Raw genomic sequence first — 121,896 nt, 5'->3', positions numbered from 1 at the left:
TTCTCTCCTCAGTACTAAACTGTTACACTGATTTTTGAGATCATTGCTCCACTGATATCAGGAGAGGAAATAGTACCAAAATTGGATAGGAAACCAATAAAACTCATTGGTGCCAGTTATTTCTCTCCCTGCTTCAGGTGTACTTGATGAAAGAATATTTTTGAGAATTTTAGAATTTCTCTAAATGAATTTAGGGATTTAAAAGGAGCTAGGAGTAATTTGGCTGCATGTTCTTCCATTCAACCTCATCACCAGGTTGCTTAGAAGCCATCTCCCCATCTCCAAGGAGACAGCTTCAGAATGGAGCCTGCACGGAGGAGTATGAAACTTATTTTACTGAGAAACACTGAACAGGAGTCAGTTCGACAACATACTTTACTTTTGGAATCCAAAAAGTTCCCATTTTGCTCCCAGAACAACAAAAGGTTGCCCATTACCATTCACCACAAGTCTGAAGTAATACCAACTCCCCCACAACCCAAAAACGTGTTCGTTGGCATTGATGCGAATGCCCAAATTTAAAAATCCTCAATATTTTCATTCCAAATAAAAATGTAGTATTTATTTATTTAATAGCTTTTTTATACCGGTATTCGTGGGTACATCATATCGGTTTACATATAAATGAGTGAAATACAAAAAACAGGGGCGAGGAGAGGGGAGCAGGGGGTGAAGCCAAATGAGAATACAAAGGAGGAAAGAGACGAAAAAAAAGGACAGGAAATTAACTGTTGGAGGAACCGTACCTTGCAGGAAAAACAATGTAACTTGGAACAGAACTTACTAATGTACAATATAACATGCAATAACATATTTAAGAGCTTAAATTGGGTACTGGAGAGAGACTATTAAATGGTACTAATGGCGAGGCGCCTTATACAATTGAGCATAGTAAATGGCATAATTAAGGGGATAAAAAAGGGGTTGCTAAGGCTCTAATATGAGAGAGGCAAAAGTTACAAAAGAGCAGGGTAAAAGCACAATTAAGAGGGATACCCAGCCCCTTCTCTGGTGTCCCCATGGTTTATTCAGTTTAATTTTACCCATTTTATGAGGTTTTTACCTCAAAAACAATGCCAGGAAATGCCGTGATTTTATATATATTTTATAGCACATTCTCCATGAAGTAGGGGCTTGCACAGTGCCCTTAACTACTATATACTTGTCCCTCATGGCTGTTTTTATTTAATTTTACTTTCTTTCATTTTATTTATGTTTCTTTTATGTTCCAGTCCAGAGCCGCAGTAGCCTTCTGATGCCATTGATGATAGCAATCTATAGCTGATATATATGTGTTGGAATTCTGCTAGGGAGTAGCAATCTGATGTAAATCTGTTAAGAAAGCTGGGAGTTAGATGGGAGGAGCAATCAGAATGAAAGGCTCCTAAGAAGGAGGAGTCAGCTATCTTGTAGTGTCTCAGATTCTGTATATTCCGCTATGCTGGGAGTAGCAATCTGTTAGGGTTCTCCATGAGGAGTTAGCAGTCTGTTATGAATCTGAGATAGTAGTGGTGAATCCCTTGGCCGGTGGCAGATGAAAACGCCCCCGGGAGGATACCCCGAGAGGGACCACCGGCTAGGCTTGAGTATGGAGACAGACACACATTAGTTCTTTTATTAAACAGGTTTTGAAAACCACAAAAGGTGGCAGTAGTGAGCTGATATGCCCCGCAGGGCTGTAGGCCCTCAGGCACTGGAACCGCACTGGAAGCTCAAGCTTCAATCAGCCACTGGAACCGCACTGGAACCTCAAGCTTCAATCAGCCACCTCAACATTCAGCCAGCCTCCCCACCATTTATTCAGCTAAGGATCGGCACTGCCATGCTACATAATCATATCCCCTCAAAGTATACTTCCACAATTCTTCACTTCCATTACGCTACAGGACATCATCTGCTGGCAAATCCCGTCAAAGTGATCTCTTTTGTCCTATCATGATGCTAGGATACCCAATACACACATTACATCACAACACCTGCTTCAAGATGAAGCCAACGTTACGATACCAACCCATAACTCGTAGCAATTTAAATCCGGTGATGATCTCCCCCTTTACGCAACTACTTGGGCTGGCCCTATGCACTTTAACACTATTCAATGCCCAGTCAATTACCAAAAAAACCCACATCCTTCACACCTATCTGCTTGATGCCAGGCCAGACATCTGTACTATCACGGAGACCTGGCTGAAGCCCTCAGACACAGCTTTAATAAATCAACTTCCTACACAGATATATGATGTCTTCTCCTTACCTAGAAAAAAGAAAAAAGGGGGAGGTCTCCTCATAGCTACCAAAAAATCTCTTAACCTCACGCTACAACCTATCAATACAATACCTAAACTGGAGGTAGGCTTATTCAAATCTAAGTCGCTCCAAATCCTCCTCACTTACGCTCCCCCTGGACTTTTAGATCAAGACACTTCTCCTATGGTGGAAATCATAGCCAAATACTTAAAACTAGATTCTCCAGCCATAATCCTTGGAGATTTTAATCTTCACATCGATGCCAATCCTAGATCTTCTAACTGTGAAGCCTTCCTATCAGCCCTTTCGGACATGGGCTTCAAACAATACATCAACCAACCCACACATAAAGCAGGTCATACCCTTGACCTTATCTTCACAAATTCCAACCTCACTCCACTTTCACCCCCTCTGTGCCTCCCAGTTCCATGGTCAGAACATTTCATGATCACCTCCACCATTAGGTCATTGACAGGATTTTCTGCGCCCCCTCAGGCGACCACTCTGTACTACAGGAAACCATGTCCTTCAGAAGACCTCAGCAACTCGCTGATCAAAGAACTTTCTAACCTGGATCTATCTAACCCCAATTCTGCTATTATCTCCTGGCAAAACATTACAGAAACAATAGCCAATAACTTATGCCCACTGTCAAAAAAAACCATAAATCCTACTCAAAAAAACAAGCAGCCATGGTTCTCAAATGAGCTCCGTACCCAGAAGCAAAACCTAAGACGGAAAGAAAAAGAATGGAGGAAGAATCCCAATCCACATTCTCTAACCATATACAAAGCCGCTCTCCACCATTACAGAACGGCAACGCTTCGAACAAAAAGAGATTTCTATGCCCACCGTATCCACGATATGATGTTTGACGCGAAGACTCTTTTTTCGTACGTATCGGAACTCACCAAAACTGCTCCCCCTACAATCCCAGATGATACAGCCCAATCGAAGGCCAACGATCTGGCCTTATTCCTTCAGAACAAAATTTCCAACACCCTGGCTAGATTACCTACCAGCCCAAACTCACTGCCTCCGAATACCCTCCACCTACTGAACACAGACATAAGCTTGGAAACCTGAAGCACAAATGACCATGAGTACCCAACCTCATGGCAGCAGTCCACCGGTTCTAAATCATGCAAATGTAAGGCAGCCACACACAGGAAGTGTTCCAGCCGAACACCTCGAGCCAACGCACAACAGGAGAGAGGTGCACAGTCAACCACAGGATATAAATCCAGTGAGGCCCATCACCTTTTAGGAGGAGCCTTCAGAAAGAGAAGACTTATCAAGGTACATGTCTCGCCGAGAACTCATAACCACTAGCCTCTATGTGTTCAACGATCAGCCCAAGTATTATAGGGCATGGAAAGCTAGTTTCCAAAATGTTGTAAAGGATATGAAGTTGGGATCGTCAGAAGTAGTGAACCTGATGATGAAATGGTTAGGACGTGAATCTGCAGAACACGTGAGCAGATTGAGAACCGCCCACCTAAAAAATCCCTCTGCAGCATTAAAGGAAATGTGGGAAAGACTCGAGCAATACTATGGAAACCCAGTCACCATAGAAAATGCATGGTTCGAAGAACTGGAAAACTTTCCAGAAATATTCAGAAAAGATAACCGAAAGCTATTAGAATTGGGAGATCTTCTCTAAGAGGTGGAGACAGCGAAAGCCGAACTAATTTACCCGAGTCTTAGCATCTTAGACACACCACGGAGCATGAATACCATTATAAATAAACTGCCAAGCGATATACAAGACAAATGGGCATCTCACTGTGCACAGTACAAAGAGGACAACAACATGCACCCACCGTTCCATGTCCTCACAAAATTCATACGTGACTTGGCAAAGCACAGGAACGACTCTAGTTTCCAGTTCAACACGCATGAGACACACCGAATCAGCTACCGAGTGGGTGAAAAGCCAGCCAAAAAGTATGGCAGCAACAGGAGGCCCATTTCGGTGCACAAAACGGAAGTCTCACCCAAGATATCTACACAAGATGAACTTCCTGAAATGAGTGGGGTTGAGGATCCAGAACGGCAGTGCCCCATACACAAAAAACCTCACCCGCTCAGAAAGTGCCGAGGATTCAAAGGGAAACCCTTGAAAGAAAACAAAGAACTGTTGAAAAAGTACAGAATTTGCTACAGGTGCTGCTCTTCGTCTAGCCACATGGCTAAAGACTGTAACACAATCATCAAGTGTTCAGAGTGTGGGAGCAACCGACATAATAGCGCTCTGCACCCTGATAAAGCAAAACTTCATCCTTCAAGAACTTCACACCCCTGTTCAAACCACGGCGGGGAGGAGAAGGATGAACAAACGCCAGAACCTGAAGTGGTCCCAAAATGTACACAGGTGTGCAGGAGAAATAGCAAAGGAAAATCCTGCACAAAAATATGCCTGACCAAAGTGTACCCCAAGGGGCGGCCTGAACAAGCAGTCAAAATGTACGCCATTATAGATGAGCAGTGCAACAGGTCCCTGGCAAGACCGGAATTCTTTGACTTGTTCGATATCCACGATCACTATTTGCCATACAGCCTTAAAACCTGTTCAGGAGTTGTCCAAAGGACGGGGAGGAGGGCAAGCGAATATGTAATAGAAGCGATAGATGGCAACTACAAGTCAAACTTACCCATGCTCATAGAGTGCGACCAGATACCTGACAACAGAGACAAAATTCCTACACCGGAAGCTGCTCAACACCACCCTCATCTGAGATCTATAATGCATTGGCTTCCACCTCTAGATCCGGAAGCAGAAATCCTACTATTACTGGGCAGGGACGCACCGGAGTTGGTCAAGTTCCTGGAGATGCTGTTAGCTTTGTGGACCCTTGGGCCGGCCGGGACCGAAGGATGGAGTGCTGTGAGGGTTTGCAGCAGTGGTTCCGACCGGGAGGCGGCAGAGGCAGACTCGAAGGTAGCCGGAAGGGAGAACCACGGAAGACCCTATGCGACCAAGGGCTCAGAAGGGAGATGAAGATGAGGCGAGACTGGCCTGGTGGTAGATGGTCTTCGCCTTGGAAGCCGGTACTCCCCCGAGAGGAGCTCGTAAGAGTCCGGCCGCTGGGACTTAGGAGATTCACCCTGGAAGCCGGCGTCCCCCCAGGAGGAGCCCGTAGGGACCAGGCCACTGGGACTTAGGCGGGTCTTCAGCGATGAGGTCTTGACGGAGTCCAAGGATGGAAAGCAGAGGGTCGTCGCTCACCAGGCCAGGTCATGCACCAAGGAATCACTGCCAGCCGATCCGGGGTCAGGAGCCAGAGAGTCACCGAAAGCCGATCCGAGTCAGAAGCCAGAGAGTCACCGAAGCCGATCCGAGTCAAGAGCCAGAGAAACCACCGAAGCCAATCCGAGTCAGGAACCAGGGAGAACACCAAAGCTGGTCCGAGTCAGGAACCAAGGAAATCTGGAGACGAAGCAGGGACACCGCAACTGGAAGCAGGCACAACCTGGGAACCTCGTTGCAAGGCCCAGAGAGCAGGGACTGCAGGGCTTAAGTAGCCCTGCATCCTCTGACGTCACCCGAAGGAGGAACCAAGTTCCCCCGCGCCTGGCCCTTTAAATGTGCAGCCGAGGCGCGCGCGTGCGCCTAGGGGGCGGAGCCAGCCGCGGCAAGACGCCGGCTGCTCCGTCGGAGCGGGGGCGTGGCGGCCGAAGGAGGCACAGGCCCGGGCGAGGTGCGCCGGCGGCGGGGGAGCGGCGGAAAAGGTGCCTGGAGGCCCGGGGAGGGCAGAGCGGGCCTGGACGCCCGGCGAGGTAGGCGGCGCTCCCGGAGCCGACCTGGGAGCGCAACAGATGCGTGATGGTCCACCAACCACACCCTACGCCTATCGACTCGCCTTGGGATGGGTGATAGTCGGCGATGTCTGCGTTAATCGGACAAGGAAACCGAGCATTCAGACATGGTCCCACCCTGTTTGAACCATGCCCTAACCACCTAAGCACCAAGGAGATCCTAAGCTGCGAAGAACCAATTCTCAGTTCAGCTACCAGCAGGATCAAACCCCCATCAGATGCAGAGGAACATCTAGGGGAATCGGTGTTTCAAGTCACCAAAGATGATGACAAAATTACTCTCTCTGTAGAAGACAGAGAATTCTTAAGAATTATGAACGAAGGATTCTTTATGGAAGAATCAAACAGCTGGGTGGCCCCCCTACCATTCCGGACACCCAGATCTCGACTCCCCAACAATAGAGAACAAGCAGTCTCATGACTTAGGTCGTTGTGGAAGACTTTAGAAAGGAAACCGGAAATGAAACAGCATTTCACTAGCTTCATGAAGGAAATGTTAGATAAGGGCCATGCAGAGCTCGCTCCACCTTTGAAGAATGGCGAAGAATGTTGGTACTTGCCTACCTTTGGTGTATATCATCTGCAGAAGCCAGGCCAGATCCGAATCGTCTTCGATTCCAGTGTGCAGTTTCGTGGGATCTCACTCAACAGTGTGCTTCTCACGGGACCTGATATGATCAACAACCTGTTAGGAGTGGTGATCCACTTCAGGAAAGAAGCAGTCACTGTGATAGCCGACATCCAACAAATGTTCTACTGTTTTGTCGTGCACCAAGATTACAGAAATTATCTGAGATTCCTGTGGTACCGCGACAATGACAACAACAAGGAGATTGTGGAATACCGGATGCGAGTGCATGTTTTCGGCAACAGTCCATTGCCTGAAGTAGCCACATACGGGCTCAGAAGGACAGCACAAGAAGGAGAAAAAGAGTATGGTACAGAGGCCAGATGCTTTGTGGAGAAGGACTTCTACGTAGATGACGGATTAAAGTCCTTACCTACCGCAAGGGAAGCGATTAAGTTAATAAAGGCAACACAAGCAATGCTAGCAGGCGCAAATCTGAGACTCCACAAAATAGCCTCAAATAGTCCTGAAGTAATGAAAGCATTCTCTTCATACGATCGCGCCAAAGACTTGAAGAACTTAGACCTGAGAGTGGACGTACCCCCTCTCCAATGAAGTCTTGGGTTAAGTTGGGATGTAAAGAAGGATGTCTTTACATTCCAAGTTTCAATCCGAGATAAACCATACACTCGCCGAGGTGTCTTAGCTACAGTCAACAGTCTGTATGACCCGCTGGGATTTGTAGCTCCAGTCACAATACAAGGAAGAGCCTTGTTAAGAGAACTCTCTTCCAGCACTACTGAATGGGACGCCCCATTGCCACAAGCAAAGAAATTAGAATGGGAAAAATGGAAGAACTCCCTGAAAGTGCTCGAACAGCTCCACATACCACGTACTTATGTTCCTATATCACTTAGTACACCCAGCCGTAAAGAAATCTGCATTTTCTCCGATGCATCGGTCAAAGCCATAGCTGTGGTAGCCTTTTTGAGAGTAACAGACGCAAAAGGGACAGTACACGTGGGCTTCATCTTCGGCAAGGCAAAATTAGCACCACAACCCGACCACACCATACCACGCCTAGAATTGTGTGGAGCGGTGCTAGCAGTGGAAATAATGGAGCTGATAACAGCCGAGATAGACACACAAATTGACGCTATTCACTTATACACGGATAGCAAAGTAGTACTAGGTTACATTTACAAGCAGACAAGAAGATTCCATGTGTATGTTAGCAACAGAGTTGAACGTATACGCAAATCAACGCACCCAGAACAATGGCATTATGTGCCCACCAATCAGAATCCAGCAGATCACGCGACAAGAAGTGTACCAGCATCCCATTTAATGGAAACAATGTGGTTGACGGGACCAGAATTTCTCCGAAAACCAGAACACAGGTCTCCCGAATGCTTATTCGATCTCGTAGACCCAGACGATGATTCGGAGATTCGCCCAGTCACAACTACTCTCCTCACCGGTATTGTTCCCAGGAGCGGTCTGGGAGCTCACCGTTTCCTGCGCTTTTCAAGCTGGAAGACACTGCGAAGAACGATGGCGCTTCTCTTCCATATAGTGCTGTCAAGACACCTACCAGCTGTCGATAAGCGAAACACCTGTCGTCGATGGCACCTCTGCACAGAATCCTTCTCGGTGAATGAGCTCATCCGAGCAGAGAACACCATCTTACACTGTGTACAACGGGAAATGTACGCAGAAGAATGGAAACGCATCAGCAGAGGTGCGGGCTTGCCCAAAGACAGCCCCCTCCGAAAGTTAAATCCTTTCATTGACAAAAACGGCCTGCTGCGAATTGGTGGCCATCTCACCCAAGCAGAACTGGACATGGGAGAGAAGAACCCCGTCGTTGTTCCTGGTCAGCATCACAAAGCTGTCCTGCTTGTACGACACTACCATGAAGTAGTACTCCTCATGCCACGTGAAGACACTTGAACTTCGTGGACCGTTGTCCACACCAAAGACACTCTCTCTCTCTCTCTTTGTGTTGTTTGTCTTTCGTTTCAGCTTGGTGAAACTCCTTGAGAAAGACATCATCCACCGCCAAGATGACTGGATGACTATGAACTTTCCTGAACGTCGAAAAGATCCAGTTATAATGAACCTTTTTATTATTGCATGTTGATATGATAACTGATGTTGTGGTATCATGTGATACCAGACGGGGAGTGTTCTGTCCCCATTAATGGGTACATGTTTGTGTTTGTGTTTGGGACAGACAACCTGTGTTTACCACAGCCCCTCCTTCATAGTAAATGTGACACCTTTGGTAACCCAGCAGAGAAGTCTGAAAGCCCTGCCTGTAAAAGGGAGTATGCCTTTAACAAAAGCCCCCTCCCTTCAGGTCCCTCCTGAGTCACTGGGTCCAGGACTCTCTCCTATTGGCTCTCGCCCTTACCTCAGCTGAGGAGATTTCTCCAGTATTCTTTGCCGTGACGGTGGGTTAGTCCCAGCCAAGCCAGCAGCTGATTTACGTGCCTGTAATCGTGTTACAGAACAGCTTTTTACGTTCCATCTACTGCTTAATTATAAGACAAATCAGCTTCAACACCACGATCTCTTTCCCTGCACCCCAAGAATCTGCACCTTCCTTCCCTTGCCTTATCCAGCTAAAGGATCTCTGCCTGTGGCACAGACGTTTGAAACCAACTTTTGTAAGTAGTTATTAATTAGCTTTACAATAAAGATTTCAAACTTAAAGATCTTTGTTTGAGGACTGATTGGATGGAACGTTGACTGCTTTTGAAAGAGGGAACTTGGAAGTTTCTGTAAAACAAAACAGTATAAAGCTGTACAGTGAGACTGTACAGTTGAGAACTGTACAATCCCAATATCCAATTCACTGGACTCAACACTCAGGTTATGGAACTCTCACCTGCAAACGATCAACCATCACCTCTCAAGCCTCAAACTGGTGCTCAACACTTCCAAGACAGAACTATTGCTAATCACTCCAGAAGGCAGTCCCTTCCAACAACAACTGCAAGCTAACATTCAAATATCCCATGCTAGAGATCTTGGAGTCATTATTGATAGTCACTTGAACCTAAAGCAATTTATAAAACACACTACAAGTTACAAGTACTCAAAAAACTCAAACCGCTCCTATTCCATTATGATTTCAGATTTGTCCTCCAAGCCATTCTGTTTTCCAAAATTGACTACTGCAATTCCATTTTGCAAGGTCTCCCGGCTTCTACTATAAAACCCCTCCAGTTGCTCCAAAATGCAACGGCGAGAATATTGACGAATACCAATCGGAGAGCGCATATCTCTCCCATTCTAAAAGATCTTCACTGACTCCCAGTAAACTTCAAGATTCTCCATAAATCCCTCACAATTATCCACAAATATATTCACCATCAGACCCCTCTTGATCTGCTACACCCTCTCAAATTGCACTCGACGGCCAGACCCTTAAGGGATGCCTACAAGGGATCCTTACATGTTCCTCCTATCAAAGTTGTGTACCACTCAAACATCAGAGACCGGACATTCTCTATCACAGGTCCCTCCATCTGGAACGCCATGCCTCCGGACCTCAGGTAGGAAACTTGTCTACTAACTTTTAAAAAGAAACTAAAGACATGGCTGTTCTGCCGAGCTTCCACGCCACTAGCCCAACAGCCTCACTTAGAATTATTCCAGCAATTATGTAAATAAATAAACACTAAATCACGCTTACAAGTTATCATTAGGATGGCTCCTTGCCTCCCTCCCATACTCTCTTGTATATAGTACTTTATTTTCGTTCTCCCTTTCTTATTTCCTATTCCCAGTTAAGGCATCCTTGTTATAATGTAACTTTATGCTCCTTCAAATTGTCTCTTGTTGATTGGTTGGTTATAGTTACTGCTTAGTTCGATGTAAACCGAGTTGATTTGGTTTGAATCAAGAAAGTTGGTATATAAAAGCCTTTAATAAATAAATAAATAAATAACCGTGATCCAGGATGGCTGAGCTGTTGAGAAACTGTAGAAAGTGAGAAGGTAGAGTAGACAAGGTTCATGAACAGATCTAGATGATAAAACTCACAAAAGGTCTCAATGAAGCTCAGGAGCTGGAAAGGTTTAGGCCCTCGAGGAGCGAGTACCTGGTTCCAGGGAAAGCTCTGAGAGAGCGATGATAACTCACAGTTGTTTGTAGCAGCGATAGCTTCCAGGCAGTAGAGAATCTTCAGAGTGTCCAGGAACCTGGGCCCTCTAGGAGCGCGTACTGGTTCCTATCTGTAATCTGAAAGTAAAGAAAAGAGCGAGGCCCCCGAGGAGCGGGTATCTCTGGTAAGTCCAAGGAGGCAGAGTAGCTTGGGAGTAAAGCTGAAGCAATCCCCTTGCTAACTCAGTTAGATAATGAATTAGAGACCTTTAAATATTGGAAGCAGATGATGTCATCTCAGGGGGACGCCCCTGAGGTTCGCGCCCTTGCTGGTACTTCAATCAGAGCACACGCGCGCACCCTAGGTCATCAGGCAACATGGCGGATCTGCAAATTCGAGCCGATCCGGGGACACCGGAGGGAGATGGGATGGAGACACCGCAGTAGCCATCCCTTCAGGTCCATCAGACCCAGAGGAATTCACCACAGAGGTAAAGAGGGTGGAGTGACGGTGTCGAGCAGCGATGGATACAACAGTACCCCCCTTCAAAGGGCGATCTCCTCTTCGGGTACCAGGCTTAGGTTTAGAAGGATGCGCGAGGTGGAACTGATGAAGCATCTTTTTATCCAAGATATTGGTCTGAGGCTCCCAAGAGATTAAATCGGGGCCGAAGCCTTCTGAAATCAGAAGGTATTCAAAAGTCTTGCTTCTATTACGAACATCCAGAATCTCTTTGATCTTAATTTCTAATTCGTCTTCTGCAATGATGACAGATGGATCTTGAGATTTGGAAGAATCTTGCAGAGTGTTATTGATGATATCAGCAGCAATGGATTGAGCTGCTGTGCATGTCTCTGAAGGTTTCAGTGGAAGTGGTGATGTTAGGGTACGTCCAAAATCCACTTCTAAGATGACTCTCCAGTAGAATTTGATGGATGAGAAATGAAGTAATATTCAGCAGTAATGAAGCTGCTCTGGCCGTCAATGAGGCTTCAGCGGAAGTAGCGATGTTGGTGTGCGTCCAATTCCACTTCTAAAGAAGAGTCTCCAGTAGAGTTGCTGGATGAGAAATGAAGTAAAATTCAGCAGTAAAGTAGCCGCTATAGACGTCACTGAGGCTTCAGCGCAAGTAGCGATGTTGGACTGCGTCCAAATCCACTTCTAAAGGGGGACGCCCCTGAGGTTCACGCCCTTGCTGGTACTTCAATCAGAGTGCGAGCACGCGCATGCCCTAGGTCATCAGGCAACATGGCGGATCTGCAACGTTGAGCTGGTCCGGGGACGCCGGAGGGAGACGGCATGGAGATGCTGCGGTAGCTAACCGTCCATCAGACCCGGAGGGAGTCGCCACAGAGGTAAAGAGGGCGGAGTGAGGGCGTCGAGCAGCGACTGACACAACAATAGCCTTCATCTCTACATCATGCAAGGGGTTTCTTGGTGTCACCAGGCATTTGAGAGAGCCTTGTTCCTCAAAACCATGGCCATGCAAACGTATTTTCTTCACTGCCATGGCCACTATCATTAAATGAAACGGAAGCAGCAGCCTGATGCAGTGCTGCCCACTCCAGCCCATCCCCCATATGACCTAATAATGGATTCCTTAGTACCATGGGAGCCATTCCCTAGATCATGTGGCACTTTCTTCAATACATCTTTCAGGCCACTCAAGGCAGCATCTCCACCCAGGGCTCTCCTGCCTTTGGCTATTTCAACCAACTTCAAGCAGCTCCTGGGAGTGGCTTTACAGACCTTGCTCCTGCAGTCTGGACCTACACCCAGGCCTTAAGTCCAGCTCCAGCCAGCACAGTGCCATGCAGCCATCAACACCTGGACTCTTCATTAGACCCCAGAACCAGCCCTTGAGAATGCAGCATTCTGGTGCTGGAGCAACCTTATGCTACCTCCAGCCATGATATCCAACACTGGTCCAAAATTGCTCTTAGTTGTCTAGCCTGAACCACTAAGACTCTCATGCTGGTCACCAAGTACAGTCACTGACTCTGCAGTTCTAACTCGCAAGACCTCTGCCAAGCCCCCTACCATTACCCCTACCCCCATCCCCTCCCCCTGAATCCTACCTTCCAAAAAACTTCAACCATGGGGCTTTAGGATGCCCCTCCCCCCACACACACTACTATCCCTTATGTTGAAAACAGATCCTGGTGATCTAGAGGCCTCCAGACTCCCTCCCCCCCCCCCCCCCCCCCACACACACACACATATACTCACACTCCTAAAGAAGACTCGTTGGTGGTATGGAGCGGCCCCGAGCACCCCATAGCTCTGGGATGGTTGATACCTTTTTCAAAATGTTGCCAACCAGGCTTTGCTCCTATCATGTGATGGGCCTTATGATGGCAACACCCATGGCCTGTTCCCTCAGTAACATTCAGGGCAGGGTGCAGGCAGCTTCCTTTTGCAGGGTATGTAGGGTAAACAGAGTTTGCCCTTTATGGGGATGAGGTAGAATGAATCATAAGGATGACATCACAATAATGGTGTTGATGACATCACAGTGACACAATAAGATGTCTGCAGATAACTTACTCCTTATCCTAGCCTACGGCATCGCCTTAGACCTGGCCTTTAACATGAAATACTGAATAATAACTGGAGACAAAGACATTTCTCACACTCATCTGTGCTGCTGATATGAGCTTTACATTTCATTCCACAGTGAGGAAAATGGCAGATATCTTTTAATGTTTTATGCATAATTGCAGCCTGGGTAAAATAGCATCTGTCCTATATAGCAGAGTAGTAAAGAGTAATTTCCCTTAAATGTGCTCTTTTCAAAGTCCATGGCTTTGTTTATCAATCGCATTCTCCTCCGTGGCTTGTGAAAACCACAGAACAATTAGCAATTATTCCATCATGGAAATTGGTCTTTGCAATGGGGGAATACCTGAAAAGTTATAAACCAGGAATCAACAGCACCAGCATCAGACCCCACGAGAGAGCTCCAGCTTCACTTCAAAGGAGGACGAGCAGAAGTGCGTAAGCTTTTCAAATCTTATTTATTGAAGAGACATTAGAAACGCAGTCACAAATCTAAACAGACAGATTTGGGCAAAAAAGGTCCAAGAAAAAGGCCTCAATTCATTTGGTTTTCCACAAGTTTGAAACAGGGCAACGTCTTGAAGGGGCAAAAGATCCACCCAAGCACAGTGACCAGCGAACACGTGTGCAGATAGCAAAGGGGGGACTATTGTCCCTCGCATGGCTGGAATGTAAAAACCAGGCAAATGTCCCTGGGAATCTCACACTTTTCTCCTGGCTCCATTTTACTGTGCATTTTATTTAGCACTTCCTAGATGATGCAGGACATTAACAGTGGGGGCAAAACCTGTGCCACTTAAAACTTGTGTGAAGCCAACTGTCTGGTAGCCCAGGATTGTTTTTCTTGTTTGCATTTCTTTTGCCTAACACTTAGATAAGGTCCTTATTCTTGCAGGGCATAGAAAGAAAAAGTTTCTTCTCCAGAGATTTCCCATCTGTCTGACATTTTCTAAGTGAATCAGCTTTTGGCAGGCACTGCTAATGCTTTCCACCCTCCCTGCCCCTCTCTCTCTCATAATATCTCTCTGCTTATTGCCCCGCTTCCCCCCCCCCCCTTGCCCCCGCCTCTCTTCTGCACTTTGTGTGCTTCTCATTAATCCCCCTTGGTTTTCCTGTACTTGTTTGCTTCTTAAAAATCAAATCCTTTGCAGGAGCCGAACATGAGAATTCTCCAAACAGGTCAGTGAGTGTCTTTTATTGAGAGCACCAAGCTGGCCTTCTCCAGATCAACTTCTGGAGATCTTTAGATAGGACATGGACGAAGGGGCTTCCTGACCACCCTAAGCTGGCCAAAAGTTCCTTTTGGGTGCAACGAGGAACCCGGAGCGAACGCGCGGGCAATCACGTGACGCCGCGTCACTCCGACGTGACGCCGACGTCACGTGCTCCTCGCAAAGCAGTTCAGAAATGGCGTCCTGACTGCCTGCTGGACCACCAGGGAGTTTTGGTAAGTCTTGGGGGGGGGATTAAGGAGGGTGAGGGGTTTAAATTTTTATTTAGGATCAACAATCGCGATTTCCAACGTATTCAACATAGCTATGTTGAATAAGTTGGAAATCCGATCGTTTTCGCCTCATCACTTTTTTAAGTTAAAAAAAAAAAATAAGTTGCGTTTTACATTTAAGTTCAAAACGAATGCACACCCCTAACCTTTACCAAACGTCGGTAATCTGCATCCATGGAGGTTGGAGACTAGAGTGGAGAGCAAAGTCCATGGCCACAGTTTACCTGTGAACTTGACATTGGTTCTCAATGAGGAAGGACATTCATGTTCTTTCACACTGGAAAAAAGGACCTGGGGACATCTGCACTGGCGTTTTATGACTTATTTTCTGATCCTGCCCAAAATAAAACCCCAAGGAACACCTCCCTTAAATGTAGCTTGCTGAAGAACACATGCACGTGTAGATGGGTTGAGTGAGGGCAGTTTCAGAGAGCCAGTTTAACTGAGTTACTCATTTATTAGACTTTGTAAGTCATTTTTAAGAAATTTCACTCCTCTTTTTTAATCTTAGCCAAAAAAACTTTATAAATCAGGCCTTCAAGGATGGAATCCTTCACAGAACCTATGACCACTCCTAACCCTAATCCTAGCCCTATCACAAAACCTAACCCTAACCCTTACACTGAGCCTTCACATAACCCTAACGTTGATCCTAACCTTCACTCTAACCCTAATCATATCTATAATCCTCTTTCTAACTTTATCTCAAAATCTAACCTTAACTCTAATCCTATGACCCTGAACTTCACTCTAACCCTAACAATAGACATAACCATAAACCTGATGCTAACTCTAACCCTAGCCATACTCTTTCACATTCAGATGGGATAACAAAGTTCTTTTTTTCCATTCCACCCAAGGCAAAATCTGCAAGAAAGACAGGTAGAGATTGGCACAGCTCGATGCAGGAAATTATGTTGACGGCACTGACTTATTTCCTGATATTGTCCATCCCTGTTTATAATGCTGCTAACGTCAACTCTCAGCCAAGCACTGCAAAGGTAACAGGATATATAAAGCAGGGGGACATCATTATAGGGCCGGTCTTCTTTGTTCACGGTGCTAAAACCAGCCTCTCCCCGATTCCCTTCACTGAGACTCCCAGCAACCAGCCTTGCAGCACGTAAGTGACAGATTTTTTTCCCCATGCTTCTTTTTCCATGCCATTATAATTAATTTCATGACAGCATCATCATACAATTGTTAATTGTGCATTCACTAAAAAAAGACTTTCAAAATTGAATTTAAATCTGCTACTTCTTAGTTTCAAGAAATATCCTCTGGAACATAAAAAGCGCCATGCTGGGTCAGACCAAAGGTCCATTAAGCCCTGCATTGGTCTCCGACAGTGTTCAATCCGGATCGCTAGCAAATACCCTGCAGATCCCACTCCTATTTTATAAAGCGGGTGAATGCATGCACAAGTGCCAATGCATGCACATCCCGCATCAGAGGAAAAAGGGTGGAGGTATGAGTGGGGCATGGGTGTTCTGGGGCAGGGCCAAGAGATGTGCGCATTTACCTATGTGGCTGGGTATGCCCCCAGGTTCAGTGCCTCCTAACTTTACTTCTGCTATGGAGGAGATGGAAATAAAAAGAAATACAGGAATCTGTGAGGGGTTTGTGTGGTTTGGAGTAACTGGGAGGAGTGCATGCTAAAAACCAGGGGGATTGAGAGGAGCAAGGAGAAAAATGGGCAAACTGGTGGACAAACTGGTGAGACTGGTCCACAGCTGGAAGTGCCTCTGTTATAAAATACCCTCATTTGCATAATCCAAAACTGACTTACACTGCTGTGAGCTCACAAGCTTCAAATTAGGAGCACATATACACACACCTAGCCTATTATATAACAGGCGCACATATTATAAAACAGCCACATCTCTGGTCATGCATCAGTGCACATGTGCGCCCATTTGAAAGTTAATGTCCCCATGTATTCATTTAAGTGTATATGCATAATTGTGTCTGCAAAATAAGTTGATATTTCAACTGAATATATACCGGTATCTTGTTTTTGAAAATCAGCTGAATTTGTGCATGGCCAGATGGGTGCTCTATTAGAAATTCACCATTACATGTACATTTGTCTGTCTTCCATTTATATCACACTATTCTGTTGTTTTTATAGACTACAATTAACTAGTTACCAGCAGATGCATGCCATGTTATTTGCCTTGGAAGAAATTAACAGAAATGGCACCCTGGTGCCCAACATCACCCTGGGGTTCTGGATATATGACACCTGTAATAATCCATCCCGGTCTCTGCAAGGCACAATGTGGCAACTCACCGGGTACAAAGATCCCATCCCAAATTACACCTGCAGGGGAACATCGCCATTAGCTGCGGTGCTTGGAGATTCTACCTCTCGAACGTCCAGAACTATGGCTCAGCTACTGGGGGTCTACAAATATGCACAGGTATGGAAAATCTTTCTGCTATGGTTATTTGTAAAGATAATTTCAATTTGTTTTTTGGAACCCTTCGAAAGCCAGATTGAAGATGTGGCTGTACAGGAAGTTATTTTGGTTGCAATTAATCATTGTCAAGAAGTAGAATGGAAAGTGGAGGTAAATTGCTTGATTACCTTTCCACAAAGGGACACTATTAGGGTGGGAAAACATTTAGCATGTCTTGAGATAACCTTTAAGAAAAAGAGGGAAAAAATGCATATTATTATCATTCTCATAACTGATGATCAAGTGTTAGAAAAACCAATTAATATTGTTGATGAAATTCTTCTAGATCAGCCATGCCGCTTCTGTAGCCACTCTTAGTGATAAAAGTCGATTTCCTTCTTTCCTCCGCACTACTCAAAGTGATGAGTACCAGTCTCTGGGCATTGCCCGGTTGATCACCTTCTTCGGTTGGACCTGGGTTGGAATCATCGCTGAGGACAGTGACTATGGACAAATAGGGAGTCAGATGCTAAAAGAAGAGCTGATAAAGGCCGGGGTCTGTGTAGCCTTCTATGAAAACATCCCCTTAGTTTCCTCTCAAGTGAACATACCGCACATTTTGGAGGTGGTAAAGAAAATGACAGGCAGAGTCATCGTAGTCTTTTCCTCTGGCTTCAACATTTATTCAGTGATGCTGGCAATTGCAAAGAGTGACATATCTGGGAAAGTCTGGATTATTTCAGATTCCTTGTCTACCTCTTCAACATTTAACGTAAAGGAATTCTCAAAAACTCTTAAAGGAACCATTGCATTCTCTGTTCCTACAGGCAACATTCCAAGGTTCAAAGACTACCTCTATGATCTTCATCCTTTCAGAACTACAGAAGACATCTTTGTTAGGGAGTATTGGGAAAAAGTTTTTGTCTGCAGGTGGGCTGACCCCAACATGGACCAGGACACTCTTCAAGAACTAAGCAGAAAAGGGAAACTCTGCACAGGGAAGGAAGACCCAAGGACACTTGATATTCCTTTCTTTGATATGACAAACCTAAGGTATACGCATAATGCTTATAACACTGTGTACGTGGTGGCTCATGCCCTGCATGCCATGCATTCTTGTAAACCTGGAGAAGGACCTTTCTTCAATGGATCATGCGGGGACATCAAACACTTTAAGCCTTGGCAGGTAAGTGCCAATGTTTGAGATATGTGATTGTAAGTATGCTTGACCCATACAGTTCACTACATGACAAGGACACATAATATGAGATACAATTTTTTTTAATTTTTAATTTTCAAAATTTTAACATGTTTATAACAAGCATATATCTTGCTAGGGTAATACAGTGCAATCTTAAGCAATGCATAGGAAATAAATTTCAATTTTTCAGTCCTTGTACCAAAATAGAGGAAATGTGGGAGAGGACTAGAAACACTGAGCGGATCAGTCAAAAGAAAAAGATAATCATATTAATCAGGTCGCCGAGTATTTAAACATGACCTTTTCTCTATTTGTGAACCACAAGTATGCTATGTCTGGGTATGGGATTCCAAAAAAGTTCTTAAATGTTCTAACTCATAGAAGACAGCATTATTATAATTTATAGAGCATTTACACAGATAGCATAATACAAACCTCTCCTAATTTCAATATTTCTGATCTCAACATTAGAAAATATTTTCTCTTTATTTGTGTAGATCTGGTCAAATGTGGATAAATCCAGATCTTATGGCCATAGAACAATGATTGCCTGTTGCGAAAAAACATTTTCAAGATATTATTACATTCAGATATAAACACAAATGTCACTAAAACTGGCCACCTTTGGGTAACGTCTGCCTTATTAGAAAGTTCCAATATTTCAGAAATATCCAACTGCACGGGTTGATTTCTCTCTTCCTGATCTCTAGAAGCAAAATGTGGAAGATAATAAATTTTTGTAATTACAGGTAATGCCGGATCTGGAATTCCTAATACCTTTTGCATATATGCTTAAAGAGTTCCATTGGAGAGATCATATTGTTCACAGGGAAATTTAACACCCTTAGATTGCAAATTCTCGAGGCATTCTCCAGATTTTCCAATCTTCTGTTTACTATCATTTCTGATTTTACCAGGTTTTGAGTTATCTTTTCTGTTTCAATAACTCTTTTATCTACATCTTCTAATTTTTGATTGTATGTTGATAATAAGGTTATCATGACTTGATTTTTAGTGTCCATTGTTATCTGTGATAGCAGAGCCAGAGAGGACTCATTAGATTTCAATGCGCCACACATGCCTTCCATAGTAGTAGGTGATGAATTACATTTTATACATTCTGGTTCAAGAGCCTTTGGATTCACTTTTCCCCAGCTCATACTTGTGCCCGTTCCCCTACCTTGTTCAGATGTTCTGGGGGTAGCTGCCTCCCTCTCTTCGCAGGGATTTTGATCTTCCTCGCTTTCCTTTCTCCTTCTCATGTCGCCAAATTTTCGGGGTCCCATCTTCTCTCCTGGGGTCACCCGATACTGCTGCATGCCCAAGTTGATTTAAAACTCCAGGGAGGAAGACTCAGAACCAATGTCAGGAAGTATTTCTTCACGGAGAGGTTACTACCCCAAATCAAATAAGCCTGATACTTCACTTTCAATGCACATCCAGCATAGCTCTCTCCTTCAACGGCAGGGAAAATGAAGAAAAGATGATTTTAATTCAGCATCAACCAACAAGGAATGAATTACATAGTCTGGGTAAACAAATAAGCATGGGAGTAGCTGGCTTGTTACGGCGCTTACTACCCCCGAATCATTTAAGCCTGATACTTCACTTGCAATTCACTTCCAACATAGCTCTCTGCTTCAACGGCAGAGAGAATGAAGAAAGATGATTTATATCAGCATCAACCAACAAGGAATGAATTACATAGTCTGGGTAAACAAATAAGCATGGGTGTAGCTTGCTTGTTATGGTGGCTACTACCCAGAATCAATTAAGCAAGATAATTGACTTGGAATAAGTATCCAGCGCAGCTCACTGCTTCAGAAACAGAGGGAATTAAGTAAAGAGGATTTTTATTCAGACAACCAACAATGGCTGAATTGCACATGCAGGGTAAACAAACGGGAGTAGCTTGTTTATTACGGCAGTTACTACCCCAAACCAATTAGCTAGATACTTCACTTAGATGCAGCTCCAGCACTGCTGTCTGCATCGATGGTGGGGGTGGAAGGGAATTGGAACCAAAAAGTTACCAATAAGGGCCCTGACCTCAGCGATCAGAGTAACAGATTATGAAAACAAATAGGTGTTAAAGCTTGCTGGGCAGACTGGATGGGCCGTTTGGTCTTCTTCTGCCGTCACTTCTATGTTTCTATGTTTCTATATGTTTCTCCTGTAAATTTACAGGAGAAGACACTGCCGCCTCAACGAGCCTCTGAGTTGTTTGGCCTGGGGGAACGGGTCTCTTCGGTGCGCCAGGGCTTAATGTTGTATCAAGGTTCAGAGGGGAGATCACTTGAGGGTGAGCTTGTTGTTACCCCTCTTAGTTTTTCTTTTCGTTTTGTGTGTGGCATATTTTAAATGCAGGAAATCCAATAATAGGTAAGAAAATGCCACAAGAGGTTTTTTAAAGCGTCTTTACCCGGCGGCCATCTTGAGTCCTCCCATGAGGTACATTTTTAAAAGGGCATTTAACTGCAAATGTTCACGTATGCTTTTCAGTCTGCAGAAACTCAAGTGATCTTCAAACACCAGGTACTCATAAGAACATAAGAAATTGCCAAATTGGGTCAGATCAAGGATCCATCAAGCCCAGCATCCTGTTTCCAACAGTGGTCAATCCAGACTATAAGTATCTGGCAAGTACACAAACACTAAGTAGATCCCATGCTACTGATGCCAGTAATAGCAGTGGCTATTCCCTAAGTCAACTTGATTGATAGCAGTTAATGGTCTTCTCCTCCAAGAACTTATCCAAACCTTTTTTAAACCCAGCTACACTAACTGCACTAACCACATCCTCTGGCAACAAATTCCAGAACTTAATTGTGTGTTTAGTGAAAAATAATTTTCTCCAATTAGTTTTAAATCTGCTACGTGCTAACTTCATGGAGTGCCCCCTAGTCCTTGCATTAACCTGATGGTATGTCTGATTTGAATATAACACGGACATACCATCAGGTTACTGGAGAACACAAACCTTGTGGATAGTGTTCTGTATGCCCATACACAAGTGTTATATCGTCTTTTGAACACCCAATTTCTAGAAAAAATTATACATTAAGGAATTTCTCTGACTTTATTTCGATGCACGTGTCAAAAACTGTACATAGGAAAAACTGTAAGGAAGATAAAAACTAGGATCATTGAACATAGATCTAACATCAAGCATCTGATGGTATGTCCGTGTTATATTCAAATCAGACATACCATCAGGTTAATGCAAGGACTAGGGGTCACTCCATGAAGTTAGCAAGCAGCAGATTTAAAACTAATTGGAGAAAATTATTTTTCACTAAACACACAATTAAGTTCTGGAATTTGTTGCCAGAGGATGTGGTTAGTGCAGTTAGTGTAGCTGGGTTTAAAAAAGGTTTGGATAAGTTCTTGGAGGAGAAGACCATTAACTGCAATCAATCAAGTTGACTTAGGGAATAGCCACTGCTATTACTGGCATCAGTAGCATGGGATCTACTTAGTGTTTGTGTACTTGCCAGATACTTATAGCCTGGATTGACCACTGTTGGAAAAAGGATGCTGGGCTTGATGGACCCTTGATCTGACCCAATTTGGCAATTTCTTATGTTCTTATGTTCTTATGGGTAACTGGTGTTTGAAGATCAGTGGAGTGCCTCAGGGATCTGTATTGGGACCCTTACTTTTCAATATATTTATCAATGATCTGGAAAGAAATACGATGAGTGAGATAATCAAATTTGCAGATGACACAAAATTGTTCAGAGTAGTTAAATCACAAGCAGATTGTGATAAATTGCAGGAAGACCTTGTGAGACTGGAAAATTGGGCATCCAAATGGCAGATGAAATTTAATGTGGATAAGTGCAAGGTGATGCATATAGGGAAAAATAACCCATGCTATAATTACACAATGTTGGGTTCCATATTAGGTGCTACAACCCAAGAAAGAGATCTAGGCGTCATAGTGGATAACACATTGAAATCGTCAGTTCAGTGTGCTGCGGCAGTCAAAAAAGCAAACAGAATGCTGGGAATTATTAGAAAGGGAATGGTGAATAAAACGGAAAATGTCATAATTCCTCTGTATCGCTCCATGGTGAGACCGCACCTTGAATACTGTGTACAATTCTGGTCGCCGCATCTCAAAAAAGATATAATTGCAATGGAAAAGGTACAGAGAAGGGCTACCAAAATGATAAGGGGAATGGAACAGCTCCCCTATGAGGAAAGACTGAAGAGGTTAGGACTTTTCAGCTTGGAGAAGAGACGGCTGAGGTGGGATATGATAGAGATGTTTAAAATTATGAGAGGTCTAGAACAGGTAGATGTGAATCGGTTATTTACTCTTTCGGATAATAGAAAGACTAGGGGGCACTCCATGAAGTTAGCATGGGGCGCATTTAAAACTAATCGGAGAAAGATCTTTTTTACTCAACGCACAATTAAACTCTGGAATTTGTTGCCAGAGGATGTGGTTAGTGCAGTTAGTATAGCTGTGTTTAAAAAAGGATTGGATAAGTTCTTGGAGGAGAAGTCCATTACCTGCTATTAAGTTCACTTAGAGAATAGCCACTGCCATTAGCAATGGTAACATGGAATAGACTTAGCTTTTGGGTACTTGCCAGGTTCTTATGGCCTGGATTGTCCACTGTTGGAAACAGGATGCTGGGCTTGATGGACCCTTGGTCTGACCCAGTATGGCATTTTCTTATGTTCTTATGTTCTTATCTACGTGAAAATGCTCCACTGATGGACCATTGGGTCCAGTTTTCACACACTGTGTCTGATTTGTACTTTTTTGTTTTAGAAGTAGCTACTTGTCCAAATCGTAGAGGTAATTTTTCAGAATTTCTGATTCGCAAAGAACTGAAACGGATAAACATATTAATCACTGTCACACCACACGGACTCAACAAGCAACTAGAATGGACTTATTTTACCTGATTCTGATTGGCTATACATTGTTTGGATTCTGATTGGATGTTCCCCTGTGTGTGCTGATTGGTCTGTTGTTTTTGGCGCCTTTTTGTTATTGTTAAAAACCTTCCCGTATAACTGTTGTGCGTGCTCCCTGAAAAATTCCATTAAGTAATATTATGGTATGTAACATGTTTGATTTTGTAACTTTGAAGATATAAGATGTGTTGGTATTGTAGCCCATTCATTAACATAGTCCGTTCTCATGTTTTGTTTTTAGACTTGTTGATAAAACTTTTCTGTCCCTCCCGACGCAGCCTCGGCGAAACAGTGGTCCGTGTCGGGGGTCCCCTTGGAGAAAGATTAATGATAACAGTGGAGTTGCCATATGCATATAAATAAAAGGATTTATTTGAACACTTAAATGGACTATGCAACACTTTTCTGCATGTTTTGTGGTTGAACTATAATCTTTTAGTGCAGTCTTTGCTCTTTGTGCTCTTTAGGTATTCATAATGGCCATCCCTGGTGTTGAACGCCGTCTTCCATTCGTTGCCTTCCTTGATTCTGACGAGATTATATGTTCCTCGCAGGTCCAACTTAGAGAAGACCTGGGCCCCCTGTAACCGGTCAAATATCTTGGTTATCAGAGGCAGTGGGTACCGATCCTTGACTGTAATGGCGTTTAGGCCCCAGTAATCACTACACAGCCGGAGAGAGCCATCTTTTTTCCCCACGAAAAAGAAGCTGACCCCAGCCAGAGAGTTGGAATGACAAATGAAGCCTTTCTGTAGGTTTTCCCGGATATAGTCGGACATAGCTTGAGTTTCTGGTATGGACAGAGGTTACACCCTCCCATACGGAGGGGTAGAACCCGGAGTCAAGTTAATCGCGCAGTCAAACTCCCAGTGAGGACGCAAGGTATTGGCCGCCTTTTTTGAAAACACATTGGAGTATTGCGCATATTGCGAAGGAAGTCCCTCACGAGCCTCGGAGCACTTGCTTGTGGGGGTATCTGTGGGCCTTTCAAATGATGTCGAAGGAAAGTACAAGCAGGACTGGACAAGGCCTAGTAGGAATTGTTAGCTGGTCCGCGATCTCTTGCATGAGGAAATTTTCGCTGGCCCCCGAATCTACCAGCGCTAACATAGGAATGTCAAGGACTCGTATAATTAGAGTCACTGGTGAGGTCAGTGAAGGTACTGGTTAGGTCAGGCCTAGGGTCACTCCCCTGGAGTTTGATGGCCGCACAGGGCACTGGGCCAGGAGTTGTCCGGAAGTCCCGCAATATAGGCAGAGACCAGCCCGTCGACGTCTTTGGCGTTCTTCGGGAGATAATGGCCTTTAGCCCAACTGCATGGGATCCTCAGTCGGAACCTCCGCTGGAGACTGCGAGCGAGAGCCAGGCGAGGAAGGGCATGGCCGACTGGACCCGTTGGAGCGTCGTCTCATACCAGCTATTTCAAGGGGCCTTTCCCGGAGGTGGCAGTCGATCCTGCCTGCTAAATCAATCAGTGCGTCCAGGGACATGGGCCACTAGCTCATCTTTAATTTTGGGTGAGAGGCCATCCAAAAAGATGGCACAAAGGCATGGTTCCTCCCAATGGAGCTCTGTGGAAAGTGTTCGGAACTCCAGGGTGTAGTACATTAAAAAGTGTCCACTCTGCCAGATATGTAAAAGCCAACTGGGGGTCTCAAAGACGGCCCAGAAGCATTCCAGGAACCCCAGGATGTCCAGCAGAAGTGGGTCCGAACGCTCCCATAGGGGCGATGTCCAGGCCAGGGCCTTTCCCTCTAGTAATAACAGGATATAGGTCGTCTTGGTCAGATCATTAGGGAAGAGGGCAGATTGCAGTCAGAACTGCATGTTACATTGGTTGAGAAACCCACAACACCGATGTGGGTCACCCACTTAGCGGGGTGGAGCCGGTAGTTTCCACCTAACCTCACTTCTCTGTGGTTCCTGTGACGTCGCTGGGAGGAACCCTAGCCCATATAATCGGTGCTACTGCGGCGGAACAGCCGCAGCTGAGACGGGACTTGAGACTTGCCTGGGAGCCAGAGTTACCACCTAACCTCACTATGTCATATGGGCGACCGTCGCTACCTTTGCCCTCACTATGTCATACGGGCGAAGATTGGCAATACGGCTCGCGTGCAGGAGGTCGCTCCCGGACCCCCGCTGGACTTTTGGCAAGTCTTGTGGGGGTCAGGAGGCCCCCCCCCCCAAGCTGGCCAAAAGTCCCTGGGGGTCCAGCGGGGGTCCGGGGGTGATCTCCTGCACGCGTGACGTAGGGAGCCAGGAAACAAAATGGCGCCGGCGCTACCTTTGCCCTGTCACATGATAAGGGCAAAGGGCCACCGGCGCCATTTCTCAACACAGCGGTGGCCAGAGAGCGGGAGGAGATCGCGTCGGAACCCCCCCCCACTGGACCCCAGGTAATTTAAAACATTTGGGGGGGGGGGGTTGGGAGGATGGGGGATTTGTTTTAAAGGTTCGGGTGGGTTTTAGGGTTTTTTTGATGTGCCGGTTTTCCCGCCCTCCCCCGATTTACGATTTTTAACGATTTTTAGAAAAAAAAAACTTGACGATCAGATTTCCCTCCCCCCAGCCAAAATCGATCGTTAAGACGATCGATTACGCGATTCACAACTCTAACACCTAATACTTTCCAAACTTTGACATAGGTCAAGGAAATCAAGTGCTTCCATGCATGAAGTAATGTGGAGACTACATCCTCCAAGTAGCTCTTGTTCCGCAAACCTCTCCCCTCAAAAGCCAAGCCCCAAAACAAAATCAAGTCTTCTGGTCAAACCTCAAATGCTTTTGAGCCAAATGAAGTCCACAAACCACAGTCTACTAGGCCACTCTAGAGCTACAAGATTTACCAGACCCCGATGCCTCTGAATCCTTTGAACCACTCAGCCTATTAATAGCCATGAAGGAAAGACATACAGATTAGAGATGTCAATCGTGTGCCCGATCGTTTTAACGATCAGGTTCGGATGGAGGGAGAAAAAAATCGGATCGTTAGAGATGTGAATTGGAATCGGTTCCGATTCCAATTCACATCGTTAATTTTTTAGTGAGGCCTGAGCAGATAAAAAAAAAAAACCCACCCCGACCCTTTACAAATGACCCCTTTGCTCTCCCACCCTCCCAACCCCCCCCAAAATGTTAAATTACCTGGTGGTCCAGTGGGGGGGGGGGGGGGGCCCTGCGCGATCTCCCGCTCTCGGGCCCTCGGCGCCATTTTGGCTACCACTGATAAAAATGGCGCCGATGGCCCGATAAAAAAAACACACCCCGACCTTTTACAAATTACCCCTTTGCTTCTCCCACCCTCCCGACCCCCCCAAAAAACCTTTTACATGTACCTGGGGAGCCATCTGGAGGAGAGACGCACAGAGAGACCTGCAGCGCATCTGGAGCTGTTTGGCATAGAGGGACGCTCGACGGAGGAACGCCGACCAGCCCCCATTTACCTGACGTCATCAGCCGCTGCCTCTACTTAAACCGGAGGACAGCGGCGGTAAGACGGGAGCCCTCTGGAGGAGAGATGTGCAGAGAGACCTGCAGCGCGTCTGGAGCTGTATGGCATAAAGGGACGCTCGACGGAGGAACGCCGACCAGCCCCCGTTTACCTGACGTCATCAGCTGCTGCCTCTACTTAAACCGGAGGACAGTGGCGCGCAGAAGCTGCGCATCAAAGGGGCGCGCCCCTGGGAGAGTTTTTCTTCTTTTCTCTCTATGTGAGAGTTTCTTCGTATTTGATTAATGAACTGAATCTTGGACGGGAAAGAAACGGAAGGTGAGGATGGCGATTTCCACCCCAGCGCGAGGCGATATTACCGGACCAATGGATCAACACCTCATAAGGAGGGTAAGTCAGTCAATTAGGGAGGTTATCCCGGACATCTCCTTCTCTTCAGGGGCATCCGCTAGTCCCGCCACAGACCAGTCCCCCAATGTTTCCTTTGGCAAGGAGGGGGCCAGTAAGAGTTCTGACCCCCCAAATATGGAACCAACATCGCCAGAATCCAGAGAGCAGTCACCAGGTATGCAGGAAGGGACTTCTTTTACTAATGAGAGGGTAATGTTACCGATAGGCAACTTGACTGAAACAAATGATGATACAGAACCCCCGGATAACATTACTCTGGTAGACGTGTGGAGGGTGGTCACCAAAATGGAAAGGATGCTTTCCCTTTCCATGGCTCATTCCACCAATTTGGCATTGGAAACCAGGAAAAGCTTGGAGGACCATAATAAAAGAATTTCACATTTGGAGACTTCGAGAGAGTCAAGTAATACTCAGATAGTTACATTACAAGCTATAAGTACTGCATTTATGAAGGACTCTTTAATGATTTTCAAAAAATTGGAGGGTCTTGAAAATGTAATAAGGAAAAAAAATTTAAGGTTCCTGAATTTTCCTTGTATAAGACTATTGTCTGTTCAAGAATTATTTAATAAATATGTGACAGAAATTTTGGGAATAACTAAGGAGTTGGTTATATCAAAGATGTATTATCTACCTGTTAAAAAGAGAGATGTAGCGAGTTCTGAAGGTGGGAAAGATATACTGGTACCAGCTAGTCCTAATTTAACAGCCTCTCTAGAATCATCAAATGATGACATTCAAACAAGGGCTACATTGTTAGTAACGTTTAGTCTGGAGAGCGAAAAAAATCTGGTTCTCCAGAATTATTTTAGAAATAAGGAAAATATGTATTGTGGTCAGAAAATACAAGTATTTCCGGATGTTTCCAAGGACACCCAACTGAGGCGGAAACAGTTCTTGAATTTGAGACAGGGAGTGTTATCCTTAGGGGCCACCTTTTATCTCAAATTCCCGTGTAAATGTTTAATTACTTTTCAAAAAAATAAGTTTGTGTTTCTGGATCCAACTCACTTGGAATCTTTTCTTTTGGATAAAGGTGGATAAGCATGGTAGTCCACTCTCCTAATATGGGGGAATAACTGGTGTTTAAAGAAGGCCCGCTCCTAATTATTCATATCAGTTATGAAAATTTTCCTTTGAATATTATTATTTGTTGTAGCTCCCCATTAAGAGGGCTGTTTATTGTTATTCACATGATATTTTGGAGGTAATGTACCTACGTATTTATGTTTATATTTTTGTTGATGTGAATCAATATATCCTATTTCTTTTCTGTAAAAATGATGAAGAAATTTCAATAAACTATAAATAAATAAATAAATAAATAATGGAAAGCTGATCTGAACAGTCAAATCTTATAGTGTTTCTGAATCTCAAGTGGTCCTTGATGACCTCTCATGTCCTATTGGATAGGCTATCACATTTTGGAGTCCAGCAGGCGAATGCCTTCTTATTAGTTTTGGTTATTTATTTATTTTATTTATAAGTTTTTATATACCGATGAACGTTGGGAACATCTCATCGGTTCACATATAACAAAACTTAGCAACAAGCGCTTTACAGTGAAACAAGGAACTGTGGACTATAGGATACGCATAATGTTTTCAACAATTACAGATAATATTTTATTTATTTATTTATTTATTTAGAGGTTTTTATATACCGCAGTACGTAAAATATACATCACCGCGGTTTACAATTAACAATAAATTAGCAACAATGCTTTACAAATAACAGAATTAATAAATATTAATTACATATAACAGGATTAACAGCAAACAGGCTGTATCGATCGTGGACCATCCATAATGAGAATGTTTAACAAACAATAATGATATTGTGGTAATATTATCATTTACGAAACAACAATATAACAAACTAGAATATAATACTATAACGGTGCTGTGGGATAATACAAGTTCTAAATTGAATTGAAGATAACACAATACAAATATCATGTTATGGGAAAAATGTGGGTGGAGGGGGGCGGAGGAATAAGGATAGAGAATGTGGGTAGGAGGGACATGGAGCTGGGAATTATCTTGGTGAGGTAACTAGAGTGTCATATCAGTTTAATTGTATATCATAGTGTGAAAGATAAAGATAATGTGCCATAAGAGGCTTAACAAAGTCATCAATAACGAAAGAGTCATTATTTACAAAAAGAGTCATTATTGCAACTGGGGAAGGGGTGCAAGAGGGAGAGGGTGTCATGGGAAGGAGGGGTATTTCTCGGAAAATGCTTGAATGAACAAGCAGGTTTTTAGGTCTTTTAAAAAAATTTTTGGGCATGCTTCTTGTCATAGTGTAGGGGGGAGATTGTTCCAAATAGCGGGGGAAGCTAGTGATAATGCCCGAGCTTTAGTGGAGCTTAGCTTAGAGTCTTTGGGTGAGGGGATATGCAGTGTTGCTTGGTGTTGCTGTCTAGTAGGTCTGTTAGGGTTGTGGAATTTAAGGTGTTCATTAAACCAGTGCATATTTTGGCTGTAGAGGGCTTTGTGAATTAGTGTGAGCGTTTTGTAGGTTATCCTTGCAGAGAATGGAAGCCAGTGCAGGTGTTGGAGTACAGGGGTGATGTGGTCATGTTTGTGGGTGTTGATTAATATCCGGGCGGCAGCGTTTTGGAGAAGTTGAAGCGGTTGCAGTGTGTTTTTGGGTAGTCCAAGGAGGAGGGCATTGCAGTAGTCGATTTTAGATAGTATGAAGGCCTGTAGGATAGTGCAGAAGTCATTGAGGTGTAAGAGGGGTTTCAGTTTTTTAAGTAAATTAAGTTTAAAGTAACAGGATTTGAGTGTATTGTTAATGAATTTTTTGTGGGTAAAATAGTTATCAATGGTAATGCCAAGACTACGCACCTGTTGGTTGGAAGCGGTTGTGGAAGGGGGGGTATTTGATTGTGTGGGTGGGGGAATGTTTTGAGGAGCAATGTAGAGAAGTTCTGTCTTAGCAGTGTTGAGTGCAAGGAAGTTACTTGTCAAGAGAGAGTTAATGATAGGTAAGGTGGAGTTCTAGGTTTCAATGGCTTTATGCAGAGTGTCATGTACAGGTATGAGAATTTGCACATCATCCGCATAGATGAAGTACGGGAGGCCGAGTTTGGATAGAAGAGGGCAGGAGATATATATTAAAGAGAGTGGAAGAGAGAGAGGAGCCTTGAGGGACGCCTTGTGTAAGGGGGATGGGTTTGGAGGTGTGGTTACCTAATTGGACACTGTACTGTCTGTCCTGTAGGTAGGATTGAAGCCATTGGAGAGCTGTATCTGTGATGCCAATGTCGGTAAGGCGTTCTATTAGTATTTTGTGGTTGACTGTGTCGAAGGCTGAGGAGATATCAAGGAGAATCAGGATATGAGCGAGACATTTGTCGAGGCTTTTAAGGATGTAGTCAGAGAGGGAGATAAGTAAGGTCTCAGTACTGTGATGTCGCCGGTAATCATATTGCGACTGCGACAGAATGTTATTTTTGTCTAAGTATTCAGTAAGTTGACGAATGACTGACTTTTCTAATATTTTGGTTATTAGGGGAAGGTTCGAAATAGGACGATAGTTGGAAAGGTCAGAGGGGTCAAGTGTGGGTTTTTTCAGAGTTGGTTTTAAAATGGCATGTTTGAGATTTTTGGGAACGATGCCGAGTGTGATAGATCTGTTGATAATATTGGAAACTGGCTTGGCAATAGTGTCGGGGAGAGTAGTGATTTTGTGGGGAGGGTGTCGAATGGGTGTGAGCATGGTTTCATCTTCTTTATAATCGAGTTAACTTCCAGTGTGGAGGTGGTATCGAAGGAGGGTAGGCTTGCGTGGGAGTGGTCGAGTATGACATTGGTAGATACCTGAGTGGTGAGGAAATGGGACATAATGTTGATGATTTTCCTATGGAAGTATTTGGCCAGGTTGTCACATTTGTTTTGATTGTCTGTGTCTGAGGGTACGAAATTAGGGGTGGATTTAGTTAGATTGTTTACTATTTCAAAGAGGGCGTGAGGGTTAAATTGGAGGTTGTGGATTTTGCGTTAGTAGAAGTCTCTTTTGGTTTTCTCAATAGCTGTTCTGTAGGTGTGGAGGAAAGATCTGAAAGTGGTTAGTAGCGTGGGGGTGGGGATTTTTCTCCAGTTTCTTTCTAATTTTCTATGGTTGTGCTTCATAGCTTTTAAATCAGAAGTGTACCACGGTTATTTTTTGGATTTTGCCATGTCAATCACACGAGATTGCATGGGGCAAAGTTTACTAGCGATGGAGTCGTACAGTGGCTCCAGGAATTAAGCGCAGTTTCAGCATTAGTTAAGTCAAGTTTGTTTAGTTCAGTGGTGAGGGCAGCTACTAGATCTTCTTGGTTGCAGTTATGTCTAAAGTGAATGTTTTTTTTATTGGATTGTGGTGGTGCAGGAGTGTTATTTATAGTGCAGGTGATGTCAATGCGGTAGTGATCAGACCAGGGGATGGGGGAGCATGTAGGAGGGTTGGATTGGATTTCGGTGTTAATGAATATGAGGTCAAGGGTATGACCTGCTCGGTGAGTGGGGAATCCTAGCGCATCTAGTGCAGTTAGTATGGCCTCGCAGGATGGTGAATTGGGAGTGGCATCAACATGGAGGTTGAAGTCTCTTAGGATGATGGCGGATGAATGACAGTTTATATGTTTAGATATATATTTGATTATGATGGAGGGGTTCTTTTTGAGGAGCCCTGGGGGGGCGTAAGCTAGGCAGACTTGTAGGTTTGGAGCAGTGAAAATGCTGATTTCTAGCTTGGGAGGTGAGGGGATGGGTTTGTGGGAGAGTTTTATGGTCTTTTTGGCTGCTAGGAGAAGGCCGCCTCCTTTTGTTTTGGGACTGGGGATGGAGAATATATCATAGGTGTCAATTGGAAGTTGATTGATGAAGGCGGTGTCAGTTTCCTTCAGCCATGTTTCGGTAAGGGCTAGTATTTCTGGTTTGTCATCAGTAAGTATGTCGTAGATTAAGGAGGTTTTTTTGGAAATAGATTGGGCATTTAGGAGGAGGATTAAGAAGGTAGAAAGGCCTATTAATTGTGTAAGGGGAGTAGTCATGATGGGGAGGAGGTTTCTATAGTGCTTTATTGGGAGTTTGGGAAGAGGGAGATGGTGTGCGAAGGGATAGTGTTTTATGGCGGTGATGAGGGACGTGTGCATAGTAGATGCACTGTGAGGGTTTGGAGGGCAGGGGTGCTGGGAGGGCAGGGGTGCCAGGAGAGGGATCGAAAGAAAAAAAAAAAAAGAGGCCTTGGCTGTAGATGGAATGATAAATGGAGAGTTTTGTCTGTGGTATATAGTGTCAGCTGGTCCCTATAAAGTTTGTGTGTTAGCGGCATGCCTGCTATGTCCGTACATTTTTAAAACAAATATACATGAGGAATTTCCTACCACGCTTCCAAAATGCTCCATGGACTGGCTCTTTAGTCTGCGGCTAAGAGAATGCATGTGAATAAAGTTTGCGCATGAGCTTAGGTAAATGAAAATCCACTTATGCAGAATCAGAAAATCCACCCCAAATAAGTGCTTTCAAAATGGACTCAATTATGTTTTCCAAAAACGTTTCCTTCTTTGTGTTGAACTGATGCACAGCCAACAGGGCAACGGGTTCTACTCCAGGTACTTTCTAACTACCAAGAAGACAGGTGGCTTCAGGCCCATTTTGGAACTGAGAGCTCTAAACCATTTTTTGGTCAAGAAGAAGTTCAAAATGGTCTCACTGGGTACCCTAATTCCCCTTCTCTGAGCAGGAGACTGGCTCTGCTCCCTTGATCTAAAAGACACGTACTGCCATATCCCCATTTTTCAGGTGAATCGGCAGTACCTAAGATTCCTGGTCAATGAACAGCACTATCATTATCATGTCCTCCCTTTTGGCTTCGCATCTGCACCTTGGGTTTTCACCAAGTGTCTGGCAGTTGTCGGGGCACATCTTATAAGGTGGGGAGTTCATGTTTTCCGCTACCTCAATGATTGGCTCATCAAGGGCAACTCCCAACAGGAGGCTCAGGTGCCTTGCACCTGACAATTGATACCTTGGAGACACTGGGATTCTTGATCAACTATCCCTAATCCCATCTCCAGTCATCCAGGTAGCTGGAATTCATTGGGGCACACCTGGACACCATCCAGATGAGGGCTTTCTTGCCTCGAGACAGGGTAGAGATTTTAGCTGCTCTTGCCTGGTATGTCTCTGGCTGCCCACATATCTCTGCTCATCAATTCCTCCAGCTGCTGGGCTACATGGCGGCAATGATACATGTCACCCCATTTGCTCGGCTACACATGTGATGGGCACCGTGGACACTCTGCTTTCAGTGGTATCAGGCATTGTAGGATTTGCGTGTTCGCATCCTGGTCATGGTCAAGCTACTGCTATCCATCCTGTGGTGGACAATCCTCCCAGACCTGAATCAGGGTTGTCCTTTTTGGAGTGCTCAGCCTCAGGCCATGCTCACCACCGATGCTTCTCAGACAGGATGGGGAGCGCATGTGCCGAGGCATCACATCCAAGAGCTCTGGTCAGTTCAGGAGTCACAGTTCCAGATCAACCTCTTGGAGCTTCAAGTGATCCTCTATGCCCTGCGGGTGTTCTGAGACCTAAGAACATAAGAATATGCCATGCTGGGTCAGACCAAGGGTACATCAAGCCCAGCATCCTGTTCCCAACAGAGGCCAAAACCAGGCCACAAGAACCTGGCAATTACCCAAACACTAAGAAGATCCCATGCTACTGATGCAATTAATGTCCATCAACCAACCTCATCCCTTCAGTAACAATTCTATAACATACACCAATACAAGGGACACTTGTGCTATAGTGTTGCTTATGTACAGTGGCTGTATTAAAGGACAACCATTTGGAGGGTGTCCTTCTTTTTAGCCCCGTCTATTATTCTTTATTTTAATGCAAATTTTTCTGTTTTTCTTAACCGATTTTGTAAAAAACCCCTTATCTCCCCGTTTTTTGAGGCGACCCGTTGTTTGTTTATTAATACTTATCAGGGCGTCCGTCTCTGCTGCTTCTCACGGGGTCGCGTCTTCTTGCCCGACATAGGCTATGTTTCGGCACATTTGTGCCTGCTTCAGGGGCTACGGGAGGGGTAATGCCGTGTCCTAACCAGGTACACAGTCTCTGTTACGTCTCCAGTTTTGTGTTGATCATGCTTCTGCTCGTGGACGGCGCAGCAGGCGCCGTCCACGAGCAGAAGCATGATCAACACAAAACTGGAGACGTAACAGAGACTGTGTACCTGGTTAGGACACGGCATTACCCCTCCCGTAGCCCCTGAAGCAGGCACAAATGTGCCGAAACATAGCCTATGTCGGGCAAGAAGACGCGACCCCGTGAGAAGCAGCAGAGACGGACGCCCTGATAAGTATTAATAAACAAACAACGGGTCGCCTCAAAAAACGGGGAGATAAGGGTTTTTTTACAAAATCGGTTAAGAAAAACAGAAAAATTTGCATTAAAATAAAGAATAATGGACGGGGCTAAAAAGAAGGACACCCTCCAAATGGTTGTCCTTTAATACAGCCACTGTACATAAGCAACACCATAGCACAAGTGTCCCTTGTATTGGTGTATGTTATAGAACTGATGCAATTAATAGCAGTGGCTATTCCCTAAGTAAAATTGATTAATAGCCATTAATGGACTTCTCCTCCAAGAACTTATCCAAACCTTTTTTGAACCCAACTACACTAACTGCACTAACCACATCCTCTGGCAACAAATTCCAGAGCTTTATTGTACGTTGAGTGAAAAAGAATTTTCTCAGATTTGTCTTAAATGTGCTACTTGCTAACTTCATGGAATGCCCCCTAGTCCTTCTATTATTCGAAAGTGAAAATAACCGAGTCACATCTACTCGTTCAAGACCTCTCATGAGGTCGTGAACAAGATAGTTCTGGTTGAGATCAACAATCAGGTGGCCATGTGGTACCTCAACAAACAGGGAGGGACAAGGTCATTCCCTCTCTGCCAGGAGGCAGTCCAGATTTTGTCGTGGGCCATTGAGAATGGTATCACTCTCTGGGTGATGTACCTTACGGGTGTTGGCAACATTCTGGCCGTCGCCTTGAGTCGGATGTTCTGGCCCCACGAATGGTCCCTCAGGCAAAAGGTGGCGAACCGCATCTTCCGCTGCTGGGGGACCCCAGACATAGACCTGTTTGCCTCTGTGGAGAACAGGAAAGTGCACCGCTTCTGCTCCCTCGGCTGGCAAGGCAGGGGTTCAATAGCAGATGCCCTCTTGATCAACTGGGGAAGGGACTGCTGTACACTTATCCACCCCTTCCGCTCATAGCCAGGACACTCCAGAAGCTGCGACAGGATCAGGGCTCCATGATTCTGATTGCTTCCTGCTAGACCCGCCAGGTCTGGTTCCTGACTTTTCGGGACATGGCTTCGTGCCCCTAATATGACTCGGGATGGCTCTGGACCTCATCACCCAGGACCAGGGCAGGCTCCAACACCCCAACTTCTGGGCCTTGGCCCTCATGGCCTGGATGTTGACCGTATCATGGTACAGGCCCTCAGCCTGTCGGTGGGGGTATCTCGGATCCTTCTGGAGTCACGAAAGCTTTCTACTAGAAAATCCTATAATCTAAAGTGGAAGTTGTTCTCGTCCTAGTGCGAGGGTCGTGGCCTAGACGCATTCTCGTGCTGCCCTTCGGCACTACTAGACTATTTGTTATCGCTCTATGAGTCCGGTCTGCAGACCATGTAGGTGATGGTTTACCTCAGTGCCATAGGAGCTTACCATCGGGATTCGGATGGTTCTGCGCTTTCTTCCCATCCACTAGTGCGCAGATTCATGAGGGGCTTACTATAACTAAAGCCCCCTACTTGCCCCCTCCCCCCAGCAGTTTCCTGGGATCTCAACACAGTCCTCTTACAACTCATGAAACCTCGGTTTGAACCGTTGCACTCGTGTGACCTAAAGTACCTCTCCTGGAAGGTGATCTTCTTGGTTGTAATTACATCAGCTCACAGGATAGGTGAACTGCAAGCTCTGGTGTCAAACCCTCCTTATACGAAGTTTTGTCATGGCAAGATGGTCCTATGGACACACCCAAAGTGGTTTCAGAGTTTCATCTCAACCAGTCCATTGTGTTGCCTTTTTTTCTTGAGGCCTCATGCTCACCACGGTGATTATGCCATGCAAGAGGGCGCTTCCCTTTTACTTGGAATGGACAGTGCCTCACCGTACCTCCATTCAGCTTTTCATCTCCTTCCTGTTTTAATTTGGCTTGAAAAGTGAACCCTGAGTCGTAGCAAGAGTAGTCTCCACCCACAGGGAGGAGCCCTATGGGGACTTGCCACGATAGGCTGGATCCCAGCAGTAATGGACAGAGAGAGAAACAGGTATTTATTGTACTGCAATGAAGAAAGCTGCCCGTGGAATGGACAGAAAAACATAGTCCAGAGGAGAATATGCCCAGCGATGATATCTGGTAGCAGCCCACAGAGTGGGGTGCACTGGAAATGACTCTCACCGAGAGCTTGTTAGAAGAGTAGGTCTGGTAGTGGCCTGCAGAGTGCGCGGGCCACTAGGTGATACCCGATTCAAAATGGCAAACGCAATCGCCCATGCTGTCCCGGGGAAGCCAGGGAGGTCGGCGTTTAGATGCAGAGTAGGCCATCTAGGCAAGAGAAATTGGAGCTTGGAAACAAGAGGTGAGCAACAGAGGGCGCATCCGTCTGCGGCCGACGGGTGCAACACTTCGACAGAAACCAGTTAGGAGTCATTGTCTCCAAGCAAACTCTATCCCACTGGCCAGCAGATTGCATCATTTTCTGCTACGCACAGGCGGAGTTGCAACTTGATGGCCACATGAAAGCTTACTCTGTCTGTGCCATGTCGGTCTTGGTGGCTCACTTGCATGCAGTTCCCATTCATGAGATTTGCAGAGCAGATTCCTGGAGTTCCTGCCACACTTTCGACTCGCATTATTGCCTGGACAGGGATGGCCAACAAGACAGTCATTTCAGACAGTCCGTCCTCTGTAATCTATTCAGCCATGAAAACCCAACTCTCCCTCCATGGGCCCTGTCCTTGGGTGCAGGCCTACTCCAATGGTGGCTGCAGTGCCAGTTGTTGTGCACGTTGGCACCTGTTCTCTGCTGCCCATGTTCGGAGAGACCTGGAGCTACTTAATCACCCATGTGTGAGGACTACCGTCCTGCTTGTCCTTGGAGAAAGCAGAGTTGTTTACCTGTAACAGATGTTCTCCAAGGATAGCAGGACGGTAGTCCTCACGAAACCCATCCACTACCCCACAGAGTTGTTTTTTCTCACGGTTTGTTATTTTATTTTATCGCAAACTCTATGTTATAAAACTGAAGAGGGACCTTGCGTGGATGTGCTTGTCAAAGTTTCCATGCCGGGCTCAATCCGATGTTGTCATCCATGTGTGAATACTAACATCCTGCTGTCCTTGAAGAACACCTGTTACAGGTAAGCAACTCTGCTTTGTTCAGGACCTATGAGATGTATAGGACTCTATGCTACTAGATATCTACAAAGAAGCCACAGGAGAATCATGCTGTTCTGAGCTGTCTACAGAATTCTGCTGAAAACTGGAGCAATTTTAGTGGTCTGTGGTGTGTTTCAATTATAGTGAGCAATCAATGAGAGACACCAGTACAAATCTCCTCATGAAGGCAAACTGCCAATGTATCGCTCCATAGTGAGACCGCACCTTGAATACTGTGTACAATTCTGGTCGCCACATCTCAGAAAAATATAATTGCGATGAAGAAGGTACAGAGAAGGGCAACCAAATTGATAAACGGGATGGAACAGCTCCCCTATGAGGAAAGGCTGAAGAGGTTAGGGCTGTTCAGCTTAGAGAAGAGATGGCTGAGGGGGGATATGATAGAGGTCTTTAAGATCATGAGAGGTCTTGAATGAGTAGATGTGAATCAGTAATTTACACTTTCGGATAATAGAAGGACTAGGGGGCATTCCATGATGTTAGTAAATAGCACATTTAAGACTAATCAGAGAACATTCTTTTTCACTCAATGCACAATTAAGCTCTGGAATTTGTTGCCAGTGAATGTGGTTAGTGCAGTTAGTGTAGCTGGATTCAAAAAAGGTTTGGATAAGTTCTTGGAGGAGAAGTCTATTAACTGCTATTAATCAAGTTTACTTAGGGAATAGCCACTGCTATTAATTGCATCAGTAGCATGGGATCTTCTTGGTGTTTGGATAATTGCCAGGTTCTTGTGGCCTGGTTTGGTCTCTGTTTGAAACAGGATGCTGGGCTTTATGGACCCTTGTATGGCAAATTCTTATGTTCTCATGTTTTTTCGATACAGCTTCTGCATTACATATGGAAGGTGCGTTTCCAGGACAACATGGGCCGGGAGATTTTCTTTGACCAAAAAGGCAACCTGCCAGCTTCCTATGACATTCTGAACTGGCACCTGTCTTCAAGTGACTCCTTAAGGACCTTCACCTATGTAAACATTGGCTACTATGATTGTAGAGCAGCCAGTGGCCAGGACATCAAGATCAACACCAGTGCGATTGTGTGGCATGACGACTATACACAGGTTAGGTTACACTTCTCTATCTTCACAGAAAACAGATTGATAGGATGCTCAGAGGTAATGATGGGAGGAACCTTCTTTAATCTGATTGAAATCCAATTGAGTATTTGACTTGGATGGACTTGTTCAATCAAATTCAGGTTTGCATTGCTTTGAATCCCACTCTGATTTATTTTTCATTAATTAAAAGGTGTCTGGGATCTTCAGCTCATAAATAGTCACCACTCCATATTCCAGGAGTTTGCCAGTCTTTATTTTGGGAAGGCTTCTATGAAAAGACATATTAAAAGTTAGTAGTAGTCAACATGTTAATAGTATACTTTGGTAACTAAAGAGAGGTATTACTACTGGAAGAAGTGAAGTAATTATACCTCTGTACTGTACAGATCTCTGGTGTAATCCCATGTTGAGTACTGGATGAATTTTGGAAACTACACCAACAAAAGCTGGAGACAATTCAAGGAAGGATCAATAAAATGCCCAAAAAATGGTGCATGGCCTGTACTGTTCTATTTATTTATTTATTTAAATATTTATTGACTGCCATTTCAAGGATCATGGCAATTTACAATAATACATTCATAATATAACATAACTTCTATATAATACAATTATGAAATAAAAAAACATTAAAAAATAAAAGCCACTGTTAAGTACAACACACCATAAAATCAAAAAAATATGCACTACAATAATATACATAACACAATAAAATATAAACTGCAAGAAAAGCTATCTTGACCATTCTGGTAAATGTAATCTTTGCCTGTTTGATGTTATCCCACCATCTTGATTGTAACAATCAGTATTTAATTATACTATCCTTAAAAGTTAGATTAAAAAGCCATGTTTTCAAACTCTTTTTAAAAATCTTTCTGTCGTAAATGTTCCCAGCAGAGTAGTTAGGAGAATCTCACAGGCAGGAGGCAACAGAACAATATCCCCATGAAGATTAAAGTCACCCCATAACGATAGTTGAGGATAAGTCAAGTTTCAGATCAGAAAGCAATTAAATTAACAGTGATGTATTATGCTGAAGCAACCCTGGAAGGCAATAAACTAAACAGATATTTACCCTCAGGTCTATCCTGTAAAGTGCGGCCGCGTTTACCCTGCTCCTAAGCCGTGTTTTACTCACTTTCCGGCCGCGTTATCCCTTCCTGCGATCCCGAATCCACTATAACCTACTCCTACCGCGTCCTAAAATCCCCGGCCAACCCCTTCCGCACGCGGCATGTATATTGCATGCAAACGAGCGAATTAGCTATTCCCTAGCATCCCGTAACCCGTGCCCCGACTATCGCTATCTTTCCCTGCTGTTTTGTCGTGCGTTTAACCTGCAAACTTACCGCCTACCCTGACCCTGCGGTAGAGGCAGGGGTGAGGGTAGGTGGCAAGCTTTCCCCCAGCCCCCGCTCACCTGCCCCGGCTGCGATCGTGGGTGCCGGTCTCCGTGGCAGCCCCAGTCCTCTCCCCTCCTCCCGAAGCAAAAAAAAAAAAAAAGCGAAAAAAACGTTGCAGCCCCCCCTCCGATGTCCGGAGGGGGCTGCAAAAAGTAAGTTGCTTCGCCGCTGTCAGTTCTTCCCTCCTCCCGGAGCTGCTTTTTCAGCCTTGCTCCGGGAGGAGGGGAGAATAGACACTGACAATGGCGAAGCGAAAAAAAACCAAAAGCTATTTTGGTTTTTTTTCAAAATTTTGGTTTTTTTCCAAAAGCGACTTACTTTTGGGATCTTGACAGATCCCAAAAGTAAGTCGCTTTTGGACGCCTGCACAACTTACTTTTTTTTGCAGCCATCAGCAGGAACACATGGCGATCGTGGCTCCGGTAGCTCCTCCCGACGAAGATGGCCGCCTGCACGGGGGAAAGCGTGCAATTGGCCGCTGAAGACGTGGCGTCACGACGTTTGGCGTCACGGGATGTGACGCCACGTCTTGAGCGGCCAATTGCACGCTTTCCCCCGTGCAGGCGGCCATCTTCGTCGGGAGGAGCTACCGGAGCCACGATCGCCATGTGTTCCTGCTGATGGCTGCAAAAAAAAGTAAGTTGTGCAGGCGTCCAAAAGCGACTTACTTTTAGCTTTTGGTTTTTTCGCTTTTTTTTTTTTTGCTTCGCCGCTGTCAGTGTCCCTTCTCCCCTCCTCCCGGAGCAAGGCTGCTTTTTGCGCCCTGCTTCGGGAGGAGGGGAGGGGGGACTGGGAGTCCCGACTTCCTGGTATCTGTCATTTCAAATGACATTTGAAATGACAGATACCAGCGTGGCGTGAAGCGTTAGGCCCGCGCACCCAGGATACTGTATAGGCGCTCTATCCAGTAAAATGGGTTGCGCGGGCCTAAGGCTTCACGGACGCGGTTTACATTTACATAAAATTAATGTTCAGGATCGAGCGGTAGGTGTGCTGCACTGTGCGTGCGGCAACCGCGGGTGCCGCAGGCACTAACGCAGCTCTTCCTACCGCTCGGTACAGGATAGACCCGCCTATTAGATATGATCAACAACACCTCAAAAGGACAGACAATCGACACAGCAATAATTCTAAAATTCAAATCATTATGATATGTAATTATTAATCCTCCACCTCTTCTTCCAAGTATAGATAGGGATAAACAAGAATAATCAGGGGTCAAAATCTGATTGATAAGTACATTATCTGAACCTCTAAACCATATTTTGGTAAGACATACACAAGAAAGCTTCTGATCTTTTAGAATATCGTTAATTAAAATAACTTTTTTAGTCAAAAACTGAGCGTTTATCAGAATTATCAATTACAGTAAATAGGTATGCTGCATAGGAGTAATAGGTGTCAAAACCTCTTTGCATGTAAAAATCTTGACTTAAATTATGCGGAGAGCTGTTTGTACCTTCCATTTCTACTAATAACTTTGATGTTTTCTGACACCATGATGAAATGAAAAACCATTAAACATAGATATCTGCAAATCAATAAGGATCACATAGGGCTCACAAAGTGCACGCGAAGGGGCGTATGAAGGGGTGCGCTGCTTTGTCATGCTCCTTCAGCATACAATACCCCAGCATGTGGCACCTCCGGTGTCGCTCTCCACCCTTATCTCAGAGCCCAGGTGATGATGTGGCAAAGTGGGTGGGTCCTCTAGTCCCACCAGGATGGGGAGGGAGGGTGCTCCTGGTGACAGCAGAACAGAGTCACTCACCAGGATCATGGACAGACTCCCAAGATGGACGTAGGGAGCTACACAGAGCTGGAATTCAGGCAGGAAAGCTGTGTCAGAAAGGTTCTGGTGTCGCTTTGTGTGTCATGCAAAGAGACAGTGATATGTAGCTTGTGAAGATTTCTGCATCAAATGAATGATTTCACACTTTTTAGCATCCATGTTTATTTTCAAACCATTCTTCCTGTCTTTTAAATTTCCCATTCATTTTTTTCATCTCATTCATTTCTTATGCACCATTCTTCCTAGTTAAAAATAACTTACATGGGCTTGGAATATTTGGTGAAACAATTCTATTTAAAGATTCAGTACGGAATTTAGGATGTATATTTGATGCTAAACTTTCTTTTCAGTAGAGATGTGAATCGTGTGATCGATCGTCCTAACGATCGATTTCGGCTGGGGGGGGGAGGGAATCTTATCTTCGCGGTTTTGTTTTTTAAAATATCGTGTAAATCGTAAATCGGGGTAGGGCGGGAAAACCAGCACACTAAAACATCCCTAAAACCCACCCCGACCCTTTAAAATAAATCCCCCACCCTCCCGAACCCCCCCAAAATGCCTTAAATTACCTGGGGTCCAGAGGGAGGGTACCGGTGTGATCTTTTACTCTCGGATCTCCGGTGCGTTGTAGAAATGGCGCCGGCGCTACCTTTGCCCTGTCATATGACAGCAGGGCAAAGGTAGCACCGGCGCCATTTTGTTTTTTTGTCCCCCGACGTCAGGAGTGTAGGAGATCGCTCCCGGACCCCCGCTGGACCCCCTGGGACTTTTCGCCAGCTTGGGGGGGCCTCCTGACCCCCACAAGACTTGCCAAAAGTCCAGCGGGGGTCCGGGAACGACCTCCTAAACTCGAATCGTTTTGCCGTACAGCAAAATGGCGCCGACCATGCCGTACGGTCGGCGCCATTTTGCTGTACGGCAAAACGATTCGAGTTTAGGAGGTCGTTCCCGGACCCCCGCTGGACTTTTGGCAAGTTTTGTAGGGGTCAGGAGGCCCCCCCAAGCTGGCCAAAAGTCCCTGGGGGTCCAGCGGGGGTCCGGGAGCGATCTCCTGGACGCGTGACGTCGGGAGCTAGGAATCAAAATGGCGTCGGCGCTACCTTTGCCCTGTCACATGATAAGGGCAAAGGGCCACCGGCGCCATTTCTCTTCACAGCAGCCGTGGGCAGAGAGCGGGACATCGCTCCGGGATCATCGCGCCGGGACCCCAGGTCATTTAAAACATTTTGGGGGGGTTCGGGAGGTGGGGGTTTGTTTTAAAAGTTCGGGGTAGGTGTTAGGGTTTTTTTGGTGTGCCGGTTTTCCCACCCCCTATTTAACGATACAATACAAATGCCCCTGACGATAAATCGTGGGCATTTGTATTGTATCGTGCACTCTAACGATTTTGGACGATTTTAAAATTATCTGACGATAATTTTAATCGTTCAAAAATGATTCACATCCCTACTTTTCAGAATGATTTTCAACAAGTTTTAAAATGAGGATACTCCAAGCTTAGATTATTACGACACCTTAAGTTTGTTCTTGTAAGCACGATTTTCTCAGTGTTCAAGCATTTGCACTAACAATAGTAGGATAAATGCAATTCTTTGTTTGTGAGACTGCCAGCAGCTTCTCTGAGGGCACTTCAGGTCCTACAAAATTCCGCAACATGTCTAGTATTTATTTATTTATTTATTTATGCTAAAGCTTGTATTCCACTCTCTCCAATAGTAAATTGCCGACAGTGGGAGCATATTTCTCCACACCTCCAAGACCTGCATTGGTTGCCAATGAAATATCGTATCGATTTCAAGATGTTGATTTTAGTTTTTAAAGCATTGAAATTTGAAGGACCATCTTATTTAGCAAATCTTTTGAAATACTACATTCCTGCTCGTTCGTTGCAATCCAGTGATAGGAAGCTGCTGGTAATCCCATCAGCAAAGGAAGTAAGATTAAATATGTCAAGATCTAGAAGTTTTTCTGTGATGGGGCCTAAGCTATGGAACTCCTTGCCAGAGAAATTGCGTACAATTGACAGATTTTGTCTTTTTAGAAAATATTTAAAATCTCATTTATTTAAGCACATTTTTAACCTGGAATTAATGGTTCTCATTGATGGCTAGCATGATAAAAGGTTTGTTGTAGATTTTTATGTATTATATATTTTAATTAATTATTTGTTTATTTGTTTGCTTGTTTGTTTAGGTGTTTTATATACCGTCATTCCAAGATAAGATCACAACAGTTATTATCTGCTGTATTTTAAGATTGTTTGATTTTAAGATATTGTAACCCACCTAGTACAATTGTTTCACAATTGACGGGATATAAATAATATTAAATAAATAAATAATATAATTTTTTGTCTGAAAAAGAGAGTCCCTTGGTTCATTATTAATAGATAAATTTGCTCTGTTCCCCTTCACACTTCTCTCCATTAAGACTCCCGTCTCTACCTGCAGTGAGAGCTGTGGTCCTGGGTTCCGGAAGGCCATTCTGAATGGGCAACCTGCCTGTTGCTTTGACTGCATCCCCTGCTCTAAATATGAGTTTAGTAACCAAACCGGTGAGTGCTATGAATTCCACCCTGTAATGAGCACTTCTTGTAGGATGGAGGATTGGTATTAGAGGGTATGGTGGTTCCATCTAGATCAGGTCAATGGGCAAACACTTTACTGGAATTTTCAATTCTGAGCAGGTGCTAAAAGGCAGACATCTCCCAACATATATATTGCAATCTTAAAAATTACATTTCCCAGCAAGAATTGGGACCATTACTTTTCAAGAATTGGGACCCTTACTTTTCAATATATTTGTAAATGATCTGGAAAGAAATACGAGTGAGATAATCAAATTTGCAGATGATACAAAATTGCTCAGAGTAGTTTAATCACAAGCAGATTGTGATATATTGCAGGAAGACCTTGTGAGACTGAAAAATTGGGCATCAAAATGGCAGATGAAATTTAATGTGGATAAATGCAAGGTGATGCATACAGGGAAAAATAACCCATGCTCAAATTACACAATGTTAGGTTCCATATTAGGCGCAACAACCCAAGAAAGAGATCTAGGCGTCATAGTGGATAACACATTGAAATTATCGGTTCAGTGTGCTGCGGCAGTCAAAAAGCAAACAGAATGTTGGTAATTATTAGAAAGGGAATGGTGAATAAAACAGAAAATGTCATAATGCCTCTGAATCGCTCCATGGTGAGACCGCACCTTGAATACTGTGTACAATTCTGGTCGCCGAATCTCAAAAAAGATATAATTGCGATGGAGAAGGTACAGCGAAGGGCTACCAAAATGATAAGGGGAATGGAACAGCTCCCCTATGAGAAAAGACTAAAGAGGTTAGGACTTTTCAGCTTGGAGAAGAGATGGCTGAGGGGGGATATGATAGAGGTGTTTAAAATCATGAGAGGTCTAGAATGGGTAGATGTGAATTGGTTATTTACTCTTTCGGATAATAGAAAGACTAGGGGGCACTCCATGAAGTTAGTGTGTGGCACATTTAAAACTAATCGGAGAAAGTTCTTTTTCACTCAACGCACAATTAAACTCTGGAATTTGTTGCCAGAGGATGTGGTTAGTGCAGTTAGTATAGCTGTGTTTAAAAAAGGATTGGATAAGTTCTTGGAGGAGAAGTCCATTACCTGCTATTAATTGAGTTGACTTAGAAAATAGCCACTGCTATTACTAGCAACAGTAGCATGGAATAGACTTAGTTTTGGGGTACTTGCCTGATACTTATGGCCTGGATTGGCCACTGTTGGAAACAGGATGCTGGGTTTGAGGGACCCTTGGTCTGACCCAGTATGGCATGTTCTTATGTTCTTATTGTATTGTATGTATTTATGATATGATCTCAGAGGAGACCTATGTGGTCCTGGAAGATAACAAACATTCTATATCTATAATATGCATGGTAAAGTCTGTCTGGTGGAGGAGGAGGGGTCTGAACAGTGTGCAAGGATACACTAGAAGCCACCAGGGAGCGCTGTTCATCATCTGTCACGCATACTATGCAAAGCTGCACATCCCTGTGTAACCCTTGAAGTTCAATTTTCTTTATGACTCCTTGTGTCTGAAACCTGCACTTTGATTCCCAACCCAGTATCAGAAATGAATCCACACGCTCTTTAGTGAGTAACAGTTTTATCTTTACTGGAATGAATGACTGAAATAAATCTGTTCACTTCCTAAGCATCTGCATTTGTCATATAAACACATGTATATAGTACAAGAGAAAACTCAACTTTGTCATAAACTCATGTTAAGTATTTCAACCAGAATCAGCATGTGATATAGCACCCGACCTTAAGCAGTCTCTGAACAAGCAAAGTCCCAGATTGTATCCTACTGTGTGTCCATTTGAATTTAGAGCTGAAGAGGGCATCAGTACTGCTCTTTGCTTCAACTGTCAAATCCACAATACAGCAGCCTCTATCCGAAAGAAGAGCTTCAAATCCTAACAGGGCACAGTTCAACTACTCCCAAGTCGTCCACAGCAGGGTTCCAGAAAAGAGAACCTTAATCAGCACAGATAATATTTATTAGTTCAGAGCAGGGCAGGAACTCTGTTCAGGCTGAGCAGTGATCTGTTCGCACACGCTCAATACAATCCAATTTTTATAAATCTCTTTAGGTAAAGTAAAAAAACAACTTCAATACATCTCAAAACAATGTTAACTAACATAAATACATTACACATGAATACAATTATAGAGGGCTGCTCACCTTAATCAGCACAGATAATATTTATTAGTTCAGAGCAGGGCAGGAACTCTGTTCAGGCTGAGCAGTGATCTGTTCGCACATGCTCAATACAATCCAATTTTGAATCTCCTTTCCCCCCCCCCAGCTCTTAAAGAGACAGCACTCTATTGTCAGTCTTTTCATGTCACAATGATGATTCAACATTTCTCTGCCCTAGTTCCTAGAGGTATGTTACATGGTCCCCTCCTAAAACCTGACGTCCCCGGCAGGTATTTATGTCCACAGCTTATATATTAACTCTGTTTGTTTGCTCAATATCTCTTGCATCATACTACTTAGTTGCTGCATGGATATACACGCCTCTAATGGATTCCTTGAATATGACTGTCTCAATATGTTGTGGGTGTGCAACCCCTTGGGCAATTGCACTTCAAACTCATCGAATCTACTAGGCAGTCTCCTTGGTCTCTGCGATCTTTGAGGTAACGGTAGAAGTCCTATTTTGGTCATTGATTCATCAAGAGTTTTCTTCTTCCCCGAGGAGGATGCACGTTGTTCTTCATTGACTGAGCTGTTCAAATCGCACGAATTGTTATGATTTACTGGTATACTAACTTCCACAGGATCCTCTTCCCATGACTCTGGATTAAACTCCTCCGCATTAGGATTTAATGTTCCATTTGACTGAATTTCACCAGTAATTGGACTCTCTTCCAGTTCAGCTGGATCTGAACTTCCGCTCTCCATGATAGAGCCATCCATACTATCCTCAGCGTCCTCCTTCTGCTTTTTCATCAATTGCTTGGTACTATTGAATGGTTCACAGTGAATATCAGCCTCTTCTCTTCCAGAAATAAATCCACAGGGGCGCAGTAGATCCCTGTGTAGCGTCCTTTCGGGTCCATCCCCTGTTTCTGGCTTCACCACATAGACTGGTATACCTTCAATTTGTTTTACCACAATATACACTGAAGACTCCCACCGATCAGCCAATTTGTGCTTGCCCCTCAACTTCACATTCTTGACCAATACTCTATCACCCTCTTCCACTGAGGATGGCATTACTTTCGCATCCCATCTGCGTTTGTTGGCTAGTTGATGTTTCTCAGCTTCCTGAGTAGCCAGCTCGTATGCATACTTCAGCCTCTGACGTAACTCTCGAACATATTGGTGATGAGTTTTAGCGTTATGACCCACTGGACTGATGCCGAAGCATAAGTCTATTGGAAGTCGAGGTTCTCTTCCAAACATGAGAAAAAACGGAGAAATTCCAGTACTGTCATTCCGAGTACAATTATAGGCATGTACTAGTGGCCGAACATATTTTCTCCAATGTTCCTTACGCTTTTCCTCTAATGTACCCAACATTTCTAGTAAGGTTCTATTGAAGCGTTCTACGGGATTTCCTCGAGGGTGATATGGAGTGGTTCTGGATTTAGTGCCTGCTATTCTGCATAGCTCTGAAATGAGTTCAGATTCAAAATTGGCTCCTTGGTCACTATGGATTCGTTTTGGAAATCCATAGTGGCAGATGAAATTCTCCCACAGGGTAACAGCAACAGTTCTTGCGGTCTGATCTCTACTGGGATATGCCTGAGCATACTTAGTAAAGTGATCCGTGACTACCAAAACATTTCGTGTATCCTTGTCGTCAGGCTCTAAGGTGAGGAAGTCAATGCAAACTAGCTCCATGGGGGCGTAAGCTTTTATATTTACCAAGGGGGCTGCTTTTTCTGCCCTAGCTTTTCTCCGCACACATCTTTCGCATGTCTTCACCCATTGCTCTACCCCATGTGCCATTCTCGGCCAATAAAAACGTGCACGTGCTAAGTCCAAGGTCCGTTCACAACCCAGATGGCCAGTTTCATCATGTACCCCCTCCAGAGCTCTCTGACGATATTTTCTTGGAATCACAAGTTGTTGGTGTGGTCCTCCACTCCTCATCACTTTTCTGAAAAGTACTCCCTCTTGAAGACATAGTTTTTGCCATTCTCTGAAGAATAATCGCAATTCTGGATGCTCCCGATTCCTGTCTCGATCTTCAAATTTCTCACCTCTCTCCAGCATCATTATGACTTGGGATAAACATGGGTCTTCCCTCTGGAACACTCTCCAGTCACCCAAGGTAAACCCAGGTAGGGTGGGTTGTCCAGGCCACAGGTCTGGGTCATCAAAATCATCTGGAACAGCATCTCCTCCTGCAGGTAAGATTTCCACCAAGGCACCAGGACTGCACTCAAACTTGGAAGTAGAATGAGGTGTAATGGGAGTGTCGTAGTCTCCCGAATCTTCTGAAATATGTGTCAAAATAGAGACATCATGCTTCTGGAATGCCGCCTTACATATTACCTTAGATAGAGTGTCCATTCCTTCTTGATCTGTCTTCACAGGAGATAGCATCTTGGCAACCCTCTCCTCATATTTCAAAAATTCTTCATCATCTTCTTCAGGATCATGTGGTCTCCTAGACAACCCGTCAGCATCTATATTGGCTTTACCAGATTTGTATCCGATGTCAAAGTTGTACAGGGAGAGGGATGCTAACCATCGATGACCTGTGGCATCCAGTTTAGCAGTCGTCAGGACGTACGTCAGAGGGTTATTATCTGTCACTACTTTAAACTCTGCACCATATAGATAATCATGAAATTTTTCACAAACTGCCCATTTAAGGGCTAAAAATTCCAATTTGTGGATAGGGTAATTCCGTTCACTTTTAGTGAGCCCACGACTGGCATATGAAATCACTCGCAGTTTTCCTTCTTGAATTTGGTAAAGTGCAGCGCCTAGCCCTGTAGTGCTGGCATCAGTGTGTAATACATAAGGTAGCTTCCAATTTGCGAAAGCCAACACAGGGGCAACCGTGAGTTTTTCCTTTATAATTTCGAATGCTTTCTGACATTCTGAGGTCCACCGCGTACCCAATAGCTGCTGACTTTGAATCCGGGCTTCTTTCCTATCCTTTCGACTGTTTGTTAGTCCCACCAACAGATTACTGAGCGGCTTCACCAAGCGTGAGTATTGATTCACAAATCTTCAGTAATAGCCCGCAAATCCTAGAAAAGATCGCAGCTCTCTTACCTGCTATTGAGTTCACTTAGAGAATAGCCACTGCCATTAGCAATGGTTACATGGAATGGACTTGGTTTTTGGGTACTTGCCAGGTTCTTGTGGCCTGGATTGGCCACTGTTGGAAACAGGATGCTGGGCTTGATGGACCCTTGGTCTGACCCAGTATGGCATTTTCTTATGTTCTTATGTTCTTATGTTCTCTCTAATGTTTTTAGGTTGTGGCCACTTAGTAATGGCTGAAATTTTCTCTTCATCGGGGAGCACCCCCTTCTCTGAGATATGATGACCCAAATATTTCACTGACTTCTGAAAGAATTTACATTTAGATGGAGAGAGCTTCAATCCGCATTTCAACAGTCGTTGTAACACCCTCATCAATCGGTCCTCATGCTCTTCCAGTGTGTCCGAGAATATTATAAGATCATCCAAAAAGGCCACAACTTCATGTAGATTAATATCAGTCATTACTTTCTCTATCATTCTTTGAAAACTTGCTGGAGCATTTGTCAGTCCTTGAGCCATTCTCTTAAATTGCCAGTTTCCAAAGGGCGTGGTGAATGCAGTTTTAGGCCTATCCATTTCTTCTACCTCAATCTGATAGTACCCACTCTTGAGATCTAGTACTGAGAACCACTTGCTACCTGATAGGAGAGTGAATGTCTCCTCAATTCGAGGCAACGGATAGGAGTCTTTTCTGGTTATGTTGTTCAATTTACGATAATCAACAACCATCCTCAAGGTACCATTCTTCTTTCTAACCAATACCACAGGTGAAGCATAAGGGCTATCAGATTCCTCAATCACTCCTGTGGCTAATAGCTCCTTCAGGTGCTGCCTGAGATCCTCAAAGTCAGCTGGGGATACATGACGTGTGCGCTCTTTAAATGGAATTGGATCCAACAGGGTGATTTTATGCATTATTCCTGGAATACATCCAATATCAAGGTCATGACAGGAAAATGCTCCTTTTGCCTCTTGATTAATTCTCTTTTCTATATGCTGTTTAAACTCTTCAGATATTGGAGAATCTCCGAAGTCTAGCGACACCTTCTCAGACTCCATGTTACCCTCTCCAATAGATTCTAGTTTAGCACCATCCTTATAGGTCGAGCCTGTAACGTTCATGGTCCTCACTATATCGACTGGCTCACCTACACCCAATGGCCTTCTAGGAGGCAAACTGATGCTACAATCCGATATATTCTTCAATAGCACCCTAGCCTTTGTGTGCGACTTACTGCCAGTTCGGATGAGTTGAGGTTGTACTAGTAAGCCTCCGGGTAGAGGATAATTTTCTGAAGCCTCAAGCAATATGGACAAACTCTGACCATGTCTGGGCATTCTCAGAATGCATTCCACTTCCTTCGCTTCATCCCTTTCGAACACTATTGGTCTGGTGCTGGTCAATCTAGCCATCATTGGCCTAGTAACTCTTTGATTGGAACTTTGATGAGAAACATAGGTCTGATATGTAGTTACCCAATTTTTCTCCATGGCTAACTCCTTAAGGTAATTTGGGCCAGCCAGTTCTTTACAGTCATGTATTAGATGTCTGAGAATATTCGTTCCCACTATTAAAGGCAGGGGTTTGTTCTTTTGATCGGGACAGACTAGAGCAAGGACAGAATATTTGTTCCCACTTTCACAGGCCTCCTTGGGAAACTGTACTTCAACTACAATATACCCCAGATAAGGAACAGGTTGACCTCCTGCACCCGTAACACAAAGTAAGTCTTCTAGCGGGTATAGCTTCCGATGTGATAAATAGTCTTCATAGAAGGTTTGTGTTATGCACGTCACTTGAGAGCCAGTGTCCACTAAGCAAGGGCACTGCACACCATCCAAATAAGCGGTTGCAGAACAAACCTTTCCCACGAGGCGTTTCAAAACATCATCTGGTAGAGGACATGGTGGGGTATGATCACTGGATATTTTTCTTTTGGGACTTATCTGAATTGCATTTGGTGCCTTTGTCTGCCCCTCGCAAAAGCACCTTTTTAGTTTAAAGGAGTATTTGAAACCTGCCTAATGCTGGGTAATTTTTTTTTTTCAAATTTTTCCCGCAATTTCTGTTGGACTAGAGCAGCATTTACAGGATTGATGCATTCTCCCATCATGTGTCCATTCTCTCCACAGTTATAGCAAAATGAAAGTATCTTGGGATGATGCCTCCCTTTTTGAGGCATCTTCTCTATCCAAGAGTTTCTTCGCATCATGCCGTTTGCAGCAGGGCTATTTACTATTTCTGAATTGGCAGCTCTACAATGAGTGATCAATGGCGCGAGCAAAACATTATCTTCTTCTCCTGAAAATGTTCCCAACTCAGATCCCACCTTAAACTCACTTGCCTTTGGTGTCATATGTTGAGCAATGCTTATGTCATTTGCTAGGTAAGTCCTGCTTACAGGTTTAATCTGGGTAACTCCCAATTGACGTATCTTCCTAGATTCTTTCATGTTTCTTTCTTCCTCAATCGTTCTGATTTTAAATAGCAGCTCCGAGTACTGTGGCAGTTTCTTCGACTGGCTCTCTAATAAGTCCCTCAATTGCAGTCGGGTAATCAGGGTCTCCTCCCAGCACCCACGTACAAACTGTTATAGTAATTGCCTGTCTGGGGCAAGCCCAAAGAAAATTCCCCGCTCCACGACTTTCTGTAACAGGACCTGAAGCCTTCTCAAATAGTCTGAAGATTTTTCTTTGCCATTCTGGAAAGTTTCAATAAATTGAAAAAATAATTCCTCTCCATTAGTTACACTGCCATATGCCTTCTCCAGTTCCTCTAAACACTGCTCTGCTGTGGCGCTCTTATCTATGTAAGAGACAATATTTAAAGCTGGAGGAAGGAGACTTTCAATTAATTTCCTTTTTTTTTGCACCTGTGGTGAGATCTGGATCCTGCAGTAATTGCTTAATTTGAATATGCCAAGTTTCATAGTCTCCTTCATTACTAGGTTTAGGGACATTTCCAGAGAAAACTTTAATTTTGTAGTACGTATGATTCAACTCTGCGCCCTTTTCCTTAGGAGTTTTGATCACATGCTCCACTATAACCTTTGAAACATCCGCAGGAATAGAAATTGGTGGAATGGAATATTGAGAAGAATTGACTACCACAGGATGTTGGGTTAGCATAGCATCCTGGCACTTGGGGACTCTTTTTCGGCTTTTAACTGGAGTCTGCAATATATTCTGGGGTGATTGATCCATATCTCGTGTTTCTTTTTCTTCTGACCCCAAACTCTCAATCATGAGAGCGGATGTTCTTTTTCTCAGATCTTGAATATTGATTTTATGACTGTCAGCTATATATGCTAATTCTTCTTGAAGTCGATCTGTCATATCTAAAAGTATGTCACTCACTAGTGGGTCAGTGCATGCTTCAGGGGACATTGACTCAACATCCTGTTCTGATACTGTCTCATCTAAGACAGGTAAAATTATCCACTGACTGTCCAGTTCCCCTTTTAAGCTCATTCTTTCTAAAATAATTATAGAAAGCGGTTCTTCAAACTCACACAAAACTTGATCAGATGACTCAGCTCTTAAACGTTTCAATTTTGTAACTACACCCGCTGGGCTTAATGCATCTTCTACACTTGCTAAAGATATTTCAGGATTTACAGAACTCAGAATAACAGATCTATCAGGAATACAATCATAGTACTTGCAATACTCCATTTTGTATGAGAAAGAAACAAAGAGAATACTGTGCTCACTTCACTAATGATGCTGGGTCGCTCAGTAGCAGGTCAGACAGAGAGAAGAAAAAAAACACAGCCCCACGGTGATGCGCCAAAATTTGTTGTAACCCTTGAAGTTCAATTTTCTTTATGACTCCTTGTGTCTGAAACCTGCACTTTGATTCCCAACCCAGTATCAGAAATGAATCCACACGCTCTTTAGTGAGTAACAGTTTTATCTTTACTGGAATGAATGACTGAAATAAATCTGTTCACTTCCTAAGCATCTGCATTTGTCATATAAACACATGTATATAGTACAAGAGAAAACTCAACTTTGTCATAAACTCATGTTAAGTATTTCAACCAGAATCAGCATGTGATATAGCACCCGACCTTAAGCAGTCTCTGAACAAGCAAAGTCCCAGATTGTACCCTACTGTGTGTCCATTTGAATTTAGAGCTGAAGAGGGCGTCAGTACTGCTCTTTGCTTCAACTGTCAAATCCACAATACAGCAGCCTCTATCCGAAAGAAGAGCTTCAAATCCTGACAGGGCACAGTTCAACTACTCCCAAGTCGTCCACAGCAGGGTTCCAGAAAAGAGAACCTTAATCAGCACAGATAATATTTATTAGTTCAGAGCAGGGCAGGGCAGGAACTCTGTTCAGGCTGAGCAGTGATCTGTTCGCACACGCTCAATACAATCCAATTTTGAATCTCCTTTCCCCCCCCCCCCCCCCCTCAGCTCTTAAAGAGACAGCACTCTATTGTCAGTCTTTTCATGTCACAATGATGATTCAACATTTCTCTGCCCTAGTTCCTAGAGGTATGTTACACCTGGAAAACACAGAGGCAACAACTGGTAGAGTAAAGGGGCCTGGAAGGCTATGAGGTGAATTTTAAGACCCGCATACATGTGCACATGTTTGCCAGCTTGCGCACATGGACACGGCGATTTTATAACATACATGCGCATATGTGTGTGTATGTGAACCTGTTACAAAATCTATTATATGCGCACGCATGTGCACATGACTTTATATTGACGTGCGCATGTTTGCACAAATGCTCCCTCGATCACGTAAGTGGGGGGATTTTAGTACATTCATGCGCTGACGCAAATACCTGCCTCCCCAGTTCTTTCCCAGTTCACCCCAGTAAAGGAAAGGACTTCCTAAACCCTCTAGCGAACTTCCTCACTTTTACCCTATTAGCCCCAAGCCTTACAACCCCACTAAGTTTTTGTTATTTTCTTACTTATACGCCATTCCTAGAAGAAGTAAAGTTACGCAGTAGGGGACCCCGGCACGTGCTCGAGCACATAAATACTTACTCACAGACTTCATATTAAAGACTCGGCCTGCCCATGCTCCACCCCTTTCTTGATCTTTTTCATTTGTGTGCATACCAGGAGATACACGCATACTTGCGCGGTTTTTTTAATCTGCGCGTTGCACGCCAGACCAAGTCACATACATATCTCCCGGCTTTGGCGCGTGTAGCATTTTTAAAATCCGCTAGCAAATGAAAGAGGATGAATGCAGACTCACAAGTGTGCGGGGGGATATGGAGGAGAGTGCTAGGTTCAAGTGTAATTATTTCCCATTGAAGTTTCGATAGGTGTCAGCTAACTTATCTGGCTAACGTAGCCTACCACCCAGCTGAATATATCTGGCTAGCTTTAGGACACCTCTATGGAGGGACAAGTGTTAGCTGGATAACTTATCTGGCTAACGTAGCCTACCACCCAGCTGAATATATCTGGCTAGCTTTAGGACACCTCTATGGAGGGACAAGTGTTAGCTGGATAACTTATCTGGCTAACTCACCTCTCCCCGTGATGCCCATTCTTTTCCCTCCACTTAGGAGGATAAATCATTAAAAGTGAATTTGAAAAGCCCGATGCGTGCTGAAATTATCTTCTAAGCTCCGAAATGCACACAGAACTTGGGCTGCGCGCACATCTCACTGCGATTAAACAAAGGGGTGGGGGTGGTCTGGGCGGGGCATGTGTGCTCCGGGGCAGATCCAAAAGATGTGCATGTCAATACTTACACGCCTGCTTGCACACCCAGGTCCCATGCTGTGTAATTTTACTTCTGCTATGGAGGAGGGGTAAATTATAATATAAAGAATAATAGGCAGATCTGCGGGGTTTTAATGGTCGGGATTAACTGGGGAGAGTGAAGACTATTAAACTTGGAAGACTTACCCTTTAATTGGGTGAACTGGGGATAAACTGGTTTAACTGGCAATGGTGTCAGCGCATGCCATGTTAAAATCCCCTGATGTATACAGTAGTGGTTAAGGCATTTAGTGTAGCTGGGTTTAAAATGGTTTGGATAAGTTCCTGGAAGAGAATCCCATAAACTGCTATTAATCATTAGGGATTAGCCACTCTTTGTTACCAGCATTAGTAGCTTGTGATCTTTTTAATGTTTGGGAACTAGCCAGGAAATTGTGACTTGGATTGGCCACTTTTGGAAACAGGATACTGTCTTGATGGACACTTGGTCTGACCAGGTATGGCGTATGTTATGATCTTATGTAACCGGGATTTGCACACCCATGTGTGTGCCCCCCCCCTTAAAATTTGGTGCACATGTACATATGGCAAGACTATTTTATATCATGTGTGCATATGTTATAAAATGGGCATGTCCCTGGGTGAAGGCTGACGCTCACACGCATATGTGCACTCACACGCTGGTTTGAAAGTTACCATCCATGTATTTATACAGCTAAGTGGTGGTCACTGACAGTAGCTGAATATTTAAAAGAAACTACTTAGCCAGATACATTGGAACTTATCTGGCTAAGAGGCACTGAATATAGGCCTGAATATTGTAAAGAACACGTATGAGTGCGCCCTTCTTGCCGTGACGCAGCCTCATAGGTAGAATCCTGAGACTCTCGCCAGCAGCGGGTGAGCAAGTATTGGCACAGACCAGACTATGACTGAGTCCAAAAATCTATACAAAGACCAGGCTGCAGCTGAAACAAGGCAAGGACAAGACTGATGGCTTGAGGCAAGGCTGATGGCTTGAAACAAGGGTGATGCTGAAGCGAAGCTGAAGACTGCAGCAGAGCCACAGGCAAAGACTGAAGCAAAGCTAAAGGCTGAGAAGATGGAACCAGGCTGGAGCTGAAGGCAGGAACTAATCAGAAGAACTTGAGCAAGACAGAAGACTAGAACCAGAAGGAGAAGGAACCGGGAGACCTTCTTGTTGAGGCAAGAAAGCCAAGTCCAAGCAGGCTAAGTAGTCTTGAGTCTTGTGTGACATCATCATCAGGGTGGATACCCAGCCCTCTCAACAACATGTGCAAAATCATGCACACCGATGCGCACATACTCCCTAAGCATCTCTTTGCCAGGTCCTAGTATCACACATGTCAGAGCATCCTTTTATTAAAGCTCTGTTGTTAAAGCTGGGAATTAGCAATCTGTTATTAGAGCTCTGTTGTTAAAGCTGAGAGATAGCAATCTGTGATTAACGGAGTTGCTGGAGATAGCAAACTGTTATTATTTAGAATAGTTGGTGGCTCCTTGGACCAGTGGTAGGTGACCACGCCCTCGGGGAGCTCCCGAGAGGGACCACTGATCAGGCTTAGAGTAGGAGACAGACACACACTAGTTCTTTTATTAGACAATATATTAAACCACCAGAGGTGGCAGTAGTGAGCTGGAAGCGCCCGGCTGGGCTGTAGTCCCTCAGGTACCTGAACAGCGATCCCAAGGTGACTGAGCTGTAGGGAAACTAAGAAAGTGAGTAGGCAAGACATGCAGAGTTCAGGAACAAGTCCTTGATGGTAACACTCACACAATAGTCGCTTGAGGCAGCCCAGGAGTTGGTATGCATTAGGCCCTCGAGGAGCGAGTACCTGGTTCCAGGGAAAGCTCTGAGAGATAGATAGAAACTAACTGATTTATTTATTTATTATTTATTTTAAGTTTTTCTATACCGGCATTCGCGATGAGTATCGCATCATGTCGGTTTACAATTAACAAGTGAAGAGGTAACAAGAGGTCATAAATAACAATAATAAATAACAAAAATTAAAAAGGTAGTAGTAATAGTAACAATATACAAGTGAAAGTTAAGGGTTGCAGTTACAATAAAACAGGGTGGTAATAACTTGGAACAGAGAAAAGAAGCTGGGGTTTTTAACTAGATACATATGATACATATATGCATATCAATGCATTTGAGGTAATAACGAATTGCCCTAATGCTGTGGAGTTAATTTCTGTGTTAAGGTAAAGTCAGAGTGATTAGTCAAAGACTGATTAAGGTTCAGTTTAGGTCAGGAAATGCTTTCATAAAAAGCCATGTTTTGAGTCTTTTCCTGAAAGTGGGGAGGCAGGGTTCCTGTCGCAAATCTGGTGGGATGGAGTTCCACAGTGATGGTCCTGCGGTGGAGAAAGCCCTGTCTCTGGCTGTTATGTGTCGCATAGTTTTGGAATGTGGTATTTGTAAGGATTCTTTGTAGGACTCTCTGATTGGTCTATTTGAAGTAAATTTTTTGAGAGGAATTTGAAGGTTGAGCTGAGAGTGTTGATGTATGGTTTTGTAAATAATGGTAATGGACTTATAAATAATTCTGTAGTGAATTGGCAGCCAATGTAAGTCTTTGAGAATTGGTGATATGTGATCTCTTCTCCGGGTGTTTGTTAATATTCTTGCAGCCGTGTTTTGAACCATCTGAAGGGGTTTAGTGTGAGAAGAGGGAAGACCTAATAGTAAGGAGTTGCAGTAATCTAGTTTCGCGAATATTATTGATTGAAGAATTGATCTGTAGTCTTGAAAGTGAAACAGTGGTCTTATTCTTTTTAAGACTTGGAGTTTATAGAAACAGTCCTTAGTGGTTTGATTTATGAATGATTTAAGGTTTAGCTTATTATCAAAGATAGCTCCTAGGTTTCTTACTTGTGGGGTTTGTAAATTCGGTGGAGGATTAGTGCCTGTATTACTGTTTTCGGTGGAAATTAGGAGGAGTTCGCTTTTTGAAGAGTTTAGTATTAGATTTAGGTTGGAGAGGAGTCCATCAATTTTTTGAAGACAAGATTCCCAGAATTCAAGAGTTTTAGTATAGGATTCTTTGATGGGGATGACTATCTGGACGTCATCTGCATATAGATAGTGTTTAAGGTTTAATTTGTTTAGAAGTTGGCAAAGAGGGAGCAGGTAGATATTAAAGAGCGTTGGTGAGAGGGAGGAGCCCTGCGGAACTCCTGAAGAGGAAGCGTAGTGCTGAGATTCTTTGTTGTGTAGTTTAACTTTGTATTTTCTGTTCCCTAAGTACTATTTGAACCACGATAGAGCTGTTCCTGTTATTCCAATATTTGCTAGTTGAATTAGTAAGATGGAGTGGTTAACCGTATCAAAGGCAGCTGAGAGGTCCAGGAGGATTAGCAAGTATGCTTGACCTTTATCCAGGCCCATGATAAGGTAGTCAGTCAGGGAGATTAGTAGTGATTCTGTACTTAAGGATTTCCTGAAACAATATGGGGTCGGGAACAGAATTTTATGTTCTTCGAGGTAGTCTGATAGTCTGGAGTTAACCAATTTTTCCATTACCTTGGCTATGAACGGGAGATTTGATATAGGACGGAAATTGGTGGGATCATTGGAGTTTAAGTTAGGTTTTTTTAAGAGCGGTTTGATGGATGCAATTTTCAGGTCGTCAGGATAGATTCCTTGTGCTAGTGAACAGTTAATGATGTCTGTCAGAGCAGTAGAGATGGTGCCTGGTATTAGCAGGAGAAGTTTGGATGGGATGTAGTCTGATGGGTGTGATGAGGGTTTCATTTTCTTCAATGCAGCGAGTATCTCTGATATAGAGAATAGTTCGAAGGATTGTAGAGAAGTGTCTTTGTTGTGATGTAAGTATAGGTTTGATGGATCTGAAGTATTGGGTCTCAGCTGTGTTATCAGGTTGGAGATTTTATTGCTAAAGTAGAGGGCCAGTTCCTCAGCTTTTTCTTGTGCTAGGTTTGCTGGGATGTCAGGCGTAATGGTTTGTGTTAAGTTAGATACATAAGCAAATAGGGCTTTGGAATCGAAAATAATGTGGTGGATCTTCTGTGCAAAGAAGTCCCTTTTAGTTTTTAATGTGGCGTTTTTGTATTGGTGTAGAGCGAGTTTGTAAGCGGAGAGTTACAACTGATGTTATAACTGAGAGTTATAACTGATGTTATAAGCAACAAAGACTTCTTAGAAAGCAGTATATTAAACCACCGAAGGTGGTACTAGTGAGATGGAAGTGCCCGGCTGGGCTGTAGTCCCTCAGGTATTGGAATAGCGATCCCAAGGTGGCTGAGCTGTAGAGAAACTAAGAAAGTGAGTAGATAGGATATGCCGAGTTCTGGAACAAGTCCTTGATGATAACACTCACACCATAGTCTCTTCAGGCAGCCCAGGAGTTGGAATGCAGTAGGCCCTCGAGGAGCGAGTACCTGGTCCCAGGGAAGACTCTGAAAGATAGATGGAAATTCACTAATGTTGTAAGCAGTGATGACTTCCTAGCAGAAGTGGTATTCAGGAGCTGGTCCTGGAAGTGGGCCCTCGAGGAGTGAGTACCGGTTCCGGACTGCGACCTGAAAAAAAAAAGAGAGAGCGAGGCCCCCGAGGAGTGGGTACCTCTAGTGAAGTCCAAGGAGGCAGAGTAGCTAGGTTTGCGGGAGTGAATCCCATCCACAGAGACCTGGAGGAAGCGAATCCTTGCTAACTCATCTTGATAGCAGAAACTGAGACCTTAAATATCTGAAGCTGATGACATCATCTCAAGGGGACGCCCCTGAGGTTCACGCGCACCCTTAGGCATCTGGTCAACATGCGGCTTGCAGCGTCGAGCCAGTCGGGAATGCCGGAGGAAGACAGCCTGGAGACGCCACAGCAGCTAGCCTTCCATCAACCCCGGAGGGAGTCGCCAACAAGGTAAGTTGAGCGGAGCAGAAACATCGGACAGCGACGGACACAACACATCCAATGGTGGCTCCCTGCTGCATGGTGAACATCTGCCACCGAGGAATTTGGGAAGGTGACTCCCTCCTCAAGTCCCCTTCTCAAACCTCTTCTCTTTGACTTCTCAGGAGATGACGGTACTATTTTACCAATTGGAGGCTTGGGGCTCCAGACCCAGGATCCAGAGATTCTTTGGTTTCCAGACTGGACTGAAAAACCATTCAAAGCAGAAGACTTAACTGAAGAAAAGATTGAAAGCTTGGACAAATACTGAGACTGGTCCTGATCGACAGACAAATGTTTTTTGGCAGGAGGACAACACAGTTCAGAATTCACGTGGCAATAGGATGTACATTGAAGTAGCAAAACCTGCACTTCAGGCGAGGTGGTTTGAAGTGAAGAGGCCAGAAACAAAGATGAAATGATACAATGTTCTCGGCAGGATGGACCCCATTGGTTAATCTGTAAGAAATTCTAGTCAATAGATCAGGGGTCAGGAACCTATGGCTTGGGAGCCAGATATGGCTCTTTTGATGGCTGCATCTGGCTCGCAGACAAATCCTTAATAAAAAAGTAAAAATCTAACAAAATCCCCCACCCTCCAGACGCCCCTCAAGACCTCCAAAATTAATTTACTACAACCCCCACCCTCCTGACCCCCCAAAGACATGCCAAAAGTCCCTGGTGGTCCAGCGGGGGTCCAGGAGCAATCTCCTGGACTTAGGCTGTAGGCTGCCAGTAGTCAAAATGGCGCCAATGGCCCTTTGCCCTCATTATGTCACTGGGGTCGACCAAAGGCGGCGGTAGCCCCTGTGACATAGTAAGGGCAAAGGGCCGTCGGCTGCCAGTAATCAAAATGGCGTCGACGGCCCTTTGCCCTTAATATGTCACAAGGGCTACCGCTGCCATTGGTCGACCCCAGTGACATAGTGAGGGCAAAGGGCCATCTGCGCCATTTTGACTACTGGCAGCCGACAGCCCAAGTCCAGGAGATCGCTCCCGGACCCCCGCTGGACCACCAGGGACTTTTGGCAGGTCTTGGGGGGGGTCAAGAGGGTGGGGGTTCTAGTAAATTAGTTTTGGAGGTCTTGGGGGGCATCAGGAGGGTGGGGGGTTTTGTTAGATTTTTATTTTTTTATTAAAGATTTGTCTGCGAGCCCTGGACCCCTGCTGGATCACCAGGGACTTTTGGCAGGTCTTGGGGGGGTTGTTAAGAGGATGGGGGGTTGTAGTAAATTAATTTGGCAGGTCTTGGGGTCGTCAGGAGGGTGGGGGGTTGTAGTTAGTATGGCTCTCACGGAATTACATTTTAAAATATATGTGGCGTTCATGGCTCTCTCATCCAAAAAGGTTCCCGACCCCTGCAATAGATGGTTGATGAAGACTCAGCCAAGGTAGTCCAAGGACAAGAGGGCTGGATGCTTTAGATAGTACATAAAACTTAATGTTTTCTTGGAGAAACCCAATCTGAATCATGATGGGCGAGGAAGCTGTCGTCACACAACCAGGTAAGGGTTCTCCGTTAATGGACGAAATGACAAGAGGGTGGTTAAGCTGTAGTAGGGCAACCACATTGATGTAGCAATCATTCTTGAATAAAGTTGCACCTAACTCCGGAATCTACTAAAGCTTTAGTGTGATCTAAGTGTTTTCCATAGGGAGGACACACCAGAACCAGAACCATTAGTAGTGGAGAGGAAGCAGGATGGTGCAAGGTTGCCTTCTGATGAGACTTCTCTTTATAGAGTTTTCTGGTCTCAGGGGGCACTGATGGACAAAATGATCTTGTGCGGCACAGTAGAGACAAATATTTTGCGATCTTCACTTTTGTTTCTCATCAAGTGAAAGTTGGGTATTACCCAATTGCATGGGTTCTTCGAAGGTAGCCATTTTCGGTGCCTCCAGGATGGATTGTGAAAGATTCAGAGGTCTGGGAACCACGAGCGATGTCCCTGAGAATTCTTATTTTCACGAGTCTGTTCCTGGAATCTCAGATTAATATGATTAGCCAAGGCAATGAGTGCTTCGAGGTACAGAGGAAGGTTCTGGGCTTTAAGTTTATCTTTTATTCTCTTGGATAATCCCTGTTAAATAATGGCGGCTTGGCTAATTTGGCCCCAACCGAGTTCAGAAGCTAAGGTATGGAATTCTACCAGATATTTACCAACAGAACAATTGCCCTGATGAATATGAAGGAGCGCTGTGGCAGTGGACGTGACACACCTAGGTTAATCAAAGATCAGATGAAATTGCTGAATAAATTGAATCAAAGACTCACCAGTCCGGATAGGTGCCAGAGCAGGGTTCACAAGAAGTGGAACTGAGACTGGACATGAGTCTTTTACTTGATCAAGTTACTGCTGGGCCTGTTGCATGAACGGGTGCAGGAGACCAATCAATTCTGTTTTTTGCTTCTTCATCTTGGTGATCAAGGCAGTGATGGCCTGTCGCAGGGACGCATTTACTGAGCTCATGGCTTCAGCAAACTGGAAGGAACTGCGTATGCGTGAGCCGATATTACCGTGATGCAGCCTCGTAGGTAGAATTCTGAGACCAATGCCAGCAGTAGGTGAGTGAGTCTTGGCATTGGCTAGATTATTACTGAGTCCAAAGCTTTATACAAACACCAGTCTGCGGATGAAACCAAGCAACGTCTAGACTGATGGCTTGAGGCAAGACTTATGGCTTGAGACAAAACTGATGCCTTGAAATAAGGCTGAGGCTGAATTGGAGCTGAAGTCTGCAGCAGAGCCACAGGCAAAGAGTGAAGCAAAGATGAAGGCTGAGAAGATGGAACCAGGCAGAAGGGCTTGAGCAAGACATAAGACTGGAACCAGAAGGATCAGGAACCAGGAGACTTTCTTGCCGAGGCAACGAATCCAAGTCCAGGCAGGCTAAGTAGTCTTTTTTTTTTTTGTTCAAATCTGTTTATTGATTTATAATAACAAGTTACAGCAAAAAAACTGAAAAACAGGTTATCAGACAACATAGAAGTCTGAAAGGTAAAACTGCCTCTCCAGAAAGAGGAGATAAACAAAAGATGACTATATTAACATACAAAATAATGTCCACCAGAAAGAGAAACAAGTGACTTAAAAATTTTAAGAAAAGAATTATACATCTTGAAAGTAATGGTCTACTGATCACCACATGGGTACCCAACAAGAAACTCTATTGTAGCACACTGCAGCCACTTTTTCATGTTTGTAATACAACCAGAGTGCCACCAAAATTGTACATTAAGATGAGCTGATGATTTCCAAGATAATAAAACTTGTTGGATGGCAATAGAAATAAAGAAGTTAAACAATTTAGCCTGTGGAGAGGGAAATGGAGGATCCAGGGCTAAGGATTTGGCAATAATAACTTTATAAGATAAGGACATTTGTAAACTAAGCATCTGAGATATCTTGTCCCACACCTCACTCCAAAAGGAATAAGTATGAGAACAGTGAAACAACATATGAGAAAGAGTTGCTTTAGGCTCGCCACACAACCAGCATGAGTGCGACGAAGATAACTTCGCTTTGTATAGAGACCATGGAGTCCAAATGGTGCGGTGCACTAAAAAAAGGGATTGTGTTAGTTGAGAGGAAAGTGAAGGCCGGATAACAACCAACCAAAACCTGGGCCATGGAAAATCTATGGGTAGAGAGAGTTCTTATGACCAAGTTCACTCCAAGACAAGGCACTTTTTTTTTGTTTATTCTTTATTCAATTTTCATTCAAAAAAACTTTTAAACAAAAATATACCATAAGTAATATTGATACGATATATCTGCCACACAGAAAATAATTATATACATAAAGAGAAACAACCTGTATCTCAATTACAACCAATAATAATAGGGGAGAAATCAAAATTTAAATAATCAAACAGTATAATCACAAATGAGAGGAGAGAGAGTATAGAATTTCTTTTTAACCATCAATATTACCTTCCACTATATTTTTATCTTGTAAGAACATCTCAAATGTAATGGGTCTGAGAAACTGAATTTATTTCCTTGAAAGGTAACATAACAAATACTAGGATATTTTAAAAAGAAGCTGGCACCAATTGCTAGCAACTTTCCTTTCAAGGATAGGAAATGTCTCCTTTTAGCCTGAGTGGCTCTTGAGACATCAGGAAAAATAAATATTCTCTGACCACATAAATTCAGATCTTGGTGTTTGAGAAAATCTCTAAACAACCTATCTTTGTCAGACTCAAACTGTAGAGATACAAATAAGGTAGCTCTTTTCTGGATAAGATCTATAGATTCCTCTAGGAATGTTGAAACTCCAATAGTTGAAGTCTCCGCATTCTCTCCTTTCTGTTCCACTAATTTATCAGGGAAATAAAAGGTCTTAGAAATTAATGGGAAATCTTTATCTTCATACTGTAGTATATCTCTCATATACTTTTTAAGCATCTCTATTGGGGATAGTAGCCTAGTTTGTGGGAAATTATTTATACGCAAATTTTTAACTCTCATCATATTATCTAATTTCTCCAACTCCCTATGGATAGATAAACTATCCCTTATATGTGCTGTCTCAGTATCCTCCAACAATTTTATTTTAGTTGTTACCTTCACCATATCTTCCCTTAAATTGGAAACACCTTGTTTTTGTTCCTCTATTTGCAACTTATTAGAATTCACAGTAGCTGACATTGACATATTCATTTAGATAACATTTTCATTCATTTTTGCCATCATTTTCCAAATGTCTCTTAGTGATACATCTTCCGGTGGTTCAATAGGCCATTGATATGGCTCTCTTGCCTCTCCTTCAGATTTATTAAGCGTCTCAACAACACAAGAAACTGCACAGTCACTATCTCTAGGTAAACTGGCTGGTTCTAGGTGAAGAAACCCATCTGGTAACGGTGGCAAAGGCTGCATGGGAGATGATGGTCCAGGGCCGGGGCTCAGGGAAGCTGAAAACTGCCCTCCTGAGCTATTCCCCTGTGGCGATTCAACCCGTCTGAAGATGTGGTTGTCCATTGGGCCCTTGGGTGTTATAGGGGATATAGGAAAACTTTTTACTTTTCTTTTCCTCCTGATATTGAGTTGTACTGAAAATTTCAAAAGCCTCCACAATCCAAAAACAGCGTTAGGACTCACCGGCTGCTTTTTCCGGTCTTCTCCGAGCTAAGCTGGGCAAAGCCGCCGGCGACGGCGGTGCGCCGCTGTCCTGTCGTTTTAATAGCCAGTCTCTCCCCGATGACGTCACTGGTCCCGCCCCTCAGATCGGGGCTCAGCTGTTTACTCGGCGGGTTTGTTGGTTAACAGTCCGGTTCTGTCCAAAAACACTGGGGGCCTCTCCCTCTCTCCTCTCGGCAGGCTCCCCCACAAGGCACATTTTAAACTAAGTTTAAGATATTTATAAATGGCAGAAGCCATATGCCTGTAAGAAAGGAAAAGTTGGGCAAGAGAAAGCAATTGTGGAGGGTTAGCGAGGAAGTCCAAATGTAACATATGAACACAATGCTGAAACTGCAGATAGCAATAGAACTGGGAAGCATGTAAACCATACATGGACATCGGTTGGGAGAATGAGTGCCATCTTGGATTTCATCCGCGGATGAAATGCAGCCAGATGCCGCGAGGGAGGAGCAGGGCGGCTCCCCACCCGGTGGCCAGGGCGGGAGCCCACGCCGAAGTGGCAGGCATCAGGTCAGGGGTTTCCCCTGGAGTTCCCGCGGCGGGTCGCTGTCGCGGGAGAGGTAGGGGGCCGCGCTCGTGGCCTTCCACGAGCGCAGAACACAACATCATGCTGTAATTCAGAGGAAGACAAATCTTTATAGAAATCATTAAATTGGCATAAAATCTCTTCCCTCTTATGTTCCTTCAGCCCCTGTAAATAGGTAGCCAAAAGTCACCCAGACTTGTTATTTTCTGCATAGTAGCAGGAGTTTTGAAGGAAAATGGATTTACCTGCAGAAGCACTTAAAAGTTTATTGTAGCAATATTTGAGTTTATATAAGGAAGCAAGAACACTGCTATTCCAGGTAGATATAAGCAGAGATTCCACGTGGCTGATCTGAGCTTCTAAATCAAGTAATTCACTCAACCTGACTTATTTAAGGTGCGCAGAATAACTGATAATCATACCCCCTACGAGTGGCCTTAAAAGCTTCCCAACCAATGGGTAAGGGAGTCTGAGGGATCTCATTAATAGCAAGAAAATCAGAAATGGTGGTCGATGTTTGAGAAATAAAAGATGAATCCTCCAAGAAACCGCATTAACATGCCAGCTAGGGCTATCAGGTAATTTAAGGATCCAGTGAAGGGAGAGAGAAATCAAAGCATGATCTGAGACAAAGATGGGAAAGGTTTTTGTCATATAAGCCAAATTTAGAAGATTTTTAGAAATTAAAAATAATCAATACAAGAGTAGGATTAATGAGGAAATGAAAAAAAGTGAAATCCTTATCAGTGGAATGTAAGAGCCGCCAAAGATCCACCAAACCATGGGGGTCATTTTCTATCGGTCATCTGGCAAAAAGTCCCTTTTCGCGTGCAATAGCTTGATAGGGGCGGAGTCGGGGCGGATTCGGGGCAGATGCAGCGGTAACTTCGCCGCCGGCGATAAGGTAAGACCCGTTATCACTGCCACTAGAGCGCCCAATAGCACCACCTTTCACGGTGGCACTATTGGGTGCGAAAGCCGGCAGTGATAACACTGCAGTGTTGCGATCGCTGCCGGCTTTCGCAGGCCCGCTCCCCGCTTCGCTCCCCCGCCCCCCGTTACCGCAGGATTCACAAACTTGTGTGATATTAGAAAATCCAGGCCCATGTGTGTTCATAAGTATGTGAATAAACGTAAAGGAAGAGGAACATCTACCAGGACAGGAGGATTATCGGTCCATAAGCATATCAAGAGGTTGATTAAAGTCACTGCCCAGCAGAACTGGTACATCAGCATATTTATATAAGAGAGCAGAGACAACATATTTATATTGAAGAGCAGAGACAACCATATTTATATTGAACTTTTGTACATAATTATTCTCCTCTATCTCTTTCTATTTCTTACATTCCCAGTTCATTAGCCCTTGTTAATTGTAACTGCTTCTCTTCATCACGTTATTTATGTTTTTTGGTTGTATTATCCGCACCCCTGTTTTCTGTAAACCGACATGATGTGAACGAGTTCATGAATGCCGGTATAAAAAAACCTTAAATAAATAAATAAATAAATAAACATGGAAAAAAGCTGAAGCATCCAAATTAGAGACATATATATTAAATAACTAAACCATGGTATTCAAGATTTTAACCATTGCAGCCATCCATCTACTCTCTAGATCTGCCTCTTGATGAAGAATGGTGAGGGGGAGTGACTTGTGAACTAGGATGGTGACCCCATTACATTTACCAACTGCAGGGGCAAATAAAACCTAGCCAACCCAACCCGTTCAAAGTTTAAGGGATTCTTTGGAGGTCAAGTGTATTTCCTGTAAATATACAATATTTTTTTTATTTATTTAGGTTTTTTATATACCGGCATTCATGATACAATCACATCATGCTGGTTTACAGTTGAACAGGGGTGCATAATAAACTTCAAACTGGAACTGTAGTGCGGAAAAAGATCAGGTACAAATAACAAGGATGATTGAACTTGGCGAAGAGAGAAAATAAAAGGAAAGGATAACATCAGCTAAAGATAATTACAAATCGCTGAAACAGAAATGGCTGTGTGCTATATGTTGATGGAGCGAGAGATTAAATGGGGTCCGGGAATGCTTGTTTAAACAGCCAAGTCTCAAGTCTTTTCCTGAAGGTTGGGAGGCAGGGTTCCTGTCTCAGATCGGGAGGGATGGAGTTCCATAAAGGGGACTGGCTGTAAAGAGAGCCCGATCTCTTAAGGTAATATGTCTAGTGGTTTTGGAAGGCGGTACCTGGAGTGAACCTCTGTATGCATCTCTTGTCGGTCTTGAGGAATTATGTAATCAGAGGGGTATTTGTAGGTCAATTGGAGCATGTTGATGGATGGTTTTGTATATAATGGAAATGGACTTGTAGATGATTCTAAATGTATTGGCAACCAGTGGAGGTTTTTTAGGATCGGGGTGATGTGTTCTCTCCTCCTGGTGTTAGTATTCGTGCTGCCACATTTTGTACCATCTGAAGCGGTTTGGTGTAAGAGGAAGGGAGACCCAGTAAGATTCAATTACAATAATCTAACTTTGAGAAGATAATTGCTTGTAGAATCGTTCTGAAATCTTGAGTGTGGAAGAGGGGTCTTATCTTTTTCAGCACTTGGAGTTTGTAGAAACAGTCTTTGGTAGTTCTGTTGATGGTAGCTTTCAAGTTCATGCGATTGTCAATAATAACTCCTAAGTCTCTCACTTGTGTGGTTGGTGGAATGGCAGGATGAGTAGTGGTGATGTAGCTGTTCTCTGGAGCGATGAGCAGGAATTCGGTCTTGGAGGAGTTTAATACTAGGTTTAGGCTGGAAAGGAGGTGTTTGATTTCTTGGAGGCAATTTTCCCAATGATCAAGTGTTTTCGAGTAGGTATCTTTAATGGGGATCAAGATCTGAATATCATCCGCGTATAGGAAATGTTTTAGATTGAGGTTGGTGAGAAGCTGGCATAGTGGTAAAAGGTAGATGTTAAAGAGTGTAGGAGACAAGGAGGAACCCTGTGGGACTCCTACGGGTGAGTCATAGCGTGATGATTTCTTTGTTCTGGATCCTGACCTTGTAGCTCCTATTGCTGAATGGAATGTAAATGAGTGAGAATCTTTTTCCACTTAATACAGAGATTGAGGCCATTCACATTTAAAGAAAAAATGTTAAGATCAGTAGCCATCATAAGTGTACCAATGAGAGTAAAGAACCATCATAGGCAGAATAGCATAAATAAACTTGGAGTATTTCTGAAGGTGGCAGAGATAATAACAAACATTAGAAAGCAGTAACATGTCATCTGAAGCAAGGAAAAACAAATAAAACACACCACAAAAATAGCAAAGCAAAGGCAGAGTAAAAAAGAGCCACGCCAAACCCACATATGGAGATAAGTGAAGGAATCTGTGAGACAAGGAGCAGGTGATCCCAAAACTCCAGAAAACAATAAGCGTGGTATTGAAAGCGGAGATATCAGTAGTATGATGAAAAAAACAGCAAAAGTATTGTAAGGAGAATGTCTAGTAGGCAATAGAACTGGAGAATTAAGAAAGTTATAGACAGCTGCCAAGAAGGTAGATCACAGTCAACAAAGCTGGAAAATGATAAAGGTGAAGGAGTCCATCCAGAAGGAAAAATAAGAAGTCCAGCCTCCCAAAAAAGGCATCCAGATGAGAAAAAGAAAAAAGGAAAACAGTATATTCAACCCACCATGGCTGAAGAAGCAGGCAAAGAGGCCAAATAAGAATGCAGGTCATCTGGCGAGTCATAGACTTTGGTAGAATTATTATGTTTGACCCTCATCTTGGCCGGATACAATAGGCCATATTTAGCACCAGCATCCCAAAGTTGAGGCCACAGCGCCAAGAAAGTTCTTTTACTCTGTGCCGTCGTTTTGGCCAAACACGGCACAAAAAATGCTTCAATGACTCCAAATCAGTGGTCCCCAAACCTGTCCTGGAGGGCCACCAGCCAGTCGGGTTTTTGGGATATCCACAATGAATATGTATGAGAGAAAATTTGCATGTTATGGAGGCAGTGCATGCAAATTTTCTCTCATGCATATTCATTGAGGATATCCCAAAAACCCGACTGGTTGGTGGCCCTCCAGGACAGGTTTGGGGACCACTGCTCCAAATGAATTGACTGGCGCAATTTTGTAGCTTGTAAAATAGCCAAGGTGTGTTGGTAGCGCAGTAGTTTCAGGATCATCGGACGAGGAAATGGCACGTTAGGTGTAGAGTGAGATGGAAGCCAATGTGCCCGTTCTATCTCCAGTGGCAGGCCAAATGAGATCTGGAGGCATGATGGAATTAAGGTATGTAGATAAGAGAGAATATTAGTGCCCTCTTTGCCTTCAGGGATCCCAAGGATACGTAGGCTGTTTCTGCAATTGCGATTAGAGAGATCCTCGATGTCAATTTGCAGTGCTGCCATCTTGATGGAGGTCGATTTCAAATCCGTAATGGCGTCCTCACATAGGCTGACCCGGTGTTCCAGGGAGTTGAGGCGTGGCTGCAAGGAAGCCACCGCCAAGGATAAATCAGCCAGCTCCATTTTAATAGCACAGGTAGTTTCAGTGTTCAGTCGCAGCATTTCTTTCATTTGCTGGAGCTCGGTAATGATGAGATCAGAAGATGATGCATTTTTATTCGGCGGCTGCTTTTCTGGTGTCTGGATCATGTTTGGTACCTTTTGATCCAGAAACAGCTTTAAAGGCTACTTCTATCTTGTCTGACTTGGGGATAGACATCCTGGAAGGCAGAGAGTTGCACCGGCAACATACGCCGAATTGTGCGCACCAAGGCGTACATGCGTTCTAAGCATCTTTTCCCGGGTCCCAGGATCGCATGCATCAGAGCATCCAATGCAGCTCCCTGCCACACGGTGAACATCTGCCGCTGAGGTATCTGGGAAGGTGGCTGGATTCTAACAAATAAATCACAAAATGTCTTTAATTCAAATATTATGCATACAAATAAATCTATATATTCATAAATCATAATCAGAAAACTATAAACATAAAGTTCAAGGCAAGCATGAACAAATTACAAAACATAATAACAATAATTAAATAATCTATTAGATAAATGAGGCTTGACCGACGTGCCGCAAATGCGCAGTAGAGAGCAGCTCTACTGCGCATGTGCGGACGAACACGTCGGTCAGAGCAGAGCGTCGGCTCTTTGAAAACATGGCGGCGGCGGCGAGGAGCAGTGGCAGCGGCGGCGAGGAGCGGTAGCGGCGGCGGCAGCGGCGGCTCCATTGGGAGGAGAACTGTCTCCGGACTATATTCTTGGAGGGACTGTCATCTAAAATTAAAGATGAAATGGTGGCCCGTGAGTTGCCTCGCTCCTTGGATTCTTTGATTGACCTTGTCACCAGGATTGATCGCCGTTCACAAGAAAGAACTCATGAAGGACGTAATACCAGTAGACACACGATGGTGTCTAGTCCTGTTCATTCCTCGTCTCTGGCAGCTCGATCTACATCCAGCACAGAGAGGTTGGGTGAAGAACCCATACAGTTGGGTCGTGGACCTCTCTCTCCAGAAGAAAGGCAAAGGCGACGTAAGGCAGGACTCTATTTATATCGTGGAGAGTGGATCATCTCATTGCGAGCTGCCCTACGAGTCCGGGAAACTGCCAAGCCTAGGGTATATTGAGGGAGTAACCCTAGGCATCACTACTCCTGCTCCTCCACTCACACTACAAATAACCCTGCTTCTAGGAGATCACAATTTTCTACTTTGGCGTTAGTAGATTCTGGGGCTGGAGAAAGTTTCATCCTGCAAGATCTGGTGGAACAACTACATATTCCTACCAGTCTATGCCTCGGACTTTTAATCATCTCTTCCATCCATGGAGATCCTCTGCCAGGAAAAATAACTCATCACACAATTCCCTTGGAGTGTCATATTGAGCCAGAACATACCGAAAGCATCACCTTTTATATCATTCAGAAAGCCATTCACCCAGTCGTTCTTGGGATTCCTTGGTTACAAAGGCACAATCCACAGTTTGAATGGACATCACTAAGACTGGTTCATTGGGGGCCGGCCTGTCATGGAACTTGCATTAAAGAATCCAATGCCTCTAGTACCAGTATCTGCACCACTCGTCTGGAGGGCCTTCCTTCCCAGTATAAACAATTCATCGATGCTTTCTCTAAGAAAGCTGCAGATACATTGCCTCCGCACCGGGAGTTTGATTGTACCATTAACTTGGTTCCTGGAACTTCCCCACCGCGTGGTAGGGTTTATCCGCTATCCGCATTGGAGACTCGTGCTATGACTGAATATCTCCAAGAAAATCTACAGAAGGGATTCATTCGACGATCCAAATCTCCAGCAGGGGCCGGGTTTTTCTTTGTTGGGAAAAAAGACGGTACATTATGCCCTTGTATTGATTACCGTGGACTCAATGCAATTACCATTAAGGATCAATACCCTCTACCGCTGATAGCGGAGCTTTTTGACCGCCTACAGGGAGCCAGAGTGTTCTCTAAACTGGATCTGCGAGGAGCATATAATCTAATCAGAATTCAAGAGGGTGATGAATGGAAGACCACTTTTAACACCAGAGATGGTCATTATGAATACCTTGTTATGTCCTTTGGATTGACTAATGCTTCTGCAGTGTTTCAGCATCTCATTAACGAAATTTTTCGAGACCTCAATAGTTAATGTTCTTTCACAGCTCTTTAATGGCTTAGGGGCTACACTAACATTCCTGTCTCCAGGATTAGATACTCTGCCTGTCTCTAATGACTCAGCCCTTTTCTGGCACCAGTTTTGTAACTCTGGAAGAAAATCCACAAGCAGAATTTGCAGGCCGCACTGGCTCTGAGGCATACTCCCATCTCTGATTGGTTCAAGACAAGTCAGCAGGGATCCTAAAGGCTAAGCATACTCATCCTCCCTCACTCTCAGCCTGACCATTAACCCTGTAGAGGCAGGTCTGCATTAAACCTGGCATAGTAACTGATTTCTGCGACTAAACTACAGTACCTGAGCTTTAGGATGGCATTGCAGGCACCACAGTATTTATTTGTTTATTTTATTTATTTGCTGGCTTTTTTATACTGACATTCGTGGGTACATCATGCCGGTTTACATTGTAACTGTTAAACAAGTGGAGAAAATACAAATAACAGGATGGGGGAGCGGGAGCAGCGGAGAAGATAGGAGAGAAAGTAAAAGCAAGAAAGATAGGTAGAAGGAGCGAAATTGATAGGAACAGAACTGCGAACTGTAAAAAGTATAATATATATACATCAGGAAAACAAAAAAGAATAGATGCCTCAATCTTTAGATGCCTCAATCTTTAGATGCCTCAATCTTTTTCCAATGTTTATTAAAACAGAGAGAGAGAGAGAGAGACGCCGACCGGAGGGAAGAAAGACGCCGCAGCAGAGGGAGTGAAAGACGCCGAGACCCACGTGGCCACCATCGCTCCGCCCACGATCCCTCCCTGAGCTCCTGAAGCACCAATCAGGGTGCGAGCTGCGTCCTCTCGGCGCCTGGGAGGATGGCAGAGCAGCCCTTTAAATCAAGGCCTGCTACAGCGGCGCCGCGCGCCGGGCGTCACGTGCACGAAGGAGCGCGAACTAAGGAGCCTGCCTCTTAGTGCGCCCTTTCGTGCGTCCCCCCCTTTGGGCACTTGGGCTTCTCAACACTCTCGCCACAACTTCCGTATCGAATCTCCAACTAAGTTCCTAGCACCTTCAGATAGAACAGCCTTGCAACGTGACCATCTCCTTCACAAACTACTCCTACTACTATCACTCAACACTGACTCTCGCCAATCGGTGAGCAACTCAAAGTGCCCTATTCTGTTCTTTGTACCTTGTAGCTATATGTACTTTAATCACTGTATGTCATCTGCTGCACTGTATATCACTTGCTACACCATATTGCACCCTTTCCACTGCCCTCCACCTTTTTCACCCCCCTTATCTCCCACTACACCACCCCACCCGACTACCAGCGGTTCCAAAATGGCTACTTACGCAATCCCTCGCATCCACCACCCACTCTCCAGACTACCTCCCCCTCCCCTCCTTCCCCGCCACCCAACCCCCCCTCCGCAAATCCCTTATCCCCATCCTCACCTCGCCTCTGACCCAATTCCTCGGTCTCACTACCCTCTCCATAATACTCATCAACGCTCAATCCCTATCCAAAAAGACACCAATCCTTAATGACCTACTTACGGACTACACACCAGACATCTGTGCGGTCACTGAAACATGGCTCAAAGACTCAGACACCGTCCTCATAAACCAACTCCCATCAACCTTCCAGGACATCTTCCCTATCCATTGACCCAAAAAAAGAGGAGGAGGACTCCTCCTAGCAGCCAAGAAATACTTGAACCTTAAACCCATCAACATAGCCGCCCCACCCAAACTCGAAATAGGTCTCTTTAGGGCAGCTGCCCTGCAAATTTGTCTAGTCTACGTTCCCCCTACCATCCTCGAGTCAAACCCCTCTCCCCTAATTGAATTTATTGTTGAATGGATAAAAACCGATACCCCCTCCATTATCCTCGGTGATTTTAATCTTCATGTTGATTCTCTCCCCCCCCCCCCCACTGCATCATGCGAAACCTTCATTCAATCCCTCCATGCCATAGGCTTCCGACAAATCATAGCATCTCCAACTCACAAAGCCGGTCATACGTTGGACCTGATGTTTATCAACTCTAGCTTCCAGACCACTAACACACCCACCTGCACCCCAGTGCCCTGGTCCGACCACTGCCTCATAGGCCGACTCTCCGCTAAAAGACCCCTACCAAGTAACAACACTTCTCACACTACCATAATATCTAGAAAAACTTGCCCCAGCGACGAACTAGCAGACGCATTATCTTCTTCCCTACCGAGACTAGTCTGCTCTGACCCTAACACAGCTTTAGCTTCCTGGACTAGCCTTACAGAAGGAATAGATGCCGTTATCTTTTCCAAATACTTTATTGATGCAGAGACGTTCCAGATAAATTGCCCGACTCTGGCCGAGTTTCGCGGCCTTCTAGCCGCTGCCTCAGGGGCTACAAATAAACAATCAGTATTGAGCAAATAAATATCTCACAATAAATATATTATTAAGATCTTATAAATATTAAAAAGAAATTTATATAAATCAATAAACATCTTTTTTAAACATTATAAAGATCTAAATTTAAAATCAGACTAATGAATTTCAATAAAAAAGTTAAAATAAATAAATACACATAGAAATAAATACATAAATAAATAACAGTGACGTTAGACAATAACCTTTAGACAATACTTTACCTCCAAAATTCAAATCATTAATAATGTTTGATCCACTCAAATCAGATAATGTGCCAACGATGATAAACAACTAGAAGAGAAATAACCACCATTGCAATATGTGTCAGTTTCACAAAAAACTTAATATACTTCAAACAACAACTTACCACATATGCATATCTGAAAATATGATATTAAAATAAACCAGCACACCAAATAGTAAAACTATTGTAAAAAATTAATTATATAAAAATCTGTCATAAACAAATCTATTATATAAAAATTATTATATAAAAATACAATAAAAATTCAGCTAGAGAGTGTTTCTAACATCAGAGGATGTTCTGACTAAAAACAGAATATATAACAGCGAACTGCTAATGATGTATAAGATACTCACTTAATGATAAGCTACCGCTAAAAATAAAAAACGTAATATGCTATTAATTATAATAGAGGCTAACTATCAATGATACAAAAAACTTAGAAATATTGATGTTTAAAAATGTGTCTAAGCTCAATTTTGCATATGAACCACAATCTTCGCTATTTAACTAGTATAAACCGCGCTTTGGTAGCCATTTTCAAATGCTAATTTTGGCGCCAAAAATTCTTAACATTCTTGACAAACCAAAGCTAAGTAAGTTCTCAATTATATGGAAAAAACTGTATAGATAGTATGAATTTGAATTTAAAATAGCAAAGGAATAGTTAATATATCGATTTTAACACTTCACTAAAATTATGCACTGCGGTCTAAGGAATTAGTGTTATCGGAATCCTCTAGTGCGAGCTAGTGATGGCTGTGTTTGTCGGCGTTGCGGTTGCAGAAACCATGTTCATGTTATCTTTAGATCCAGAATTATATTCCAAAGTGTGATCTCTGCTGTGCAACAATTGCAAGCCTTGTCTCAATAAATAATTTAAAGCACCAAATTCGAAGAATCAGATAGTGTCTAAACAACAAAATATATGATTAAAAACTACTGCTAGAGTCAATAGCTGTTAGTAATTGACTATCAATAATATATAAAACATCAAATATTGCAACATGTAGCATAAACTATTTTAAAATTACCTTCACAACGATGGGTCCAAACACAGATTTGTGTGTAAACCGCAGTCTCTGCTATGCAGCTAATGTGAGCTGTCTTTCGGTAGCCATTTTTAAAGTGTCACTTTTGGCGCCGAAAAAATATCACAAAGGGGGCGTGGTTAGTATCTACTTGAAACATGTCAATCACAAAGGGGGTGTGGTTGGTGTCCCGATTCTTACACTTTTTTCGGACTGTGCACTGCGGTACATGAAAAACTTCTTCAATGAAATAAGCATATTAAACTAATCAGAGGCTGTTAATATACAAACGTTGCCTTTCATATATTAACGTTCACAAAATGGGCGTGATAGTTATCTAAATACTGATATTTCAATAAAATTGTAGAAACACTCTCCAGTGAAAAGAAAGTGGAACTTTAAATAACTACTGTTTACAACTTTCCTACAACAATCCAATCTATTGGTGTGGTGTGTATTTCAATAATATAAAAATCAAAAAGATATAAAAAAGCATATGTAATAAATATTACCAAAATTAATTTAAAATTTCTTGTAAAAATTCACATGTCCTATAGTGGTTGTACTCATAAAATAACATAAATAAAATATATGGCACTAAAACAGTTGTAAAAGTGCTGTGGCACAAAAGCAAAGATCATAAAAAAAACTGACAATCAGACTCCATATTTAAACCATGTGGTACTACAGTATTAAATTCAAAAATATATTTTTGCTCAATTTGTAGTAGCAATTTATCCAAGTCACCACCCTCTCCAGCTTAAATGTGGGTTGTTGGATCACACAGAATTTGAAAATCTTCAAATTTATGACCATTTCGATGCAATGATCAACCAACGGTTTTGAGCTTATATTTCTTTTAATACTGCTCTTATGTTCTAGAATCCGTTTGTTAAATTCTCTGATAGTTTTACCAACGTACAATTTGTTACATGGACAGATAGCTATATATACCCACTCCTTTGCTTTTGCAGTTTGTAATTACTATGATTCATAGTAACCTGAGATTGTGATCCAACGAATTCAACCAGTTAAAAAACTCAATCAATCTCTCCATGCTTCCTTTCCACAATAAAAAAACATCGTCGATAAATCTTTTCCAAAGAAGTATGTTATCGTTAAATATATGTGATCTTAAATTGACCTTTTCCAAATTGTGCCACATAAAGGTTTGCTACCGAGGGTGCCATCTTAGACCCCATTGCGGACCCCTTTAATTTGTTGATAGATTTTCCTATCGAAACTGAAAAATTTTTGTTCAATGCCAGTATTGCTATTTCATCAAAAATTCACATGGAATCCGCTTGTGTATTGTACGAGACTGAAAACATTGAGTCAAGATCTCTAATGCTGCAGCTTGGGGTATATTCGTATATAATGACTCTATGTCTAACGTTACCATAATAATGTCATTTGAATCATCGGAAATCTCCACTGATTCTAGTGTGAGAATAAAATCTGAAGAATCTCGGATATAGCTTGTTGTTTCTGAAACATATTTTTTAAGGAAAATATCTAAAAATGAAGAGAGTGGTTCTAATAGAGATAGCCAACAAGAAAGATAAGAATCTCAAAGATATCTTGGCACCTTCTGCTTTACCCAGGAAAATCATTTATGATAAAAGACCGCCAGGTCACCGCCCATGTGGGAACTGCATAGTATGCAAAGTAAATATGAAGACTAATTCTTTAAAGATACCTGGATGTAATACAGATTTTAAACTTTTCTCCTTTACAAACTGCAAAAGCAAAGGAGTGGTATATATAGCTATCTGTCCATGTAACAAATTGTACGTTGGTAAAACTATCAGAGAATTTAACAAACGGATTCTAGAACATAAGAGCAGTATTAAAAGAAATATAAGCTCAAAACCGTTGGTTGATCATTGCATCGAAAATGGTCATAAATTTGAAGATTTCAAATTCTGTGTGATCCAACAACCACATTAAGCTGGAGAGGTGGGTGACTTGGATAAATTGCTACTACAAATTGAGCAAAAATATATTTTTGAATTTAATACTGTAGTACCACATGGTTTAAATATGGAGTCTGATTTGTCAGTTTTTTTATGATCTTTGCTTTTTGTGCCACAGCACTTTTACAACTGTTTTAGTGCCATATATTTTATTTATGTTATTTATGAGTACAACCACTATAGACATGTGAATTTTTACAAGAAATTTTAAATTAATTTTTGGTAATATTTATTACATATGCTTTTTTATATCTTTTTTGATTTTTATATTATTGAAATACACACCACACCAATAGATTGGATTGTTGTTAGGAAAGTTGTGAACAGTAGTTATTTAAAGTTCCACTTTCTTTTCACTGGAGAGTGTTTCTACAATTTATATTGAAATATCAGTATTTAGATAAACTATCACGCCCATTTTGTGAACGTTAATATATGAAAGGCAACGTTTGTATATTAACAGCCTCTGATTAGTTTAATATGCTTATTTCATTGAAGGAAGTTTTCATGTACCGCAGTGCACAGTCCGAAAAAAGTGTAAAGAACGGGACACCAACCACACCCCCTTTGTGATTGACAGTTTCAAGTAGATACTAACCACGCCCCCTTTGTATATTTTTTTCGGCGCCAAAAGTGACACTTTTAAAAATGGCTACCGAAGACAGCTCACATTAGCTGCATAGCAGAGAACTGCGGTTTACACACACAAATCTGTGTTTGGACCCCATCGTTGTGAAGGTAATTTTAAATAGTTTATGCTACATGTTGCAATATTTGATGTTTTATATATTATTGATAGTCACTTACTAACAGCTATTGACTCTAGCAGTAGTTTTTAATCATATATTTTGTTGTTTAGGACACTATCTGATTCTTCGAATTTGGGTGCTTTAAATTATTTATTGAGACAAGGCTTGCAATTGTTGCACAGCAGAGATCACACTTTGGAATATAATTCTGGATCTAAAGATAACATGAACATGGTTTCTGCAACCTGCAACGCCGACAAACACAGCCATCACTAGCTCGCACTAGAGAGGATTCCGATAACACTAATTCCTTAGACCGCAGTGCATAATTTTAGTGAAGTGTTAAAATCGATATATTAACTATTCCTTTGCTATTTTAAATTCAAATTCATACTATCTATACAGTTTTTTTCCATATAATTGAGAACTTACTTAGCTTTGGTTTGTCAAGAATGTTAAGAATTTTTGGCGCCAAATTAGCATTTGAAAATGGCTACCAAAGCGCGGTTTATACTAGTTTAAATAGCGAAGATTGTGGTTCATATGCAAAATTGAGCTTAGACACATTTTTAAACATCAATATTTCTAAGTTTTTTGTATCATTGATAGTTAGCCTCTATTATAATTAATAGCATATTACGTTTTTTTTATTTTTAGCGGTAGCTTATCATTAAGTGAGTATCTTATACATCATTAGCAGTTCGCTGTTATATATTCTGTTTTTAGTCAGAACATCCTCTGATGTTAGAAACACTCTCTAGCTGAATGTTTTATTGTATTTTATATAATAATTTTTATATAATAGATTTGTTTATGACAGATTTTTATATAATTAATTTTTTACAATAGTTTTTACTATTTGGTGTGCTGGTTTATTTTAATATCATATTTTCAGATATGCATATGTGGTAAGTGTTGTTTGAAGTATATTAAGTTTTTTGTGAAACTGACACATATTGCAATGGTGGTTATTTCTCTTCTAGTTGTTTATCATCGTTGGCACATTATCTGATTTGAGTGGATCAAACATTATTAATGATTTGAATTTTGGAGGTAAAGTATTGTCTAAAGGTTATTGTCTAACGTCACTGTTATTTATTTATGTATTTATTTCTATGTGTATTTATTTATTTTAACTTTTTTATTGAAATTCATTAGTCCTGATTTTAAATTTAGATCTTTATAATGTTTAAAAAAGATGTTTTATTGATTTATTATCAATTTCTTTTTAATATTTATAAGATCTTAATAATATATTTATTGTGAGATATTTATTTGCTCAATACTGATTGTTTATTTGTAGCCCCTGAGGCAGCGGCTAGAAGGCCGCGAAACTCGGCCAGAGTCGGGCAATTTATCTGGAACGTCTCTGCATCAATAAAGTATTTGGAAAAGATAACGGCCATCTATTCCTTTTGTGTTCACCTGACGGTATCATAGATCGCCTACCTCTTTGTTTTCTTGGACCTAGCCTTACAGAAGACATTGCCAATAAGCTATGCCCACTCTCTGAACGAGTCATAATTCCTCCTCGAAACCCTCCAAGCCCTGGTACACCCAAGAGTTTAAAAATCCTAAAAAGCACTCTTAGACAAACTTGAAAGAAAATGGCGCAAGGACCCAACCCCGCAACATTCCTCCAGCTATAAAACAGCCTTACCACAAATACAGACAATCTACCCTCAAACACAAAGCGAGACTTCTTGCAAAAAAAATCCATGACTACAAATTCAACCCCAAAGTGCTCTTCTCCTATGTCGCAAGCCTCACCACCTCTATCCCCCCCCCACCATACCAGACCACCGAGGCTTGCAGGCAAATGTGAAGGAAACTGTCCAATTACTTCCATAGTAAAATCTCAACCTCCTTTCCAGATTTCCCCTCTCCAATCATTGTTCCCACCACCATCCTACCCTCTGTCCCCCTCATCATCTCAACCCACAATGGCCACACTTGACTTTACTTCTTCTAAAGAAATCATAAATCTCCTTCGAAAACTTAAGCCATGCCTCTCACCCCAACGGACACCATCCCTCCTAAAGCCCTAATAGCCATCCCTAACATTATAGCCAGAGCCATAGCTGATATCTATCAACTGCTCCTCACTCATGGGATGGTCCCAGATTCACTCAAGCACGCAGTTGTCAACCCCTCCTAAGAAACCCTCCCTAGACCCAAAAGACCCCTCCAATTTCCCGCCCCATCTCCAACCTCCCTCTTATTTCCAAGCTAATGGAAAAAGTTGTTAATTCACAACTCATGATTACCTTGAAAATCATGCTATCCTCCATGTTTCCCAATTGGCTTCAGGAAACACTTTAATACCGAATCCTTACTCCTCTCCCTTTCCGACCATCTTCTCAGAGGCCTGGGCCAAGGCCACAGCTACCTCCTTGCCCTCCTCGACATTTCGGCGGCTTTCGATACCATCAGCCACTACCCACCTCCTGACCGGATAGAAAGCATTGGCATCTCAGGAATAGCCCTTGCCTGGTTCAAATCCTATCTCTCAAACAGAAAGTTCTCTGGTTAAAATTGGAAACAACCTATCTGCCTCACACCCTTTACAACAGGAGTCCCTCAAGGCTCATCACTTTCTTCAACCCTCTTCAATATTTACCTCACCCCTCTCTGCCAGCTCCTCTCCGACCTTAAACTCAAATTCTATCTCTACGCTGATGATGGTTCAGATCAATTATTCCCATTCACAACTCTATCTCTGACGCCCTAGAGCACTGGGAAAACTGCCTTGCAGCCATCAACTCCCTCCTCACCAACCTTCACCTTGCTCTCAACGCTAATAAAACTGAACTCCTACACATCTCCTCGCAACCCCCCCCTCCTCCCCCCTGTCTAATGACCCCAAAATTAACCTTCTCTCAGCACATCCATCCGTTAGGGACCTCGGAGTTCTTCTGATCACGAACTAAGCATGAAACTTCACATCAACTCTATTCTCAAAGCGGTTTCTTTCAAACTCAACATTCTTAAAAAACTCCGACCCCTACTATACACCCAAGATCTCCGCACAGTGATCCAAGCCACCCTCACCTCCAAACTAGACTACTGCAATGCACTCCTCCTAGGGCTCCCCATGTCTACGATAAAACCTCTCCAATTGTTGCAAAATGCCACTGCAAGACTCATCACTAACACACGTAAATACGAACACATTACCCCTATCCTCAAGGATCTACATTGGCTCCCCATCCTCTCCCATATACACTACAAAACTCTGACCATAGTACACAAGTCTATCCACACCCACAACTCCAACTGGCTTGACCTTCCCTTCAATGCCCCCCTGTCCACTCGAGCTACCAGATCTGCCAGCAAAGGTACCCTACATGTACCCTCCTTGAAAACAGCTCATCTTTCCTCCACCCGCGACCGCGCCCTCTCCATTGCTGGTACGGCTCTCTGGAACTCCCTGCCCGTCCACATGCGTCTTGAACCATGTGCGATCAAATTCAAAAAGAAACTAAAAACACTTCTGTTCAACCAAGTTTACTCAGAATAGTTCCTCCCATTCACACCATCTCTCACACCTCCCCCAGGTGACCTCCCTTTCCTTATATTAAGGAGATAATTATTTTGTAAATTGTTCATTCTATTGTTCTGGTTCTTGTTTTTTTTTTCATTGTTCCTTTTAAACTATTCTTCCATACTGCCTTTGGTTAACCCCCCGCCCAGTTCTCTTTCCCTGTTGATATGTATTTCCAAGCCTTTTGTTAGTATGTGAACCGGTATGATGTCCCCACTAATACCGGTATATAAAAGTTTCTAAATAAATAAATAAATAAATAAATAAATAAATCTTTTTCCAATGTTTATTAAAACAGAGACGTGTTCGCGAAATGCCCGACTCAGGCCGAGTTTTGCAGCTTGACAGCCACAATTGAACCAGATAAAAATCATATAAGGATTACATCAATATTTTAAATTAACACCAATAATAAACATCATTAAGATCTTATAAATATTAAAAAGTTTTTATAAAAAATAATAATTATCACTAAGATCTCGGATATTAAAAATTACAAAAATGCTATTAATGTTCAGGTGGTGACAACAACCTTTTGTGCAGAAAATAAAAGTGTAAAATCCTCATTATTACTTAAAATAAATAAATAATCCTTATTCTCCTTGCAAACATAAAAATTGTTTTTACCTTGAACACTTCAAATTCAAAGATGAAACTCAGCAATTTTAGTTTCATCCAATGAGCAACAATTGTCTGACCAGCTAAAAGAAATATATACAAAACTATTTGCAATACATATCCTATAATGCGTTCAATATATCAATATTGTACATGTGGTGTAAATTAATCCTGATAAAGCTCAAATGAGCCACAAGTTTTAAATTAGTATATTGTAATAATGATCCAACTATAAAAATTATTTATCTGATATTTGTTGACTAAAAAATCGCAAAAAATGACATCATAAAAAATGAAATTCAATCGAGGTATTCAATTGTAAACAAAGAGTCTTTTATATACTTTGCAATAGTGTATAGCTCGAATGCGAATAACTGCTTGGAAAAACGTAATGAAAAAATGTGAAGTAACATGCTGCTAAACACTTAACAATTCTAAGTGCACCACATCTCAGCATCAAAACCAATTCCTTGTACCGGCATCGCAAAAAACGACATTTCATAAAAAATGTGAAACTCAATTATAATGTCCGATTATTAACAAAAGTACTAATATATACTTTGCAACAGTATGTAGCTACAGTGCGAATAATTGCTTGAGACAACGTGATGAAAAAGTATAAAAAGGATCTTCGTGTCCAAATCTACCTATAGCATACCGCTAAACACTAAACAATTCTGAACGCACCACATCTCAACATCAAAGCCACATTCTTGTGCCGTACTATTTAGAAAAAAATAGATAAAATATTAGAAAATGAATGTAAGAAAGAATGTTAGCCAAAAATTTAAAAGCTTACCTTCCTGGGTAGCATACCACACACAGTCTAGGTTTATTCAATGCTGTGCGCGCTGAATCCTCCATTTTAAATAGTCGATTTTGGCGCCAAATTTCGGAAACGCTACCCAGATGCAATCATGCATAAACCTTATCAAATTTGTTCAAAAAATACTAATCTTTTGTTAAATAAGATTACTTATACAATTAAAAAATCAAATTATTCAAAGTAATGAACATGTCAATCATTCGGGTGGGCGTGTCTAAGCGATACCTATTGTCAATCAAACCTGGATTAAACTACAATTCTGAAAGCACAGATTTAAAGAAATGCAGCACTGTTACCATAAGCATATATTAAATTTTAAAAAATGTGTGGCACCAGAGCAGTCATTAAAGTTAAGAAACGACAAAAATATAAAAAAAGGGGGATTGATCAAAAGAACTTAGGGGCTGATTTTAAATGCCCTGCACGCTGGTGCGCCTATTTTGCATAGGCCGCCGGCGCGCGCAGAGCCACGGGACGCGCGTAAGTCCCAGGGTTTTTTAAAAGGGGCGGGAGGGGGCATGTCAGGGGCATGGCCGAACAACGCGGTGTTTCGGGGGTGTGACGCGGCGTTTTGGGGGCGGCGACGCGGGCATGGTTTCGTCCCGGGAACGTTCCGGGGCCGTGGCCGCGGCCTCCGGACCAGCCCCCGGGACCGGAACACGGAGCGGAGCAGCCGGCCGACACATGCAGATTTACGTCTGCTTTTTGCAGGCGTAAATCGTGGAATAAAAGGGTAGATTTTTAAAAATTGCGCGATCGCGTACTTTTGTTTGCACATCAGGCGCAAACAAAAGTAACCTGGATTTTATAAGATACGCGCATAGCCACGCGTATCTTATAAATCCAGGGTCGGTGTGCGCAAGGGGGTGCACATTTGTGCAACCTGCGTGCGCCGAGCCCAGTGCGCGCTGCCTGTTCCCTCCGAGGCCGCTCCGATTTCGGAGCGGCCTCGGAGGGAACTTTCCTTCGCCCTCCCCCCACCTTCCTCTCCCTTCCCCTACCTAACCCACCCTCCCGCCCTGTCTAAACCCCCTCCTTACCTTTATTCCAAGATTTACGCCTCCGAAAAGCAGACGTAAATCTGCGCGCGTCAGCTGGCTGTCCCGCTCCGTGTTCCGGTTCCGGTCCCGGGGGCTGGTCCGGAGGCTGCGGCCATGCCCCCGGAATGCCCCCGGGCCGAAACCACGCCCGCGTCACCGCCCCCAAAACGCCGCGCCACGCCCCGAAATGCTGCGTCATTCGGCCATGCCCCCAACATGCCCCCTCCCACCCCTTTTAAAAAACCCCGGGACTTACGCGCATCCCGGGGCTCTGCGCGCACCGGCGGCCTATGCAAAATAGGTGCGCCAGCGCACGAGGGCCCTGCGCGCGTAAATCCGCCCGGATTTACGCGCGCAGGGCATTTAAAATCCGCCCCAAAGGTAAGGGGGGGTTTAGATAGGGCCGGGGGGGGTGGGTTAGGTAGGGGAATGGAGGGGAAGGTGGGGGGAGGGTGAAGGAAAGTTCCCTCTGAGGCCGCTCCGAAATCGGAGCGGCCTCGGAGGGAACAGGCAACGCGCACTGGGCTCGGCGCGCGCAGGTTGCACAAATGTGCACCCCCTTGCACGAGCCGACCCCGGATTTTATAAGATACGCGTGGCTACGCGCGTATCTTATAAAATCCAGCGTACTTTTGTTCGCGCCTGGTACGCAAACAAAAGTATGCGATTGCGCAGTTTTTTAAAATCTACCCTTTAATATCTAAAAAAAACACCACATGTACATTAAAATATTTAAAACGTATTTAAACTTCTGCATCACAAATTTTTATAAAAACAACCAAAACCATAAAAATATTTTATTCAGCGAACTACCTATAAAAATGTAATATTTAAAAAAAAAATTTTAAACAACCAACACTGAAAAACACAGTAGTATATGCAAAACAAATTGCAAAAAAACTGAGAAATCAGTCTCCATGTTCAACCCATTTGGTGTCATTGTATTTAACTCATATATGTATTTTTGTTTGATTTGTAATAGCAATTTATCAGAATTGCCTCCTCTCCAGTTCAATTTAGGTTGTTTGATGACACAGAACCTATATTGCTCAAATTTGTGGTTACATTCCAAAGAATGATCAACTAAAGGTTTAGATCTAATACTTCTTTTAATACTACTTTTATGTTCCAATATCTGTTTATTGAACTCCCTAATGGTTTTGCCAATGTAGTATTTTTCACAGGGACAAATGACCGCATAAACTACTCCTTTGCTTTTACAATTGGTGAAGGAACTGAGTTTAAATTCTACATTTTGTCCCGGTATATGTAAAACATCCGTCCTCATATTTACTCTGCACACTGAGCAGCTGCCACATGGGCGATGGCCTGGGGGTCTCACATCAGAAGCAATCTTAATTGGCAATGCTGAAGGAGCCAATAGATCCTTAAGATTTGCAAGGAGAATAAGGATTATTTATTTATTTTAAGTAATAATGAGGATTTTACACTTTTATTTTCTGCACAAAAGGTTGTTGTCACCACCTGAACATTAATAGCATTTTTGTAATTTTTAATATCTGAGATCTTAGTGATAATTAAAAAAGATTTTTATTTTTTATAAAAACTTGTTAATATTTATAAGATCTTAATGATGTTGTTTATTATTGGTGTTAATTTAAAATATTGATGTAATCCTTATATGATTTTTATCTGGTTCTATTGTAGCCCCTGAGGCAGCGGCTGTCAAGCTGCAAAACTCGGCCTGAGTCGGGCATTTCGCGAACACGTACTGTTTTAATAAACATTGGAAAAAGATTGAGGCATCTATTCTTTTTTGTTTTCCTGACAGCTATCATAGATCACCTACCTCTTTGTTTTCTTAATATATATACATGAAATAATAAATGTACATGTTATAAGGGAAAATCGATATATGTACATGTTATATTGATGGATACATGAGAGTACATGAAAGGATTCATGGATAAATGGAACATATTTTATAAGTAAATATACAAGATAGATTTAAAAAATATACATATTATTGAGTGGGGCTACACATGGAAGCGTAAATGACTGGAGCAAACAACTGGGGATTAGGGGGTCAAGGGAACCGGACAAAGGGAGGAGATTACTATGTACATTGTGAGAAACGGACAAAGGGATGGGATAACTGTGTTCATTATGAGATAGACAGGAGAGAGGAGTCCTGGAGGGGGGTGTCATAGTAACAGTGGTCTGAGCTATGTTTGGTCCACATCTGGATAGGCCATTTTAAAGAGCCATGTCTTGATTCCTTTTTTAAATATGCGCAGACAAGGTTCTAAGCGGAGTTCAGTGGGCAAGGTATTCCAAAGGGAGGGACCGGCAATGGAGAAGGCTCTTTCTCTCGTGAAAGTGAGGTGTGTAGTTTTGAGGGTGGGAGTGTAGAGGGTTCCTGCAAGATTGGATCTGGATGGACGACTGGAGGAGTGGAAATGTGGCGCATTCTCAAACCAGGTGTGATTATTGTTGTATAGTAGGTTGTGGAGAATGGTACGGGTTTTGTATCTTATGCGAGAAGAGATGGGTAACCAATGAAGGTCCTTTAGGATAGGGGTGATATGGTTGGCTTTGCGGGTATTTGTAAGAATTCTAGCCATGGCATTTTGCAACATTTGCAGGGGTTTGATCGTAGAAAAGGGGAGGCCCAGAAGTAAAGAGTTGCAGTAATCCAGTTTGGATAGTATAGTGGTCTGTAGGACTGTGCGGAAGTCTTGGTAATGTAGGAGAGGTTTAAGTTTTTTGAGGATGTGGAGTTTGTAAAAGCCTGCTTTTATGGTGTTGTTTATATGATGTTTGAAATTTAGCTGTTGGTCAAGAGAGACACCGAGATCTCTCACATTGAGAGTGGGTGCATCTATGTGAGGGGAAGAGCTGCTTAGTGTTGTAAGCGTGCGGAGTGTGGGATTGGAAATGGTAAGGATTTCCGTTTTTGTTGCGAGATGAAGGTTGGAGAGAAATGTATTGATAGAGGCAAGACATGATTCCCAGAATTGTAGGGTTTTGGGGAGGGATTCTTGGATAGGGATGAGGATTTGAACGTCGTTGGCATACAGGAAAAACTTTAGGCAGAGGTTGGAGAGAAGGTAGCAGAGGGGTAACAAGTAGCAGTTCATTAATCTCAAATCCAAAAAATACTCTCCCATTACAGAATCTCGCGGAATCAGGTATCTGATCATATTGTGAGTCACTGGTTAGGGGTTAAAGTCCTGGTAGAAAGTAATCGGAGCCCAGCAATTTACTATCCCTCTCATACTTAAAACTCAACAAGTTCTGGCAAAACGGAGTTGGCAAAGGATAATGCCTCTGTAAAGATGAATCATGCTTACTTTCTCATTTTATTTCTGTAATAATTTTCCCTGATCTAAGCCACACATGGAATCTCTTTTTACCTACAGATGCCACAGATTGCATGAAATGCCCTGATGACCAATGGCCCACCAAGAGAAATGACGGATGCCAGGAGAAGTCCATTGAGTTTCTGTCCTACCAAGAACCCCTGGGCGTGACGCTGGCTGTTACCTCAGTGCTAGGAGCCCTGGTGCCAGCCGCTATACTTACAGTTTTCATCTGGAAACACCACACTCCACTTGTGAAAGCGAATAATCGTGAACTGAGCTACCTCCTGCTATTGGCCCTTATCCTGTGTTTCGGCTGCTCATTAGTGTTCATTGGCCGCCCCACAAACCTAGTCTGCATGGTACGTCAGATTGCATTTGGTGTTGTATTCGTCATCTGCATCTCCTGCTTGTTGGCCAAGACCATCATAGTGACTATAGCCTTCAAGGCCACCAAGCCAAACAGCAATCTAAGGTCATGGGTAGGACCACAACTGCCCAGCACCTTGGTGTTAGCCTGCAGCCTGGTCCAAGTCCTCATCTGTGTCACTTGGTTGATCGTGGCTCCCCCGTTTTCCCAAATGAGCATGAAATCTCAGATGGGGAAGATAATCTTTGAATGCAACGAAGGTTCATTGATTGCATTCTGGTGCATGCTGGGATACATGGGGCTTTTGGCTTCTATCAGCTTCATTGTAGCCTTTTTAGCTAGAAGGTTACCCGACAGCTTTAATGAGGCTAAGTTCATCACCTTCAGCATGCTTATATTCATTGCTGTCTGGCTCTCTTTCATCCCTGCTTACCTAAGCACAAGAGGGAAGTACACGGTGGCTGTGGAAATATTTGCAATTTTGTCCTCCAGTGCTGGGTTGTTGGGTTGTATATTCTTCCCCAAATGTTATATTATCCTAATCAGACCAGAGATGAACACCAAGGAATTCCTAATGGGGAAAACCACAGGGAACCTAAAAAATGCAAAGTAATTTTATTGTACCCCCGTCGCTTCTACCAGTACTGCTACTATTTATCACTTCTATAGTGCTAATCAATGTACACAGTGCTGTGCAAAAACACATAAGAGATAGTCCCTGCTCCATAGAGCTTACAATCTAATCAAGACCAACATTCAATGTAAAAGAAACATTGGGAATTTCATTTATTAAGAAAAGGGTTAAAATCAATAAAGCTGAAAGAGAAATTATCAGGTTGTAAAGGGGTAAAAGTGGCATCAAAAAGGAGGGGTTTTAGACTGGATTTGAATAAGGCCAAAGAGAGTACATGAGGCACCATCGATCAATAAATATTCCTTAGAACTTAGGTGTTCCCTCTAGGTCCCAGGAATCACCCCTCAAACACAATGTTAGAGGTTACAGTCCTCTCTTAGAGGATAACTTTGATACCGGAGTGTGGGCACATATGTACGTGCGTATGCCAGCTTACGCCCAGAGACCCAGCTATTTTAGAACATATACACGTATATGCCTGCATGGTATAAAGTAGGCTGTTCATGTGCATGCAAATGCTGCTTCTACTGTGTAAATTGGTAGAATTTTAGTAGACGCGTGCCGATGCAATTACCAGTTTCCCCAGTTCGTTCCCAGTTGGCCCAGGTAAAGAATAGGGCTTCTTAACCCCCCTAATTAAATAGCCTCCCTTTTACCCCATTAGCTCCAACCCTTAAAACCCCGCTGACTAGCCTAGATTTTTTTATTTTATTACTTACACGTTATCCATAGCAGAAGTAACGATACATGGTAGGGGACCCTGGCACGTGCCTCTGCGCGTAAGTATTTATGCCCTGGTTTCATTCATAAATCCAGGAATGCCCACTCCCTGCCAGACCGTGCCCAAGGACCACTTCTTTTTTGAAAAAACGTTTTTGTGTGTGTACCGGGAGATACGCGTACTTGGGCACCTTTTAAAATCCATGCAACATGTGCCAGCCCAACCTCTGCGCATATCTCCCATCTTTGAAGCGTGTAGGGCTTTTAAAATTTGCCTTTTAATGTTAATTTACTCAGTGTGCAGAATTTCCTGACAATGGAAGATTACTCTTCTAGGTCCTGTGCATTGTACCATCATCTAAACCAGTATTTATTTATTTTATTTATTTAGGGTTTTTATATACCGACATTCTCGATATACATATCAAATCAAGTCGGTTTCCATATAACAAAACTGTCGCCGGTAAGGCGTTACATTAAACAATAGACAAAGTATTGAACAGAGAACGTGCAGCGTAACATTAAACAAACAACAAATTATTGAACAAAAGAACGTAGGTCAATAAATATTAGATATTAAACGTAAAAACTATATATAAAATAAAATAACTATGGGAAGAGCATGAGCTAGAAAGCTGATGCTTCAAGAGATGGTTTTTCATAGCAGGTGGGTGGACTGTCCAGATAAGGTCCTGAAGGTCCTAAGGGTATAAAGTCGGTAGTGGACTTTATATTGTGCTATTTTGCTCTTTGACCTGTGTCGAATTGTTTCTGCGATTCCGAATAGGCTTGTCGGAAGAGCCACGTTTTGAGGTTTTTCTTGAAGGTGAGATGGCAGGTTTCAAGACGAAGATCTGGCGGTAATGAGTTCCATAGGGAGGGCCCAGCAGTGGAGAGTGCTCGTTTTGCTAGCGAAGTTTTAATCGGGGGAGCATATAAAGAACCTTTATAATTATATCTGATAGGTCTTTTTGATGTGTGAAGGCGGAGTTGCGAGGTAAGATTTAGGTGAGCGCTTCCCATAATATCCTTGTGGATCATTGATAATGTCTTGAAGGTGATTCTAGCTTTTATGGGAAGCCAGTGGAGGTAGAGCAGAATTGGAGTGATGTGGGCTCTTTTGTTGGTGTTGGTGAGAAGCCTCGCTGCAGCGTTTTGTACCATCTGTAAGGGTTTTATGGATGAAAACGGAAGACCTAGCAGAAGAGAATTGCAGTAGTCTAACTTGGACAGAATTATGGACTGGACTACTAAGCGGAAGTCGCTGAAGTGAAGGAGTGGTTTCAGATTTTTTAGCACTTGGAGTTTGAAGTAACATTCTTTGGTTGTGTTGTTAATGAAAGATTTAAGGTTGAATTGATCGTCGATGCGCACCCCTAAGTCTCTGACTGAAGGTGAGTGGTTTAAGGGTGGTATAGTGGATTGTGTTGAGCTTTGGATGTTGAAGAGTGTGTGGTTTTCGTCAGGAGAGATGATGAGGATTTCTGTTTTATTTTTGTTGAGTATAAGGTTGAGGCTGGATAGCAGGGAATTGATAGATAGTAAGCAGTTGTTCCAATGAGCCCAGGTTTTTTGGAGTGATTCTGAGATGGGAAGAATTATCTGAATGTCATCAGCGAAAATATAGTGCTTTAGCTTGAGACTGGAGAGTAGGTGCTGGAGAGTAGAGTGCTGGAGAGTAGGTGCTGGTGGGTGGTATTGAATCCTTGAGAGAGTTCAGAGGATGAAGTAGGTGTTATAGTGACTGGTTTGTGATGAATTGGGAGCCTAAAAGAGGGTTTTAGGTGGATGCTGGTTGAATCTTAATTGATTTGATCCCGTCCGGAGTCTTTAAAAATGTCTGTCTTGAAGTTGTAAGATGGAGATGAGTAGGGTAGGTTGCTTGAAGTAAGATGGATGAGAGGCTGTTTGATGAAGGAGGGATGAGTGGCTGCAGGTTGAAGTGGTTGCTGAATGAAGATGAATGCGTGGCTTTTGGTTGAAAATGAATGCGTGGCTTCTGGATGAGGACGAATGCGTGGCTGCTGGATGAAGAAGAATGCGTGGCTACTGGATGAAGAAGAATGCGTGGCTGCTGGATGAGGACGAATGCGTGGCTGCTGGATGAAGAAGAATGCGTGGCTACTGGATGAAGAAGAATGTGTGGCTACTGGATGAGGACGAATGCGTGGCTGCTGGATGAAGAAGAATGCGTGGCTGCTGGATGAAGAAGAATGCGTGGCTGCTGGATGAAGAAGAATGCGTGGCTGCTGGACGAAGAAGATATAGTGGGTGCTGGAAGACGAATGGATGGAGGTTTCAGAGAGGCGTAGGAGTATTTGTTTGAAACTGCGGTTTTGCTAGTATATATGTATATATGCTCCGCTGAGGTCGAGGTGGCCAGCTGTGAAGCAGGTGAGTCGCGGCCAGAAGAGAACGCCGGCAGGGAAGGAGCCCGAATGTAAAGGGCTTACCATTTTTTTTTTATTTTTTTTTTGTCAGTTCCTGCTTGGGACTGCTTCTGATTGGTGGCGGCGGTTCCCACGTGGTCTGCGGGTCGGGTCGGAGTGCAGGGAGGCAGGGCCTCGATCTCTGTGGTCGGCAGGGCTTGGGTCCCGGGCGGGGCGGCGCCGATGAGGTGGAGGTGGCCGGCTGTGAGGCAGGTGAGTCGCGGCCAGAAGAGAACGCCAGCAGGGAAGTTCTCTTCTGATGGTGGGACAACTGCTCGGGAGAGCGAGGGGCGAACCTAAGGGGCGAAACAAAGGGGCAGGCCCCTTTGTCGCGCTCCTTCGGCGCGTGACGCTCGGCGCGCGGCGCCTGGCTGGATACAAATTTAAAGCCCCTCAAAGGGCTGGCTCCTATTGGAGGAGCTGGATCGGTGGGCGGGGCTCGCGTTTTCGGCGCGGCACGGTGTTTTCTTTTAGGTTAAAAGAAGAAGAGTCTGCGCTTACGATTTCCGCCGCGTTTGTCGTCGCCGAGGTCTCCCCGGGTGGGGAGAGAGAAGCCCTGGCCTTAATTAAACATTAATCAAACATTAAAGTTTATTTAATGTTTATTTAATATTAATCAAACATTAAAGTCCATTGTAAACAGCACTAATAATTATGCTACAACAGGGCCGGTGGAAGCACTAGGCAAATTAGGCCTAGGCCTAAGGCACCGACCATTAATGGGCATGAGCCATGTGGGGCTGCGATTGTCGGGCTGCAAGCAGCACCCAACCTGCTCACAGCTCAAAAAACTGAGAATGAGGGAGTAGGGGCCGAGACCGGGGGTAGCAGCGCAACCGAGTGGTGGCGTGATTGGGGGGGGGGGGGGTTTGCAAGGCAGAAGGTGCCGAAAGTGCCTAATCCCCTTGAACCAGCCCTGTGCTGTTAAAACGTTGCCAGTGTGTAAACTGTATTGGTGCTTTCTACGAAGTGAGAAGCTGTAAGAATTCAGACAGGACCAGGTCTGGGTGTTCAATAAAAGTTTGCCTATTGATACTGGAAAATTAAAGTCCATCCATTCCTAATATTGAAGTTTCATCTGAATGTTGGTACATGTGTGGTTTTAGGTAGTTCGCTGTCCTTTTTTCAGGCATCTGGGTAGCCTCATGGTGATTTTAATGTGTGCAGAGTACCCTGTGGCTCTGAGGGAACCCTAGTGGGTTCCCAACTTTACTGCAAAAATCCTACCTTTGGTCACCTCCTGCTCCCTTGTGTTTTTGGAGATCCAGTTGGAGTCTCCTCCTCTTGTTCTTCCTTCCTTAGTAATTCTTTCATCATTTATTCACTGATGTTCTGTGGGACTCTCTCAGAGAAAATTCAGTGGGATCAGGCAAGTTATCAGCTCTATAATCCCGGTGGGAAATGGGGCTCCAAAAACCTCCCCACTCTGCTTAAGTCTTAAAAATACTTTAGGGTTAAACTGGATACAACTTCTGTCTTCACTGTCTCTCGCAGCAGGATCCATCACTGGGGCTTGCCTACCTAGGTTTAGAGTAGGCTCCCCTGGTGAGAGCCCATTTGCCCCTAAAGAGTATCAGGCTTAAAAATCTATGTCTCTGCAAATTAATAGAAGAAGGACCCTCAGGTAGGGAGTGCATGATGAGGTATCACTTCTAAAAGAAACTCCTTCTGGGTAAAGTGGGTAGGCCTCACCATAGTGAAAAACAAACATCCTTGCTTTCTCAAACTGAACCCCTAGTGTCTTAAATGGCTGGGATAAATAGTCTTCAGGCATCCAATCTAGATCCTCCAGTTGGGAGGGATTGAGGGATATGGATGGCCCTTTACTAGAGTGTTAAAATTTCAGGGATAGTGACATCTGGTGGCCAGACCAGGAGGGTCTGTCACACAAGCATTGAGGCTTGTGTGACAGCTATTCCATAGCTGGTGGGAAGGATTCTAATCCAATTTAGTTGTTTTAGTTAAAAGTCCCATTTTGTATAACTTTACCTCAGTTACTCTTTGTTCTTCTCTGTCCTTCACATCAGACCTGGTTGATGCATTTCTGCTCCTTTCTTCCTATTAATCTCATTGAGATGACATGGACACAGCTGAATGATGCCCTGGTCTTCTCCTCTTGTTCCTTACTCCTTCTTCCTTGGAATGAATGTTGATTCATTCCTCCATGAAGACACTAATGGTTCTATGGTTCTCTCTCCGTGAGAGACATCACTTCCTCTAATGTTAAAGAATTGAGTCGTGGGCCTTAGGGTACTCAGGCTAAGAACAAAAAAGAAAGTTCTCAAAAAAAAAAAAAGGGGGGAAACCAAATAAAAGGCAGGAAAGAAGGAAAAATATCCCTCCTCAAAATAAAAGGTTTCCAAAATCATAATAAATACAGGTACCCTGTCTTCTTTCTTTATCCTTGTCTCAATCAAAGAGACACCAGGGACCTTCCCTAGAAAATAAAGCAAAGAGGAAGAGCAAAAGGAACATGCAATTCCTGGGATGGTCAACTAAAGATTCCACAACTTAAGATGGTGGCAGGAGCTCATCATCTCAGACTTCCTCATGGGGGAGCTAACACCTGCTCTAATACTATACCTTTTCCTCCTATAAAGTTATACTATTCTCCTTGGAGGAGAAGTCCATTAATTGCTATTAATCAAATATATTTAGTGAATAGCCACTGCTATTAATTGCACCAGTTGAATGGGATCTTCTTGGTGTTTGGCTACTTGCCAGGTTCTTGTGGCCTGGTTTGGCCTCTGTTGGAAACAGGATGCTGGGTTTGATGGACCCAGCATGGAAATTTCTTATGTTCTTAGTAGGAACCCACAGAGTTCTCTACATTGTCACCTGGATTTTTTAAATTTAGGACACAGTCATAAATTTATCTTACAAAGCATACTAACATCACAACTCTGTTTTCAAAGTGGACACACCTGAATGATGCCACTGGTCTTCTCCTCTCATTCCTTACTCCTTCTTCTCCAGTTCTGTTTCTATGAGAGACATCACTTCCTCTGATGTTAAAGGATTGAGTTATGGGCCCTAAGGTACTCAGGCAAAGAACAAAAAAGAATGTTCTTCAAGAAAAATGGGGAAACCAAACAGGCAGGAAGGGAGGAAAAAACAGATGAAGGTATGCTGTCTCCTTTCTTTACCTTGTTCTCAATCCAAGACACTCCAAGGTTCTTCCCAAGAAAATAAATCAAAAAGAGAACAGCAACAGGAACATGATGCCCCTGGGAGGGTCAACTAAAGATTCCACAACTTAAGATGGTGGCAGGAGCTCATCATCTCAGACTTCCTCATGGGGGAACTAACACCTGCTCTTATACTATATCTTTTCCGCCTATAAAGTTGGACTATTCCCCTCAGTAGGAACCCACAGAGTTCTCTATACACTCCCCTGGATTTTTTAAAATTTGGAACGCAATCATAAATTTATCGTCAAAACATACTAAAATTACAACACCATTCACAAGGTTCAATCTTTCCCATCTTTTTTTTAACTGTATATTTTAATTGTTTCAATTCATCACTTCCTACATTGATTCAGAATTGTGGGTTTAGGCTCTCTCTATATGCCAGTGATATTTTTTTTTTATTATTTATTTATTTATTTAACATTTCTATACTGACCTTCATGAAAAGATTCATATCAAACCGGTTTACATGGAACTTAGGGACTAACTAAATAACCATTTAACAAGAAGGCTAAAGCACAGTTATATATAACAAGGAGATTGAACTTGGGGGCTAGAGTAGCCAGGAAGTAAAAGGACAGCAAAAACTAGAGGTTAAATACATATGTATATACTGGGACTGGTCCGAGAGTCTAGTCAATTGGGCTGAGTCTGGTTGAGAAGTATGTTGACAATTTAGAAATTAAGGGAAGGCTTGTAGGAAGAGCCAAGTCTTAAGTTTTTTCCGGAAGGTTAGAAGGCAGGGTTCCAATCTTAGGTCAGTCGGCAAGTTGTTCCAAATGACGGGGCCCGCTGTGGAGAATGCACGTTCTTTGGTGGAAGTTAGACGTGTGGATTTAGTTGGTGGGACTTGTAGGCTTCCTTTATATGCTTCTCTGATGGGTCTTGTGGATGAGTATAGTTTGAATGGGATCTGAAGGTTTAGTGGTAGTTGATTGTGGGTGGTTTTGTGGATTATGGTGAGTGCCTTGTGCAAGATTCTGTATTTTATTGGCAGCCAGTGCAGGTTTTGGAGTATGGGAGTGATATGACCTCCCCGGTTAGTGTTGGTTAAGATTCTAGCTGCTGCATTCTGGAGCATCTGTAGTGGTTTGGTGGCGGAGATGGGGAGCCCCAAGAGGAGAGTGTTGCAATAGTCAATTTTAGAGAACAGCGTTGACTGGAGGACAGTTCTAAAGTCCTGGAAATGAAGAAGGGGTTTGAGTCTTTTCAGAACTTGAAGCTTAAAGAAACAGTCCTTGGTGATATTGTTGATTGATTTCTTTAAATTCAGATGGTAAGAACATAAGAACATAAGAAATTGCCATACTGGGTCAGACCAAGGGTCCATCAAGCCCAGCATCCTGTTTCCAACAGTAGCCAAGCCAGGCTACAAGTACCTAGCAAATACCCAAAAACTAAGTATATCCCACACTACTGATGCTAGTAATAGCAGTAGCTATTTTCTAAGTCAACTTGATTAATAGCAAGTAATGGACTTCTCCAAGAATTTATCCAAACCTTGCTAAACTGTACTAACCACATCCCCTGGCAACAAATTCCACGATTTAATTGTGCGTGGAGTGAAAAACAATTTTCTCCAATTAGTTTTAAATGTGCTAAATGCTAACTTCATGGATGCCCCCTAGTCCTTCCATTATCTGAAAGAGTAAATAACCAATTCATGTTATCCTGTTCTAGACCTCTCATGATTTTAAAGATCTCTATCATATCCCCCCCTCAGCCATCTCTTCTCCAAGCTGAACAGCCCTAACCTCTTTAGTCTTTCCTCACAGGGGAGCAGTTCCATCCCCTTTATCATTTGTCACCCTTCTCCATCGCAACTATATCTTTGAGATGCAGCGACCAGAATTGAACACAGTATTCAAGGTGCGGTCTCACCATGGAGTGATACAGAGGCATTATGACATCCTCTGTTTAATTCACCATTCCCTTCCTAATAATTCCTAACATTGTTTGCTTTTTTGACTACCACAGCACACTAAGCCGACAATTTCAAAGTATTATCCACTATATGATGCCTAGGATCTGGTTCCTAAGTCTCTTACTTGAGTGGTCTGGGAGTTGGGGAATGTTTGATCGGTGCTGGTCGAGTGGTCGGGGGAGATAAGAAGGATTTCTGTCTTCTGATATCCAGATAGCTGATATCCAGATATCTGGTATCTGATATCCAGATAGCTGATATCCAGATAGCTGCATTTTTCAATACTAAAACATCATCTTCTATAGCAACTTTAATAATTGTTTCCATCTGATTGCAAACTGGCTCCTCCTCCGTACGTTAAAGGTCAACCCTTCTAAATCATAAGCAATTTCGATTTCTCAACATGAATGTTCTCCTTTACTTCCTCAGACCATTATTGGGCCGATACAGTAAGGAGCGGTAGAGAGAGCTGCGTTAGTGCCGGGCACACCTGCGGTTGCCGCACGCACAGTCCAGCTCACCTACCGCTGGATACTGTATGTAAATAGCTTGCAAATGCAAGCTGCGTCTAAGAAGCGTCCGTGAAGCGTTAGGCCCGCGCAACCCATTTTACTGTATAGAGCGCTATACAGTATCCTGGGTGCGCTGGCCTAACGCTTCACGGATACGCTGGTATCTGTCATTTCAAATGTCATTTCAAATGACATTTGAAATGACAGGTACCAGGAAGTGGACGGTTCTCCTACGCCCGGGATTGCCAGTCCTCTCTCCCCTCCTCCCGAAGCAAGGCACGAAAAGCAGCCTTGCTTTTCGGGAGGAGGGGAGAGAGGACTGGCAGTGAAAAGCAATGAAGCGACTTACTTTTTTTACAGCCCCCCTCCGGAGACGGACATCGGCGACGAGGGACCACGGCTCCCCTCCCCTGCCTCCAGCTGCCCGCGAAGATAGACGCATCGCACAGGCAAAAGCGGCCCCTGTGCGTGCAATTGGGCTACTCAAGATGTGACGTCATGACGTTTGGCGTCACGGCATGTGACGTCATGTCTTGAGCGGCCATTTGCACGCACAGGGGCCACTTTCACCCGTGCGATGCATCTATATTCGCGGGCAGCTGGAGGCAGGGGAGCCGCGGTTCCTCGTCGCCGATGTCCGTCTCCGGAGGGGGGCTGCAAAAAAAGTAAGTCGCTTCGTTGCTTTTCACTGCCAGTCCTCTCTCCCCTCCTCCTGAAAAGCAAGGCTGCTTTTCGAGCCTTGCTTCGGGAGGAGGGAAGAGAGGACTGGCAATCCTGAGCATAGGATTGCCCGTCCTCTCTCCCCTCTCTCTCTTGCCAACTTTTTTTTCCGCTTTTTTGCTTTTTTTTTCGCTTTTTTTTCCGCTTTCGCTGCTTCGGGAGGAGGGGAGAGGACTGGGGCTGCCCCGGAGACCAGCACCCATGGACGCGGCCAGGGCAGGTGAGCGGGGGCTGGGGGAAAGTTTGCCGCTACCCTTACCCCTGCCTCTAACGCAGGGGTAAGGGTAGGCAGTAAGCTAGCAGGTTAACGCGCGGCAAAACGGCAGGGTAAAAAAGCGATAGTTGGGGCACACGTTACTGTATGGGAGGGAATAGCTAATTCGATCGTTTACATGTAATATACATGCCGCGGGTGGAAGGGGTTACCCGGTGATTTAAGGATGCGGTAAGAGTAGGTTAAAGGGGATTGTGTATCGCAGGAAGGGCTAACGCGGCCGAAAAGTGGTTAGAAAGCGGGTTAGGAGCAGGGTAACTGCGGCCGCACTTTACTGTATTGACCTGTATGTTAGGTAATGCTATCATTCTCAAAGATGTAATCTCCTGTCTTGAAGGTGAATTTTAAAAGTCGTGCATGCGCCACAATCGTGAGAAGTCCGCACATGTAGAACACATGCATGTACAATTCCCAATGCACAAATATCTCACTTCAGAGAAAAAAGGGTGGGGCGTGATGTGGGCAGGGTGTGGGCATGCCAGAATAGGGCCAAGAGATGAGTGGGTAAGTTCGTATGCACCTGGGTACACACCCAGTTCTAGTGCCACATGACTTTACTTCTGCTAATGAGGAGGTCTAAGTGTAAATAAAACTGTTTTCAGGCATCTTTGAGGTGTTTTAGGGGTCTGGATTAAATGGGCAGGTATAGAAACATAGAAATGACGGCAGAAGAAGACCAAATGGCCCATCAGTCTGCCCAGCAAGTTTCGCACTTTTTTTTTTTTCTCTCATACTTATCTGTTACTCTTGGCTCTTAGTAACCTTTTGATTCTGTTTCCCCTCCACCTCCACCATTAATGTAGAGAGCAGTGTTGGAACTGCATCTAAGTGAAATATCTAGCTTAATTAGTTAGGGGTAGTAACTGCCGCAATAAGCAAGCTACACCCATGCTTATTTGTTTACCCAGACTGTGTAATTCAGTCCTTGTTGGTTGTCTGAATATAGATCCACTTTTCTTCATTCCCCTGCCGTTGAAGCAGAGAGCTATGCTGCATATACATGAAGTATCAGTCTTTCTCCCCTGCCGTTGAAGCAGAGAGCTATGCTGGATATGCATTGAAAGTGAAGTATCAGGCTTATTTGGTTTGGGGTAGTAACCGCCGTAACAAGCAAGCTACTCCCCGCTTTTTTGTGAATGCAAATCCTTTTTTCCACATTTCCTCTTGCCGTTGAAGCTTAGAGCAATGTTGGATTCGCATTAACCGTGTGTATGTTTATTGAATAAGGGTATTATCTCCAGGTAGTAGCCATCATTCCCGCGAGCCACCCACTCTTCATTCACGTCCTCTAGACGTTATGGATCCACAGTGTTTATCCACGCCCCTTTGAAGTCCTTCACAGTTCTGGTCTTCACCACTTCCTCTGGAAGGGCATTCCAGGCATCCACCACCCTCTCCGTGAAGAAATACTTCCTCCCTGGAGCTTCAAATCGTGACCCCTGGTTCTGCTGATTTTTTTACGACGGAAAAGGTTTGTCATTGTCTTTGGATCATTAAAATATTTCAAGTATCTGAACGTCTGTATCATATCACCTCTGCTTCTCCTTTCCTCCAGGATGTACATATTTAGATTCTTCAATCTCTTCTCATAAGTCATTTGATGAAGACCATCCACCTTTTTGGTCGCCCTTCTCTGTACCGCCTCCATCTTGTTTCTGTCTCTTTGGAGATACGGTCTCCAGAACTGAACACTACTCCAGGTGAGGCCTCACCAAGGACCTGTACAAGGGGATAATTACTTCCCTTTTCTTACTCGATATTTCTCTCTCTATGTTATTAGATTGGAAATTACAAAGGATTGCACGTTTTCTTATCAAGTACCTTTCCTTTGGAACACTCTACTTATGGATGTTGGAGCAGAAGTTAATTAAAATTTCAAAAGAAGTAAAAACCTAACTGTGTTCTCAGGCCTTTGATTGTTAACTCTTGGCAGATGGACATTTTTCCAGTTTTGTGCAGGCTATTTTTAGTATGGTTAGCTGGCTTAAAGTTCTGTCTTACCAGTGTGTTGTATTGTCTGAAAATTTTAAATTTTTTTGCATATGGTTTATTATGTATGTTTTTTATTTGAAAACCACTTGGATAAGCTGTTTTATAAGCAATAGATAAAATCTAATAAAGTAGATAAATAAAATAAATAAGGCCTATTTCTGTTATGACTGAGCACTATAACCCCAACAGGCTTTATACCTGATATAGGCACTCTTATGCACAAGCCCATTGCTCCATCCATGGGAAAAAATAGGATTAATTACAAATACCACACAAGATCATATGCATGAAAACCTCTGAATATATCAAAAACATTTGAGCCCGTTTCAAATCAGAACTTGCCAAAATTCCTTCATACAAGCCTTCTTTCCTGCACTCACTGAAGATTCTTTCAAACACTGGTAATACATTCCTACTTTGTGATAATGCACCCCTCAAACCCTTCCTTTTCTGTGCCAAGCACCCCCGAAGTGGGACACTAACAAATGATACATGGAACAGCGGAACGCCTGCCTCCAGGCCCCATAGGTGGAGTGTACTAGAGAATACTACAGCTTACACTGTATTCTTACTACACTGTTATTGAAAGCTGTTATGAACTCTGCCCGCGGGTCTCCCCGCGAGCAGGCTCACTTACCTAAGCTGCTTTTCTTCGCCGACGCAGCAGGACGCGCCGTATTGCCCACAATATAAAACACAATATATCTTAGAATTTTACAGCACACATTCAGTGAATATACAGTTACTTCATTCTCAAAAACACAACCAGAAATTAAAATAGTCCTTCGCTCTCATAGTTGTTATCCTTTCTCGAGGTTGTCTGAGTACGCTTTTTCAAACAGCCAAGTCTTTAAGGCTTTTTTAAATTTTTTAAACTCTGTTTCGAGTCTCAATTCAGCAGGCATTGTATTCCATACACTGGGACCTGCAATAGAGATGATCCTCTCACGAACTAACTTGAGGTGGGCTGTATTTACTGAAGGGATTTGGAGAAGGCCTTGTTGGCTGATCGTAATGCCCTATGTGGGGTATGTAGGCAAATTGAAAAGTTCAGCCAATCTGTTTCTTGCCCATAGATAGCCTAATGTAGGGTACAGCATATTTTATAAAGTATTCTTTGGGCTATTGGAAGCCAATGTAAGTTCATCAAAACCGATTGTAATATGATCACGCTTCTTGCAGTTTGTTAGTACTCTCGCCGCCAGAGTTCTGGAGAACTGTAAGGGACATAAAGAAATTTGTGGGAGGCCCCAAGAGGAGAGAATTACAGTAATCTAGTGATGAGAAGATCAGAGCTTGTAACACTGATCGAAAGACATTGATGTCAGGCAGGGGTTTACTCATCTGAGAACTAACAGTTTAGTAACCTTCCCTTAATTATTTGCAATATGTTTTTTTTAAATTTAGCAGACAGTCAATAGTTACCCCTAAGTCTCTAACTGAGTCAGAGAGAATGAGATTGACATTATTTGAAAGGGTGAGGGTATTGTTGGTGATATGTTTTGGTTTCCTGTCAAGCAGAATGATTTCTGTTTTTTCCATATTAGCACCAATTTCATGTGGCTTAATAATTGTTTTAATAGCAGTTAAATAAATGGAAATTAGGCCTGGATTTATCAAAATGCTGGGTAAGTACCACATGCGATAGCATAAGGGGTGTGTGTTTTATGCTAATATAGCATTTATTGCAATTTGTGCTAATTACCTGTGAGAAGAGCTAAGTTAGCGCAAATTGTGATACCCTTTTCAGATTCTGCGATAATTGCCAACCTGTTGTATTTCCTGCATTCAACCACTGGGGAACCATTGTTAATGATCCTAGGAGAAAGAGAGAGAGTGAGAGAGAGAGAGAGAGCCTGGCCATAATGTCATGGCCCATAGGTAGGTATTTGTATTCTTATGGTAGGCCCACCTAGTAACTCGAGATGGGGATTAGATAAGAGTGTAGGGGGTGAGGGGCCACTTTGACATTCTATGTGACACCTACGAACAGAACAGTGGTCTCTTGTGAAGATTTGATGGCCTTCGGAGTGAGGAAACTCACTCCAAGATGAGATTTGGGCAATGTTCTCTCAACCTAGCTTGATGTTACCCAGGTAGGGAGTCCATGTGTTCACTAAAGAAGACCCTGGAGAAGGACCATCTCTACACAACAAGAAACTGGAGGGAAGCGGAACAGAGGAAAATCCATTTACAGTAGATAATGTATGGGAAGAGCTAAAGAATCTGAAAGTGGACAAAGCCATGGGGCCTGATGGGATTCATCCAAGGATACTGAGGGAGCTCAGAGATGTGCTGGCGGGACCGCTGTGCGACCTGTTCAATAGATCCCTAGAAACGGGAGTGGTGCCGAGTGATTGGAGAAGAGCGGTGGTGGTCCCACTTCACAAGAGTGGGAGCAGAGAGGAGGCTGGTAACTACAGACCGGTTAGCCTCACTTCGGTGGTGGGAAAAGTAATGGAGTCACTGTTGAAAGAGAGAATAGTGAACTATCTACAGTCGGGAGAATTGATGGACCAGAGGCAGCATGGATTCACCAGAGGAAGATCCTGTCAGACAAATCTGATTGACTTTTTTGACTGGGTAACCAAGGAATTGGATCAAGGAAGAGCGCTCGATATCATATACTTGGATTTCAGCAAAGCTTTTGATACGGTTCCGCACAGGAGACTGGTGAATAAAACGAGAAGCTTAGGAGTGAGTGCCGAGGTGGTGACCTGGATTGCAAATTGGTTGACGGACAGAAGACAATGTGTGATGGTAAATGGAACCTTCTCTGAAGAGAGAGCGGTTTTAAGTGGTGTACCGCAAGGATCGGTATTGGGACCGGTCCTGTTCAATATCTTTGTGAGCGACATTGCGGACGGGATAGAAGGTAAGGTTTGTCTTTTTGCGGATGACACTAAGATCTGCAACAGAGTGGACACGCCGGAAGGAGTGGAGACAATGAGACGGGATCTAAGGAAACTGGAAGAGTGGTCGAAGATATGGCAGCTGAGATTCAATGCCAAGAAGTGCAAAGTCATGCATATGGGGAGTGGAAATCCGAATGAACTGTATTCGATGGGGGGGGGGAAAGGCTGATGTGCACGGAGCAGGAGAGGGACCTTGGGGTGATAGTGTCTAATGATCTGAAGTCGGCGAAACAATGTGACAAGGCGATAGCTAAAGCCAGAAGAATGCTGGGCTGCATAGAGAGAGGAATATCGAGTAAGAAAAGGGAAGTGATTATTCCCTTATACAGGTCCTTGGTGAGGCCTCACCTGGAGTACTGTGTTCAGTTCTGGAGACCGTATCTTCAAAAGGACAAAGACAAGATGGAGGCGGTACAGAGAAGGGCGACCAGGAAGGTGGAGGATCTTCATCGGATGACGTACGAGGAGAGATTGAAGAATCTAAATATGTACACCCTGGAGGAAAGGAGGAGCAGAGGTGATATGATACAGACTTTCAGATACTTGAAAGGTGTTAATGATCCAAAGACAACGACAAACCTTTTCCGAGGGAAAAAATCAGCAGAACCAGGGGTCACGATTTGAAGCTCCAGGGAGGAAGATTCAGAACCAATGTCAGGAAGTATTTCTTCACGGAGAGGGTGGTGGATGCCTGGAATGCCCTTCCGGAGGATGTGGTGAAGACCAGAACTGTGAAGGACTTCAAAGGGGCGTGGGATAAACACTGTGGATCCATAAAGTCAAGAGGCCGCCAATGAAGAGTGGGTGACTCGCCAGAATGATGGCTACTGCCTGGAGACAATACCCTTATTAAATAAACATACACATGCTTACTGTGACTCCAACATCGCTCTAAGCTTCAACAGCAAGAGGAAATGTGGTAAAAAGGAATCACACTCACAAAGAGGGGAGTAGCTGGCTTGTTACGGCGGTTACTACCCCAAATCAAATAAGCCTGATACTTCACTTTCAATGCATATACAGCATAGTTCTCTGCTTCAACGGCAGGGGAGAAGAAAAACTGATACTTCACACATCCAGCAGAGCTCTCTGCTTCAACGGCAGGGGAGAAGAAAAGAGGGTTCGCACTCACAAAGCGGGGAGTAGCTGGCTTGTTACGGCGGTTACTACCCCAAACCAAATAAGCCTGATACTTCACTTTCAATGCATATACAGCATAGTTCTCTGCTTCAACGGCAGGGGAGAAGAAAAACTGATACTTCACACATCCAGCAGAGCTCTCTGCTTCAACGGCAGGGGAGAAGAAAAGAGGGTTCGCACTCACAAAGCGGGGAGTAGCTGGCTTGTTACGGCGGTTACTACCCCAAACCAAATGTGCCTGATACTTCACTTTCGATGCATATCCAGCATGGCTCTCTGCTTCAACAGCATGGGAGAAGAAAAACAACCAATAAGGGCTGTATAACATAGTCTGGGTAAAACAAATAAGCACGGGTGTAGCTTGCTTATTGCAGCGGCTACTACCCCTAACTAATCAAGCTAGATATTTCACTTGGATGCAGCTCCATCACTGCTCTCTACATTAAAGGTGGGGGTGGAAGGGAAATAGAACCAAGAGCTAAGAGAAACAGATAAGTATGAGAGAAAAAATGTGTGAAGCTTGCTGGGCAGACTGGATGGGCCATTTGGTCTTCTTCTGCCGTCATTTCTATGTTTCTATGTTTCTATCACACAGCCTAACACAATTCAAAGAGGTGTTGTTAAAATCAGCATTACAACTGTGCAATAGCTCTTCGCAGACAGGCTAACCCAGCCCACTCTCCACCTCAAACTCCTCCTATTTTCTGAATTTGCATCGCACCATACTATATGGTGCGATCGCATGCGTTAAACACATTTTCGCATTCGGTAAGGGCCTATCTCATGCATTAAAGGCCTATCGCATGCGTTAACAGGGCTTTTAGCATGCGATAAGCCCTTAACACATGCAAAAACGCCTTATCGCATTTTCATAAATGACCCCCTAGTTTGAATGTTTGTTCTATTGTGTCTGACACAGGGACCATTAACTGGATGCCATCTGCATAGATGTAAAAATTGAGGCCTAAGCCGGCTAGGAGATGGCACATTGGAAGCAGATAGATATTGAATAAGGTAGCAAACAATGCCGAACCTTGAGGTACACCATTTTTCAGTTCAACGTTGTCAGATACCATGTTATCTATCTTGACTTGAAATGATCTCTCTTGGAGAAAAGCAGTGAACCAGCTGATAGTCTTGCTAGATAATCCTATTTCAAACAATCTTGTTAGAAAAATATTGTGGTTCACCGTATCAAAAGCGGCTGACAAATCAAGTAGTACTAATATATATTTTTGGCCAGTATCAAAACCTTTTAATACGGTATCAGTCAGAGAAATCAGTAAAGTTTCGGTATTCAAAAGTTGGCGATAGCTAAATTGATTTGGGTATAGTATATGGTTAGTTTCTAGATGTTCCACCAATTGTTTATGGACAATTTTCTCAATTATTTTGGATAGAAAGAATAAATTTGATATAGGTCTGTAACTACTCATAAGATCTGGATTAAGATTGGGCTTTTTTAGGATAGGTCTAATATGGCTATAGCAGAGCTTCAGAACCTAAAGGCCCCTGGACCAGATGAACTGATGGCTGATAGTAGAACCACTTCAACAATTATTTACAGAAATGATTACAATGGGGAAGATGCCAGAGACTCTGAAGTTAGCGCATGTTACTGTAGTACCGAAACTGGGTGGGGACTTACAACTGACAACTAATATAGACCCATATCTTTGCTAAATTTAGATATCAAACAATTTACAAAGATATTAACAAACCGTTTAAAGGTTATTCTCCCTTGCCTAATATCGGGAGGACTAGTGGGATTCTTCAGAGGCAGGAGACCTAGCATTAATATTGGAAGGCTTATGGTACTCCAAACTTTATGTAACGAATTGAATGTGAAAGATCCTGTGTTAATAAGGTTTGATGCCGAAAAGGCATTTGGATGCACACTTGTTATAAAACTGGTGAGTCCATGTGTGCGCGTGTGGGTCTTAAAATAGACCCTTAAAGCCTAATTTTAAAAGTGCGGCACATTAATAGTGGGGATTATGCTCGCACCCGGGCCTTGTGAACACCGAGCCCATTTTAGAAAGGGCGCAGCCACATACGTAACCCCTGGTACTCACTGAAGAGCCGGGCTAGTTGAAAGGGGCGGGGGTGTGGTCAGGGTGGGGCGGAGCAGGTGCCGGGCGGGACAGCGGCCATCAGGCTCTGTTCTGGAGAAGCACCCATCAGCAGGCGGCCGGCGTGCGGAACTTACCTGTGCTCCAAAGGAGCAGGTAAGTTAAAAAGCCAAAAAAACCCCACAAGTTAGGGTTAGTTTAGGGGTCAATTAGGAGAGGGGAAAAGGGAGGAAGGGTAGAAAGGGTAGAAAGGAGTAAAGGAAAGTTCCCTCCCAGTAAACTCCTTATTTAGAGTGGATTGGGAGGAAACTGGGCAAGGGTCCGATTGCGTCACCGCATATAATTAGAAAAAAAAACAAACCCGCGCGCGGAACAGGCCACCTGCCTGCACATGCGTGCACAGATATTAAAATCTGGCGCGCATGTGCGCACTGGACCCTTATTTTATACCACACGTGCACAGACGCGCACATATTATAAAATAGCTGCGCCCATGTGCGTGCACCGGGAACCGTGTGCACATGGACGCACACGCAGAGTTTTTAAAATCTAGCCCTAAATACCTAGAAGTATATATTCACAAAGATTTCTCAGATTGGTATAAGTGTAACATAACACCAATCATGTACATTTTTAAGTCTAAGCTGCAGAATTGGATGAACCTTCTGCTGAATACATTAGGCAGATTAGCTAAGATAAAGATGTTCTGTATATGTTACAAATGTTCCCTATAGTGATTAAAAAGAGCGATCTATTACGTATACAAAAAGATTGCTCAAGGTTCATTTGGATAGGATGGAAATCTCAGTTTGAAAAATTGAATCAAGCCTCAGCAACTACAGTAGGTTTCTCAGTTTTTGATTGTATAACATGGGTTGTTTACTAAGATCATTGGGAGACTTGATTTGATTGACTAATTTATACTCAGATGTCAAGTTAGAACATTTGATGGTGGAACCTATTGATCTACAATGTGTGCTACATGCGCAGGCTGATTAGGCTGATTAGTCACCCAAACTGATCCGCAAAAATGAGTTAGTAAAAAGTATGAGAGGAGTATGGAAATTCTTGAGGCATTTGGTGGCCTTACCATGGAGAGCATCCTTATGGCTACCAGTATGTGGCAATCTAGACTTTATGCCGTGGCAACAGACAACATGTTTTAGAGAGTTAAAATAGAGAAATATAGATAAAATACAATTTTTTATTAATCCTAAAATGGGAGTGATGCATAGGTATGTTCAATGACAGTAAGCCTTGGGCTTTAAGACGTCACATGTTGTGGCATATAACCAACTGGCAAGCTATATAAGATCAATTATATCTTATCAGAATACTCACCTTGCATCTAAGGCTTTTCAGAAGCTGTTGCAGATTTATCGAGCAGGGAAAAATAGATTGTCAAGTATGTATAATGGAGGAAGTATGTCAAGTATGAAAGAATGGAGGAAGTAGATCTGAGTGAAAGCTTTCTCTTGATACACAAAGCTCTGGTGTCTGCTACATTAAGAGATCAACATTTGCGCATAGTGCATAGTAGAGATGTGAATCGTGTCTTCGATCGTCTTAACGATCGATTTCGGCTGGGAGGGGGAGGGAATCGTATTGTTGCCGTTTGGGGGGGTAAAATATCGTGAAAAATCGTGAAAAATCGAAAAATCGTAAAATCGCAAAACCGGCACATTAAAACCCCCTAAAACCCACCCCCGACCCTTTAAATTAAATCCCCCACCCTCCCGAACCCCCCCCCCAAATGACTTAAATAACCTGCGGGTCCAGCGGCGGTCCGGAACGGCAGCGGTCCGGAACGGGCTCCTGCTCCTGAATCTTGTTGTCTTCAGCCGGCGCCATTTTCCAAAATGGCGCCGAAAAATGGCGGCGGCCATAGACGAACACGATTGGACGGCAGGAGGTCCTTCTGGACCCCCGCTGGACTTTTGGCAAGTCTCATGGGGGTCAGGAGGCCCCCCACAAGCTGGCCAAAAGTTCCTGGAGGTCCAGCGGGGGTCAGGGAGCGATTTCCCACCGCGAATCGTTTTCGTACGGAAAATGGCGCCGGCAGGAGATCGACTGCAGGAGGTCGTTCAGCGAGGGTTCTGGCGCCTCGCTGAACGACCTCCTGCAGTCGATCTCCTGCCAGCGCCATTTTCCGTACGAAAACGATTCGCGGCGGGAAATCGCTCCCTGACCCCCGCTGGACCTCCAGGAACTTTTGGCCAGCTTGTGGGGGGCCTCCTGACCCCCACGAGACTTGCCAAAAGTCCAGCGGGGGTCCGGAAGGACCTCCTGCCGTCCAATCGTGTTCGTCTATGGCCGCCGCCATTTTTCGGCGCCATTTTGGAAAATGGCGCCGGCTGAAGACAACAAGATTCAGGAGCAGGAGCCCGTTCCGGACCGCTGCCGTTCCGGACCGCCGCTGGACTCGCAGGTTATTTAAGTCATTTGGGGGGGGTTCGGGAGGGTGGGGGATTTAATTTAAAGGGTCGGGGGTGGGTTTTAGGGGGTTTTAGTGTGCCGGCTCACGATTCTAACGATTTATAATGATAAATCGTTAGAATCTCTATTGTATTGTGTTCCATAACGGTTTAAGACGATATTAAAATTATCGGACGATAATTTTAATCGTCCTAAAACGATTCACATCCCTAGTGCATAGGTTAGTGGTATCACCTATGAAAGCATTTAAGATGGGAATAGCTAAGCCGGTGATTGCCTCAAATGCTCTTATGACCATTCCACCCTATTTCACAATTTATGGGAGCACGCAGGTGCAAAAATTCCAGGAGATAATTTTACATGAGCTGTCAAATTAGTTACAAATCAGTTTGCCTAATCAGGCCCAGTTATGTTTATTTGGGGATGTCTTTGGCAGAGTCTTGTATAAGTATTGGATGTTTAAGTTTTACAATTAAAGGTTTGGCGATTGCAAAAAAATGTATTTTGACAAAGTGGCTTGCACCAGACGTACCCGCTAAAGAATACTGGGCTGCAGAAATGCTGGACTTGATGATATTGGATTATAAGACGGGATCAATGAGATTTAAGAAATCACCTAAACAATTTTTGGAAGTCTGAGGGGTATATATGGGCAAGCTACCAAAGGAGCTTCAGGAGAAATTTGGTTTTGAGACTTTGCACAACGGTGTTGACTAATTTAAGCCGTATAAATTAATACTGCCATGCACTCATTCGGGTATTGGAAATGTACAATTCAGCATAATAGGAAGGTTAATAGTGTGCCAATTCAGAGTGTTTGCAGTATTGTTTATAGTATGCTGTTACGGATAATTCTATAATGTTATATTTCTTTAAGACTCCTGATTGTTGGAGGGGGGAATTGGGAAGGGAGAGGAGTAAGATGGGAAGAGGGTTTTATATTTGTTTGGCTTATACGTGTAACTTGGATAAAGAATGAGATGATGTTAATGCTGAATGAAAATGTCAATAAAAACATTTATACAAAAAAAAGTCCAAGTGTATAGAGGAAAAGTCCGATCTGGTATATAATATCCTTGACCTGCACATCTACCACATTATGGAATGTTCAGGCCTTCTGGTAAATTGAAGTCAGTCCGCGATGCACAGTCCAAGTCCATACAACAAATATAGGTTTCCACATTTGTGGGACTAATGATAGTATTAAGTCATCTGGCTCAAGTCTCCTCACGCAAGACTTTCAAAAAATAGAAAGACACACATCATACATATCCAAAATATAAGAAAACATCTCTGAGGCAGTCGTGAACTACTTTGTACAGTAGGAGGTGAATTTTAAAAGAATTGTTCATGTAAAAAGGCTCAGATATGCAAGAATATGGGCCAAGCATGCACAACTCTTATTTTAAAAGTGGCAAATTACACGCATATGTGCATGCATGAGCAACAGAAAGCGTTTAAAAAAGGGGCACATTTGGGGTGTGTCGGGGCATTCTAGGGTAAGGCCAGCATTTACGTGCATAAGTCCCGATTTTAAAACTGGCGAATGCAGCATGCCTAGGGCTGTTACCTGCGCATATTTACTTCTGCCCTTTATCAGGTGTAAGTGTGAGTAAAACTCGTTATAACCAAAAACAGACTGGGAGAGGGGTTTGGGTAAACTGGGGAGAGTGTCGGCTAAAGAACCAGAGGGATCTTGATGACCTTATCTCTAGGGCAAACTGGTGGACTACTTGGTCAACGTGGTAATTTCTTTCATGTGCGCATGTTTTAAAATGTGTTTACTTGCACATGTAAAAGCCAACAAGTCCTAAGGAAAGGTGTGAATAACATTTACTCCTATAACTGCTTAAAATTAGGAGCCCACATGCGTGTACTAGGCATATTTTATATAATATGCATGCACTTGTGTGGATGATTTAAAATTCCAGCGCAGGTGTACTCGCAACCACAATTACACATAAATGAGCATTTGTGTACGTTACCATCTAATTGTGGAAATCTCAATAACAGGAGGAAAAACATGTATCTAACAAGTTTAGTTTCATCTTTAAGGGATTTCTGGAACTTTGATGTAACAGTTCTTGTAACAAAGAGCAACAAACACAGTCCATTCCTTTCAACAAGGTAGGAACTTCCTCCACAGGCCACATAATGGGCTTGATTGGGTATTAAGGATATGCATTCGTTTTCAACGAATGTGCAATACGCTATGAATAGGTCCCTGTTCGTTTGATTTGTGGGTCCGCAAAAAGCATGATAATCCCCCACGAATGAAACATAACATATATTAATTTCATTCTTATGGTTCGCAGTGCTTTCTTAGCAGCCGTTTGAAATAGGAGAAGGCCATGTGGGAGTATCCATAGCAACAACCAGCCCTTTCCTGTGAGTCATAAGTGACCTCCCAGCCCTGTCATAGAGTGGGTCAGACAGGCTGGTAAAGAGACCAGAATGCTAAGGTATCAGTGCGAAGCATTTTTCTAATTCAGCCAATCTTTGCTCTCAGTGCTCTGTGATGCTGTTCCTGCTGTATTTCTACCTTAAGCAACCATAGCACGCGGCACGCCATGCAGTGCACTTTCTTCTTGGCTTTTGTCTGAGGAGGTTGCTACTCTCTGAGTGTATCAAATCTGTATTCAATTGCTATTGCTTGCTACTTTGATAGAATTTTCCATTGAACAATATATTTGTTTGTTTTTACTGCTGTGCCAGCCAGGCTATTTTTTGCTGCACTTTTTTTTTTAATTGAGCTCAGACTGTCTCTCTGTCTTTCCCAGAGACAAGAGCCAGCAGTGGCATTTTGCTGCTGATATTACCCCCTGGGGTAGGTTGCAGGCAGGGTTTGGGTGATATGGGTGGGAGATAGTGTGAGAGTTCCAGTGGCTGTCTGAGAGTTGGTATTTTCAAAGAACAAGCAGCATCACTGTAGGAATTGGGATTGCTCAGGCTTCCAGTCTTTTCTCTGCAGTTTAATTTTTTGTGCACACAGAGCAGTCTCAGTTGTAATGTACAGCAAGACACTGCACTGTGTGTGTGTGTGTGTGTGTAATTTTCCACACTCACATATATTGGTACAGAGGTGTTCAGTCACCAATAAATAAATAATTATTTTAATTGAAATCCCTAGTAGGCAGTGACATTAAATCCATGATGTCAGGGAAAAGTAAATGTGGTTGAGTGATTGGGACTGGCAGAGGAGGCACTTCAAAAGGCAGAGCCAGTCCCCCATTAAAGTTAAAAAGGGAGCTGTTCCAATCTAAAATCTCTGGAGGGGCAGGCAGTTCCATCCGGAAAAAACTGAAATTTAAAGATGATGCACCGCCACCACATGTTTCTGACCCTGTTGTTTTGGAGGTGAGGTAAAGGGAGGCTGAGTCATGCAAGACAAAAGGGCGAGACCAAAAGCAGCAGTGCGACAGCAGACTCTAGTTAGCACTGACAATGTAGCGCAGACACTGTTTGCTTCTGATTCCGATGAACAATCATCTTGTGTGCGATTCTCATCATCAGAAATGGAAGAATTAATACTAGCTGAAAAAGGTTTAGGAGGATTAGCTAGTTCTGCGATGGAGAAGGTACAGAGAAGGGCTACCAAAATGATAAGGGGAATGGAACAACTCCCCTATGAGGAAAGACTAAAGAGGTTAGGACTTTTCAGCTTGGAGAAGAGACGACTGAGGGGGGATATGATAGAGGTGTTTAAAATCATGAGAGGTCTAGAACGGGTAGATGTGAATCGGTTATTTACTCTTTCAGATAGTAGAAAGACTAGGGGGCACTCCATGAAGTTAGCATGGGGCACATTTAAAACTAATCGGAGAAAGTTCTTTTTTACTCAACGCACAATTAAACTCTGGAATTTGTTGCCGGAGGATGTGGTTAGTGCAGTTAGTATAGCTGTGTTTAAAAAAGGATTGGATAATTTCTTGGAGGAGAAGTCCATTACCTGCTATTAAGTTCACTTAGAGAATAGCCACTGCCATTAGCAATGGTTATATGGAATAGACTTAGTTTTTGGGTACTTGCCAGGTTCTTATGGCCTGGATTGGCCACTGTTGGAAACAGGATGCTGGGCTTGATGGACCCTTGGTCTGACCCAGTATGGCATTTTCTTATGTTCTTATGTTCTGTCATAGCCTCCACTTCAGTGCTGGAGGGGAGAGATGAAACTGATGATGAGGAGGAGGAAGAGCAGTCAGCGCAGGCACAGAGTGTGACTGATGCCCCTGTCATTGCTTCTCAGGGTGCACCCACTACTTCACCGCATATATTTGTTCTCCTGTTTCTTGTCAAACGCAACTTAAGCGTAGTTTATTGTTTACTGTTAATTGATGTGATATCATTGATGAATGTCGGTATAGAAAACCATTAAATAAATAAGTAAATGAATAAACTCTAGTGACAGCATCCACCCTGAAGGCTATAGAGAAGGGATCACGAAATAAATCTGTGATCTGAAGCCACTTTAAAGTGAGGGAGGATCCGCATTTTTCTCAGTGTAATTACTGTGCCAGGCATATTAGCAGATGCAAGCAAATGGGACATCTAACTAATTTTGGCATGATGCAACATATGCAGAAGCAAAACCCAACAGTACTGACATCTGGAGATGGTGGCAGTACCAGTCAGGGGACCCTTTCTCCAGGCAGCGTAAAGGGGTTGAAAAGGAGCAGAGTCATCCCATGCTCTCAGCCCCTTCTAGCAGTCAGGTGGCTGGCCAGCAGCCCCCTGCCATGTATCAGAAGCGACAACCTACCATGGAGGAAATGGGGTGGTTTTCAGTAATGCTAACCCGGGGAAGGAGGCAAGCAGCCTCAAAAGTTGTAACCAGAAACATTGGGGAAATGATTGCCCTTGATGGCCAGCCCTTGCAGGTAGTGGAGAATGTGGGTTTCAAGCATTTGTTGAAGGTCTTAGTTCCAAATTACAAAGTCCCCTCCAGAACCACATTTAGTAGAAAGGTCATCCCCAGCCTGTACAACCAGTGTCGCAGTCGCATCCAAGCGCTGCTAGCTAAGGCAGAGGGGAGTGTGCATTTCACCTGTGATATCTGGACTGCCATGAATGCTGCACACTCTTACCTCTCCCTGACAGCACACTGGTGGGACCTGGCTGAGGCAGGGGCAGGCAGAAGCTCTATTAGTGAACAAGTATCAGGGTGGAGGTGGGCTTTACTGCACACCCACCTGACAGACAATGCCCATACATCAGCCAATATTCTAGCATGCACCAGACAGATGCTGGAGGGCTAGCAGCTCCACCAGAAGGACAGGAATCTTCAGGCAGGGTTTTTTTGACACAGACAATGGTGCAAAAACTGGTAAAGGCAATATCTGACGGGTGCTTTCAGAACATCCAATGTTTTGCACACACTCTGCACCTGGTAGTGAAGTCAGTTCTGGGGTTGGATTCCAATCACCAAGAGAATGAATACCTGCATACGTTAATACACAAGTGTAGGATCATAGCAGTGCACTTCCACAAATGTGTTAAGGTGGGGCAGGTTCTCCATGAAAAGCAGACTGAGTGGAGTATCTCATTCAAGACATTGGCACCCAGTGGAATTCCACCTATATAATGCTGCAGAGATTAGTGGAGCTGAGGACACCCCTTCATGACCTTTCTATGGAAATGGACATAGGTGTGCAGAGTCCCCTAGGGCATCATGATTGGTTAGTCATGAGTCAGCTGGTAAAATTCCTGCAGCCCTTCAAGGATGCCACTGAGGAGCTGAGTTCCAGAAGTGCCACCTTGGCTGACATCATCCCTATAGTTAATTTTCTGGAGGAACATTTTGAGGGCTTTAAATACAAAAAGGGAATGACAGCAAAGGTGCTGCATTGTCATAAGAACATAAGAAAAGAAAATGCCATACTGGGTCAGACCAAGGGTCCATCAAGCCCAGCATCCTGTTTCCAACAGTGGCCAATCCAGGCCATAAGAACCTGGCAAGTAACCAAAAACTAAGTCTATTCCATGTTACCATTGCTAATGGCAGTGGCTATTCTCTATGGGGCGGATTTTCAGAGCCCTGCTTGCGTAAATCCGCCCAAAACCGGGCGGATTTACGCGAGCAGGGCCCTGCGCGCCGGTAAGCCTATTTTACATAGGCCTACCGGCGCGCGCAGAGCCCCGGGACTCGCGTAAGTCCCGGGGTTTTCGGAGGGGGCGTGTAGGGGGGCGTGTTGGGGGGGGGCCCGAACCGCGCAGCGTTTTCGGGGCGTGTCGGGAGCGTTCCGGGGGCGGGCCCGGGGGCGTGGCTATGGCCCGGGGCAGCCCGGGGGCGTGGCCGCGCCCTCCGGACCCGCCCCCAGGTCGCGGCCACGCCCTCCGGACCCGCCCCCAGGTCGCGTCCCGGCGCGCAGGAGGCCCGCTGACGCGCGGGGATTTACGCCTCCCTCCGGGAGGCGTAAATCCCCCGACAAAGGTAAGGGGGGGGTTTAGACAGGGCCGGGCGGGTGGGTTAGGTAGGGGAAGGGAGGGGAAGGTGAGGGGAGGGCAAAGGAAAGTTCCCTCCGAGGCCGCTCCGATTTCGGAGCGGCCTCGGAGGGAACGGGGGTAGGCTGCGCGGCTCGGCGCGCGCCGGCTATACAAAATCCATAGCCTTGCGCGCGCCGATCCAGGTTTTTAGCAGATACGCGCGGCTCCGCGCGTATCTACTAAAATCCAGCGTACTTTTGTTTGCGCCTGGAGCGCAAACAAAAGTAGGCTATTCGCGCTCCTTTTAAAATCCGCCCCTATGTGAACTTAATAGCAGGTAATGGATTTCTCCTCCAAGAACTTATCCAATCCTTTTTTAAACACAGCTATACAAACTGCACTAACCACTAACCGTATAAAAGAACTTCCTCCGATTAGTTTTAAATGTGCCCCATGCTAATTTCATGGAGTGCCCCCTAGACTTTCTACTATCCGAAAGAGTAAATAACCGATTCACATCTACCCGTTCTAGACCTCTCATGATTTTAAACATCTCTATCATATCCCCCCTCAGTCTTCTCTTCTCCAAGCTGAAACGTCCTAACCTCTTTAGTCTTTCCTCATAGGGGAGCTGTTCCATTCCCCTTATCATTTTGGTAGCCCTTCTCTGTACCTTCTCCATCGTAATTATATCTTTTTTGAGATGCGGCGACCAGAATTGTACACAGTATTCAAGGTGTGGTCTCACCATGGAGCGATACAGAGGCATTATGACATTTTCCGTTTTATTCAGAAGCAGGTGCAAGACGTTTTGCAGAAGCAGGTGCAAGAAGAAGGTGCAGAAGCAGGTGCAAGAGAGATTAGGACCTTTAAAAAAAAGACCACAGATACATGCTTGCCACAGTCTGTGATCCCCGTGTGAAAGGGAAACTCACCCTACAGTCTGATTGTCTCAAATTTGTAAAGAACTTGCTGTTAGTAAACGACCATGAACAGGAGCGCCATAGGCAGAGACAGATTAGGCATGAAGCAGAGGAGGAAACAGCGAGCACTTCAGAGAGTAGTGCAAGCCGAAGCAGGAGCAGCACTGTGTAAGCAACAGCTAGTACTTCCTCCTCCACTTCAGTACGCCAAAGCCATGTTGCCCCTAAAACATCATCTTTTCTGGCATGGGCTAGAGTGAAAGCAGCTGACAAGAAGGACTCTCAGCCCAACCAAGCAAAGGAGACACCAGCAGAAATGTCAGTGACATGGTATCTCACAGAGCCCATAGAGGACATGCAGGCAGATCCACTGGCATATTGGGCACACAAGTCCACTGTCTGGCCACATCTAGCCAAAGTGGCTCATCGATATCTGTCATGTCAACCAACTAGTGTGCCCAGTGAACATGTATTTTCAATGACAGGGGATATCATGAGTCTTCATCACTCAAGGCGATGAAGACTCATGATATCAAGAGTTGATGACTCATGAGAGGACTCATGATATCAAGAGTTGATGGAAATGCTAGTGTTCTTGAAAATAAACATGCCTTTGCTTGGGTTTCCAGATTTTCCCTGTGAATGGCAAGATGAATAAAAGCAACTTAAAGCCTTGCAGCAGCTGCAACTGCCTCATATGCTCCAGATAATATCAGCGCATGTACCTGACCTCAACTGCTGTGCCTGTCCATCCAGCCCTTACGTCACTACAAGGGACTGACCTCAAACCTGTGCCTGTCCATCCAGCCCTTTCGTCACTACAAGGGCCAGACCTCAAATGCTGTGCCTGCCCATCCAGCCCTTACGTCACTACAAAGGCCTGACCTCAAACACTGTACCTGACTGTCCAGCCCTTATGTCACTACAAAGGTCTGACCTCAAACACTGTACCTGACTGTCCAGCCCTTATGTCACTACAAGGCCCTGACCCCAAACGCTGTGCCTGTCTGTCCAGCCCTTACATCACTACAAGGTCCTGACCGCAAACATTGTGCCTGTTTGTCCACTGTCCAGCCCTTACGTCACTAGAAGGGCCTGACCTCAACTGATGTGCCTGCCCATCCAGCCCTTACGTCACTACAAGGACCTGACCCCAAACGCTGTGCCTGTCTGTCCAGCCCTTACATCACTACAAGGGCCTGACCTGAAATGCTGTGCCTGCCCATCTAGCCCTTATGTCACTACAGGGGCCTGACCCCAAATGCTGTGCCTGTCTTTCCACTGTCCAGCCCTTACATCACTACAAGGGCCTGACCTCAACTGATGTGCCTGCCCGTCCAGCCCTTACATCACTTTAAGGGCCTGACCCCAAACACTGTGCCTGTCTGTCCAGCCCTTACGTCACTACAAAGGCCTCAACCCAAATGCTGTGCCTGTCTGTCCAGCCCTTATGTCACTACAAGGGCCTCACCCCAAATGCTGTGCCTGTCTGAGTTTAGTTCTAGCATCTCTAATTTCAGTTTCATGTATTTGTGCATCACTTCTTTCCAGAATATTTTTTTTCCTGTTTTGCAACATTTGGAATCTAAGAACATAAAAAGCTGACTTAAGATGTTTGGAGCTTGCATATTTTATATGTTCAATAGTTTTCATGACCTTCATAATATGGGCCATTTTCCCTCAATCTTTCTTAGGTGCCAACATTAATGTTTCTAGTACTATAGAAAACTGGTGGTAGTTGTACTCTAGTTCATCCTCTGTGTTCCCATAGTTTACAGAGGCACTGTGTAGGGTACAAAGTCAACATAGGTTGATATTGTAGATCTGGACTTGAGTAGAAGTTTTCTTATTTCTGAGAGCAAGTTCCTTTGTCATCAGCAGAAGTGCATAAGTACAGTTAATAGCTTCTGGGTATTCATAAATAATCTCCAGCTCAGTTCTTGCTTTACAAATGGCAGTCTCTATTGCTCTAAAAGCATTCTCTGTTGAATTAGCTTTCACAAATGAAAAAGATGCCATTTTCTTCTGGCAGTGTACCAGTTCAGGAAGAAGTGACAGATCAAACCATAACATACCTGCACGAAGGAAAGGGAACTCTCCCTGGGTATCGCCTATCTCTTAATACCCGCTGACCATAAGAACATAAGAAATTGCCATGCTGGGACAGACCAAGGGTCCATCAAGCCCAGCATCCAGTTTCCAACAGAGGCCAAAAACCAGGCCACAAGAACCTGGCAATTACCCAAACACTAAGAAGAACCCATGCTACTGATGCAATTAATAGCAGTGGCTATTCCCTAAGTATAATTGATTAATAGCCATTAATGGACTTAGTCAACAACAAAAGTGGCTCTAGATGGAACATTATCAGAAGAAAACTGTAGGAAGAGAGAGATCTGGACAGGAAGCAGCACATCCACATCCACCTCCCCTGACCCATTGCCAGGAAATCTCTTTTTATCAAATATATAAGAACCCATGTTGAACCACTGTTCACATGGAAACCAGCTCCGCCTCGGCCTTCATAATTCTCGTTTGTATATCTGCTATGTCCATCAAATTTTAAAAGACCAGCAAGAGCTCACTAGAATCCAAGGGAACCACCACACTCTAGGGGTGAACCTATTCTAGGGAGCCCTTTCCTGTGCAAAGGAAATGGATCTCTCCTCGGGTGTCGCCTATCTCTTAACAACCGCTGACACATGATGAACCACTGTTCACATGGAAACTAGGGATGTGAATCGTGTGCCCGATCGTCTTAACGATCGGGTTCGGCTAGAGGGAGAAAAAAATCTGATCGGTGGTGATGTGAATCGGAATCGGTTCCGATTCACATCGTTAATTTTTTTTTAGTGAGGCCCGACCCTTTAAAATTGACCCCTTACCTTCCCCCACCCTCCTGAATCCCCCCAAAACTTTTTACAAGAACCTGGTGGTCCAGTGGGGGCGCGGGGACCGATCTCCCACTCTCGGGCCATCAGCGCCATTTTGGCTGCCACTCAAAAATGGCGCCGATGGCCCGATAAAAAAAAAAAACCCACCCAACCCTTTAAAAATGACCCCTTAGCTTCCCCCACCTTCCCGAGCCCCCCAAAACATTTTAAAATTACCTGGTAGTCTAGTGGTGGTCTCGGGAGCAATCTCCCGTTCTCGGGCCATCGGCTGCCACTCATAAAGATGGTACTGATGGCTCTTTGCCCTTACCATGTGACAGGGTATCCGTGCCATTGGCCAGCCCCTGTCACATGGTAGGAGCACTGGCTGGCCGGCACCATCTTTAAAGATCTTTAAAGATGGCGCCGGCCAGCCAGTGCTCCTACCATGTGAGGGAAGGTAAGGGATTAGTTTTATAGGGTCGGGGTGGGTTTAGGGGTTGTTTTGGTGTGCCGGTTTTCCCACCCTCCCCCCTCCCCCGATTTACGATTTTTCACGATAAATCGGGGGAATTTCTATTGTATCGCGACTCTTAACGATTTTTGACGATTTAATAAATATCTGACGATTTTTTTAAATCGTCAAAAAACGATTCACATCCCTAATGGAAACCATCCCCACATCGCCACACTTTGAAGGCTCGGGCCCCACTCTGGCGCAAACCCATTCCACGGAGCCCTTTCCTGTGCAAAGGAAAGGGAAATCTCCCCAGGTGTCGCCTATCTCTTAACACCAGCTGACACATGTTGAACCGCTGCTCACATGGAAACCTAAGAACATAAGAACATGCCATACTGGGTCAGACCAAGGGTCCATCAAGCCCAGCATCCTGTTTCCAACAGTGACCAATCCAGGCCATAAGAATCTGGAAAATACCCAAAAACTAAGTCTATTTCATGTTACCATTGCTAGTAATAGCAGTGGCTATTTTCTAAGTCAGAGCTTTCCAAACTGTGTGTCGGGACACGTTAGTGTGTCGCCTGCAGTGTGCAGGTGTGTCGCGCAAGCCCGGTCAACTCTGATGCGAGTTTGGGCTTTTTTTTTTCTAGAGATTCACTTTTTTTTTTTTTCAGTTTATGGGTTGCTTATTATTGGGTAATTTTTGCTGTCAATCGCGTTTTTTTGGGGGGCTTGGTGGGTGGAACGAGCCCAGCCATCCTTGCATTGGCTGCTGCTGCCGATGAGGCCTGGCCATGAGGAGTACTGACTGCAAGCAGCAGTGTCTGGTGATCATGGAAGGGAGTGAAGCACTTAACTGGCAACAATCAAAAAGACGAGGTACATGAGTGTGGGGGCCAGACATGTGCTGGGGGGAGAGAGATGAGTGAGTGGGGGGCAAACGTGCTGGGGGGCCAGACATGTGCTGGGAGGAGGAGAGAGATGAGTGTGTGGGGGGACAGACAATTTGTTTTATTATTGTTTCTCATAAATTATAACAATAACATGAATCTTGGAATATATATTTTTAATATAAATTTAAGGTTTTCATGAGATAGGTTGTGTCGTGAAACATTTTATTTATGTATATATTTAAGGAAACATACATAAATTGTCAAAATATGCTTCGTTCGTTTAACCTTTAACCTCTGGTTTACTAGTAGACTGAATTACCGTGTCGTGAAATTATGTTTGTCTAAAAAGTGTGTCACCAACATGAAAAGTTTGGAAAGCTCTGTTCTAAGTCATCTTAATTAATAGCAGGTAATGGACTTCTCCTCCAAGAACTTATTCAATCCTTTTTTAAACTCAGCTATACTAACTGCACTAACCACATCCTCTGGCAACAAATTCCAGAGTTTAATTGTGCATTGAGTAAAAAAGAACTTTCTCCGATTAGTTTT

The 121,896-nt window shown here is 43.7% G+C and overlaps 1 protein-coding gene across 1 annotated transcript; it reads left to right on the top strand.

Moving 5' to 3' along the window:
- Positions 1-16,976: 16,976 nt before the first annotated feature.
- Positions 16,977-89,480, top strand: LOC115081104 (extracellular calcium-sensing receptor-like). The gene is made up of 5 exons (XM_029585617.1): positions 16,977-17,234; positions 17,560-18,399; positions 38,534-38,770; positions 44,393-44,516; positions 88,507-89,480. The coding sequence occupies exons 1-5, from the start codon at positions 16,977-16,979 to the stop codon at positions 89,427-89,429; spliced, it is 2,382 nt and encodes a 793-aa protein (XP_029441477.1). The 3' UTR covers positions 89,430-89,480.
- Positions 89,481-121,896: the final 32,416 nt, after the last annotated feature.

This window comes from Rhinatrema bivittatum, chromosome 19 (genome assembly GCF_901001135.1).
Source record: "Rhinatrema bivittatum chromosome 19, aRhiBiv1.1, whole genome shotgun sequence".
Lineage (NCBI taxonomy): Eukaryota > Metazoa > Chordata > Amphibia > Gymnophiona > Rhinatrematidae > Rhinatrema > Rhinatrema bivittatum.
This window is presented reverse-complemented; position numbering and strand designations above follow the sequence as displayed.

Coding starts and splice junctions, on each gene's coding strand:
- LOC115081104 (XM_029585617.1), top strand. CDS start 16,977: ATGTTATTTGCCTTGGAAGAAATTAACAGAAATGGCACCCTGGTGCCC. Junction 17,235..17,559: donor GGGTCTACAAATATGCACAG/GTATGGAAAATC, acceptor AAATTCTTCTAG/ATCAGCCATGCCGCTTCTGT. Junction 38,771..44,392: donor GGCATGACGACTATACACAG/GTTAGGTTACAC, acceptor CTCTCCATTAAG/ACTCCCGTCTCTACCTGCAG.